Below are 143,735 nucleotides of genomic sequence, written 5' to 3'. Positions count from 1 at the left end.
CATTAAAAATAATTGACCTTTAACAATGGTGTCTTTTTTATTGGTAAACATTATGGGTTCCCTCCGGGTACTCCGGCTTCCTCCCACCTCCAAAGACATGCACCTGGGGATAGGTTGATTGGCAACACTAAATTGGCCCTAGTGTGTGAATGTGAGTGTGAATGTTGTCTGTCTATCTGTGTTGGCCCTGCGATGAGGTGGCGACTTGTCCAGGGTGTACCCTGCCTTTCGCCCGATTGTAGCTGAGATAGGCGCCAGCGCCCCCCCGTGACCCCGAAAGGGAATAAGCGGTAGAAAATGGATGGATGGATGGATAAACACAAACATTTTAGCCAGGAACGCCAACCTACCAACTGCTTCATGATGCTGTGTGACAGGCAGTGTTCCAAAAAGTACTTTTAAAAAGTAATTTTGTATAGTAACTTGTTAATTTACCCAAATAAAATGTAATTACTAACATAATTACTCTTTAATAAATGTAATTATTTAATAGGGAAATTAATTAATGTGTTACTTCACAAAACATCAAATATCTTGCATTATGAAGTTGTGATAAGCAGTGTGTGGGCGCCTCTAAAAGTGACGTGCGACGCCACTGAGTGCTCAGTTCTATTTGTACTTGGAAGTTGGAATTTCAACTGGAACGCCCCTGAGGTCGGATTTCCCACTCGAAAAGATGAAGCATTCTCACCACTCCCGGGTTCGTTTCAAAGATGGCTGCTCTGGATGTAAATAATGATGTCAGCTTATATAATATCCATTTTTAGCACTTCTTTAGTCGGATTCAAATTAGCAAAATGCAATGAAAGGGTTGAAATACCCTATTTTTTCAAGTGGTACGGTCTTTTTTAGGCACATTTGCGAGTTAATTTGCGGCCCCGTACAGCCCTGACTTTACAAATATGTCCATTAACTGGACTATTTTCCTGAATCTAGCACTAAATCTTTTCTAAAGGCTGTCAATCTCCTCTCGGTCATCTGTGACACAAACATGAATGTGCCCTTGTTGATACTCCATCCATCCATTTTCTACCGCTTATTCCCTTTGGAGTTGCGGGGGTGCCTATCTCAGCTACAATCGGGCGGAAGGCGGCGTACACCCTGGACAATTCGCCACCTCATCGCAGCCTGTTGATACTGTGAAAAACATTTGTCCTCTCGAATGTGGTCGATAAGTAGGCGACTTAAAAATCCTGAATTAACTCGCTCCAAGTGAAGTTGCTCACACGTTGTGTCCAATCAAAGAGAAATCCAGTTTTTGCAGCCTAATGCCTATTGACTTTGTGCAGAGGTCTTACATTGAATCAATCTCCCAGCAGAGCACACAGGAAGCCTATTGTTAATATCGGTTGTGTGAACATGGCTGACTAATGTCTTTAGGTGTGTGCGTGCGTGCGTCATAATCCTTGCCTACTTCACCAGTTTCATCCCTCTTAATTATTTTGTCTCTTCTTTTCCTCTCCCAAGTCCTCTCGTGTCTTTGCGAGTGAGTGATGAGGCCGGCAACAGATCCATCTGTCACTGTTTGTGTGCGTGTACAGGTCACATGGAGCCGGCTGGGTGGCCTCTGCCATGCAGGTGCGCATGAGTGGACGCACACAACTCCAAAAGCTGAGTTGTGTAACGATAGCGTGTTCTCAAATATGTGAAAGTTAAGGGGAAGTTTCAGTTAATATCTGCTTGGTTTAGTGTAGTGGTTTTTAAACTTTTTCTGTCAGGCCCCCTTTCAGATGAAAAAAACAAAAGCCAGTAAAAGCCACAATAGTCACAGAATTAGTCAGGTTAAGATTTATTGACATTACATAAATGGATTTTCCAAAAAGATAAAACATCTTAAAGTATATAACTTGCTTTAAAATCGGTGCAAAAAATGAAAGAAAATGCAGCCATTTGGTAAAAAAGATGAACAGTTACCTTGTTAAAAAAAAAGTTTTATCACAGCATTAGTGGCTGCAATGAGCCTGTTTTGCACTGTAGTGGAGGTCCTTAGGGATATTTTCGTTCACTTTTGTCTAAAAGCGCCAAATTTGGCACAGTTATAGCTCAGGGCATAGTTAAATGATTTAGCTAGGGCGCCCGCGCTGGTGACCTTTGGGGTCGCCACAGCGGCCAATCAAATATGGCTGCCACTTATAATAGCTTGTGTGTCTAACATTTGAAACGGATGAGCTACAAATGTAAACTTGGTGTCTATTTCATGTGTTTTGACAATTAGAAATATGTTAAAATGCTCATTTTTATTTTGGGGTGTGTCTAGACCCCTAATTTGCATATTTCCAAGTGGCGTTTTGCTATTCTGAAGACATTGGATGTAACTTGGGCATTGATATGAGTAAAACCTGATGCATGGTGTCAAGGCGTGGACTTTGGTGTGGTTTGTTTTCCCGAGGTGCAAAGTGACAGGATCGGACATGATGTGAAGGTAACGACATATTTTAATCTTAACTCAAAAAAGGAACAAAAGAAAGGCGCTCACAGAGGAGGTACAAAAACTTGGCTATGAAACAAAGTTATTACTACAACAAACTATGGACATAAAACAAAACTTGCAAACTATGGCATGAATAACAAAACTTATGGGGAACGAGAAAAGAGCATGGTTCATCAGCATGGAGCAAGGGTGTGTAGAGGATGATGTTGCCAGGCTGACTGCCTGGCAACTATAGGCTTAAATGGTGCTGTGGTGCTTTAAAACAGGTGCGTGAGTTTAAATGAATCAGGTGCATACTTAAATGATTTAGCTAGGGCGCCCGCCCTGGTGACCTTTGGGGTCGCCACAGCGGCCAATCAAATATGGCCGCCACTTATAATAGCTTGTGTCTCTAACATTTGAAACAGATAAGCTAAAAATGTAAATTTGGTGTCTATTTCATGTGTTTTGACAATTACAAATATGTTGGAATGCTCATTTCTATTTTGGGGTGTGTCTAGACCAGTAATTTGCATATTTCCAAGTGACGTTTTGCTATTCTGAAGACATTGGCCGTAACTTGGGCATTGTTATGAGTAAAACCTGGTGCATGGTGTCAAGGCGTGGACTTTAGTGTGGTTTGTTTTCCCGAGGTGCAAAGTGACTGGATCGGGCATGATGTGAAGGTAACGACATATTTCAATCGTAACTCAAAAAAGGAACAAACGAAAGGCGCTCACACAGGAGGTACACAAACTTGGCTATGAAACAAAATTATTACTACAACAAACTATGGACATAAAACAAAACTTGCAAACTATGGCATGAATAACAAAACTTATGGGCAACGAGATAAGAGCATGGATCATCAACAAAGAGCAAGGGTGTGTAGAGGATGATGTCGCCAGGCTGACTGCCTGGCAACTATAAGCTTAAATAGTGCTGTGGTGCTTGAAAACAGGTGCGTGAGTTCAAACGAATAAGGTGCGTGAGTCGTGAGGACAGGTGAACTGATTGGTAGACATGGAAACAAAACAATGGAGTGAAAAAACAAGAACTAAAGGAGTCTTGAAGTAATCTAACACAACTAAACAAAACATGATCACAAAGACATGACATATGGAAATAAATGATCATAAATCTAATCATTCCAGTATGTTTCTGATGAACAAAAATAGTTTGCCAAAAAGTATTAAAAGTTAAGGAACACCTACTTTTTACATAGCCGCCATCTTGGAAATATGCTAATTAGGTGTCCAGATACACCCAATCATAAAGATGATTTTTCCATCATATTTATAATTGTCAAAAAATCATGAAATAGACACAAAGTTTGGATTTGTAGCTCATCTGGTTCAAATTCAGAGGCAAAAGCGTGTTCAGGTGGTGGCCATATTGGATCAGCCGCTGTGACGACCCCAAAGGTCACCGGCGCGGGCGCCCTAGCCAAATCATTTAAGTATGCCCTGAGCTACACCTGTGCCTAATTTGGCGCTTTTAGACAAAAGTGAACGAACACACCCTAAAATCTCCCTAAGGTCCCCCACTACTGCACATTTTTTTCAAAGCAGGGTTGCAGGCTTGATACTGCCACTCTTAAGTCATCCTCAATGTTGATTTAAGATTAGAATTTAGGGTAGCTAGCAATTTCTGATACTCAGCGCGGTTTGTGTCTTCTGCTTTCTGATTTGCGGTGGGCGTAACTCGTGATGGGTGAGCGGGACAACGCGATTTGTTTATTACGTCGGCAAAGAGATGGTGTTCCGCCGTAAGAGACATTATTTATTCCTCTTTTTATAGCATGTTTATGTGATGCTTGTCTGGGTTTTTAAATACAATTGCATATGTATGTGTACGAAAAAAATAATGAATAAATAAATAAACTATTTGTTTAAAAAAACTTCTCGTCACACGGCCCCCCAGTTTGAGAACCACTGGTTTAGTGCATAAACAAGTTGCACAGAAATGAGCCCATGCAATGTTAATGCATTGTAGCTGCCAGTGTGTTTGGAGCACCCCCTACTGAAGTCAAGAGGAACTGCAGCAGATTTAATGGACCTCACAGCTTGCATTTTATATTATTATTATTGAGTGCAGGCTCTCTTCTGCAATCCTGTTAGACGCTCAAGGTGACTAGGGCTGTCATAGAGACCCTTGATCGTTTGTTGAGAAGGAAATTATGAAATCGGCATGACGGCTCGTCAAAGTAAAAGCTCGGCAGACAGATGTGTGTCTGTCCCCCCTGAACGTGTCCTGTGAATAATTTGCCCTCCTAAATGAATGTGTTGTCACACAAAGTATCACAGCTAACGGCACCCTGCGAGGAGTGTGTGAGCAAAGTCATGAGGGCTTTATTAAATCTTCACGCAATGTGCCTTCATCTAAGGCCTAACAGGGTGAAGATGGTGTACTTTTTGACTTATTGCATTCAAAACTACAAACACCCTTTGAACAACAGCTAAAAAAGCAGAGTAGTAAAAAAGAAATACATATATTTATCACTGTGGGAGGGTTGTATACCTCTGTGATTGATGATTTAAAACACATGGATTAATGGGTTACGATACAATTAAAAAACAATGTATTTTAAAAAGAAAACAATCCGATAAGATTCGATACAGTGTGAGAACGATTAGATACGATTCAATAGAGTGTACATACCGATTCAATTCTACAGTTAAAAACGTTTAATTTATGTATATTTTTACACAAAAGAACAAACTTATTCTTGCTTAGCCTAAATACAAACCCCGTTTCCATATGAGTTGGGAAATTGTGTTATATGTAAATATAAACAAAATACAATGATTTGCAAATCATTTTCAACCCATATTCAATTGAATATGATACAAAGACAACATATTTGATGTTCAAACTGATAATTTTTTGTTGTGCAAATAATCATTAAATTTAGAATGTTATGCCAGCAACACGTCACAAAGACGTTGGGAAAGGTGGCCATAAGTATTTCAAAGTTGAGGAATGCTCATGAAACACTTATTTGGAACATCCCACAGGTGTGCAGGCTAATTGAGAACAGGTGGGTGCCATGATTGGGTATGAAAGCAGCTTCCATGAAATGCTAAGTAATTCACAAACAAGGATGGGGCGAGGGTCACCAATTTGTAAGCAAATTATCAAACAGTTTTAGAAAAACATTTCTCAACGAGCTATTGCAAGGAATTTAAGGATTTTACCATCGACTGTCTGTAAAATCATCAAAAGGTTCAGAGAACTTAGAGAAATCACTACACATAAGCGATGATATTACGGACCTTTGATCCCTCAGGCAGTACTGCATCAAAAATCGACATCAGCGTGTAAAGGATATCACCACATGGGCTCAGAACCACTTCATAAAACCACTGTCAGTAACTACAGTTGGTCGCTACATCTGTACGTGCAATTTAAAACTCTACTATGCAAAGCAAAACCCATTTATCAACAACACCCAAAAACGCCACCGGCTTCGCTGGGCCCGAGCTCATCTGAGATGGACTGATGCAAAGTGAAAAGTGTTCTGTGGACTGACGAGTCCACATTTCAAATTATATTTAGAAACTGTGGACGTGGTGTCCTCCAGATAAAAGAGGAAAATAACCATCTGGATTGTTATAGGCGCAAAGTTCAAAAGCCAGTATCTGTGATGGTATGGGGGTGTATTAGTGCCCAAGTTAGGGGTAACTTACACATCTGTGAAGGCACCATTAATGCTGAAAGGTCCATACAGGTTTTGGAGCAACATATGTTGTCATCCAAGCCACGTTATCATGGATGCCCCTGTTTATTTCAGCAAGACAATGCCAAGCCACGTGTTACAACAGCGTGGTTTCATAGTAAAAGAGTGCGGGTACTTACCTGGCCCGCCTGAGGTCCAGACCTGTCTCCCATCGAAAATGTGTGGCGCATTATGAAGCATAAAATACGGTAGCGGAGACCCCGGACTGTTGAACGACTGAAGCTCTACATAAAACAAGAATGAGAAAGAATTCCACTTTCAAAGCTTCAACAATTAGTTTCCTCAGTTTCCAAACGTTTATTGAGTGTCGTTAAAAGAAAAGGTGATGTAACACTGTAGTGAACATGCCCTTTCACAACTACTTTGGCATGTGTTGCAGCCATGAAATTCTAAGTTAATTATTATTTGCAAAAAAAAAAAAGTTTATGTGTTTGAACATCAAATATCTTGTCTTTGTAGTGCATTAAATTGAATATGGATTGAAAAGGATTTGCAAATTATTGTATTTCGTTTATATTTACATCTAACACAATTTCCCAACTCTTTTCGAAACGGGGTTTGTAGTTTGGACCTCGCCACTAAGCACTCAGACCAGAGCTCTTCAATCTAAGTTTGTAAGCATGAGCTGATGAAAACTACTCCGATCAGCGTATCAAACACCTTCCAAGACAAACCAACCATACTGCAACTTCCTGAAGAACCTCCAAGATAGGGAAGGCTGATATGGCCTAAAATCTATATGCTAAACAATGTTTTATTTGTTATTTAATAAATAATAACATTTTTAAAACAGGTTACAAAGGCACCTAATTTTGCTGCTGCCATATGCAGTAATATTGTGTCATTTCATGTTGTATTATTTTATCAAAAAGTATAACATAATAATCTATTTGTTAATTTGCTGTAAAAAGCTTGTTATTTTCAGTTGGGACATGGTTCTGTCTACACTTCTGTGAAAATGTAATACATAATTTCTTCTGTTGTTTCAATACTTTACATTAGTTTTTGGTGATACTACAACTTTGATGATGAATACAATAGGTCAGTAATGTTCATACCGACACTAGTATTTTATATTCAAAAATGTTTGATTGCATATACAATCTGAAAAAATATGGTAGATTAATAATATCAATTAAATATTTAAATTGTTTCCTACAGTTGGCTCAGATTGAAACCATTTGGTTTTTGCTCTTAAAGTCCACCTGTTTCCAGGGACTTATTTTCTGAGTTTGTGAACAAAAACGATTAACATTTTGAAATTGAACTAATCACTGTATAATTGACCATATAATACTTGGTATTGTTACCGTCAACATTTGTGTCGATAGGCCCACCGCGGTAAACTCTGTTTTAGCTGTTAACGCCGGTGAGCATGGTGTATTGTATCCTCCTACAATGTGTAGTATCTGTTTTTTCCTTCAGTGGTACTTGTAAGAAACGTAGCTTATTTACTGCCATGGAGGAAAGGATTGCTGACTTAGAAGCAGCTTTGCTCTTTTTAGGGATATTAGCTGCCAGCTTGATAGCAGAGACGCTTCAGTGGACGGTGCTTGTATTTACACATAAAACTGAGCATGAGTTATTTTGCGGACATTCTTGGCTCTCGCGTTGTTTTAAAAGACAAAATGTCAACCGCTTGCTAGTCTTGCGCAATGCTCCGTCCAAGGTTTTACACTCGATGGACTTAAAAATACACAGCTGATATGATTGTAGTTGAAGCCAAATCGCTCGCTTGTTAAATCGTTGCATCGATTTATCTCTCGCAACCCTACATTGCGGTTGAAGTTAAGATGCATCACATTGAAAACTTCCTGGACTTTGCCAAAACTTGGGTCGTTATTTTCAAGACAAATACATTATACACACGCAGTGCTTAAGCGGTTAACGATAGAAATCAGATTACATCCTCTGAGGAGAGTTTCTCTGGCTGCTATTAAAGTTAAGCAAATGGGTGGCAAAAAAAATAATGGCGGCCTGAAGGAATTAGGTGTAATTAAGGAATGGGCAATCCAGTCAGTGTAATGAGCATGTTTATGTGTGTTACAATGGATAACAGGTCTACTGTGGCTGACAAGCAGCGAAGGAGGGAGAGGAAACGAAGGATGGAGAGAGCAGAAGGCAGTGAGAGAGTGAAGTCCTTATTCAGGTCTTTTCTGCTCACCCGTCACATCAAGGCTCCAAATCAATCCTGCAAATTGGTTTGTTCCCCGACAAGGTTACAAAATGACGGAGGGATGCGAGTAGAGGGTATGAAGTGAACAAGGAGAGGCAGAATGTGGCATAGAGAGAGGAAACGTGCGAGCAGTAAATAGAGGGAGGAGGGAGGTATTTGCGTGGGATGTCCCGGTGTTGACGTATTGTCGAATACAAGCGTGTAAATGTGTGTGTTTGTGTACTGAAGGCCTAAAGCGGGGTCGCTGGACCATAGAGGGGAAGAGATCCAGCCGATAGTTTGTTTCAGGTAAAGACATGCGGATGAAAAATGGCATCCTGGCCTCAGAATCCCACTCCAGTAACCCTGTCATAATGAAATGTTGGCTCTATTTCCCCACATTCCCCTATTCCAAATGTGTTATTCTTCACCTTTGACCTTTTACCTGTATGTGTGTGCGTGTGTGTGTGTATGCGTGCGTGCGTGCGTGCGTGTGTGTGTGTCTTTTTCAGGAACACTTCACACCAGAATGCAAGTTCAAAGAGAGTGTGTTTGAGAACTACTATGTCACCTACTCGTCCATCCTGTACAGACAGACACAGTCAGGTCGGGCCTGGTACATCGGCATCAACCGAGATGGGCAGGTCATGAAGGGGAACCGTGTCAAGAAGACAAAGGGAGCTGCACATTTTCTACCTAAACTCATTGAAGGTTGGCACAAAAACAGTCAGTTTTCTTATTTTTGTTGCGACAATTGAATTGTAATTGTAATTGAATAACCACTTCACCCTCTAGTGGCCATGTATAGAGAACCGTCCCTGCACGAAGTCGCTGAGCAGAGTCCACCCAGGAAGACGCCCAAGACATCCAGCGACTCGCCTGTGCTCCAGAATGGCAAGAAAGACACTGAAACCAAAACGAAAACCTCATCTTCCTAGCGCTTACAGACAAACAATGGAGGGACGAAGCCCCCGAAGGACACCTGAACAGAGTTGCCAGATTAAGGATCCCTTTGAGACTCTTTGGCTACTATAACGGGTACAAGGCCTCAAAACAATAATTGCTGTCCACTTTAATGTCCGAACCTTGGTGTGAAAAAAAATTGGGAAGCAATAACTTCAAAGAGAGGCATCATAATATGGAAGAGGTGAATCCAGGGTTTCCCCTTAATGTATTTGATCGTGTCGGTGCACCACGACAACATATTAGCCACAACACCTTAAAAATTTGCAGTTTTACATGAAAACTAAATAATATAATATAATGTGTTGCCGCGTCCATAAGACACACTAAGTTTGATACTCTTTTTAGATTTTATTGCCAATTTTATGCTAACAACGGGCCCAGTTCCAACAAGCATTTTCTCCGCGCACACACATCTGTCTCTGTACACACAACAACACTTTGACATTTTCCACCAACACTGTGTGTTCACAAACCATGGGAAAAATTAACATCATAACACACTAACATACACATTAACACCAGCAGGTATTTACAGTATGAATGGAGATTTATATAGTCTTTTAGTTGCGCACTATTGATTAGTGATGCACCGAAAATCTGGCCGCCAAAAAACTACGTACTTTGGTCACCGGAACAGCTCTGCCAAACCCAAATGTGATGTCATAAGCCATATGCAAAGGGTTGTCTGGATCGGAGGAAGCATGTCTGCAATGTTGACATACTTTAATATATCCAAGATAAACAGTGATCTACCCAATTTAAGATGACAGTGGCGGCTTTTAAGGAGTGGAAGGTTCCACGCAGCGCAAAGCAAGTGTGACGTCAGACTCGCTGCAATCCAAAAAGGTTCATTAGGTCTTCAAATAGTTATTGAATTTGTTATTCTTATAGCTACACCTGTGTGTTTATTTCCGTACCTGACGGTTTCGGCTAAAACTGTTGCCTTCCTTAGAGTTTGTAACGTGATGAAGGCAACAGTTGTAGTCGAGAAGGTCATGTACGGAAATAAACAGACATGTTTGGCTATAAGAATAACAAACTGCAGACTCACCGCAGTTCGCTTTTTGTCACGGACAAAGAGCGACAAGATAATTTCTAAACATGAGTACAGTTTACAATAACACCAGGAATAAATGCTAGATTTGTTTTTGATTTTAATATAAAAAAAATAATAATAAAAAAAAAGGACTGAAAGGATTGGCGAAATCGCTACAACCAATTACATTGTACAATTCAAAAATCATGCAAAACGATATTTAAGAAAAACATATTTTCATAGAATTATTAACACATTTTCAATATATCTATGTATGTATGTATACATTTTTTTGCCTTTTTAAAGACAATGCATCATCGCAAATAATGTAATGGCGTCATACTGACCACGTCCATACCCAGGCCCTTAACCACGCCCCCACCGTCACAGATATCTTGGCAATCTAGGGGAAACCCCGGAATCAGATGCTTTCTTGTCATAATCATTAACTATATTTCCCAGTTGGTCCAGCAGCCGAATCTTCCTGGTGTTTCTCACGAGTGCAATGGTAGAACGTGGTTTTGGTTTGACTGGTTCTACAGCCATCTGCGTCATCTATGCATGTCTGGAAGTTTTACCGTGGCCCTATTTGTGTGTATGTGCGTGCGTGTGTGTGTGTGTGTGTGTGTGTGTGTGTGTGTGTGTGTGTGTGTGTGTGTGTGTGTGTGTGTGTGTGTGTGTGTGTGTGTGTGTGTGTGTGTGTGTGTGTGCATGCATGTGCGTTCCATTTACCACAAGTCTGATTTGTTGAGTTTGTGAGATGTACTCAATTTTCTACTCAGTGTTAATAGAGTTGATTGGCATCCGTCAACTCTTTAATGAGAAGCGTAGAAAGCATCCTCAGTACATTGTGCATTCATACAAACGCACTTGATACAGTATAAATGATTTCCCTAACAAATACACACAAGGCGGCGTAGTGATGTGAAGCTTTAGACTGTTGAGGAAGATTACAATTAGCAGATGATAAAATGGTATACTTGTTATATTTTTGCTTGTATGTTGATGACATGTTTGAAGCAAAATTGAAATGACTGACACACAAATCATTGAGATGAGAAACAAATGTCTAATTACTGACATATGAAAGACTACCCTATAGAGATCCCTTTACTTTATTCCCCAAATCATGGATACATGTAATGTTAGCAATATTTCCTCAGTGACTGCGCAAGAAAGGACGAAATATAAAGGCGTTTTACTTTGCATTCAATTAACCCATTAAACATTGCCATTATTGTTACATTTGTTCCATGCCAGTAATTATTAAAACAGTACTTTCACACCCCGCGGAAGCACTTAAAACCTTAATTAAATGGCTAAGTAGACCTTCAGGTTGCCATGTTTGACCAGTCATCCCCCATGGATCACTAAGTCCATTAAATGTTTGACTATTCTTCACAAAGTAATTACACAAATGTTTAATTAAACGGGGACGCTACAAGAACAGAATTAAGACCGTCGTCAGATACTGCTTGGATTGCAGTGCGGAAGATTTAACTGTGATATAAAAAGAAAAAAAAGAGAGAAAATGTTCACATAGCCATAACTATTTCATTCTAACGGCTGGGACATCTATGTTGCAATATTTTCTTATGATTGTTGTTTTCAGCGCTAACTTTCTTTTAATAAAGAGGCAATAAGCTGTAAAGGGCATATAGCAGCTTGTTGTTTGTGACTCAGGAGGGAATTTCAAGTCAAGAAATAAGTATAAGAAGTGTCAGTGTAACGATGTATAATGGAAAGCATGCAATGATTTTTGGAGTTTAAAGGGATTGAGGTGGGATGTGATGGGCAGGGGGCTAAAGAAAAAACAGAAAACTTCCTTTTTGTTGGTTTTGATGCAAAAACAAAAGGAAAATAGCACATCAGGTGTGTACCCTATGTGTTTTTAATGCTTTAAAACATAAGTGGGTGTCATTTCTGTTTGGCTTCAGGCCTCCCCCTGCTGGTGTGGAGTGTCAGTGATTTAGACAAGGTGCATTTGGATTTGTCATTGCTTTCAGGGGATGCGAAAGAAGGTGGGAGAGCTGTAGCTATTACGTTTGGATATAGAGGTTAAACGCCTCAGTCACTCCTTGCCATGCTTGCTGAGCAGACTGCATCTAGGGTCATCCTGGGCTGAGCGAGAGAGGCTTTCCATCCTGTGGGAGTTCCACATCTTGAATGGTAACCTGGTTGGTGTGTACGTGTTTGTGTGTAAGTGTGTAGGACCATATACAGTAAAGTGCATCTTTGGGTATTGTGTGAGTTGGGGGAGAATCAATGACCACGAGTCCTTGGACAAAAAAAGCAATAAACACTATTAACAAGGTGCAGCCATCACTATGTCTGGGATGGGGGGAGTGTGGAATGGAGGAAGGAGAAGGCATGTGCAGATTAATATTGATATTGAATATGTGCAAGTGTTTACTTTTTTTTTTTACCCTTTGGTGTGTGAGTGTGTATGGGCGCGCATGCTTTACTTTGAGGTGGAGTCCCTTCGCCACATCTGCAATGCAGCAGAAAACACACCAAAAAAAGAGAAGGTAGTGGAGGGAGGGGCAGCACTGACAAAAGAGTGACGCTGTCCTCTGAGTTTTTTTTGTTCATTATTAGACTTTAAGCTCGCCACCATACGTCATTATTATTATTATTGTAACTACATATGGGACTGACATGTACTGTGTTGCATTATGTCAGCACCGATGTGGTTACACGAGTGACCTTTACACACACACACGCACATACACACACACACACACACGCACACACGCACACACACACACACACACACACACACACACACACACACACACGCACACACACACACACACACACACACACATTGCAGGGACTCCCAAGCAGATACAGCACAATAAGTCATCTGTGTGTCAATGCAGTCCATTTTACATTTTGTTTAGTTTATGAATGATTGTCACTTTGTTGTTTCCTGTGTATGTTGTTTTCATTCATTTGGAGTATTTTGTTTGGCCCTCAAAGGTGGGATGGAAAGAAAAAGAAAAGCAATGACTGTCTTCCTCCTGATCTGCTAGAATCACCTGGCTGACCTCCTAATCTTTTACCTCGTCACCTGATTTTGACTGCACACCTCCTGTTACACACTTCATACCATTACTTGTATGTGTCATTCATCGATTCTTGACGGATTATTTTTGTTCTTTGTACTGCATGGACACTTGTGACAAAAAGAGACTTCCAAGAGATCATTGTCTTCCAAATGCAAAAAGAGCGCTTTAGTCTTCCAGCTATCAAAGCTACAATGACACTATTTTTGTATACAACCAGGCAAAAAATATATATACATCTAAATCTTTCTATAGAAGTATACCCATGACAATGTGGCGGGGGTGCAACAGCTCTAACTGATAGCGGTCGATTGGTAACCAATGCTGGACACTGCCCCAACAAAAAGGTTGAGAAGAAAGACACATTGTGCAGGAATGGGGAGTGGGAAATGGGGATGGGGTGTAAAGTTACAAAAGCGGGATGCCAAGCTTGCATGCTTCACATCATTTACTGGACACAAAGAAACAGTATTTGCCCTCTATTTACTCTTTGAGCTCTTACCTGTAAACACCCCTTGCATTTATTTATATAATAACTTACACAAAGTCAAGGGAGAAATATTATTGGATATAAATTAATAAAACAAACTAATATATTTGTATGATTGTATCACGAGTGGTCAGAGTGTTTTTTGATTGTGTCATTTATTGTGATAAAAGTGCTACATTGCTGACAAAAAAAATATTTAATTATCATATATTACACAGTCTTCCATAATGCAGTATTATTTGCGTGATCACGTCTGAAAAATATTTCAATTTGAGATTGGATTTGTGGCTCTCTGAAGGGAGCCATTCTTTTCAAAGAGTTGTTAAAAAAAATGGCTCCTATAGTTTGTTTGCTTTTAAAACTGTTTTGTTTTTTCGAGGAAACAATCACTGGTATTAGCTATTAGATAAGATTTGGATAATTATAAACAACAACATTAATATATTGGTAGGAATCCTTCTGAAATATTGACTATATTTTTTTCATTGTAAAGACTCAATAAGGTAGTGATAGATTTATATATATATATATATATATATATATATATATATATATATATATATATATATATATACACTGTATATATGTGTATGTATACATATATATGTATATATTTATATATATGTATATATATATATACATACATATATATATATGTATGTATATATATATTTATATATATATATATATAAATGATAAATGGGTTGTACTTGTATAGCGCTTTTCTACCTTCAAGGTACTCAAAGTGCTTTGACACTACTTCCACATTTACCCATTCACACACACATTCACACACTGATGGAGGGAGCTGCCATGCAAGGCGCCAACCAGCACCCATCAGGAGCAAGGGTGAAGTGTCTTGCTCAGGACACAACGGACGTGACGAGGTTGGTACCAGGTGGGATTTGAACCAGGGACCCTCGGGTTGCGCACGGCCACTCTGCCACTGCGCCACGCCGTCCCTATATACATATATATACATTCTATGACAGTGACGCTCTCTTGAATTTTCCTTCACCTTTGCTTTTAAAACTGTTTTGCTTTTTCGAGGAAACAATCACTGGTATTAGTTATTAAATAAGATTTGGATCATTATAAACAACAACATTAATATATTGGTAGGAATTATTCTGAAATATTGACTATACTTTTTCATTGTAAAGACTCAATAAGGTAGTGATAGATTATATATATATATATATATATATATATATATATATATATATATATATATATATATATATATATATATATATATATATACATATATATATATGTGTACATTCTATGACAGTGACGCTATCTTGAATTTTCCTTCACCTATGCACATGAGCATTTTAACAATACAGAGAAAATACACAAATAGAAAAAATTAAACGTTTCATATATAATATAAGTGGCCAGACATGGTACCGCAATCACGGTCTAAATTATGTCGTCCCGTCCCTCTCTGCCTGACTAAGGTTGCCAGATACGCAGCCAAATCCAGCTAGATAAACTGGGCTACTCCAAAGAATTTCAAACTTCCACTGCCTTTTACTAGGGCAGGGGTCCGCAACCTTTACCTCTCAAAGAGCCATTTTGACTCGTTTCACAAAATAAACAAAACAATGGGAGCCGCGAAACTCTTTTGAAATTTAAAATGAAATAACACTGCATACAGAGTTGTGTTTTTTTTTTTTTGCTTTGTGCTATGTATATACCAGGGGTCTCAGACACGCGGCCCGCACCTTAATGAGAAAATGTAATGTTAGTGCGGCCCGCAAGTTTTACATGAATGCCGCTTGACAGCATTACACTTTTGTTGAAGAGGTTCATTTAGCCTACTGACGTGTATTTATAAATGGTTGATTTATATAGGCTGGTAAGGTACCTTACTAGCCTATATAAATCAACCATTTATAAATAAAAGCATTACCCTTGCCAACCCTCCCATATTTTCCGGAGGTTCCCGAATACTCAAAGTAACTATTCTGATGATATTCATCAAAAAAACAATAATAAGGGAGTGCTATGATAGCGCTGCTTTTAACGCCCTCTACAACATGCACAAACAGCTTACCAGCCCAGTTCCATGTTGCATGTGGCTTCGGCAGACGCACGCACACCGCTGCAAGACACACTTGTTCAACAGCCATACAGGTTACACTGAGAGTGCCCTTTTAAACAACTTTAACACTTTTACAAATATATGCCACACTGTGAACCCACACTAGTACAAATACCCAGAATCCCATGCATCCCCAACTCTTCCTGGCTAAAATATACACACCAGCTAGCACCAAACCCCCCCCCCCCGTGCGTCGTTTGAGGTGGGTCGGGTTTGGTGCTAGCGGGTGTGTATATTGTAGCCAGGAAGAGTCAGGGATGCATGGGATTCTGGGTATATGTACTGCTGTGTTTATGTTGTCTTACAGTGCAGATGTTCTCCCAAAATGTGTTTGTCATTCCTGTTTGGTGTGGGTTCACAGTGTGGCGCATATTAGTAAGAGTGTTAAAGTTGTTTATATAACAACCCTCAACCCTGTATGGCTGTTGAACAAGTATGCCTTGCAGATATTTGCGTGAGTTGTCAAGAGCTGCATATAGCATGCGACCGGCCGACAAGCAGATAGCTTTGTGTAAAAGCGGGCGCAACGACATGTTAAAAAGGAAGTTAAAAGCATTGCCATCACGGCACGCACTCAATTTTATAGACTGGGTGAAGATCGCAGAATGTTGTCGCCAAGTGATTCCGGGGAGAGGCACAAAACTCTGGAAACCCCCCGAAATAATCGGGGGGGTCGGTTATTATGCAGCTGAGTCCACATCAGAGTGACCGAAGAGGCGCATGCGGCTCCGGAGCCGCGGGTTGACGACCCCTATACTAGGGGTTGAGGTGCTGTGACCATAATAACTGAATAGACATGCGTTTAGTCAATAACAAATCTCTAACTAACACATTTTACACAGAAATTAGGCTATTTTAAGGAAGAAGTACGTCCTTCCTGCTTACAATATTACAACAAGTTATTGTCACTCCTATCAGACAACAAAGAGTAAAACAAAGCTCAATAAACGGTAGCAATGGTTATACTGGTGAAAGGAGTGTAGAGCATGCTTAGCAGGCTAATGTACGGGCACAACTAAAGAGGAGACAATTTACCAAGATATGCATAGAGGCTACACGAATGAGGAATTATTTTATCATGTGATTTTACATTGCCATGATGACAGCCGTGCTAATGTTGGAACCCATTTCCTCAGCGTATTGAGAGCGAAATAGGCACTGACACTCCCCATATCCACATATGCAAATATATTCGGCCCTATCAGTTTGAATACACATCGACATACGGGCCTACCTATCAAAGAGGAATTTAGCAAGTTTATAACTTCCCATTGTTACGGTGAATGGTCCAGTGGTCTAACAATGGGAAGTTATGACTGGTCCGAAACATGTGAACTAGGAAGCTTCCTATTCCCGCAACTCACAAAATTAGGAGTAAAATTGGACTATACAGAGACAACGGACTGGCCGTTTCAAATGCCTGACCGAGAGCTTTGGAAAACAACAAAAAAGAAATATGTTGCATTTTCTAAAATAATGAACTAAGGATCACAATTGAGGCAAACAAACACACTGTAAAATTCCTGGATGTAACACTCAACCTGAGCGACAACACCTATTGGCCATTTACAAAGCCCGACACCACATTACAATATGCACACCATGACAGCAACCACCCTCCTGTCACAACCAGGAACTTCCCAGCCGGCATCAACAGGAGACTGTCAGTCCTGTTATCAGACAGGAAATCATTCAACCAAACCAACCCTCCATACCAAAAAGCACTCAACTGTCAGGCTCCGGCTGTGGATGTTTGTGCTTCCTCGATGCTAGGATGATGTGGGACGAGTCAGGCATGAATGTAAGTACATGGTTTATTTAATAAACAAATAAACAAGAAAAAGCGCTCACAATGGAGGAAGAAACTTGGCTAAACACTACAAACATGAAAAAAAACACCTGCTCGATGGCATGAAATGATGGACATAAACTAAAGGACTTTGCACAAAAATAATTGGCTATGAATAATAATAAACTATAAACAAAACTAGCACAATGGCATGAATACAAAAACTTACACGGCATGGAATTATGGACAAGGACATGAAGGAGTTGCACCATGGGTCGGGTGCGTGCGCATGTGTGAGAAGATCCCAGGACGAAGACAAGAAAAAGAGTGACTTAAATAGTTCTGATCATTAGTGAAAACAGGTGTGAGGCTGAGAACAGGGACGTGACAGGTGAAAACTAATGAGTTGGCATGGAAGCAAACAAAATCAGGAAGTACAAAACGTGACTGAAAGTCCTAAATCAAAAACATTACATGACAAAACAAAACATGATCCATAGGTGTGACAGAGCCCCCCCCGTTAAAGACAGCTCCCAGATGTCCAAAAACAAAACAAAAAAAAACTATGATCGAGAGTCATGGGAGGGCGGGAGGGGGACATGGCGGTGGATCGCCAAACCACGTGTCCCCGTATCCAACGGGGAAAGGTCAGGTGGCGGCGACGGGTGGAGGACCGAGGTGGGCGACCCGGGAACGGCCATATCCGTGGCCGACCCCCTTGGCGTGGCGGACGACCACATAGTGGCCACAACCGTGGCCGACGAGGAGGGCGTGGCGGACGACCACGTAGTGGCCACGATTGTGGCCGACGAGGTCGGCATCTTTGGCGTGGTGGACGCCCACGTAGCAGCCACATCCGTGGCCAACAAGGAGGCAGGCGCGTCAACGTGGCAGGCCTTGGCGTTGGTCGTGGACTTGGCGTTGGTTGTGGAGCTGCCACTGGGGGCACTTGGCTTCGTGGAGCTGCCACTGGGGGCACTTGGCTTCGTGGAGCTGCCACTGGGGGCACTTGGCTTTGACGTGGAGCTGCCACTGGGGGCACTTGGCTTCGTGGAGCTGCCACTGGGAGCAATTGGCTTTGACGTGGAGCTGCCACTGGGGGCACTTGGCTTTGACGTGGAGCTGCCACTGGGGGCACTTGGCTCTGACGTGGAGCTGCCACTGGGGGCACTTGGCTTTGACGTGGAGCTGCCACTGGGAGCAATTGGCTTTGACGTGGAGCTGCCACTGGGGGCACTTGGCTCTGACGTGGAGCTGCCACTGGGGGCACTTGGCTTCGACGTGGAGCTGCCACTGGGGGCACTTGGTTTCGACGTGGAGCTGCCACTGGGGGGACTTGGCTTCGACGTGGAGCTGCCACTGGGGGCACTTGGTTTCGACGTGGAGCTGCCACTGGGGGCACTTGGCTTTGACGTGGAGCTGCCACTGGGGGAACTTGGCTCTGACGTGGAGCTGCCACTGGGGGCACTTGGCTTCGACGTGGAGCTGCCACTGGGGGCACTTGGTTTCGACGTGGAGCTGCCACTGGGGGCACTTGGCTTCGACGTGGAGCTGCCACTGGGGGCACTTGGCAGTGTGGGCTTGGACTTTGGCGTGGACTTGGACTTTGGCGTGGACTTGGACTTTGGCGTGGACTTGGAGGTTGACGTGGACTTGGAGGTTGATGTGGACTTGGACTCGGAGGTTGACGTGGACTTGGACTCTGAGGTTGACCTGGACTTGGACTCGGAGGTTGACGTGGACTTGGACTCGATCTTGGACTTGGTGCTGGTGGAGGTGACCTCGCTGGAAGTTGCGGCTTAATCGGCCGACAAACTGGAGGTGGGGGACGTGCTGGTCGCTGTGGCTTGGAACCGCACCGGGCAGAACCAACCCACAAGCTCCCAGCACCAGCCCCCACCTCAAGGAGTGGCTTCCAAACACTTTGACCATGATCTGGAACAGTCTTTTGGGGAAGGCAGAGGGCGGTGAGGAGGAGGGCAGAATATTGCTCTTTACATTGTCCATATTTTTGTATTTCTTTGGTTGTCTTGGTTTGTTTAGAAAAAAAAAATGTGGCTTGGGGGGGGGGGGGGGGGGGGAGGGGAGGCTTGAGTCCTGGGGTGCGTGGCATGAACTTTGGAAGCTGCAGAAAAAAAATTTTTTTGTGTCTTGGGAGGGGAGAAAAAGTCGCACGGGGCGAGCCTGTCAGTCAGCGATGAGGGGCAAGTCCTGTCATTCCTCTGCGCGTGCTTGTGCGCTGCTCCGGGCCGCCGTCGGGGCGCGTGCGTCCCAGGTGGTGTGTCGTCACCGCGGGATGAGCCAGGTGCTGGGGATGACATCCGGGTGGCCCGCGAGTGGGGGCGGAAGCGGTCCTCTGCATCCGCCATTTTCGCCAGTAATTGGCTCCATGCTTCCACCGCGCCGGGAGGAAGCTCTTCGTCGCTCAACTCCTCTTCGTCCTCGTGCGCCCATGGCCGAGCGTCCGCGACGAGCCGGAAGAACATCTCCTGTTTGTCCGCTTCCGTGAGGAATATTTCTTCCACATCATTTGCGAGGAAGCCCTTTTGCTGGGATCTTTCTGTCAGGCTAGGGCTGTGGATGTTTGTGCTTCCTCGATGCAAGGATGATGTGGGATGAGTCAGGCATGAATGTAAGTACATGGTTTATTTAGTAAACAAATAAACAACAAAAAGCGCTCACAATGGAGGAAGAAACTTGGCTAAACACTACAAACGTGAAAAAAAACACCTGCTCGATGGCAGGAAATGATGGACATAAACTAAAGGACTTTGCACAAAAACAATTGGCTATGAAAAATAATAAACTATAAACAAAACTAGCACAATGGCATGAATACAAAAACTTACACGGCATGGAATTATGGACAAGGACATGAAGGAGGTGCAGATGGGTCGGGAGCGTGCGCATGTGTGAGAAGATCCCAGGACGAAGACAAGTAAAAGAGTGACTTAAATAGTTCTAATCATTAGTGAAAACAGGTGTGAGGCTGAGAACAGGGACGTGACAGGTGAAAACTAATGAGTTGGCATGGAAGCAAACAAAACCAGGAAGTGCAAAACGTGACTGAATGTCCTAAATCAAAAACATTGCATGACAAAACAAAACATGATCCATAGGTGTGACATCAACAAAAGTGGATACCAATACGACCAATACGACCCACCAGCAACTAAAAGAAGAAAAACCAGGAAACGGGACGACATAATTTGGTTTAACCCCCCATTCAGCAAAAATGTCAGCACAAATATCGGACACACATTTCTTGCACCCATTAACAAGACCTTCCCCCAAAAACATGTATTCAGGAAGATATTCAAAAGGAACACCTTGAAACTGAGCTTCAGCTGCATGACGGATATCAAACAAACCATTGACTCACACAACAAAAATATTCTGAGCACACACAGACAAGCAACCGCTAAGGACTCCAATGGCACAGTTAACTGCAATTGCAGACAAAGGCTTAACTGCACACTTACCGGTAACTGTTTAAAAACATCAGTAGTTTACCAAGCCAGTTTCACCCGCAAGGACACCTCGAACACAGAGACATATAGTGGACTCACAGAAACCTGTTTTAAAACCCGTTATAACAACCACACAGCATCATTCCGTAGGGCCCAACTCAGGAACTGCACAGAACTGAGCGAATACATATGACTCTTAAAGACTATAACATTTATTACATTATTACATGGCAAATTGTCACATCTGGCTCACCATACAACAGTGCAACTAAAAGATGTAACCTTTGCCTGAAATACATGTTTTTTTATAATACACCACTCTACCCTGTATTGAGCACTGTATAACGGATAAACCACAGAAACCCATTCATCCATTTTCTACCGCTTATTCCCTTTGGGGTCGCTGGTGCCTATCTCAGCTACAATAGGGGGGAAGGCGGGTACACCCTGGACAAGTCGCCACCTCATCGCAGGGCCAACACAGATAGACAGACAACATTCACACTCACATTCACACACTAGTGCCAATTTAGTGTTGCTAATCAACCTATCCCCAAGTGCATGTCTTTGGAAGTGGGAGGAAGCCGTGCAGTCACGGGAAGGAAATGCATGCTCCACACAGAAAGATCCCGGGCCCAGGATTGAAACCAGGAGTACTCAGGACCTTCGTATTGTGAGGCAGATGCACTAACCCCTCTACCACCATGCTGCCCACCACAGAAACCTTGATATATACATATATACATACATACATTACATACATGCATACATACACACACACACACATACACACATACATACATATACGTATATTTACATATATAGATATAAACATATATATATATATATATATATATATATATATATATATATATATATATATATATATATATATTAGGGCTGCAACAACTAATTGAGTAAATAGATTAAAATCGATTATGAAAATAGTTGGTGATTAATTTAGTCAGTGATTCGTTGGATGTATGCAATGCGCATGCGCTGAGGCTCTTTTTTTCTTTCTTTTTTTCTTTCTTTTTTTCCCCCTAAACCTTTATTTATAAACTGCAACATTTGCAAACAGCTGAAAAACAATAATCTAAATAAGTACAAAAACAGTACAAAACAGCGCCAGGGCAGCGCCGAGGCTACATCTCATGAAGTGGCAGTAAGCCAGCCAATGATGTGTCATGTGCAGCTCACATGACCACGATTTGTCTTTTACGTCAGAAATTTTTTAATACAATCAACTGGGTATGTATTGAGTTATATGTAAATGATGCTACTATGTATTTTCGTAATATTGTTTCTCTCTTTTCAGAAAGAAACAAGGCAGGATTAGAGACTTGGTACAAAAGAAGGTGTGCGGACCACAGCAAGCGGCTGCACTGACTGATGCTATCCTGAATATGTTGGTAACTGACATGAGGCCACTATCAATGGTGGAGGATGAAGGTTTTAGACAAATGATTCACGTCCTCAACTCTGGTTACACTCTTCCCTCGAGGAACCATTTTACCAAACTGATGGAGAGGAAGAATGAGCGGACATCCCATGCTGTGTAGACTGACATAAAAGCCATCTAGAGCAAAATTGCTCTCACTACTGATGTGTGGACAAGTCTAGCCTACCTTGGTAATACATGCCACTATATTGGAGACGAATGGAACATGAAGTCAATCTGCCTTATGACCATGCCACTAGAGGGAAGACATTCAGCATCCAACATTGCAGAATGGTTGGAATAGGTAGTAGGCAGGTCTGAAATTCCCCTAAGCAAAATTATTGCTATTGTGCATGAAAATGGTGCACTTTATGACAAAAAAATTTTAAAAAATTGTAACACTTGCCTTGTTTTATTTGGCAAGTCGAAAGGACATGGTGCCAGTATGCTGTTTTTTTAAATAAAGTATTGTAAATGATAGAAATGTAGTTTGTCTCTTATATTCGATTATTAATTGATTAATCAAAGTAATAATCGACAGAATAATCGATTCTCAAATTAATCGTTAGTTGCAGCTGTAGTGCGCGAAGTAGAGAAGTTCCGGCTGGATATAGTCGGACTCATTTCGACGCACAGCAAGGGCTCTGGAACCACTTCTCTCGAGAGGGACTGGACCCTCTTCCACTCTGGCGTTGCCGACAGTGAGAGGCGACGGGCTGGGGTGGCAATTCTGGTTGCCCCCTGGCTTAAAGACTGCACGTTGGAGTTCAACCCAGTGGACGAAAGGGTAGCCTCCCTCCGCCTTCGGGCGGGGGGGACGGGTCCTGACTGTTGTTTGTGCTTACGCACCAAACAGCAGTTCAGAGTACCCACCCTTTTTGGGTACACTCAAGGGAGTACTGGAAAGTGCTCCCCCGGGTGATTCCCTTGTCCTACTGGGGGACTTCAACGCTCATGTTGCCAACAACAGTGAAACCTGGAGAGGCGTGATTGGGAAGAATGGCTGCCCGGATCTGAACCCGAGTGGTGTTTTGTTATTGGACTTTTGTGCTCGCCACAATTTGTCCATTACAAACACCATGTTCAAACATAAGGGTGTCCATATGTGCACTTGGCACCAGGACACCCTAGGCCGCAGTTCCATGATCGACTTTGTAGTTGTGTCATCGGATTTGCGGCCTTATGTTTTGGACACTCGGGTGAAGAGAGGGGCGGAGCTTTCTACCGATCACCACCTGGTGGTGAGTTGGCTGCGATGGTGGGGGAGGATGCCGGACCGACCTGGCAGGACCAAACGCATTGTGAGGGTCTGCTGGGAACGTCTGGCAGAGTCTCCTGTCAGAGAAAGTTTCAATTCCCACCTCTGGAAGAACTTCGAACATGTCACGAGGGAGGTGCTGGACATTGAGTCCGAGTGGACCATGTTCCGCACCTCTATTGTCGAGGCGGCTGATCGGAGCTGTGGCCGCAAGGTAGTTGGTGCCTGTCGGGGCGATAATCCTAAAACCCCTTGGTGGACACCAGCGGTGAGGGATGCCGTAAAGCTGAAGAAGGAGTCCAATCGGGTCCTTTTGGCTCATAGGACTCCGGAGGCAGTGGACAGGTACCGACAGGCCAAGCGGTGTGCGGCTTCGGCGGTCGCTGAGGCAAAAACTCGGACATGGGAGGAGTTCGGGGAAGCCATGGAAAACGACTTCCGGACGGCTTCGAAGCGATTCTGGACCACCGTCCGCCGCCTCAGAAGGGGAAGCACTGCACTATCAACACCGTGTATGGTGCGGATGGTGTTCTGCTGACCTCAACTGCGGATGTTGTGGATAGGTGGAAGGAATACTTCGAAGACCTCCTCAATCCCACCAACACGTCTTCCTATGAGGAAGCAGTGCCTGGGGAATCTATGGTGGATTCTCCTATTTCTAGGGCTGAGGTCGCTGAGGTAGTTAAAAAGCTCCTCGGTGGCAAGGCCCCGGGGGTGGACGAGATCCGCCCGGAGTTCCTTAAGGCTCTGGATGCTGTGGGGCTGTCTTGGTTGACAAGACTCTGCAGCATCGCGTGGACATCGGGGGCGCTACCTCTGGATTGGCAGACCGTGGTGGTGGTTCCTCTCTTTAAGAAGGGTGTGTTCCAACTATCGTGGGATCACATTCCTCAGCCTTCCCGGTAAGGTTTATTCAGGTGTACTGGAGAGGAGGCTTCGCCGGATAGTCGAACCTCGGATTCAGGAGGAGCAGTGTGGTTTGCGTCCTGGTCGTGGAACTGTGGACCAGCTCTATACTCTCGGCAGGGTTCTTGAGGGTGCATGGGAGTTTGCCCAACCAGTCTACATGTGCTTTGTGGACTTGGAGAAGGCATTCGACCGTGTCCCTCGGGAAGTCATGTGGGGAGTGCTCAGAGAGTATGGGGTATCAGACTGTCTTATTGTGGCGGTCCGCTCCCTGTACGATCAGTGCCAGAGCTTGGCCCGCATTGCCGGCAGTAAGTCGAACACATTTCCCGTGAGGGTTGGACTCCGCCAAGGCTGTCCTTTGTCACCGATTCTGTTCATAACTTTTATGGACACAATTTCTAGGCGCAGTCAAGGCGTTGAGGGGTTCCGGTTTGGTGGCCGCAGGATTAGGTCTCTGCTTTTTGCAGATGATGTGGTCCTGATGGCTTCATCTGACCGGGATCTTCAGCTCTCACTGGATCGGTTTGCAGCCGAGTGTGAAGCGACCGGAATGGGAATCAGCACCTCCAAGTCCGAGTCCATGGTTCTCGCCCGGAAAAGGGTGGAGTGCCATCTCCGGGTTGGGGAGGAGACTCTGCCCCAAGTGGAGGAGTTCAAGTACCTAGGAGTCTTGCTCACGAGTGAGGGAAGAGTGGATCGTGAGATCGACAGGCGGATCGGTGCAGCGTCTTCAGTAATGCGGACATTGTACCGATCCGTTGTGGTGAAAAAGGAGCTGAGCCGGAAGGCAAAGCTCTCAATTTACCGGTCGATCTACATTCCCATCCTCACCTATGGTCATGAGCTTTGGGTCATGACCGAAAGGATAAGATCACGGGTACAAGCGGCCGAAATGAGTTTCCTCCGCCGTGTGGCGGGGCTCTCCCTTAGAGATAGGGTGAGAAGCTCTGCCATCCGGGAGGAGCTCAAAGTAAAGCCGCTGCTCCTCCACATCGAGAGGAGCCAGATGAGGTGGTTCGGGCAACTGGTCAGGATGCCACCCGAACACCTCCCTAGGGCACGTCCAACCGGTAGGAGGCCACGGGGAAGACCCAGGACACGTTGAGAAGGCTATGTCTTGCGGCTGGCCTGGGAACGCCTCGGGATCCCCCGGGAAGAGCTAGACGAAGTGGCTGGGGAAAGGGAAGTCTGGGTTTCCCTGCTTAGGCTGTTACCCCCGCGACCCGACCTCGGATAAGCGGAAGAAGATGGATGGATATAAATCTAATCCATTAGGGGTGGGCAAATTAATGCGTTAATTACGAGTTAACTCATCAATCTATTAACGCCGACAATTATTTTATCGCACATTTGCGTATGTTGTTTACATGCTTTTATTTTGTTAACGCCTTTTCTTAACAAGATGGCGTCGCCCAGATGGGCTTCGGCCTCGAGGGGCTCTTGGTAAAGATGGAACATTTGGCAAAAATACCGGACAATACTGCAAATTTCATGGCTGGCTTACAGCGTGGTCACTCCGGGATCACTTACGACCGCCAGACAATTCTGAATGTGGATTGATCGGGCCGTTTTGGACTGAATGACGCGTGCTTGCTAGACCGGCTAGCTAGCATGGGAATACTTTGCCGGCTACATCCAGCGACCTTAACGTTTGCTTTGAGAGCGTGCATATCACACCATACAAGATGCCGTCATGGCGACACAACCTATACCGGGCTACCGCGCATGCTCGTCACTCCTGTTGCATGCTGGGTAGGGTAGTTCTTTTTTTCCCTGGCTCATAACATCACAATATAGTACCATGTATATGTGTTCAGTTTATCAAAGCACCAAGCAAACAATCGGAAAATTCCCATCATATCAATTCCTAGATATGGTCATAATTATTTTAAGTGCACTACGCAGAATAAACACAACATTATTAATATTGCTACCACGGATAATTTGATCAAAAATTACCGAAAACAGCCCACTACCTATAATATAGGTTTTTTAAACATAAGATCCCTGATAAAAAAAATGTTTCTGCTGTTACCTCAGAAATTGCCTGTTCAGATGTTATGATTGTGGCTCAGAGATTTGTATGTAGATTATATTTATGTTCCATAACAAACAGGATAACTTAAATACCCTGGCAGTGGCAATAAGCTTAAATGTTTGTATTTACATTTTTTGAGTTGATTTTCATAAAATATGCTAATTAACTGCTACTGTTTAACAAGGACTGGTTTAAATTGTGTTTGCACAACAAATGTTTTGGCGCTTTTGTTCATGTGGGAGAATATTCCAATAAAGGTGCACTACACACTACTTTTGAATTCATTATTGGGCTTTGCGTATACAATGCAGTTAATCGCGATTAATCGGAGAAATAGTGCGATTAACTTCGATTAAAATTTGTAATCGTTGCCCAGCCCTAATATATATATATATATATATATATATTAATATATAAATATATATATATATGTATATATATATATATATATAGAGAGAGAGGGAGAGAGAGAGAGAGAGAGAGAGAGAGAGAGAGAGAGAGAGAGAGAGAGTTGTATTATATTATATTTTCATTTAATTTCACTATAATATATATTTATTAATTTATGAAACAGATGTTTTCTGTTAACATGTTAAAGGTGTTTAATAAAAATAAAAGCATGTATCATGTAATTGTATGCATGTTTGAAATAAACTCAAACAATAACATATAGATTTCTTACTTTCATGAAGATAAGAATATAAATTGGTGTATTACCTTATTCTGATGACTTGCATTGATTAAAATCAGACAGAATTTACAGTAGTGCCACATTTTCATTTTTACATTGTGCAGGAGAAAAAAAGTCCTTCTTTCTGTCCAATACCACAAGGAAGTGGTTGGTTTGCTTCCATACTCGTTTTTATACACTTTACAATAAATACTGACTGCAAAATCTGTATCTCGCTTGCTTGTGTGCGTTAGTTTTCTAAGACTTTTATTTTTTTTAGCGTAGGGAGGATGGAGCAGCACTTTAATTGTGAAGACAGGAACCTTGCAGTCGTTCTTTCGGCTTTTGACGGCAGGTATGGCACGAAGGTCTGACAGTCTGTTGAAATAAAAAGTGTTTCGCGCCTTGCCGTCTGTCGTTTTTTCTTCACACTGACCTTCCAGCCCCCAGGGTCATCTCACAAGATCCTTGGATGCCGTGAATGTCATTCAAGTGACGAAAGGGACGTCCTAGTGAAGATTGATGATCGCACATTTTTAGGACTATTTTTTAATGCCTGGCTGGCGATCGACTGACATTCTCCATGATTGACCGGCAGTTGGCGATCGAGGTAATGGGCACCCCTGTTCTACGGTCAAATTAAATTGCATGGTTAATTTAGGTGTTTTCATTATTAATGCAATATTCTTTTAAAGTGAAAATTAAAAAAAGTTACAGTACCAATGATTGTCACACACACACTAGGTGTGGTGAAATTAACATGTGCATTTGACCGGTCACCTTGCCCCCCCCCTGGGAGGTGAGGGGAGCAGTGAGCAGCTGTGGTGGCCACGCCCCAAAATCATTCTGGTGATTTAACCCCCAATTCCATCACTTGATACTGAGTCCCAAGCAGGGAGGTAATGGGTCACATTTTTATAGTCTTTGGTATGACTCGGCTGGGGTTTGAACTCACAACCTACCAATCTCAGGGCGGACACTCCAACCACAAGGTCACTGAGCAGGTTTTGCGATAAATCACATGATTTAACTTGTTAATTTTGACAGTCTTAGTCTATATACTGTATATACAAAAAGTATGCAAACAATTTAGGACATTTTAAAAAGGTCAATACAAAAATTGTACTATCTTAGCTAGTGTGTGTTTATGCTTGAACTACTTGACATATCTTCATCACAACAATGAACCAGAAAGGCAAATCCAATCCAGTCGCCAGTAGGGATGTAAATCTCTTTGTAATGGACGATTTGGTTCGCAATTTGATTCATAGGTTATGATGCAATTCAAATTGTATTTACAAAACAGAAAAATTACATGCGATTTGATAAAGTTGATGAACGATTCGGTACGATTCAATAAGATTCAATTTGCTGTATGAACGATTCGATTCTATGGTTAACATTTGTTGATGGACAAATTTTTTTGCAACAAAAACGAACAAAAGCATTCCTTCCTGCACGTACACGCTTGCTAATGTTAGAGGATAAATAGTTAGGACCTTGGCACCAAGCACTCATGCTAGATCTGTCCAAGTTAAGTCTATGAGCATGAACTGGTAAAAGTACTCAGATAAGAGGCCAAATGTCTTCTAAGACAACTAATATGACAAGATTCCAGTATCCTATGATTTTTAAAACAACATATAGCCCCAAAGATATTCAATAAAGTAAAGAGGCAAACATGTCAAATATATTTCGTTTCCACAAGTCAAATCAAGTCAGTGTCGTCACTGGTGCTTTTGGGTTCTAGCCAATGGCTTGACTGCGGGCAGGGCCTTCGGGGACAAGGATGGGAAGTGACGTTGTTGTAAAGTTGAAAGGTGAAAGTAAAGTTGCCGGAAAAGGAGAGCAAAACAAGGAGATTGAGCCCTTTGTACAAAAATGTTGCATGTTGTGCAATAAAGAAAGAAACTGGGAATGTATTTGAGGCTCCATTACTTGGGATGTTACTATATTCACAGACGGCACGGAGACGGTACGCGGTGTTGACGTTACGTATTTTGTGGATAATTTTTTGGCAAGCAGCCATGACTCTCGCAATCTGTTTTAAAGATAAACTGTCTACTAAATTCTAGTCTCGCACGACACCCAGTCCATGGAGCTACATCTATTTGTATCTCAAGTCACGTAAGTGACGTAGCAAACGCGTGACTCTTTTCATAGAGAACCCTGCCTCATGCGTCTTTTTAAAGCCAAAAGCTGTCAACTGATTTTTAGTTTGGCCCGATATCCGGTTTATGTGTTTAGACTCGATTAACCTAAGTACTCACAACTGAACCCTATCCATTGACGGGGCTGTATTTGGCGTAGCCAAACCGGACACTTCTTGAACTGGATATCCGGTCACATCGGTTTATCGTTAACAACCCTAATTGCCAGTTTGGTGGCGCACACATGCAGTGTGGGCAATATAATTAGATTCCCATTGTTCACATAAAAGAGCGATTCAAAAAGCTTAACTCGTTCGCGAACTTCACATCTGTAATTTTAACATGGTGGATGGAGCAACATATAAAATGTGTTCGTTTTAACATTTTAAATGAAACGCAAAACAAATAATTATGCTGACAAGCGAAAACAACAATACTACACAAGCAAAAAATAATATTGTTATACAAAAAGACAGTCATTTATTTTATAACTATGGTTGCAAATGTTGTAATTCATAATATTACGTGACAACCTCTAAAATACTGTACACCCAAATCAACTGTGTATCCATCCATCCATTTTCTACCGCTTATTCCCTTTTGAGGTCGCGGGGGGCACTGGCGCCTATCTCAGCTACAATCGGGTGGAAGGCGGAATATATCCTGGACAAGTCGCTACCTCATCGCAGGGCCAACTGTGTATATGAGGCCTATTTTGAGAATAATATTGAGCAAAGTGCTGTACAAATAATATTATTACTACTACAGTTAGAAAACAAGTATAGTGCTGGTCCTCCCTGAGGTGGATACACATATGCTGACAGTTGACTTCTATTTACTTTCCAATAATGCACAAATACAATTTTAGTCTGAACAACAACATTAGCTCCATTATTTTTTTTATGTTATCGGTCCTTCCTTTTATTTTTTTCTCTCCTTTGCAGACCTGAACATCAGTATCGCAAAAAGCATGAGGATGTGAGAGTATGACAGAAGCAGGAAGTGTTCCAAGGGCTAGAATCCTTTACTGCTGTCGGATCCCTTCCCATCCGGTTGATCAGAGGATGCACACCATGATTTGGGACACAATTATAATCTATCTCGCCATGTCAGCCATCTTGGGTCAGCCATCCATTTAGATCCAATGTTGTTCTGACACAAAACAGGTTAATTTAACATTTAGTCAATCAAGAAAAGGACTAAAAAAACAAACGCAATTAGACAGATGACTTCTTAAATTAATTAACTGTGGCTGTTTCAATCCATCCATCCATCCATTTTCTACCGCTTATTCCCTTTTGAGGTCGCGGGGGGCGCTGGCGCCTATCTCAGCTACAATCGGGTGGAAGGCGGAATACATCCTGGACAAGTCGCCACCTCATCGCAGGGCCAACTGTGTAAATGAGGCCTATTTTGAGAATAATATTGAGCAAAGTGCTGTACAAATAATATTATTACTACTACAGTTAGAAAACAAGTATAGTGCTGGTCCTCCCTGAGGTGGATACACATATACTGACAGTTGACTTCTATTTGCTTTCCAATAATGCACAAATACAATTTTAGTCTAAACAACAACATTAGCTCCATTATTTTTTTTATGTTATCGGTCCTTCCTTTTATTTTTTTCTCTCCTTTGCAGACCTCAACATCAGTATCGCAAAAAGCATGAGGATGTGAGAGTATGACAGAAGCAGGAAGTGTTCCAAGGGCTAGAATCCTTTACTGCTGTCGGATCCCTTCCCATCCGGTTGATCAGAGGATGCACACCATGATTTGGGACACAATTATAATCTATCTCGCCATGTCAGCCATCTTGGGTCAGCCATCCATTTAGATCCAATGTTGTTCTGACACAAAACAGGTTAATTTAACATTTAGTCAATCAAGAAAATGACTAAAAAAACAAACGCAATTAGACAGATGACTTCTTAAATTAATTAACTGTGGCTGTTTAGCACCATCAAATTGATTTTAGGTAATAACATCAACACTTTGCCGTTTGTCACTTGTTGCTGATGCGTCTAATACCGAGAAAACAATCCATTTAACTCAGGCCAATATAAACGGAAGTGATCTATTGTTGATGCAGCTCGCTGTTAACACTTTGCTTCTATGGGAATTAAATTGGCCGAGGACCAAATGGCGGCGAGAGTGGATCATAAATGATTGTGGCGTGTTGTTGTTCACCGTTAAGCGTCAAATCGCTCATTTGTTATATCGCTATCCAGTAGAGAAGGCCTATCCAGCATGTCGGGAAAGCTTGGGCCACTGATCTTGAAAATGCTCCAAATTCACAGACACCTCAAAATCTTTCTAGATAGATGGTGTGTGTTATGGCTGGGCAAATGGGTAGTGTATGTACAGTACATTAGAGGGTAACATCGCAAAACCAGAAAACATGAGTAATAGTGACACCCATAAAAAATATATATTTTGGCTATTTACTAATGCACTGGATTATGCTGCTGCATCATTTCTCCTGCTCCAAAACCACCTGCATGCTTGATGTTGTTTTATCATCATTTGCAGTAAAAGTGACTGTTGTAGTCATAACAGTAAATATAGCACCAATAACCCTCCGCATAGAGCCCTATAAAATCTGTTTTATTTTCCATTTAACTTTTTTTCAAATTCCATTGTTTTTATCTTTTATTAGAATTTAATTTTTTACCATCTACAACAGAGGAGTCCAAACTTTTCTCAGCAGGGGCTGAGAAAAGTGTATGTATGTATATATACATATATATATATATATATATATATATATATATATATATATATATATATATATATATATATATATATATGTATATATATATATATATATATATATATATATATATGTATATATATATATATATATATATATATATATATATATATATATATATATATATATATATATATATATATATATACACAGTACATATACATATATATACACATACACATATATATATATATATATATATATATATATATATACACCACAATATATATAGTATATTGTGGTGTCTCACTCAAGCACCGCCTGACAGGTAAGCACCTCACAAGGGAGGAGCTAAGGCATGGAGGCAGAGTGGAACGCAGAGGACAACGCCCAAGCCTTGGCTGCATCATCGAGGGGCGATACATTTCCCTGTACCTTCTCAATCAGCCTAAAGTGCTACCAGCTGTGCGGCCAGGTGGGACCCGGCTACAAACCTTTCTTAACTCTGCCTCATTCAGGTCTGGCTCTCCACTGTGTCAAGGCAGGTGCATCAGGCGGTAAGTTGAACCATCCACTATTTCACCACTATGGACAATACTAGTGAAATGTTTTACACATGTAGTGTCTCTATTGTTTTATAGGAAATTACATATGACATTTAAAGACGTGTGCTGTGTGAAGGACTAAAAGCCCCGGACGGGAGATATTTATGTTTGGTCACTTTAAGTTTGATTCTTTCACAACCCGCACTTCCTAAAAAGACTTGTATAATAAATGCCCTTTTTGGCTTGCTGCAAAACCAATCCTGTGTCTTGGTGAGAATCAGGGTACCACATATGGTGGAGAATACGGGTACACTGATTCATGTCAACCTTTGATCTCCCGTCCAAAGGCAAAACTCAGTAACTAAATTTTGGTCAAAACTGAGCTGATAATAATTTTGGAGTTCCTAGGTGATATGCTTTACACTAGTGTATGCGATATTGTAATTTGTTCCGTAAGTAAGCTGTTACGCGCATGGCAGGACCTAGCAACTACCACATAACCGCGTAGATACAACAGAAAAACCTAGTATCTCAAGGGACCAATCGAAGCTTCTTTGTCAGTCGCCTTATTGTCTTTAATGAGACATTTGCACGAATGGGGGCCGACGGTCAACCTGATTATGTGATATTATGGCACGAGGGGATATTTGGAAGATTGGCCCAGGACGTTGCAAGCACCTTCATTAAATGTATTGTTTTTTATTCTTCCCCTTGCATACTCTTTTGGGCAGATAACTGTGGAGGTCAAAATAAAAACTGGACGCAGTACACGGCTCTTGCCCAATGTGCAAACGCAGAATGGGGCCCACCCGAGATTGTGAAAAAATATTTGGAGAATGGGCACACGTTCATGAGAGCAGATTCAATCCATGGCTCATCGGCAAGAAAATGAAAGCTCAAAAAAACATCTATACGTTTGATGACTTTGTAAATCTTTGTAAGACAGCATCAAGATAGATTGGTTTTCCTTTGTTTTCTCAAAATCAGCTAGAAGTGAGTTACTAGGTTTTGCCTTTGGACGGGAGTGATGATATCACACACAGAAGCCTTAAAGGGGAACATTATCACAACAATTTCTGAAGGGTTAAAACCAATAAACATCAGTCCCCAGTGGCTTATTTTATTTTTCAAAGTTTTTCGCAAAATTTTACCCATCACGCAATATCCTGAAAAACGGCTTCCAAGTGCCTGATTTACACCATCGCTATATCCACCCGTCTATTGTCTTGTGACGTAAGCGATTCAACAGATTACGCATGTATTGAAACGGATGGTTGTAGTGTGGAGGCAGGTACTGAAAACGAAATTAAAGAAGAAACAGAAGCTTTTGAGCCATATCACGACAGACAGCGGCACGGGAGGAAGCGCAGACAAATTCGGCGATCGCCTTCTAACCAACGATTTAAATGTGTTTGTTTGGCATTAAATGTGGGTGGAGGGAAAGGCTGGATGCAAATATAGCTACAAATGAGGCATAATGATGCAATATGTACATACAGCTAGCCTAAATAGCAAGTTAGCATCGATTAGCTTGCAGTCATGCCGTGACCAAATATGTCTGAATTGCACTCCACATAAGTCAATAACATCAACAAAACTCACCTTTGTGATTTTGTAGACTTTATCGTTGGAATTGCATCTGCTTTGCGTGTCGCAGGATATCCACACATTCTTGCCATCTCTGTGCCATCTCTGTCGTAGCATAGCTGTTGTCGGTACAGTGTGCAGAACAAACAAGGGACTTTCGCATCTTTTGACCACTGGTGCAACTGTTTGTGTTGTTACACCCTACGACGAGGCATGATGACTCCAAGGTACCGGAAAACAGTCGAAAAAACAGAAAATAACAGAGCTGATTTGACTTGATGTGTGTAATGTGTTTGAGAAAATGGCGGGTCGCTTCACGATGTGACGTCGCGGGTGAAAGGTCATTGCTCCGACAGGCGAATAATTGAAAGGCGTTTAAATCGCCAAATTCACTCTTTTAGAGTTTGGAAATCGGTTGAAAAAAACATATAGTCTTTTTTTCTGCAACATCAAGGTATATATTGACGCTTACATAGGTCTGGTGATAATGTTCCTTTAAAAGGGTTACTGTAATGAGATTTTCTTATTTAAACGGGGATAGCAGGTCCATTCTATGTGTCATACTTGATCATTTCGCGATATTACCATATTTTTGCTGAAAGGATTTAGTAGAGAACATCGACGATAAAGTTTGCAACTTTTGGTCACTCATAAAAAAGCCTTGCCTTTACCGGAAGTATGTGCACGTGACGTCACCGGTGCAAGGGCGTTTCACATCCTCGCATTGTTTATAATGTGAGCCACCCGCAGTAAGAGCAATTCGGACCGAGAAAGCGAGAATTTCCCCATTAATTTGAGCGAGGATGAAAGACTCGTAGATGAGGATATTGATAATGAGGGACTAGAAAAAAAAAGAAAAAAAAGAAAAAGCGACGGCTCCGAGCGGCGGCAGTGTGAGCGTTTCAGATGTAATTACACACATTTACTAGGATAATTCTGGAAGATCCCTTATTTGCTTATTGTTTTAATAGTGTTTTAGTGAGATTGTAAAGACATACCTCAAAGTCGGATGGCTGTGGTGAACACGCCAGTGTCTCAGAGAGAAGCCGAGGAGCCAAGCTCACAGCTGCCTTTTTTGACAGCTACTGCAGGACGACGCATAATCCACTGATGTCTCCGGTAAGAGCCAATTTAATATCACAATTTTCCCATCCAAAAACATGCTGGTTGACGTAGAGAAACATGTTCGCTTGACCGCTCTGTGTTAAAGCTTCACAACAAACAAAGAAATACTGGCTGTGTCTCGGTGCTAAAGACAGCTGCAATCCACCGCTTTCCACCAACCGCATTGTTCTTTATAGTCTCCATTATTAATTGAACAAATTGTAAAACATTCAGCAACACAGATGTACAAATTATTGTGTAATTATGCGATGAAAAGAGACAACTTTTAGCCGTGAGTGGTGCTGAGCTAATATGTCCCCTCCAACCAACAACGTCACAAAACCCACGTCATCATACGCGTCATCATACGCGTCATCATTCCGCGACGTTTTCAACAAGAAACTCTGCAGGAAATTTTAAATTGTAATTTAAAAAACTAAACCGGCCGTATTGGCATGTGTTGCAATGTTAATATTTCATCATTGATATATAAACTATCCGACTGCGTGGTCGGTAGTAGTGGGTTTCAGTAGGCCTTTAAGTGCTTTGTTAAAATGCCAAACTGAACTTAAGGGTGCATTACAAGAGTTAGTAAAAAAAAAAATTGCTAAAGATGTGGCTATTACGGGGGCACCCGCTGAGGTCCTAACTAAATTATCAGGAGAGGATGATGTGGAAGCTCATGGTAAACTACCGACCGGTGTCTCACCTTCCCTTCATTTCAAAAATTCTCAAAAAAATTCTTGCAGAGCAGCTAAATGAACACTTAGCGTCTAATAATCTATGTGAAACCTTTCAATCCGGTTTCAGGGCAAACCACTCTACAGAGACAGCCCTCGCAAAAATGACTAATTATCTATTGCTAACGATGGATTCTGATGCGTCATCTATATTGCTGCTCCTCGATCTTAGCGCTGCTTTCGATACCGTCGATCATAATATTTTATTAGAGCGTATCAAAACACGAATAGGTATGTCAGACTTAGCCCTGTCTTGGTTTAACTCTCATCTTGTCTCCCGTAACAATGTGACCTCGGACTATGTTATGGTAACGTCTGGAGTTCCCCAGGGTTCAGTCCTTGGCCCTGCACTCTTTGGCATCTACATGCTGCCGCTAGGTGACATCATATGCAAATACGGTGTTAGCTTTTACTGTTATGCTGATGACACCCAACTCTACATGCCCCTAAAGCTGACCAACACGCCGGATTGTAGTCAGCTGGAGGCGTGTCTTAATAAAATTAAACAATGGATGTCCGCTAACTTTTTGCAACTCAACGGCAAAAAAACGGAAATGCTGATTATCGGTCCTGCTCGACACCGACCTCTATTTAATAATACAACTTTAACATTTGACAACCAAACAATTAAACAAGGCAACTCGGTAAAGAATCTGGGTATTATCTTTGAGCCAACTCTCTCCTTTGAGTCACACATTAAAAGTGTTACTAAAACGGCCTTCTTTCATCTCCGTAATACCGCTAAAATTCGCTCCATTTTTTCCACTAGCGACGCTGAGATCATTATTCATGCGTTTGTTACGTCTCATCTCGATTACTGTAACGTATTATTTTCAGGTCTCGCATGTCTAGCATTAAAAGATTACAGTTGGTACAAAATGCGGCTGCTAGACTTTTGACAAGAGTAAGAAAGTTTGATCACATTACGCCTGTACTGGCTCACCTGCACTGGCTTCCTGTTCACTTAAGATGTGACTTTAAGGTTTTACTACTTACGTATAAAATACTACACGGTCTAGCTCCAGCCTATCTTGCTGATTGTATTGTACCATATGTCCCGGCAAGAAATCTGCGTTCAAAGGACTCTGGCTTATTAGTGATTCCCAGAGCCCCAAAAAAGTCTGCGGGCTATAGAGCATTTTCCATTTGGGCTCCAGTACTCTGGAACGCCCTCCCGGTAACAGTTTGAGATGCTACCTCAGTAGAAGCATTTAAGTCTCACCTTAAAACTCATTTGTATACTCTAGCCTTTAAATAGACACCCTCTTTAGACCAGTTGATCTGCCGTTTCTTTTCTTTTTCTCCTCTGTCCCACTGGAGGGGGTCCGGTCCGGTGGCCATGGATGAAGTACTGGCCGTCCAGGATGGACCGCTCGTCCAGAGTCAGGACCCAGGATGAACCGCTCGCCTGTGTATCGGCTGGGACATCTCTGCGCTGTTGATCCGCCTACGCTTGGGAGGGTTTCCTGTTGGCTCCACTATGGACGGGACTCTCGCTACTGTGTTGGATCAACTTTGGACTGGACTGTCACGGCTGTGTTGGATCCACTATGGATTTAACTTTCACAGTATCATGTTAGACCCACTCGACATCCATCGCTTTCGGTCCCCCAGAGAGGGGGGGTAGCTCACATATGCGGTCCTCTCCAAGGTTTCTCATAGTCATCATTGTCACCGACGTCCCACTGGGTGTGAGTTTTCCTTGCCCTTATGTGGGCTCTACCGAGGATGTCGTTGTGGTTTGTGCAGCTCTTTGAGACACTAGTGATTTAGGGCTATATAAATAATCATTGATTTATTGATTGATTGATATATTTCCATGCACTAAATAAGTCAGATTTTCAATTAATTCGGCTTAAAACAAGCATTATACAACCCATGAAAACACCTAAATCTGATCTTGTTTGGTTTTTAAAAAGTTTGACTCACACACTTAGGTTATGCAATTGAAAACCGAATATCTCAAGTGGGTGTGTGTTGCCGCATGTCGCAGTGCATGCGCTGGTTTCAACATGTGGGATATACAGTAACCAGCTCAGTGGCCTTGTGGTTAGATTGTCCGCCCTGAGATCGGTAGGTTGTGAGTTCAAACCCTGGCCCAGTAATACCAAATACTATAAAAATGGAACCCATTACCTCCCTGCTTGGCAATCAGCATTAAGGGTTGGAATTGCGGATTACATCACCAAATGATTCCCAGGCGTGACCACCGCTACTGCTCACTGCTCTCCTCATCTTCCAGGGCGTGAACATGGGTATGGGTCAAATGCAGAGGATAATTTCACCGCAACAAGTGTATGTGTTTGATTGTACTGATATGGTGTTGTTTCTGCTGGGCAAGTATGCCTGACGCGCCTCCTATAGCGCCTTGGGTCAGCTGCAGGGTCATCAGCCGGGGACCACCGCTCATTGGAGTTTCGCTCTCTTTAACCCCGGAACGCTTCCTGGTGGGGTAGCGGTGGCAGGGACGTCTCCCGGCCACCCCCTGCAGCTGACCCTTCTTATTGCCTCGACCCCCAGTACTTATCCTTCCTCAGCCACAACCAGAAACTTCCCTTTTCTGCTTCCTCAGCAAGGGCCTTTGTTTCCCTTTGGAGCTTAGCCCCCAGACGATCCCACATCTCGGAGCAGCCTTATGGTTGATGTACCGACGAAGCCCCAACAGCCTACATCCACAAGGTAGATGGTAGTGGGACCAGCTGCCTCTCTGCACTCAACAGCCAGATCTGCATACTTGGCTGCTTTGCGCTCATAGGCTGCCTGGATTCCCTCCTCCCAGGGGATGGTAAGCTCAATCAGCATGGCAGACTTGGTAACAACAGACCACAGCACAATGTCTGGGTGGAGTGAAGTGGTGAGGATCTCACGGGGGAATTGGAGCTTTTTGCCGATGTCAGCCCTCATACTCCAGTCCCTTGCCAGAGAGAGGACACTGCGGGGGCTTCGTCGGCTGGTGTCCCCTTTGCCTTCCCCTGGCCTCACAAACATGACAGGAAGTTGCTTGGCTATGGGCTGGCTGTTGGCCTCTTGTCTACTGCTCTCCAGGACTTCAGCCAGTTTCATCAGGACTTGATCATGCCGCCATCTGAAGTGACCCTGTGTCATCGCGAACTTGCAGCCTGATAGCAAGTGCTGCAGGCTGGCGTTGGGAGCACCACACAGGGGACAACTCTCCTCCTGGCCGAACCACTGGTGGAGGTTTCTGGGGCATGGCAAGGTGTCATAAGTTGTACTGAGTAGGAAGCTTAGTCTGGCTTGTGGCATCTACCATAGGTCGGCCCAGCACACACCTGTTACCTTTCGGCTTCTTCATTCTAACGCGGTGCACGGTTTCGATACCATTCGGGAGCCGTTCAGCATCAGACGGCAGCAGAGCCTGGCAAATTAGGATAACATTTTCACGTACATCTCTGTCCTCCACATGCTCGGCCACACCATGCAGTCTCAGGTACCAGCGCCTTAAATATCTCTCCATCTCGGTGATGCGTGCTTGAAGTACACTGATTAGTTTCTTATCCCCTTCCAGAGCCGGTTCCAGCCCAAAAACTCTCCTCATAATCTCGCTTACTTGTTTGCATACTCGTTCTCCTTTAACATTTACGCTGGTAATTTGAGTGGTGTTGGCCAGGATCAACTTCTTTAGCTCGTCCAAGCTGGCCTTCAGCTCGTCCGAGCGGGCTTTAATTAACGTGGAAAGCGTAGCGACAATGTCGCTATTGTCCTTTCCATCTTTTCATTCTTTAGTGGGAGGCTTCTCCAGTGTTATCAGCAGGGAAGGAAAGTCTTCTTCATTCATGAGACACATTTTCATGCTGTCCTCAACGACGTAATAGTCATGGCAGTTCTCAAATAGCAGGTTTAAAGCTCTGGTTGTAATGTTTTCCGCCATCTTTCTCGCCACACCTTTTCTTTTCCAGCCAGAAGACGACAACATAGTTCAAAAGGAATAGCCTCCAAAGTCCAGCCAAATGCAACACAAAGGGAACTAAAGACTATAGGGAAACTGTTAGGTTTCTTTTCAATCATACAAGAGCCGTTTTCGCAAGGCTCGTCACGATGTAATTAATTTTCAATCAGCGTTGTGCCTCTTCCCTTTATACAGCTGGAAGTGCAGCCCAGAATAACAAAATAAAGAAATATGACTAACACTAGCACAGAAGTTGAAACACAACATTGAGAAGATAGCAGCGACTTCTGTGATGAACTTCAGTCTCACTGCTTGAGTTCACATTGTGGGGCGCAGTAATCCTGGCCTGAATGCGGATTTGCATGCAATCACATGTCTTTGCGACTGAACTATACTGTATTGGTCCCGACTGGGAGAAAAAACACATTTACTAATTTAATCAGAAAATAAACATGTTTTTTTCAAATATTTTTAATCAGACTTTAAGCAAAGATTCAACTCCTCTGATAAAACATTTACCAAGACACTTTTTGTTCAAATCATCTTTGAGAAATTGGATAGTTTAGTTAATAATAGGGAGCAGAGCCGAGAAGGCATCAAAATGGACTAAATAGACAAAGTAAAATTTGCAACAAAGTTATTGTACATGTTCCTGCAGATGTTATGTATCGACAAGGGTAAAGGAGACGGCACAACAATAGGAGGTATAGCTCAATGGGTTTATTGAGTCTTTACTGAATACGTGGAGTGTGTATGCAACTATGCGTGTGGATGTTAAACTATGTGTGGAAATTAACACAATGTGAATTACCGAGGGTTTGTTGAAAGTGTGTGTTGGTTGTGGCAGCATCCAAGTCCAGAGGGGAAGATCCAAAAGGGTTCGTGATCCGAGCAATGTCCGTAGGGCAGGAGAGAGGCGTCCGAGGTCCAAATCCGGGTGAGGAGTCGGGAATATAGGAAGGCAATCAGAATCCGGGTGGAAATGCAAGGCAACGACTGAGACACGAAGGCTGTGGGAACAAGAGATGACAGAAAAAATCAGGGCCAGCACAAGGAAGACAAAAAAACGAGCAAGAGAGAAAGCACAGGAGGGGAGCCAGAGACGTGAGAGCTTACTGTAACCAGGGCTACGTTCTGACGAGAAGAAGTCAGCGGCGAGGTTCTTTATTCTGTCGCCTCTCATTAGTCCCAGGTGTGTCGTTATGAGATTGCCACCGGCTGTGTCAGCGCGTGGGCGTGGTCTGCGCAATGAGCATGGGGGCGTGTCCTGCTTGACTCACAGCGGAGCCTCTAGGTGTTCCCGCAGCAGACAGTGTGTCTGCCGTGACAGCAGAAAGATCATTACCTTTGCTAAAAATAGTGCTAGACTTCCAGGCAAAGTAACGTGTCAAGAAGTGGTGGCATCCCTAGCTCCGTCTGACAGCGGTGCGTCCCAAGAAAACCTGCATCCTCCATGTAGAAATGTCCATCCATCCATCCATCCATTTTCTACCGCTTGACTCTTTCTTCCAACACTATTAGTAAAGGATACTTGTGCGGGGATAAACAGCTTTTTAAATTAATGGCTAGCTGTTTTTAGACACATCACACCAGGGCAAAAGGCAGCGACCACTCTGAGCTAGGCTGAAGTGACAGCCGAAACTGTGAGCAGGTAAGAGGTATCTCTTAGTCTCAAAATATGATTTCTCTGCAAACAAGAATCTTTCACTATTTAAAGAAGACATGATAAACGCAATCGACCTATCCTCCCAACACACCCGATGTACGCGGGGGGCCTCTGCTGGTACTCAACTTGCCTTCAAGTGGGGTTTATAGTCTAACGATTCAACTGTGAGGTTCATAGTTGAATCAGACTCTTCTGAATCAAATGCTTAATGCTACAAATTTGCAAGGAACCTTGCTGAACCTCTGTATATGGAATGCATAGATAGGCAAAACAAAGCATCACCAACAACAGCAGTTATAATCCTGAAAGGGTGTGGAGTTGACACATACACTCCCCTCCCCTCTCCTCCGCCTTGTAGGCCGTAATTGGAGAAGACAGCATTTGGCCCGCCTCGCCTCACTGACAGACAACAACAGTCCACTCGGAATGAGCTCACAGTAAGGGTCAGTTGTAATCTGCCACAAAGTAGAAATAAGACTAAAAGACGTCGGATTGGCTAAGAAGCCAGCTATTTTGTCCGGAATTTTTTCCTCCCGTCATTATGAACAGCTCAAGTATTTTTTCTGCTGGCATGTTGTGTATGCAGCCTGAGTGCACTGGGAGGTAAGAGACATCACACAACCATGTAGCATGTCTTCTTCTACTTACAACTCACAAGTGGTGCACCGTCCCAAACGGCTTGGTCTTTGGAGCTGTCCAACCAAAGAACGCCGGCTATACTTTCAATTTGAATGCCACAAGTACAACAACATTCACACACAATCTGCTTTTATTTGAAATGAAATGACCTAGCTTTTTCTGGTCAAGCCAGTCAAACAAGCATTTTTTGTGAAATATTATACACAGCAAAAACATAAACAGCAAACACGTGCAAGTATATCACACATAAAATATGTGCACATGGACACATTTAATCAGATTAATTAGCCGAACCGGAATAAAAATACTTCATGTAAACACGCTATTCGGAATATTCTGACCCGATCACATACTTTAGGATAAAAATTTCATTCGGATCGAGATGGGTGTTTTATGCCAATTCATATTGGAGTACATTAAAACACAAAATGATCCTGATTGCACATGTCTTTGATGTCAGCTATACTTCAGTGGTGGGGGGTGGACGAAATTTAATAGTCTTGGAATGAAGCGATTGTCTTGCTGCTGTCTCACCTCCTTCAACATGTACAGAAGTAGCAAGATATACTGTTAAGTGTGTTGCTCTAAAAGAGAGACTAGCAAAAGCAAAAGTGTAGTCTTCAGTGTCATGTTTCGATGTGACAATAAAAAAAAGGGATCCAGTTGTCATCTCAACAAGTTGTTTTATTCACGACCTTAGAGCTAAGCAAAGTGCTAACTGCAACCCTCAGGCAAGTACACATAATGTAGTCACATGAACATGATGGCGATAGTGAAATGTATCGTGGATAAATTGGTTTTAGTTTATCAAGGATCCCCATTAGTCTACACCGCAGTGGAGACTATTCTTCCTGGAGTCCAGGCAAAAAAACAACACACAAGCACAAAACAAAAGATTAAAATGCAGCACAACATGATCCAATGATAAAATGTCATAATACAAAAAATAGCAACAACAAAGAACCAAAATAATAATAACTTATGTTACATAACAATTTTCATACTAAATACAAAAATAGATATATATATATATATTTTTGCAAAAATAAAACAAAGAATGATGAGGTTGGCGACTTGTCCAGGGTGTACCCTGCCTTCCGCCCGATTGTAGCTGAGATAGGCGCCAGCGCCCCCCGCGACCCCGAAAGGGAATAAGCGGTAGAAAAATGGATGGATGGAAAACAAAGAACCGGGTGTACCCCGCCTTCCGCCCGATTGTAGCTGAGATAGGCGCCAGCACCCCCCGCGACCCCGCAAGGGAATAAGCGGTAGAAAATGGGATGGATAGGAAGAAAAACAAAAGAACCAATGGCCTTAAATATACACATTAGTGTACCAAAGACAAAAAATAAGTGACGAAAAAGTACCATCCATCCATTTTCTACTGCTTATCCCATAATCAATAAAATACTCAATAGTCAATAAAAACAGTCATGACATTAGGTACAATCTAGAATAATTTCTTTCCGCAATACTTCTCCTCTTAGTCTATTCTTAAAGCCCACTATGCTGGTGATTGATAGCAGATATTGTGGAAGTCTATTCCAGTAAGTGATTGCCCGATACATTACAGTCTTTTTCAAAACATCACTTATGGGTTTAAGACGGGTGCCAGCACCTCTTAGGGCTAGCCTGGTACCGTAGTTGTGACTGTCACTAACAAGCAACAGCTGAGAATACAGATATGAAAGTTTATGGTATGTATGGATGTTTTTTTTAAAAATAGAATCGAACTACACGCTAGTCTTTCACCAACTTTCATCCATGACAATTCATGATGCATGATCTCAATGCCGGTCCCTAAATGAGCCATGGAGAGCTAGTCTGGCAGCTCTGTTTTGGACTCAGATAGAATACCATTTACAGGCAGCATGCCATTTCTTATAGTATCAACTTTACTTGTGAAATAATTGTTGAAGTAATTAGCAATTTCTTTGGGCTTGGTGATAAAGCCTTCACTTGATTCAATAAATGCTGGTGTTTTTCCCATTTTATCTCTACCCATGATTTGATTGAGAGTACTCCAAAGTTTTTTGCCATCATGTTTAATTTCTTCAGTTCTAGATTGGTAGTACACCTTTTTTTTCAGTTTATTTAATTTGGTCACTTTGTTTCTCAAAGAGCGATATGCTAGCCAGTCCTCTGAGCTACCTGAATCTACAGCAACTCTTTTTCCATTTATCTCTATCTTTTATCAAGTGTCTCAGGTCAATGTCAAGCCAAGCTTATGACAGACAGAAGAAAATGACTTCATGAATTCATGCAGAGCTGCTTCAGTATGCTTTGACTCAAATACACTGTACCACTGTATGTTATGTACATCTTAAATAAAGGCATTGTCACATAAATGTTTGTAGAGTCTCTTATATATAATTGTAGGTCCAACTTTGGGGACTTTCACTTTTCTTGCCATAGCAATCATGTTATGATCACTAAATCCAATTGGCACTGAAACAACCTTTGAACATTTATCTACTGAAGTAGTAAAAAGATGATCTATGCAAGTTGAAGACAATACACCTGAATTGTTCATATTTATTCTGGTTGGGGCTTCACGGTGGCAGAGGGGTTAGTGCGTCTGCCTCACAATACGAAGGTCCTGCAGTCCTAGGTTCAAATCCAGGCTCGGGATCTTTTCTGTGTGGAGTTTGCATGTTCTCCCCGTGAATGCGTGGGTTCCCTCCGGGTACTCCGGCTTCCTCCCACTTCCAAAGACATGCACCTGGGGATAGGTTGATTGGCAACACTAAATTGGCCCTAGTGTGTGAATGTGAGTGTGAATGTTGTCTGTCTATCTGTGTTGGCCCTGCGATGAGGTGGCGACTTGTCCAGGGTGTACCCCGCCTTCCGCCCGATTGTAGCTGAGATAGGCGCCAGCGCCCCCGCGACTCCAAAAGGGAATAAGTGGTAGAAAATGGATGGATATTCTGGTTGGTAGATTTATAATTTGAGCTAGGTTACATACAGTGGCAGTGTCATTAACATTTCTTTTCATAGGGCAGTTTTTTGAGAGCCAGTCAATATTTAAGTCTCCTAAGAAATAAATGTCTCTGTTTGTGTCAGAAACATTCTTAAGCATTGCACAATTTTTTTTCAAGATATGCTGCATCAGAGGAAGGTGGTCTGTAGCAGCAGCAGATTAGTCATGGCTTTAGATGTGGCAAGTGAACCTGGATCCAGATTGCTTCTACATCTGTCAAGTCGAGGTCTCCTCTTCGCTTTATTTGAATGTGGTCTTGTACATAAAAGGCTACTCCTCCCCCGTGTCCTGTCTCTATCAAGTCTAATTATATTGTAACCTTGTATACAAATTTTAGTATTGTCAATTGAATCATCCAATTGAGTTTCAGAAATTGCAACTATATGTAGATTATTTTCCAAAAGTGTTTTACTCAACTCAATGACCTTGTTTTTCAGACTACAGATGTTCAAGTGGGCAATTTTGAGTCCTTTTTTGGGAAGTTTAATAGACATTTAAATTAGTAAGGATTTGCAGAATAGATGACAACCCTAAAAACACAAAAAAAACATATAGACCAGCAAACCACAAACTATGCACATTTTTTCAAACCATTTAAGCTTGTGACCATAAGAGGTGGGTAGTAACGCGCTACATTTACTCCGTTACATCTACTTGAGTAACTTTTGGGATGAATTGTACTTCTAAGAGTAGTTTTTATGCAACATACTTTTACTTTTACTTGAGTATATTTATAAAGAAGAAACGCTACTTTTACTCCGCTCCATTTATCTACAATCAGCTCGTTACTCGCTACTTTTTTTTATCGATCTGTTAATGCACGTTTTGTTTGTTTTGATTTTGTCAGACACGCATTCAAAGTAGGAACTACGCATGCCTGCCTTTCACCAATCAAATGCAGTCACTGGTGACGTTGGACCAATCAAACAAAACCAGGCGGTCACGTGACCGTCACACATCGAATCCGACCTAAAAAAGTTGAAAAACGTATTGGGGTGTTACCATTTAGTGGTCAATTGTGCAGAATATGTACTGTACTGTGCAATCTACTAATAAAAGTTTCAATCAATCAATCATAAGTATAAAGGAAAAACAACACTTTTTATTTCAACCGTACTTCCCGTCACAGGCCTAGAGGCTGATCGCACAGTTCCTGTCTTCACAATAAAAGCGCCGCTCCATCGCGCCTGGGCTAACAAAATAAGAGTCTCCGAAAGCCAGCGCAAACAAGCGAGCAAGCTACGGAGTTTGCCGCCAATGTATTTCTTTTAAAGTGTATAAAAACGAATATGGAAAATGGACAAATAAGATGCCAAAAACCAACGACTTTCTTGTGGTATTAGACAGAAAAGAGGAACTTTTTTTCTCCTCCATTTGAAACTGTGGACATTATCAGCACTATACTGTCTGATTCCAATCAATGCAAGTCATCAGAATCAGGTAATACACCAACTTATATTCTTGTCTTCATGAAAGATAGGAATCTATATGTTAAACATGCATGTATATTCATTAAAACACCTTTAACATTTCAACAAAAACGGCAAAATAAAAAACTATAAATTATATACTGTATATATATATATATATATATATATATATATATATATATATATATATATATATATATATGATATGTGTGTGTATGTATATATGAGGTAGATCACCTCGACTTGATCATTTATTAAGTAATTGATTAATGTTGAAAAACTTATTAGGGTGTTACCATTTAGTGGTCAATTGTAGGGAATATGTACTGTACTGTGCAATCTACTAATACAAGTTTCAATCAATCAATCAATCAATCAATCAATCAATAAATGCCTACTGAGCCGATGGTGCTGTTAAGTTATTGTGGCTCAATTTGCCTTATTTTTTTTTATTTTAATGTATTATTATTTAATATATATTATAGTTTTAGTTGCTTAAGAGATATTCCTGGCTATGAATTTGCTCATTGCTAGTTTTATGTTTTTGTGCATTATCTGTTGCCGTAATTATTAAACGAACAGGTTACTCATCAGTTACTCAGTTTTTTCACAACATACTTTTTACTTTTACTCAAGTAAATATTTGGATGACTACTACTTACTTTTACTTGAGTAATAAATCTCTAAAGTAACAGTACTCTTACTTGAGTACAATTTCTGGCTACTCTACCCACCTCTGGTGACCATTAGCATTTGTGCCTGCTCAGGTGCACCATTTAACTTTATGTAGACTTTGCAGTTGGACGACGATGTTGCTTGTATTTTTCCCTCTTTGCGTAGGAACCGAGCTCTTTCGGCAATAACAGCATTGCTCTTGGTTAAATGTTCATTGAGATAAACATTTGATCCCTTGAGCATCCTACTTTGTCGCAAAAGATTGATTTTGAATTTTCTATTTGCAAACCTCAATGGTTGTGCTACGTAATTAGCCATTAGCTTTTATGTTATGGACATGAATTAAATATTTATGTGTAGATGACTAGGGATGCATACCAAGTACCCCCTGATTTTTTTTGTACTGTTTCCTAATTGGAACGATCGAGGAAAACAGTTAAGATTTTGGACAAATAATACAGCATCATGATTATGACCCGCTGTCACATTAACTTCAGTGGCTGCTGCTACCCATAAAAAACAACTTGGGTAGGATCTGATATTCAGCATGGAATAATGACAAATAAGGAAGCAACATCACACAACAGTATGTAATGCAACAATATTTCCTCCTCAAAAGTCCCTCAAAGTCACGCATGCTAAAAGAGTTAATGAGATTTAATGTCTGATGTCAATCCATTGCGTTGCATGGAATCAAAACACACCTTGGTAGAATGCACACCCACTTAACATGCTAATTGATTGTCAATCTAGTGCAGGGGCGCTCACACTTTTTCTGCAGGTGAGCTACTTTTCAATTGACCAAGTCGAGGAGATCTACCTCATTCCTATTTATAATTTATATTTATTTATTTATGAAAGAGACATTTTTGTTAACAAGTTAATGGTGTTTAATGATAATACAAGCATGTTTAACACACATAGATTCCTTTCTTTCATAAAGACAAGAATATAAGTTGGTGTATTTGATTCCGATGACTTGCATTGATTGGAATTAGACAGTAGTGCTGATAACGTGCGCATTTTCAAATGGAGGAAAAAAAAAGTCCTCCTTTCTGTCCAATACCACGTGAAAGTGGTTGGTTTTGGAATCTCATTTGTCCAACTTGCATACTCGTTTTTAAACACTTTGTTATGAGAGTAGCATATGTGTGTGGCCCTTTAATGTCTGGCAGCAGGTGAGTGACGTCAGTGAATGTGCGGGTGGGCAAGCAAGTGAGAAAGCGGTCGCTGAGGGCGGGGGAGAAATACATTGGCATCAAACTCCGTGGCTTGCTAGCTTGTGCACGCTAACTTTCTGAGACTCTTATTTTTTTAGCCCAGGCAGGATGAAACAGGTATTTTATGGTGAAGACAGGAACTGTGCAGTCGGTCTTTAGAGTTTTGACAGTAGGTACGGAGTCTCTAGAAGTAAAATGTGTTTCTCTGCGTCCGCCCTGTTAGTGATTTTTTTCTTAAATATGAGCTTGCAGCAGCCAGCGTCATCTCACAAGATCCTCGGGTGCCGAGAATGTCAAACAACTGACGAAAGTGAAGTCTTGGTATGATTGATGATTGCTCATTTTTATGTATATTTTTTAATGCCTGGCTTGAGATCGACTGACACATCCTCGGAGATCGACCAGTCGACCGCGATCGACGTAATGCCCACCCCTGATCTAATGTATATTTTATATGATGTAGCATGTAGATGTATGAGCTCTACACATGAATGCTAAACATAAATATTATTTCCAGCTGAGTGTAATTGTAATGAACAAAAACACAGTGATGGGTCTGTGGGGTCTTTATAAGATGATGACATACCTGTATTGCACCTTGCACTGCAAAAATAGTTGTCTTGTTTAAGACCTAAAAAGCAGTTGTTGATAAAGACTTCCCTGCTGTGAGATGTTACATGATGTTGGTGGTGTACAAGCTCTTGCGCTGATAAAATGCCATAAAAAAGGAATGTATTCACTCTTTGTTTACACCCATTTTATATAGTATTGAAAAGAGTATTGATGAATACCGGAATTAAAAAAGGAATATTGATGTTGGTATCGGTATTGAAAAAATCCTAACGAAATACATCCTTATAGATGACCTTAATACAATCTGGCAGGCTATGTTTATTTGAATAAGAATAAAGTTTGTATGAATTATTAGATTGCAAATATTCAATTTCAATTTGATTGATTTGGTTTGGGGTCTTTTGATTTATCGAAGCAGCTCAAATGCAGTGCTTCAGCTTGTCATAGAACAAGAAACTCTGGTTACTTACTACATGGTTGGATCTTGACGAGGTGTTGGCACCAAAAGGGCAGGTCTGGTTGTGTTTCATCACAGCTCCGGGGACCTGTGTGGTGCTTTCAGGGTCCACTAAGCATAGTAGCATTATCCGATATACGGTTCCTTTGGAAGCCCAGTCACATTTCTGTCTGGTGGAAACCAAAAACTATCTTAAATTTGAGTGAAAAGTCACTTAACTTTACTGAAAATGTGAATTGTCTAAATTGTTTAACCTCACACAAGCAGATTATTACGACATTAAAATGCTCTGAATACAAGATAATGCTAATTGAATCTTTAATCCCGAGTGGACCCATTTAATTAACAGTGTCCTATATCAATCAATCAATCAATGTTTACTTATGTAGCCTTAAATCACTAGTGTCTCAAAGGGCTGCACAAATCACAACACAAACCACTACGAGATCCTCGGTAGGCCCACATAAGGGAAAGGAAAACTCACACCCAGTGGGACGTCGGTGACAATGATGACTATGAGAACCTTGGAGAGGACGAAAACAATGGATGTCGAGCGGGTTGAACATGATACTGTGAAAGTTCAATCCATAGTGGATCCAACACAGCCGCGAGAGTCCAGTCCAAAGCGGATCCAACACAGCAGCGAGAGTCCCATCCACAGCGGAGCCAGCAGAAACCATCCCAAGCGGAGGCGGATCAGCAGCGCAGGGATGTCCCAAGCCGATACACAGGCAAGCGGTCCATCCTGGGTCCCGACTCTGGACGAGCGGTCCATTCTGGGTCTCGACTCTGGATAGCCAGTACGTCATCCATGGCTATCGGACCGGACCCCCTCCACAAGGGAGAGTGGGACATAGGAGTAAAAAAAAAGAAACGGCATATCAACTGGTCTAAAAAGGGAGTCTATTTAAAGGATAGAGTATACAAATGAGTTTTAAGGTGAGACTTAGATGCTTTTACTGAGGTGGCATCTCAAACTGTTCGGCATTCCAGAGTACTGGAGCCCGAATGGAAAACGCTCTATAGCCCGCAGACTTTTTTTGGGCTTTGGGGATCACTAATAAGGCGGAGTCCTTTGAACGCAGATTTCTTGCCGGGACAATCGGCAAGATAGGCTGGAGCTAGACCGTGTAGTATTTTATACATAAGTAGTAAAACCTTAAAGTCACATCTTAAGTGCACAGGAAGCCAGTGCAGGCGAGCCAGTATAGGCATAATGTGATCAAACTTTCTTGTTGTTGTCAAAAGTCTAGCAGTTGCATTTTGTACCAACTGTAATCTTTTAATGCTAGACATGGGGAGACCCCAAAATAATACATTAATTAATTCATTCATTCATTAATTAATTACAGTAATCGAGGCGAGACGTAACAAACGCACGGATAATGATCTCAGCGTCTTTAGTGGACAGAATGGAGCGAATTTTAGCGATATTACGGAGATGAAAGAAGGCCGTTTTAGTAACGCTTTTAATGTGTGGTTTAAAGCAGTGGTCTCCAACCACCGGGCCGCGGCTCAGTACCGGGCCGTGGCCCGATTGGTACCGGGCCGCAGAAGAATTTTTATTAAATCAACATAAAAAACACAATATACACTTACAATTAGTGCACCAACCACAAAAACCTCCCTTTTTCATGACAAAAACGTCCCTTTTTCGGCCCCCTGCCTTTATTCCATTCCGCACAGGGACGCAAACCCTGGCAATCCGCATGAAAGGCAAGCATGCTGACAAGGGTTTTCGTCTCTGCGCGGAATTGGACAAAGGCAGGCGGCCAAACCATCTGGGTTACAGTGGTGGCGTGATCCGGATGAGAGTGAGGTTTGAAACGGTGAATGTAACGGGGGCCAGCCAGTGTGGCTGCGTAATGGACTTCAAGAGTGTGCTGACTGCCAAATTAGCCAGCCCTGGCTTTTAGCTGGGTCGTCAGCACACCCGTCTCTTAGGCGGAAGACCAGGGATCGCAGTTAATTGATTCCTTCCATCATTGTGTTTGAATAGGCTAAAAATATATGCTGGAGCACATTTGTGGACTAAATATTGCTATGTGTCATTGTTCAGGAGCTGCGGATGTAGAGCAGGCTCTGACAAAGGAGGTCTTCACCAACTATAATCTTAAGGTTCGGCCTGCACACACCCCTGAAGAGCGAGTGGTGGTTCGAGTGGGCATGACTCTATCCTCGTTGGTTGGGCTGGTGAGTTACAATACAAAAATAATAACACGAATAAAGCATTGAGAAAGAAGTGATTGTTGTTGCGCCAATCTCATGTAGCAGTATAAGATATGCTGTTCCAGTAAGCTGCCCATCCCCCACTTGATGCCAGCTGTCCTGCTGACATTCTTGACTGTGTTTTAAATAGACAGCCAGGCTTAGGTTTCTACAAATTCCGTTTCCATATGAGTTTGGAAATTGTGTTATATGTAAATATAAACAGAATACAATGATTTGCAAATAATTTTCAACCCATATTCAGTTGACTATGCTACAAAAACATCATATTTGATGTTCAAACTGATAAACTTTTTTTTTTTGTGCAAATAATCATTAACTTTAGAATTTGATGCCAGCAACACGTGACAAAGAAGTTGGGAAAGGTGGTTATAAATATTGATAAAGTTGAGGAATGCTCATCAAACACTTATTTGGAACATCCCACAGGTGTGCAGGCTAATTGGGAACAGGTGGATGCCATGATTGGGTATAAAAACAGCTTCCCAAAAAATGCTCAGTCTTTCACAAGAGAGGGTGGGGCGAGGTACACCCCTTTGTCTACAATTGCGTAAGCAAATAGTCAAACAGTTTAAGAACAACGTTTCTCAAAGTGCAATTGCAAGAAATGTATGGATTTCAACATCTACGGTCCATAATATCATCAAAAGGTTCAGAAAATCTGGAGAAATCACTCCAAATAAGCGGCATGACCGGAAACCAACATTGAATGACCGTGACCTTTGATCTCTCAGACGGCACTGTATAAAAAACCGACATCAATCTCTAAAGGATATCACCACATGGGCTCAGGAACATTTCAGAAAACCACTGTCACTATATACAGTTTGTTGCTACATCTGTAAGTGCAAGTTGTTGAGTTAGTGTATGTAATAATAAGATAGAGAGTGACTCGGTGTTTAACTCCTTCACTTCGAACCCTTAGCCAGTACAGTGATGACGTCACATCCCTATATAGCACATACTAACAACAAGCCATCTGATTGGCTAAGGCATCTTCATGCCAATACAGTACAGGTTATATTAACCTTACACAACATCTCCCCCTTTTAAGTAAGAACCCTTATCATTTAACTTCAAGCATTTAACAATACTAACTCAAATATTTATTTTTCAACGTGAACCATATCATTCCCATCTCTTCTCCCCCCTTTTTTTTCTTTTTTTTTTTTTACACCAGACTGTTAACAGTTACATTCTCTTTCTCTTTTTTTTTTTATTTTTTTTTTTTTTGAACATTGACAATGACAGTCTGGAACTCTTTTTAAACCGTCAAGTCACAAATCCAGTCTCTTAGGCGGGCGTGAGTGTCTGCCCGAGCTTGTAACATATGTAGCATCTGGCTCCGCCGCAGGTTGGTCTGCACTATCTGAGCCAGTGTCCTCTCTGTTGGCTGGCTGCTGGGTTGCACGCAGGTGTGAACGGTTTCTCCTCAACAGCCCATCCTCTGATCTGACGAGGTACGACCTCGGGGCAGCTGCCCGCTGTACGACTGTCCCGTGAACGTTTTCAGTAGTGATCCATACACTCTGGCCTGGGTGTAACTCCGGTTGATTGTGTGTTCTGTGGCGTTTGTTGTAGTGTTGCTCTTGTTTTCGTTTCCCTTGTGTCTCTGTGTTTCGGAACTGTTTGATGTTTAGCCAGCGTGGAGACAGTGTTTTGGGCACTTGTGGGAGTGTAGTTCTTAACTGTCTCCCCATGAGTAGCTGGGCTGGAGAGTAGCCGTTCTCCAACGGGGTAGCTCGGTAACTGAGTAGAGCTTTTGCGTAGTTTCCTCCCTCTTTCCATAAGCCTTTTACAGTGGCCACCGCTCGCTCAGCTTCTCCATTGGCTTGTGGGTATCGTGGGCTGCTGGTCATGTGAGTAAAGCTATACTCACTGGCAAAGTTTTTGAAGAGAGTAGCGGCAAATTGCGGTCCATTATCTGACATCAACACTTCGGGGACTCCATGCCGAGCAAAGATGTTCTTCAGAGCCGATATGACTGTCTCTGCAGTTGCAACGTGGAGGTGTGCCACTTCAATGTAGCGAGAGAAATACTCTATCACAACCAGGTAAGTTTTCTTGTCCCAGATGAACAAATCTGTTCCGACGCGTTGCCATGGTCGCTCCGGTATAGGGGTTGTCAACAGAGGCTCTCTCTGTGTGGTCCTGTGTTTGATACATATGGGACAGTTTCCCACTTTCTGTGTGATTGCAGTTGAGAGCCCTAACCTTACACAACATAAGTTAAAGCGCTACAATGCAAAGCTAAAGCCATTTATCAACAACACCCAGAAACGCCGGTAGCTTCGCTGGGCCTAAGCTCTTCTAAGATGGACTGATGCAAAGTGGAAAAGTGTGCTGTGGTCTGACGAGTCCACATTCAATTATTGGGGGGAAACTGTGGACGTTGTGTCTTCCGGATCAAAGAGGAAAATAATCATCCGGATAGTTCTAGGCGCAAAGATGAAAAGCCAGCATGTGTGATGGTATGGGGGTGTATTAGTGGCCAAGGCATGGGTAACTTACACATCTGTGAAGGCACCATTAATGCTTAAAGGTACATACAGGTTTTGGAGCAACATATGTTGCCGTCCCAGCAACGTTATCATGGTCCCCTGCTTATTTCATCAAGAAAATGCCAAGCTATGTGTTACAACAGTGTGGCTTCGTAGTAAAAGAGTGCGGGTACTAGACTGGCCTGCCTGCAGCCCAGACCTGTCTCCAATCGAAAATGTGTGGCGCATTATGAAGCGTAAAATACGACAGTGGAGACCCCGGACTGTTGAATGACTGAAGCTCTAGGTAAAACAATATTGGGAAAGAATTCCACTTTCAAAGCTTCAACAATTAGTTTCCTCAGTTCCCAAACGTTTATTGAGTGTTGTTAAAAGAAAAGGAGATGCTACACAGTGGTTAGCATTCCCTTTCCCAACTACTTTGGCACGTGTTTCAGCCATGAAATTCTAAATTAATTATTATTTGCAAAACAAAATAAAGTTTATGAGTTTGAACATCAATATTTTGTCTTTGTAGTGCATTCAACTGAATATGGGTTGAAAAGGATTTGCAAATCATTGTATTCCGTTTATATTTACATCTAACGCAATTTCCCAACTGATATGGAAATGGGGTTTGTATGTATAAATATTAAGGTTGTCAAAGTTAACGCAGTAACGCGTTAACTATAAATTTCAATAAGGGAAATAATTTTAAAGCACACACTACTTTTGGACCCCACTGGCTGTGCCAGAGTGGGGGAACTTGGCTGCAGTTCATTTGCTACTGATGAGTCATAGCCAGCAGATACAAAGGAAAGGCTACCTTATGGAAACATTAGGTTAAAATCCATGGCAAGTTGTTCTCCTGACAAGAAAGGACTGATTTTTGCTTTGAGAAGAGGCGACACCACTGGAGCAAACGCCTGCTGCGCGCGTCGAGGTTGGTGGTACTTTATTTCCATGTTCAGATTACGGTTAAGGTGCAGTGATAACATAACGTTTAGATTGTTGATGTGACTGATTTATTAAGTAAGATGACATAAAAGCTCAACAGAATTGAAAGATGGTCGGCAGGAAGTCGAAAGTAGACTTTTTTTTTATTGCAAACAGTCTATCCAACATCAAAACATGTCAAGACACTTTCTCAAACCAATCACACACTTTTCCAGCTTCAAAATAAAAGCCCTATGCTTTACATCCGGTTTGACTATATTTAAAAAATAAAAATGTTTTACACTACGATCATGCTTTGTCAATAGGGACAGGCACCAGATCTGATACTTAAACCAGCCGGTGCTATGATTCACCTAAGATCCAGCGGTGCCATGTTTCGGTGCCTGGGTTGCACGTGACGTCATGTCTGTTTGAATTAGCACATGCGAGTGGCGAGTACTTGCTTGCACTTGAGAGGAAAACAAGTGATTTCAAAGCAGATATGCTCTTAGTAATCTTGCAATCCATCAATGTTTCATGACAAAAACCCAACGATGCCAAAAGAAAATGCTGTAAAGTGTGGTCCGTCTTTTCCAAATGCAATGCTAATGCAGATTATGCTTGCTGCAATATTTGTAATGTCAAAATCAAGGCAAATGGAAGGAATACTTCCAATCTGAGGGAGCACCTGGTTAAACAAAGGATTTTTGTCATGGCAGAAGAGTGCAGCCAAGTTAGATGTACGGCTACAACTCCTGCATTTTGCACCTTTAGCGACTCGGCTGCAGCCAACAACACAAGCAATGGCGTTAACATTTGGTGACGATAATGACATCATCATCCTCTATGTCTGCTCCAGATAAAAAGCCTACTGTAGAAGAATGTTAGCTTTGGTTTTGAACTATCAATAGTTACAATCAGCTCGTTTCCTTGTACTCTACTTTGTATTGTTAATGTAAAGTTTTTGCTTCACTTTCATTTGTACTTTAATACTTGATACTTGATAAAAATGATTGGTCTTTATTTTTACTCCATTCTGTTTTTCTCAATTGTGTGCAATACTAAGAAAATAACACTGAATTGTTGTAGGTAAGTGTTTTTATGTTGAAGAACACATTATTATACAAATAATTGGATACTAATTTGATATATTGATGATCGATCAATAAACACGAATCAATATGTTACAGTTAAACATTTAAAAATGTAATTACACAAAACCTTTTTACCAAATGTACGCACACAAAAGTATCGAAAATTGGAACCGTTGAGTACCTGTATAGATTACCCAGGTACCGAATCAATTCAAATGTGAACGGTACCCATCCCTGTTTTGTCAGAGATGTTTTGTAATGTTATTCTGTGATATTTGCACCTAAGGAAATGCTACTATAGCAGTTGAAGAATATGGGGTGGGGGATTATTTTATAACATTCTGGTCAAGTCCTCAATTACAAAATGATTAGCGGGCTTAATATTACATTTTATTAATTGATAGGTAAGGTTCAAACATTGCCACACAACAATATAAAGGCCATTAACTTGTACACCATGTAATGTACAGAATATCAGAAGCATTTATTCAGGTAGAACTATCACAGATTACAACTGAGATAGGCTCCTACCCCCCGTGACCCCAAAAGAAACAAGCGACAAAAATATAGATGGATGGGTGTTACCAAACATCTTGGACAATCAAAGCATGATTATAACAATCCACATTTTGTGCTATTTATGCGTGAAACTGTTATCTAAACATGCAAATGTAGTTTCTTCTCTGAATCCAGTGCTCCTAAAGCAGGAATAAAAATTCTGTATTTCTATAAAATACAAAATATGGCAAGACACCAATACACGGCAGGCATTTTTTTAAATTGCTATTAAATCATGTTTGTCCTCTCTGTGTTGAGTCGTTTAAAGTAGCATAAAGTTTAAAACACATTTCAAGCAAATTAATTGTCCGTCCATGGTGTTGAACCTTCAAAATTATCAGTTTAGGGTACTGTTATCAATGATGAAAAATTATATACATCTGCTATTATCACAATTCATTTTGAGTTACCTATGAACAAAAGGCAATTAATCGCAATTAAATGTTTTAATCGTTTGACAGCCCTAATAAATATATGTTGCGTGTGTATTTTTAGCTTCTCTTTTCTTTTGCTTTCCTTCAGAATATGAAAAATGAAGAGATGAGCACCATTGTTGTCATGAATCTGGTAAGAATCTGTGACTGTAGCCGATGCAGAACTCACAAATCTGTGCACCAACACACCATTTTAGATGAAACTTTATAAACAGGAATGGTCAGACCACCGGCTGTCATGGAATCCCAAAGAGCATGACGGGATAAAGGTGTTGCGTATCCCTGCGGCGAAGGTGTGGCTGCCGGATATTGTCCTTATCAACAAGTAAGGCGACAAGCTATGTCAGGTATCTACTTCCTGTCAAACATCTCCAAACATTAATGGCTTCGGACAGGGATGTCAAACATGCGATCTAAGGGCCTAAAGTTCAATCCGGCCCATGGGATGACTTTGCTAAGTGAGCTGCATTTTTAAGTTAAAGAAACTGCTGTTCTAAAGTTGTCCACTGGATGTCACAAAAGCAATTCTGTTAGGCAAGAAAATGGTTTATACCGGGGCGAACAAGCATACCAAGCAAGAGGTGCACAGTAAAGTGAGGCTGCGACTCAACGTAAAATAAACAGGAGTAACATAAACGATTGGTGACCCCACTTAAACTGCTGTATGAGTCCCCGCATATTGATATACTTCTGTGAAAATTTGTGTCTTCTGTGCTAATTTAAAGTAAGTGAACAGTGTGTGATTTACAGCTATACTGTCAGTCTTTTAAGTTTTGTTTTTTTGGTTTGTTGAAATTGTTCACACATTGCACAGCTTTTATTTTTCTATCGATACACAGTGATGCCTAGAGGGCAGGGAGTATCTCAACCCTACTAAATAGCTTGAACCTCCATTTGTATAGTTTGTTGAGTTAGTACAGGATTAATATGTAAAAATGACAAATGAGTTAGTTCAGGGGTCCCCAAACTTTTTGACTTGGGGGCCGCATTGGGTTAAAAAAAAGTGGCTGGGGGCCGGGCTCTGTGTATGTGGGAAAATGCATTTTTAGACAATATGATTTGCCTGAGCAGCTAGGAGATACAGAGAGTAACAAGCGGTAGAAAAAGGATTAAAAAGAACAGATTTTTAAAAATAATAAAAAATAATAATCTAAAAAAATGTGTGTGTATGTATGTATATATATATATATATATATATATATATATATATATATATATATATATACATATATATATATATATATATATATATCACCATAAATGATTCCCAGGCGCGGCACCGCTGCAGCCCTCTGCTCCCCTCACTTCCCAGAGGGTTGATCAAAGGGATGGGTCAAATGCAGAGGACAAATTTCACCACACGTAGTGTGTGTGTGAATATATTTGGTAATTTAACTTAACTTTATATATATATATATATATATATATATATATATATATATATATATATATATATATATATATATATATATATATATACACATACATATATACATACAATTTGTATTATTTTTTTTTTTTTTTAACTTGCGACTTCCCGCGGGACGGTTTTTGGGGACCCCTGAGTTAGTTCATACATAGTTTTTATTCATGCTCTGTATTGGTTTTTGCTCAATCATAGATGGGCAGTGACTTGAAGTTTAATTGCTTTGTAGATACACTGAGATTAACTCTAAGTTTATTGTGTTCCCCATGTTGTTTTTGAAACTACAATAATTATTTCCTCAGAATTTTCAACTAACTTTTTTGTTTCGTCAAATGGAATATTTGTCATATGTACATTTTCAGAAAGAAAAAAATCTGAAGTTGTCGTAGTTGTATTTTTAAGTTATTGTGCCATGATTTTACCCGTCCGGCCCACAAGGAATAGATATTACTCCTCCATGAAGCCCGTGAGTTAAAATGAGTTTGACACCCCTGGCTAAGGAGGAATCTGGCTATATTGGTAGAATGCACTATTCAGTATAACGGTGGCCAACAGGAGCAAACGGAGCAACATCCAAATGTAGAAATTATCCAATCAACGAGAAATTCTGCAAATTGAAAATACTGCAATTGGGCTTCACGGTGGCAGAGGGGTTAGTGCGTCTGCCTCACAATACGAAGGTCGTGCAGTCCTGGGTTCAATCCCAGGCTCGGGATCTTTCTGTGTGGAGTTTGCATGTCCTCCCCGTGACTGCGTGGGTTCCCTCCGGGTACTCTGGCTTCCTCCCACTTCCAAAGACATGCACCTGGGGATAGGTTGATTGGCAACACTAAATGGGCCCTAGTGTGTGAATGTGAGTGTGAATTTTGTCTGTCTATCTGTCTATCTACTTGTCCAGGGTGTACACCGCCTTCCGCACGATTGTAGCTGAGATAGGCGCCAGCGACCCCAAAAGGGAATAAGCGGTAGAAAATGGATGCATGGATAGGCGCCAGCGCCCCCCGCGACCCCAATGGATGGACGGATGGATGGATATTAAAACAAATAAAGATGTTTTCTTTAGATTTTACCATCTTGACCTGTTGCTGTATTTGCCCACCTGCGCCAAACAGCTGCTGTTGCTCTTGTCCTACTGAAGATGAAGAACCTTCTAGAATCCTGAAGAATCTGTCCATCTAATTAGTGAACCTACAGTACATGCAAATGAAACAGACATTCTCTTGATGACAGCTATCATTCACCCAATTGTTTCCATAATGGGCTAAGGTCAGCTGATCGATAGCTAAATTGCCAGTATAACTTCAAACAGGCAACAAACATACAATACCAAAAATTATTACACCAAACTGTAACATTTCCATAAGTTATCAACAGTTAAGCAGCTAACACCTTTGAATAAATACTTACACATTCACATCTTGTGGAATTCATCAATTGAAATTAACTTTTGCACTTGTCAGAAATCTCCAGCCCTGGCTAGTGGTCTGCTGTCTGCCCCAGGGTCCTAATGCTCCAAATTTGGGTTCCACACAAGTATGTAATTGTTTTTATTTGTACTTTTTAAAATAGGTACACTCTTTAGTTAATGTAATTTGTATTTATTTCACAAGATTAGTTAGTTAGTTAGTTAGTTAGTTAGTTAGTTAGTTAGTTAGTTGGTTAGTTAGTTAGTTAGTTAGTTGGTTAGTTAGTTAGTTAGTTAGTTAGTTAGCAACATAACTCAAAAAGCTATGGCCCGGATTTTGACGACTCACAGAATCAACGTTTGGTTTCAAAATGGTTTAAAATATTTCAGTTGTACTTCTTCCTGGACACTTTGAACGCATCTGCATCCCATAATAATTATTACTTCCTTTATGGGGCGTGAGTTTGTCGATCATCAGTGATCTGTCTTAAAGTGTCTTCTTAGTTCGGCCCCTAGGTGGCAGTCTTGGGAGAGCAGTGACTCTTTCTACTCATAGCAGTCCTATACCTTCATTCCGACACTCACGTTTTCATTCAGAAAACTTATTTTTGAAACAGTACGTTTTTTTCGTTTAGTGCCAGCTGTAGAGTCAATTACTACAGTAAAGTGCAGTGCTGAGCTCTCTGTTTAAGTTAGTCCGTTTTGATACGAAGTTAATTTGGCTGGGTTAAAATGCATGAGAATGTTTTATAGTTTGAACATTATTTTTAACACTGATTACCAGCGGAATTATGAATTCCTTATCGTGTTAAGTAATGTCAGCTAAGAATTATCTGAGAGCCAGATGCAGTCATCACAAGAGCCGCATCTGGCTCTAGAGTCATAGGTTCCCTACCCCTGCTCTAGAGGCAGGGGATACAAAGAATTGCTAATGTGACATCCAGTGGACACATTTAGAACAGCAGTTTCTTTCATTAAAAAAAAATTCAGCTCATTTATATACTTAGCAGACTAATACTGTACATTTGACACTCCTTTATTTGGCCAATGTACTATCATTGCTTGAATCTTCCTGGTGATGTATTCACAGACTGTCAGCTTATTTTCAGCCGATGATGCGTTTAATAAATGTGTTTTTTTATGCGTATCAATAATTGCCACAAAATACAATACTGTGTTTTCCTTTTATTGTACTATTTTAAGTTTATTGACTGATCATTCTCAATATTTTTTGAGGATTTAAATCAGTTGCCTAATGGTCCTTTGGAGGTCACAAGTTTACTTTACACCTCCCTCACAAGGATTTTTTTTCTGAGAATTATTTACTATTGGGAGTTTGGAGCAGGCGGAGGTCCGTACTCTCTTAGTGCTTTCCTAGTTTGCGCTGTTTTTGTTGACCTGCAGCAATGATGGCGTATTCGATGTGGCGCTCCATGTCCATGTGCAGGCCTACAGCGATGGAAGAGTGACCTGGACCCCACCTGCACTCTACCTGAGCTCCTGCAGCGTTAGGGTGACCATTTGCATCTACTGTCTTTAACACCTCCTCTTTTGATACTGCTCAGATGGACTTTCAAATTGTCGTATTCCTTCGCACAGGTGACATATTTTCCATTCGACTGGCAAAACTGCACCATGCAGTTCCGGTCCTACACGTATGACTCCACCGAGATAGAGTTGCAGTATGCCCTGGATTTACTAGGAAATGAGATCAAGGAGATCCAATTGGACGAAGCTTTCAGTGGTGAGGGAAGTTACAACCACATAATTAACATACCATTAGCCAAACATCCATGTTTCGAGAATGAGGAAGGAAAAGCCAAAGAGATTTCAATCACGTTCCAATGGAGATTCAAACTCCGAGCTCCAGACTGTGAGGGTGACGTGGTTACCACTCGTTAGCCACTGTTCTATTTAAATAAAAGATTCCCAAAATGGGCTCCCCCAGCACCAAAAAAAATACAACCTTACTTTCTGTACAATTTTTATATTTACAGCAATGCAGTTAAAACAACAGACGTTGATTTTGAGGCAAAAAAAAGTAGCAGCCCAGTCACCAGAATTGTGTGGTAAAAATAAATTAAATGACATGTTTCAATTTACAGTAATGCACTGTACATTGGTTGGGGAGGTGACCCTGCCCCATGTGGAGGAGTTTAAGTACCTCGGAGTCTTGTTCACGAGTGACGGAAGAGTGGATCGTGAGATCGACAGGTGTCTTTAGTGCGGATGCTGGATAAGGAGCTGAGCTGGAAGGCAAAGCTCTCAATTTACCGGTCGATCTACATTCCCAACCTCACCTATAGTCATGAGCTTTGTGTTATGACCGAAAGGACAAGATCACGGGTACAAGCGGCCGAAATTAGTTTCTAAGAGGGCTCTCCCTTAGAGATAGGGTGAGAAGCTCTGTCATCGGGGGGGAGCTCAAAGTAAAGCCGCTGCTCCTCCACACCGAGAGGACCCAGATGAGGTGGTTCGGGCATCTGGTCAGGATGCCACCCGAACGCCTCTCTAGGGAGGTGTTTAGGGCACGTCCGACCGTTTGGAGGCCACGGGGAAGACCCAGGACAAGTTGGGAAGACTATGTCTCCCGGTTGGCCTGGGAACACCTCGGGAACCCCCGGTAGGAGCTGGACGAAGTAGCTGAGGAGAGGGAAGTGCTAGATCCACTCGACGTCCATCGCACCAGTTCCCCAGGGGGTCACCACATCTGCGGTCCCCTCCAAGGTTTCTCATTGTCATCCCAGTGGGTTAAGTGTTTTCTTGCCCTGATGTGGGATCTGAGCCGAGGATGTCGTTGTGGCTTGTGCAGCCCTTTGAGACACTCGTGATTTAGGGCCATATAAGTAAACATTGTTTGATTGATTGATTGAAGGAAGTCTGGTCTTCCCTGCTTAGGCTGCTGCCCCCGAGACCCAACCTCGGATAAGCACAAGAAGATGGATTGATGGATGGATGGATGGCACTGTAAAAAAAAAATGGCCATTGATATTTCAGCAAACAAAACTGGCTTCTAAGTCGCCGATTTACAGAATTATTTTTTTTTAACTTGCCGATTATACAGTAAAAACTGGCAGTTCAGTAACAGCATTTTTGTTATGTTTTCTACTGGGGAAGGAGACGGCACAGCAACGGGATGTCAAGTTCAATAGGTGTATTGAAGACTTGATGATTACGTGGAGTGTGTATGCTACTATGTGTCTGCATGAATGGCTATGTGTTGAATTACCATATGTGAATACCGAGAGGGGTTGTTGAGGTGCATGTTGGATGAATAGCGTCCAAATCCGGAGGGAAACAAAACAGAGGAAGTCCAAAGTCCAAGCGGGGGTCAAAGGCAGGAGAACAGGTCCAAAGTCCAAAAACGAGGTCGAGGATCCGGGAAGGCAAAATGGGGCCAGGAGGGAAACAGCGGTGGTGACACGAACATTGTGGGAAGAGCAGGAGAAACAGGGATCAGGGAAACAAAAGGGCACAAGGAAACAGGCAACGAGCAATTCAGGAGGTAGTCAGAGACAAGCAGCTTACGAGGACTAGTTTACGTTCCGACATCGAAGAGTCAGCGTCGGCCATCTTTATACTGCTGTCTTTCATCAACGTCAGGTGTGTCAGGTGTGGACTGCCGCCGGCTGTGGCGGAGAGTGGGCGCGGGCTGCTTGATGGGGGCGTGTCTGGTGCTTCCAGTGGAGCCTCTGTGTGCTCCCGCAGTAGTAGGAAGCACAGAGTGTGTGAGTGACACAACAATTTTACATAAAATTAACAATGTTACAGTTTTTTTTTTTAATTTACAGTAATTTGGTAAAATCAAAACGTGTACATTTTACAGTAAAATTCTGGTGACTGAACTGCCAGTTTTTTATAGTCAAATTTTAAGATTATTTTTACAGGCTAACTACTTGCCATCTATTGAACCTGACAATCTATATGACTGTACATTATATTCATATGGCGGTATGTGGCTACATTTTGTGCAGGTCGTGCTGTTGCATTGTAAAAATCGCTGTTTGGCCTGAGGACCATTGGCACATCTTTACCTTTGGGGGCGCCCTGCTCAAAATTCTCCCTCGTTGTGATTATATATGTGTGTGACAGATGATAAAGCTTTTAATACTATCGTTATATTGTGATAATGCATGTCGATGACACATTGTAGCTGTGTTTGGCAAATTTGAGAGTGGCAAGCGAACGACCGCATCCTCAATGCAATGTAGGATTCTCGCGAGCGAGCTAGTGACTTATGTTCCTCCACAGAGCAAAGCAAGTTCTAAGTGAGTAATCCTCGCCTCCATGACGGCAAATAAACTACATCTCTTACAGATATTATTACTGTAGGCTAAACATGCTACACGACACATCGTAGGAGGATATGCTCACTGCTAACAGCAAGCTAGAGCTCTTGAATGTAAACAAAGGTGGCTGGATCGATACAAATAACGACAGTAGCGATATAAAGTATTTTATCATTATGTGGTAGACACTGCAGTGGTTAGATTAATATTTTTCTATGATGAAAACATATATTTTTACCATCCAAACATTTTCTACCGTTTGTCCCTTTCTGGGTCGCGGGGGGGCTGGAGCCTATCCCAGCTGCATTCGGGCGGTAGGCTGGGTACACCGTGGACAAGACGCCACATCATCGCAGGGCCAACAATGATATTTTATAATTTTTATATTTGTTTGCAAATTGAGGAAATTAAGTCTCTGGACGCAGGTGGACTTCAAGGACAAATTATTTAAATTACAGTCAACAGTAGGAGACCATTTAAATATTTACTTGATATTGTTACATTGCATCCTGTTTTTTTTGTATGATTATTATCATGGTCAAAAATGTAATTATTGAGATTATCTGGAAATTTGAAGTATCAGTCTCAAGATTGATATGACCAATACTAACCCTGTAACTATTTGGTAATGGATCGGTACCCTAGTTTGTACTATCACCTATAACTAATGTAAACTATCCATAATACAGAACAGTAAGTGCTCAGTATATTTTAACAGAAGTGTTGAAAGAAACATGCTACAACAGAAAGTAACCAGACACTGCAGGTTTATAACAATAACTAGCAAGTAGAATACTAATAGTTTTGACACAATAATACACACAGAAGTATGTCCACAGCCAAATTGGAGCCCTTGTAACCTGTTTTGAAATGGTTCTGTTATGATTTACATATCAAATAAAATATTGTGATACATATTGTTATCGCTGGAGGCTGCAATGTATATCGCAACATAGACTTGAGGCCATATCCCCCATCCCTGGTGCGTTTGGTACAGATTGTTTACAATAGTGGTTGTCCCACCAGGAAAACTAAAGGTACTCCGGGTGTCCAATCCACCCCTGCATGTAATAAGACAGTTTTGTTGCTGTTGTTGTTTCACGCTGCTAAGTGATGATTATGAAGTTAACAATATAGTAAACTAGATCAACGGTTCTCAAATGGGGGTACGCGTACCCCTAGGGGTACTTTAAGGTATGCCAAGGGGTACGTGAGATTTTTTTTTAAATATTCTAAAAATAGCAACAATTCAAAAAACCTTTATAAATATATTTATTGAATAATACCTCAACAAAATATTAATGAAAGTTCATAAACTGTGAAAACAAAAGCAACAATGCAATATTCAGTGTTGACAGCTCGATTTTTTGCGGACATGTTCCATAAATATTGATGTTAAAGATTTCTTTTTTTGTGAAGAAATGTTTAGAATTAAGTTCATGAATCCAGATGGATCTCTGTTACAATCCCCAAAGAGGGCACTTTAAGTTGATGATTACTTCTATGTGTAGAAATCTATATTTATAATTGAATCACTTGTTTATTTTTCAAGAAGATTTTAGTTATTTTTATATCTTTTTTTTCAAATAGTTCAAGAAAGACCACTACAAATGAGCAATATTTTTGCACCGTTATACAATTTAATAAATCAGAAACTGATGACATAATGTTGTATTTTACTTCTGTATCTCTTTTTTTCAACCAAAAATGCTTTGCTCTGATTAGGGGGTACTTGAAATAAAAAAAAATGTTCACAGGGGGTACATCACTGAAAAAAGGTTGAGAACCACTGAATTAGATTAGATTTATTGCTTTCGGTCTCAGATACCACGTCGAGAAAGGCGCTTATCTATATATGCCGATGTCAACTTAAATTTTGAAAAAAAAAAGAACACAGTGGAGGTGGGCCACATTCAACGGTTTCTACTGTGTGTGCCCTGTGACCAGTCCAAGGTTGTGCCAACTGCTGGGGTAGGCTCCAACTCACACAGGACTCTAATGAGGACAGGCAGTATGAATAAATAAACAATAATAAACTTGAATTTGTGCTCTGCCTCCAGAGAGTGGCGAGTTCCACATCAGACACAAGCCATGCAGGAAGAACATGAACAAAGACATGTACGAGGACATGACCTTCTACCTAATCATTGAGAGGAAGCCCCTTTACTACATCATCAATATCATCCTGCCGTGCATCCTCATCACCGTCATCGCCATCTTCAACTTCTACCTGCCGCCCGACGCAGGTATGACCCCGTCAAAATGTATTTGATTCATGCTACAATATGTTTGCTACACTTGCTCCCCCCCTCCCAGGCGAGAAAATGGGCCTCTCCATCAACGTGTTGCTCACCCTCACCGTCTTCCTGCTGCTGCTTGCTGACAAAATTCCAGAGACGTCGTTGGGCGTCCCCATCATCGTCAAGTACATCATGTTCACCATGATCCTGGTCACCTGCTCTGTCATCCTCAGTGTGGTGGTGCTCAACCTCCACCACCGCTCCCCAAACACCCACATGATGCCCCTCTGGGTTCGCAAGGTGAGCACCAGCAACCACTCCTGCATGCCAAAGCACTTGACTTCTCCTCTTGAAATTCCTTTTGATGCGTCCTTTTTAAATAACTTTCCCCTTACTATTTGAGTGTGCGCCATTCTGAAGGTCAGCAGAGATGGATCACCTCACTTGGTTGCCCTTAAGCACATCATTCAACCTCTGAGTTGTTCCCATGGGTTTTCGCCCTGTTTAAATTCAACAGTTTGACAAATGGTTCTTACAGGGAACTAACTGCAGGCCAATTACACCTGGTTAAGCTCATAAATCCTCACACAAATGCTTCCCCTTGTTGTCCCCACTAGATCTTCATCCACATGCTGCCCCCTTACCTGTGCATGTTGCGCCCCAAAGTGGAGATGCCCCTTGTCTATGAAATGCTGCCCGTCCAGCGGGAGAAAAAGGCACTGGCTATCAACAAGGGAGCGGATGAGTACTTCATACGCAAGCCAGACAGATCCATCTTGTTTCCAAAGCCCAACAGGTGAGTCCCTATTTGGGTCAAAGCTCAGGCTTTCAGGGTTACATGTAACTGCATTTACCAAGTGCAGTGCATGCTGGGTAGACCAGGGATAACTCAGTGGTAACCATTTTGTAATTAGCCTTGTATTATATTTAAGTCTATATACCTAATTTAGTTTCATAAATACCTTTCCGAGCATCACAGTGGAACAGGGGTTAGTGCGTCTGCCTCACAATACGAAGGTCCTGGGTTCTATCCTGCGCTCGGGATCTTTCTGTGTGGAGTTTGCATGTTCTTCCCGTGACTGCGTGGGTTCCTACCACCTCCAAATACATGCACCTAGGGATAGGTTGATTGGCAACACTAAACTGACCCTATAGTGTGAATGTTGTCTGTCTATCTGTGTTGGCCTTGTGATGAGGTGGTGACTTGTCCAGGGTGTACCCCGCCTTTCGCCAGAATGCAGCTGAGGTGGGCTCCAGCCCCCCCTGCAATCCCTAACGGGACAAGTGGTAGAAAATGGATAGATGGATGGATAGAAATACCTTTCCCCGTTGTGTTACCTACCAGATAGTTGTTTTCCACATTATGACACCACAAATTCAACAAGATTATGTTCAGCAATGATGTCGTATAATTTCTGAAACAATGAAAACTTGTCTGCGAGTGTATGATTGAGTTGCTTGTTGGCTGTTGCTTGTCCAAAACTGGTCCACTGCCTTAAAAAAGAGCTTAACTTTGGTGGGATTTTGCCTATTATTCAAAATCCTTATGTGAGACAAGCACACATGTTTTTCTTTTTTTTAAAGTCATTTTAACTCGTAAATAAACAGCTAACAATGGCGATAATGAGGATTCATTAGATAGTACTTTATTCATTCCGTCAGGAGAGTTCCTTCTGGAAAATTACAATTTTCAGCACTATCCCATTCAAGATCAAACAAACATTACAGGGATACAGAACAGGATCGCTGACGGGTCTGCCGGCTTCCAGCGCCCCTTACAAAAAAGATGAGATACAGGTAAACAAGGGCGGGGGGAAATGGGAGAAAAAAATAGAAGATTAAAATAAAATAAAAAAATCGGTCTTAGCCTGGGCCCTGGAGAGGGGGTGCAGACTGAGGTCAAAGGAAAAAAACAACTCATAGCCATAGTACATAACATCAATCAAAGAACACAAAGAAGGGATTCAATGTATTTCGCTCATAAAGCACTAGAAAAATTAAATAAAAAAACTTTCATCAATGTTTAATATTCACTCTCGAAGTATATATGTAATGTAATACAGGCACATTCAAAATAACATCATAGGTTGATTGGCAACACAAAAAAATTGGCTAAGTGTATTAATGTACGTGTGTTTGTTGTCTGTGTTGTCTGTGGGTGTACTGAAATAGGCTCCAGCACCCACCGCGACCCCATAAGGCAGTGGTTCTCAAATGGGAGTACGCGTACCCCTGGGGGTACTTTAAGGTATGCCAAGGGGTACGTGAGATTTTTTTTTAAATATTCTAAAAATAGCAACAATTCAAAAATCCTTTATAAATATATTTATTGAATAATACTTCAACAAAATATTAATGTAAGTTCATAAACTGTGAAAAGAAATGCAACAATGCAATATTCAGTGTTGATAGCAAGATTTTTTGTGGACATGTTCCATAAATATTGATGTTAAAGATTTCTTTTTTTGTGAAGAAATGTTTCGAATTAAGTTCATGAATCCAGATGGATCTCTATTACAATCCCCAAAGAGGACACTTTAAGTTGATGATTACTTCTATGTGTAGAAATCTTTATTTAACAAGTTTTTATTTATTTCTATATATTTTTTACAAATAGTTCAAGAAAAACCACTACAAATGAGCAATATTTTTGCACTGTTAAACAATTTAATCAATCAGAAACTGATGACATAGTGCTGTATTTTACTTTTTTATCTCTTTTTTGTTCAACCAAAAACGCTCTGCTCTGATTAGGGTACTTGAATTCAAACATTTTTCACAAAAAAAAAGGTTGAGAACCACTGCCATAAGGGACAATCGTTAAAAAATGAATGGATGGATGTAATATTTATGTATTTTGGTCATTTTAAGCAAATGGAATTTGAATTTTATTGGCAAGTCACAATGTTTGCTCTTTACTTCAACAAAATACAACTATTACTTACCAAGACATACTATATGAGAGCCAACAAATAATTTAGGAAAAATTATTCTCAGAATTTATATTTTTTAATATAAATATACGGAGGATGCGGAACAAGCTTTTAACGCTGAGCATCATGTAGCAGTATTAAGTACTCAACACATAATACAAACTACGGACATAGTAAAACAATCCGTTACTGTACAATTGTTGCTTTAAGTGGGATGCCCACTGATGGGATGCTAATTTGTTCCCTTTTAGACGAAGAATTCACCATGATCCATACGCAGGTAACAAAGAAAAAAGTTGGGTGTTTTTTGCAATCTCCTGGTGTTGTGTGACTATCAGAAACAAATAGTCATTGAGAGTAGAAAGCAGGGCTCTGTCTGACACGCTGGGTCTGAAGATGCAACATGAAGTCATTACTGCAGTTTTGGGGGTGATTTATTTTCCCTTTGAGTAAAAACATGCAGATGGATTGCAGGACTATATGGTCCAGATTACGATGGAAAAGGATAGCTTTTTTCGGTCAACAGAAGTAACGGCACCCTACCTCACTCTCTCTCTATACAAGACAAAAGGATTCACAGGCAGGTGCAGGTGTTATTCATTCAACAATCATTCAGTCCCACACACACACACACACGCACACACGCACGCAAGCACACACACACACATACACGGACACAACCACACACACACACACGTGTAGCCGCACCCACTATTTCAGGCGACAAGTGAGAAACAAATCCCTGCCTCTACATCGGGTTTAAGATGAATGTCAAAGTTGAACAACTTCTCGGTTTATGGCCACAAGTGAGAGACATGATTTATAATCTTGAATTACTTTTTACCAACCCAGAGGCGATGCAATAGCTCACCATCTCAGTGTCTCAATAGCTGCAAACGATACTTACCCCTGTGATCACGGCGCCGCTAAAAGTAGTTATTTGGCGTTAGTGCTTAAAATAACAATATCGCTAATACTTGGTGCATGTCACGAGATGCAAAAGGAGTATTGTTTATGGTTTTGGGATGTTTTTAGAGGGATTTATGGGCACAATAGAGGACCCGCATTAGCTTCATTGTTAGCCACCTTGTACTTCCTGTATAATACAATTTAAAATGCATAAGAAATTTTAAAAAATAATAAACATGAGTTCCTGTCTTACATAGGGGTTGTGAATGATTGGCAGAATAAAAAAAAAATGCAGTTCCCCTTTAAGCAAAGCTGGGAAAACATCTACAATATAAGGTGAGATACGCAGCAAGGACATACCTTCTTTACAAGTTTAATAATAATAGTAATATGTTTACCAACAAAGCTGTTGTTAGGTGTTTTTGATACACAATATGAGTCGTGGATAAAAATAGATATTTTTTGACACTCCTAGCGTCTATTCCTTGTTGTAGTCTTTAGCGCTTCCATCGCGAGTCTACTGAAAGATATAAGTTGCAACTATATGCTACTTTTTATCAGAAATGGCAACAATGGAGGATGCATGTGGATGCACGAACCAGTCTGCCCCACAAAAAGAGGACAGCAAAAAAGAACATACATATTGACTGCAATGGCAGACTCGCGCAAACTCTTGGGTAAATTATACCATACATTTATGCCAATATCTGCTGATGTCATATGTGGGGTAAACTGTCACAAATTGGGCAATTTCCAAAAGTCTCGTTTGGAAGAAGTCTGAAGGAAGGCAAAATTGTTTTATAAATGTCTTCGCAATGCTTTTATGGTTTGTTCTCAAATTTTAGGGACTCATACAGATCCCAAATATAGAAAAATGAACAGGTCAGAGAAGTTTGTTTTGTATATAAGTCCCCTTTAAGTAGACGTTGACATAAAAAGACCACTTTGGTCAATTGGTGATCCAAAGGGTTAATTTCTATGAAAAAATACATGCAGTGATGTTAAATTCGTCAATATTTCTAAGCAGCTAAGCATTGATATATGTACACTACAGTTACAAAGGCTCTAAATGTCCAGACAAATGTGATTTCCAGTATTATACGCAAAATAAAAGTCAATAAATAAGTATTGTAGTATTGACCTGGATTATATATACAATTTGTTTTTGTTTTTTGCTTGTTTTATGTGGGGGGTTTTTAGATAATTAGCCACTTGAAATACCTATTTGCACTTGTAGGAAAACTTTACTGTACAGTAGGCAAAACATATAACAACATCATAAAGTAAAAAAAAAATAAGGGCTGTCAAAACAATGACTTAACTCATGTGATTAAACACAAAAACTTATTGCATTAACCATGTATAGTTTTTTTATTTTATTTCATATGATTTATTTTGAGGGCTCATTTCATTTGCGGCACATACATCCACTTGCACATTCACTGTGCAAACATACATATATACTGTACATACACAAGCACATATGCATACATACACTTATGGATATAATCACAGTTCATCAAACATATATTAACGTTGTTCTCCCCCCTGACCTCACCAACCCTCCCCCCGGAAAAAACTGTGTAAAAGCACAGCACTCTGCGAAGCTTACGGTAACCTATTTTTTACCATAACAATCTATAAGGCAGTGGTTCTTAACCAGGGTTCGATCGAACCCTAGGGGTTCGGTAAGTTGGCCTCAGGGGTTCGGCGGAGGTCAAACCACACCCGACTCATCGTGTAAATACAAACTTCTCCCTATTGGCGTATTACGGATACGGCAACAGCTGACTGATTTTTGCAGGTGTGTGATTGGTTGTGGGTTTATGCACTGTGTTGGTTTTGTTGTTTGAACAAGGTGCATGCACAGTTCATTTTGTGCACCAGTAAAAAAAACTTTAGTATAGGGAACACATATTCACCATTAATTAGTTGCCTATTAATATGCAAATTAGTAACATATTGGCTCTTAACTAGTCATTATTAAGTACTTATTAATGCATTATTTGGCATGGCCTTATTATAACCCTAACCCTGATCCTAACTCTAACCCGATAACTCTAGTCTTTGTTATTTAGAATATGTTCCCCATACTAAAGTGTTACCAAAAACAAAATTTGTCTTGAATTTTTTTTTAAATAACATTTTATTTTTCACTAAAGTAGGGTTGGGTGAATGCGTATATGAAACTGGTGGGGTTTGGTACCTCCAACAAGGTTAAGAACCACTGCTATAAGGTTCATATAGTCTGCTCCTCTTTCTCTCCCCTGACCCCTTTATGTTTTGTAATTCAAGTATTCATTACATGTATGTATTGTTGCATTTGAAGCGATTGTAGTGTTAATAATAGAGGTAGATACTATTATTATTAATTGTCAATAGTGCTATTTCAATTGGTATTTTTAATTCTCCATTTGCAATCTATAATGTTCATTGTCATGTCTGTGTTATTACTATCTACTTCATTACCTGGTTCTTTGTTATAATTTTTGGTATCATATTTGTACATATTACATTTGCTGATGTTGTTCTGTTGTTGTTGTTATCGTTGCAGTTTTTGTTGTTGTCTCCTTTTGTCTTATCCTCCTCTTGTCCCTGCAATTTCTCCCTCTGTCTTTTTTTTTCTTTCTATCCCCTCCTACTCCAGTCCAGCTGCGCCAAACATTAAATATATCCATTTAATAAAGTCAAATAAAGGCAACAATAGAAGTATCCCACACTTCTCTTTTGCAAAAAGTACATTTGTACAGCAAATATGGGCATCTATATTGACAGTATGATTTGCCTGAGCGGCTGGACAGGACATGTTGAAAGTAAGAAAAACATGTATATATGATTGAGGAGACTCTGTCCGATGTGCTCGCTAACAAATTTCACCGTAAAATAAACCCCGACAGGCTTTCGATAAAACAGTTGCCAACTTTTGAGCAAATAAATGATGTGCATTCAAGTAAAATATTCACATAAGTTTGTATCACATTCTGGTAATAAAATTGCATTTGTGTCCAAATATTTGAATCTTCTTTTAAGTTTATCTAAGTTGAGTAAGCAAGTATTTGCGTGTATACTTTGATTAATCACAATTAATCCTAATTCAAAAGTGTGATTAATCTGATTTAAAAAATAACAATTTGACAGCACTCATAAAAAAAGTTTGTTAGAAAATTATATAGTGACAGATCATTTGAAAATAAAATAATATGGACAAATGAAGAAAAATAATGTAAACAAAATGCTGCAAGTTCAAGAATGCTTTATTAAAGTCACAATTAAGTTTGTAAATTTCAATTTCGACTTTAGCTATGTCGATAACCGCCGTATACAATTTTGTCAACGGCAAAAAGTCAGTCTGAGAGTTTGCTAGTTAATGTTTCACTGTATGTTTCTTTTGTCAAAATAACTACGGGTACTGTAAATTTTTGCACAGCTCTCCTTTTTTAATTATTGTAAAAAAAATAAAAACGTACTAATGAGCAAAAGGTCAGCTCGGTTTGGTTCTATAAGAGCAATTTGATGAGGAAGCAGTTTCCCCCAAGACACACGCACACTTAATTGGATTTAGTGCATGTCTTGGCACCAGACGCAGCCGGTTTTAGTTGAATTAGTTTAATGAATTGTAATTTACTCCTCGCTGAGGTGCTACTTGCAGCCCTGATGGAAGGAAATGGGAGGAGGAAGTCTTGCGAGGCCAACTCCATCTGAGGAGCATTTCTTCACTACTGAGGTCACAGGACCAGCACTGCATTGTAAACCCTTTCAATGTTTGCAGTGAATACCAAGCAAGTCCTTCCTACCAGACACCCGTATGCTGGCAGGGGGCACACTGCCCTCTGTTGGCCAACTTTTGTACTAAAACAAAAAAAACGTCCTTATGTTCTGTAATAAAAAGTTTAAGTACCACTGATAGTCACACACACTCTAGGTGTGGTAAAGTTAGCCTGTACCTTTGACCCATCCCCTTGTTCAACCCCTTGGGAGGTGAGGGGAGGGGTGAGCAGCAGTAGTGTCTGCACTCGGGAATCATTTTGGTGATTTAACCCCCAATTCCAACCCTTGATGCTGAGTGCCATTGTTCATACATCCTCAGGTTCCAGGCAGAGGGCAAGTCATCCGACTTGAGGAAGTACATCGATGGGCCCAGCAGCTATCTATCGTTGCCCCCCGAACTCAAATCAGCCATTGATGCCATCACGTACATCGCTGAGGCTCTGCAAGCCGAGAAGGATTACGAAGCTGTAAGATTTATTTGAGTAATATTCATTATTTCCCAGGAAATTCCTAACTAACCCTCTCCCCAATGCTCCACAGCTGAAGGAGGACTGGCAGTACGTGGCCATGGTGGTGGACCGCATGTTTCTCTGGATTTTTGTCATCTTTACCACCGTGGGCACCTTTGCTATTTTTATTAAGGCCAGCCTCAACCGTGCACCTACTGACCCTTTCTAAAAAAAAAATAATGTTAAGATTTATAATAATAACTCATGTCCTGTGTGGCAGCACAAATAAACATAAATGCAAATGAATGAACATCTTGACTCTTCACAGATGAGCAGGCAGGCTTGACAACTTCAGGTTGCCAAAGTGTAGACTACATTACAGGCTCATGGACTCACAGTACTGTAGCAAACATTTTGCAACAATGAAATAATATGTTCAAAAAGCCATACTGTATTTTATAATGTAATTTTTATTTCAGTTGGAGAACGTGGCATAAATAAGCCGACGTGGTGTCAACAAATAAACACATGAGGCCCAGCTTATGCCATAATGAGCCACTCGTGCTTTTCATTTCAATGTGTCACAGTGTGTGTCACATGCTTTGTGGATATTCCTGTGCCCAAACTAATCCTCTTTGTATTTAAAGCTCTTGCGTGTGTTTGTGCGTGGAGGCTATTCTTATGTTGCAGCTGTGAATTGCCTGTGGAATTCCTTCAGTATAGGCGACCCCTCCACCCCCCTTGCCAATCACACACGCCTGCAAATTGTGTGTGTGTGTTTTTTTTTATATATATATCATAATGAAGAGTGGAATTCAACCAAAATATTTAATCAATAATATATATTTTGCAACTCATGTTTTGATACGCACACTGGCTGGGGAGGCTACAGTTATATGGTATTCCCCCTATGTGGGATGATGCATGCATTTGAAAAATCATAAACATTTTCAAATCAATACCCCCCATTGACCCAGCAAAGCATAAGCTTCATGCAATTTGATTATTTTGAATAACTTTACTGACAAATAACCAAAAAAAGTTCTTAGTTTAAGTACTTTTGCACACACCCCAGCTCTTTAAGTCACAACATGTAATATTACATAAGCATTTAGGAACTAAAGTATTGAAGCCATCTGGATTACAAGGAAATATGTTAAATAACTACAATAATGACTAATGCAATTTTTCTTTTTCTTTAAATAATGTATGCCAAGTTCAACAATATCAAGTCAATATTTTATTAATTTCAAAAATACATAAAATAATATAACTATTAGTATATAATACATGAATAAAATAAATACATTTTATAAAATAAATCTGGCATTTACACCTTCATCTTTAATCCATTATAATTTAACATAATATATTTTCCATTATTAATTACTTTTTTTATTGCTACTCTTACTACTTGATAATTGTTTAATTAATTATTATTTTCCTCCTCTTAAACAATTGTACAAACAGTATTTTACTCCTACGTTCTCTTATTGTATTTTATTTTTTCAACACTTTTCCTTCCTTCATCATTTTTACACAGAATGTACTCTTGTTAAACATTGTCTACTATTTTTTCTTCCCCTGGTGATGTACAAACATAAAAAGTAAGATGCTTAGAATAAGCTATCCATGCTTCTTCCTATTCATTTTTGGCCCAGTGAATTCTGCATGTTGGAAATATTCTTTAATATAACATGTTACATGTCTGGAATAAAGTATTACCATTACATAAAACAGAATAGCCTTAGCATCAACTTTAGCATGCTGACGGTGTTGGCATCCTGTGCAAACATGAGCTGAAGAAGGGCCAAGAGAGTGCCATCTTGACTGCTCCACAAGGAGGCTGTGTCATTGATGTATTTACAGGGTCCAGCGAGGCGGGGCGAGTTGGAGACATGTTCCTTTTCTCAACGATCAACCTGTGGCTGATTTATGGCCTGTTTATGTTTTCCCGCTGGAGACCCTGACCACGGCAAGGTACGGGAGGCCAGTCTGACCTAACAGATAATAGCTGGCATGGGACGGAAAGTTGAATGTAGACAGAGGAGGAGGTGATGTATTAATATCCAGCAGAACACCTCTGAGCTCTTTACTTCCCGGGTTAGAAACAACCGTCAAACAGTCCTTCCATGGCTCTAAGGTGTTCCCTAAAGTACATCTTTGTGCCCACATAAAAAGGGGGTACAAAGTTTAAAAGAATGCGTGTGCATTCCATTCCTGCACACACAACCACACAACACTAACCCCTAATTGAGAGTCAAGCATGTTAGCCATATAACGTTCTAGCACACTGCTAAGCTAGCTGGCATCTGTTAACAGGAATAAATATTACAAAAATATTAAATTTCGATGCTGAAAACTCAATCCTTAAACTCATTTAATCATCTTTGGTTTAGAAATATTGTACAAAAATTTAATAAAATTGCCTGTGATGGGCCAAGGACCATTATGAGTATATCACTGTTTGGCATATTTTGTAATATTCAATTTTTCATCGTTTTCTCATAACATTGTAATTTGTAAGCAGCATATTTTTTAAATATGTTGCAGGCCAAAACTTTTTCTTACCCATTTCGGCATGGGTAAAATATATTGCAGTCCAATAGTTAAACCCAATAGTTAAAACCCAGTTGTCACATTTCTGTACCCTGTTTCTGTCAATGTCAATGGTTATTATGTTTTTGTATCAGATGTGTATTCCAAATTACATTAAGGAACCTCATGTGGTTACATTTCAAATATCAGAAAGGAGTCGGAAAAAACAAATTTAATAGAATCTTACACCTTCTTGGTGTCTTTTACTCATAAATATTTCACACCATAACATATACATGTTTAAATTAATTAATTTTACTCCCTGTGTGAAAGGTAAAAAAAACTACACACACACACACACATATATATATATATATATATATATATATATATATATATATATATATATATATATATACACAAACAAAATGTACATACTTGTCTGATTATTGTGACTTAAATATACACTTCATAATTGCTCTCTGTTTACAGTAAAGCTTCAATTTACGAGCTTAATTGGGTCCGTGACACAGCTCCCAACTCAACTTACTTGTCTCTCAAATCAACATCTCCTATTGAAATGAATTAAAAGCAATTTAATGTGTGCTTGGCCTCCATAAAACAGCACAACATGTAAGATGCCTTTTAAAAATATTTAAATACAATTTTTGTTGGGAACAGAGAGGCACCGCTTATCTCTATCATATAAACATGTCTTAAGTATGATGTACCACTGTGTAGTCAATGATTAGGTATTACTTTGAATTCTAGAATGTGTCAAAATCTTGGTTACTTTTAAAGAGTTGTTATTCTTGACTTTAGATGCATCAGGTCTCTTTTTTTCTGCACATTTTACGGTCCAGCCTCCACACCGCTGTCGTCCACTCCTCCCCATAAATATCCCCTTTGTCCTAGCCCATAGCCCACTGTTAGTTTTCCCCCATCACACCACAACACCACCCTCCCTCCCCCATCACCCACTGTCCCAACCTCAAATTGGTGAGCACCAACAGGTGCCTGTCTCAAAGACTTCCCAGTACAAACACATTCCATCCTCTCGTCACTCCCTGCTATGGTCCCAACCGGGCAAAGACAAAGGAGAAGGGACTGCCAAAAGGTGCTGATTAGATGACTTCTACCCACCTGGAGTTATTGGAAGGTTTATCTGTGCCTGCATCTGGGTGCCTGTAGAGGTGGTCTTTGGACTTCCACAAGAAAATGTCATGATGACTACAAGCGGACCAAATAGAATGATGGAGAACGTTAATTTACGGATCAGACAACTCACAATCGCATTCTTGTGTCTCTCTTTTACCGGTAAGGATATGTATTGTTTGCATTTAGAACATTTGTACAATAACTGTAGGACTTTTCAAGCATTTGTGAGGTCACAAGTCACTTATGTTTGGTGGGAATGCATCCATCCAAGCATGCTTTTAAGCCTGTGCTAACACGTGTGGTGTGGACCAAAGATTTAGAAAAGATGCGTACTTTACTGCAGTCCACGTTTAGCCTTATATCATGGGACCAAAGATTACTCAGTAAAGGACATTTGCACCATGTAACGACTTTATTGGGTATATCCTGTGATATACAGCATATATATGATCTAAACCAAAATGCTGTCATTAATTTTACAAACCCTGTTTCCATATAAGTTGGGAAATTATGTTAGATGTAAATATAAACAAGATACAATGATTTGCAAATAATTTTTAACCCTGACCACAAAGACAACATATTTGATGTTCAAACTGATAAACATTTTTTTTTTTTTTTTTTTCAAATAATCATTACTTTTAGAATTTGATGCCAGCAACATGTGACAAAGAAGTTGGGAAAGATGGCAATAAATACCGATAAAGTTGAGGAATGCTCATCCAACACTTATATGGAACATCCCACAGGTGTGCAGGCTAATTGGGAACAGGTGGGTGCCATGATTGGGTATAAAAGCAGCTTCCATGAAATGCTAAGTAATTCACAAACAAGGATGGGGCTAGGGTCACCAATTTGTAAGCAAATTGTCGAACAGTTTTAGAAAAACATTTCTCAACGAGTTATTGCAAGGAATTTAGGGATTTTACCATCCACGGTCCGTAAAATCATCAAAAGGTTAAGAGAATCCGGAGAAGTCACTTCACGTAAACGATGACATTACGGACTTTTGATCCCTCAGGCCAGGGGTCGGGAACCTTTTTGGCTGAGAGAGTCATGAAAGCCAAATATTATAAAATGTATTTAGGAGAGAGCCATATAATATTTTTTAACACTGAATACAAATAAATGTGTGCATTTTTAAGTAAAACCAACATTTTAAGAATATAATAATTATCTTCTTTTTAATAACATTTTTATTCTGAATCTAGTAAATAAAATAATTCTTACCATTAATGCGACTTCTTGAACAGGAACGGTAGAAAACTGATGGATGGATTGAAAGGCATGAGAATGTTTTATATTTTGAATGTTATTTTTAACACTGTGATTACCAGCGGAATTATTCATTACTTATCGTTGTGTTTTTCAACCACTGTGCCGCGGCACACTATAGTATGCCGTGAGATACAGTCTGGTGTGTCGTGGGAGAGATTATGTAATTTCACTTAATTGGGTTGATAATATTTTTTGCAAAACTGTAACTATAAGTCAAAAATGTGCCGTTATTGAGTGTCTGTGCTGTCTAGAGCTCGGCAGAGTAACCGTGTAATACTCTTCCATATCAGTAGGTGGCAGCAGGTAGCTAATTGCTTTTGTAGATGTCGGGAACATGGTATGTCGTGATCACAATATGCGGGAGGCAGCATGTAGGTAAAAAGGTATCCAACACTTAAACTAAAAATAAACAAAAGGCGAGTGCCGCTAAGAAAAGGTATTGAAGCAAAACAAAACTAAAACTGAACTGGCTGCAAAGTAAACAAAAACAGAATGCTGGACGACAGCAAAGACTTACAGGGTGCGGAGCATACAGCGTCCACAAAGTACATCCGTACATGGCATGACAATCAACAATGTCCACACAAAGAAAGAGTGCGTCCGCACAACTTAAATAGTCTTGATTGTAAAAACAAAGCAGGTGCGATGAATATTATTCAAGGAGGACATGAAACTGCTACAGGAAAATACCAACAAAAGAGGAAAAGCCACCAAGATAGGAGCGCAAGCCACACAGGAGAACACCGAAAAAACTCAAAATAAGTGACGGCTTGACAGTAAACCTACATAGTGACAAGAGCTATTGTGAGAACAATTTTCTTTTTTGTCAATATCGGCTACGGAGTTTAATTTTTTTATGTTTTCTGCTGGTGGTGCGCCTCAGAGTTTTTTCAATGAAAAAAATCTGTTTTGGCTCAAAAAAGGTTGATAAACACTGACTTATCGTGTTAAGCAATGCCAGCTAAGATTTATCTGAGAGCCAGATGCGGTCATCAAAAGAGCCACATCTGGCTCTAGAGCCATAGGTTCCCTACCCCTGCCTCAGGCGGTACTGCAAAAAAAACTGACATCAGTGTGTAAAGGATATCACCATGTGGGCTCAGGAACACTTAAAAAAAACACTGTTAGTAACTACAGTTGGTCGCTACAACTGTAAGTGCAAGTTAAAACTCTGCTATGCAAAGCCAAACCCATTTATCAACAAAACCCTGAAACGCCGCCGGCTTCACTGGGCCCGAGCTCATCTTAGATGGACTGATGCAAAGCTGAAAAGCGTTCTCTGTGGTCTGACGAGTCCACATTTAAAATTTTATTTGGAAACAGAGGACGTGGTGTCCTCCAGAACAAAGAGGAAAATAACCATTCGGATTGTTATAGGCGCAAAGTTCAAAAGCCAGCGTCTGTGATGGTATGGGGGTTCATTAGTGCCCAAGGCATGGGTAACTTACACATCTGTGAAGGCACCATTAATTCTGAAAGGTCCATAAAGGTTTTGGAGCAACATATGTTGTCATCCAAGCAACAATATCATGGACGCCCCTGCTTATTTCAGCAAGACAATGCCAAGCCACGTGTTACAACAGCGTGGCTTTGTAGTAAAAGAGTGCGGGTACTTTCCTGGCCCGCCTGCAGTCCAGACCTGTCTCCCATCGAAAATGTGTGGCGCATTATGAAGCGTAAATTACAACAGCGGAGACCCCAGACTGTTGAACGACTGAAGCTCTACATAAAACAGGAATGGGAAAAAATTCCACTTTCAAATCTTCAACAATTAGTTTCCTCAGTTCCCAAACGTTTATTGAGTGTTGTTCAAAGAAAAGGTGGTGTAACACAGTGGTGAACATGCCCTTTCCCAATTACTTTGGCACGTGTTGCAGCCATGAAACTCTAAGTTATTTATTATTTGCAAAAAAAAATAAAGTTTATGAGTTTGAACATCAAATATCTTGTCTTTGTAGTGCATTCAATTGAACATGGGTTGAAAAGGATTTGCCAATCATTGTATTCCCTTTATATTTACATCTAACACGATTTCCCAACTCATTTGGAAACGGGGTTTGTGTATTCAACTAAAACTTTTAGAGAGTTGTCACACACAGAGGGAGAGAGCAGAGCGGCGAGTCAGCACTTTTAGAAAATGTTTTTGTACTTTTTTGTCATTTCGCCGTGTTTTTTGTTGCAATTAAATTGCACGAGAGTCCACATGCATCTCTCAAGCCATGTTTGGTGCACATAAGGGTTGGGATGATGATGTGCACACTTGACCAGACAACCAGTGCTGGCAATCAAGTCTTTGTTTAATTTAGTTTTATTAAAATGATTATAAAAGATCAAGTCAAACTTTATTTATATGGCACATTAAACAATCTAGGTTGACCAAAGTGCTACATAGGCCACGTAAGACAATAGGGGCAGTAAAGGCTGTAAATAATAAAAGCATATAGTAATAAATTAACAACACACTTCTGCTTAAAACTGATGAGGTAAAACAAGATCAAAACCAATATGCTTGCCTATTTTCAGTCAAATGCTAATGCTAAAATCGATGTGTTTGTGCAGACCAGAGTTCTACCAAACCTGACGAGTGTGAACTTAGCTTTAGAACCCTGCTTTGTGTGCTAGGATTTTGATTTTCCCAAAATTTATCCAAAGAGTTGGAAACTTACAATCATCCAAAATGTCTTAAGAGGAGAGTCTGACTATGAACTGATGACTCAGTGCATTTTATACCAAGAAAGATGCTTTCTTTGACCTTTAAACTCTGTTAAACTTTGACCTCGTGTCACAAAGGCAAACAACCACCTGAACACCTCTCCTTCAAACCCTAAAAGCAGGTTTTTCTATTGTTCTAGTCCTAAAGATCCTGCGAAACAGTGTTCTCTGGCACATTTGATGAAACATATTAACACATTGTTGTTTGATAATCAGAGTCTATTTTGGGCCCATGTGGCGCTGGTATCCCAGACATCCCTTTGATCCCACTTCCCTGCTGCATATCAATTACATTAGCTCAGTCACCTTTGCTACCCGTCGCACACCACCAGCACCTGCCTTGATGGCCGTGCACTCTGGGAGTCCAGTCTGTCCTAGTTGGGACACATTCTGAAAGAATGTCTGCACCTTTATGGGTGATCGCACCAGTGACTCTTAGTTTAAGTAAACAATAAATGCTGCATGCCTTGTGTTTGCTCAGGGGCGTCGGAAATAGAGCGGCGGCTCCATCAGAAGATCTTTAAGAACTACAACCTAAAGGTGCGGCCAGCTCAGTACTGGGAGGAGAGGGTGATGGTGCGTGTGGGGATGACCCTTTCCCAGCTCGTCAGCTTGGTACCACTTGCACACCCACACATGGAAATGCATCCGCTCTGAAATGCACCAATTACTAATGGATGACCTCGAATTTACAGAACCAAAAGAACGGAGAGATGACGACCAACGTGTTCATGAATCTGGTATGTCGTGTTTTAAGGGTCTCATGTTTGCTTCTTTGCTCCTATTCTCGTGCTTTCCATTTAAAGTGGAGAAATTGGCGTTTTTTTCCCACACACTGAAAAATCTAATGATTCGGAGGCCATATTGCTATATCAGTGGCGGGCTGTGCGTTTCCCACCTGGCCTTCAGTGGTGTCCGACTTCAAAGATTACTTCTCAAAATACCATAATTGATGTCACCACATGACCATTGCTGAAGAAATAGGTAGGTAGGTAGGTCTTTATTGTCATTGCAACAAGTACAACGAAACTTTGTTTTCAGCACAAACCTGTTCAAGATTACACAAACAAACAGTGTACAGGGTTACAGAATAAGAATGCTGATGGGTCGCCATAAGGCGCCCCGTAAAAGATGGGAAAAAGGTAAACGCTGGGGAAGGATGAGTAAAAAAATACAATCCAGACTGGGCTGCTAAGGGGACCCAGTTCGGAGTGAGAAAAAACCTCCATAGCAAAGCACATATACATATTAGAACATACATCTCGAGATATCTAGCAACAGAGGGAAGGCAGTTCAAGGTCATGGTGGTAGGTGGCAGCTCTCAGGCGCTGACCATCCATTCATCACCTCTACGGGATTTGCGTCGAGGGCGTTGGATTGGGGGGTGGGGGGGTGTATGGGGGCGTATATATATATATATTTTTTGTGGATGTGTGTGTGTGTGTATAAGCCCATAGTGTGTCTCTGTTCCGCGGCCTTGATGTATTTGCCGTCGCTAGTCCAAAGTTCACAACAACAGGTGTGTGTCCATGAGAGACAAAAAAGGGAGTTTGTTGTGTCTTCCTGCAGTGATCTTCGGGAGAGTCTCGAAGCCAGGGAAACAATCCAAGTTAAAATAATTTGTATGCGACTGAAAATAAAGTTTGCTTTGCACTCTAAAATTTTCTATGACTGGTCCTCAAAAACTGCGGGGTAGACAGTCCGATGAAATCCACAGTTCTTCCCGCATCCTCCAATCATTTGTGGCAGCTTTGGAGTACTTTGAAGACTGCCAGTAACTTCCAATTTGTCGACAAACCAGAGCAACGCTTACTCCAATCAGCATATGTCCTGTTGTCATAATTCCGAATAGGTGGATATCTTCACGTCGCCGACAGAAAAGGGTCGCCAGGCACGCGGCCCTCCTTCTTCTCTCAAGAGTCCGTCGTGTGTCCAGCAACAACCACTTCGTCACGACAGAAGGTTCCCCCAAACCCAAGATCTTGTCAATTTTTTGAGGCCAGTTAAATAGTTCCAATGCTTAGATTTGGAGAGCAGTGCAAAAAGAGGCAACAAAAAAGTTAAGACAAGACAAAACAAAGAAGCAAGCAGGAGAAATAAGGGAGAGGAAAGGGGAGTGTCCACCCTCGGTGAGTGCCAGTGAGAATACTATACAGAAACACATTTGCACCCCACTGGGCATTCATCAACAGTATACAAAATGGGTTATTTTCTGGCACATTTAAAAATCAATTGAAAGGCATCAGCAAATAAAACATATCTTATGTGGTACTGTCAAAATTGTATTTGCAAAAAACATATTACAAGTGAAAAAATAAGATATTTGAACTCAAAATTACTAGGACCTATTCTACGCAGTATAAGCCAATGGTACCCCTCATCGTCGGCTTTGTCGAGTGGAAATGTCAAGCATGTCATCGCCAGAATAGCTGAGCTAGCTTCCAGGGTTGGCCGATCGTCTCACAAGATTTAATTTCTCTTTAATTATCTTTGCAAGGCCATTTTCTTGAAAATGGCCTTGCAAAGAATCAACATTTTATTTTCTACGGTGCAACACTTCTTGTTTTTTGCTATATTGAAACATGTGAATGAATACTCACTTTGGAATGACAAGTGAGTATCCAATCACAGTCTCGTTAACATCAGGCTACTTAGATAGGCTGTCAACAACTTGTGATCTGATTGGCTATCGCAACTGTCTCTCAACTCTATGTGTTCTAAAATTCATCCGCTAACAGTCCCGATGAGTATCCAATCACAGGATGCGTAAAGGTCACGTTCAACCTTAGGCCAGCTAGAAGGCCTTATTGACAACAATTCGTGATCTGATTGGCTATCCCAACTGTCTATCACTGTATGTCAATGATCGCTTACAGTCCACGGATGCCCGCATTGTTGATTCCGAAGGCTGCTGGCAGATTTCATACAGCATGGCAACATAAGCGAGCGGAATTCTGATTGGATACAAACTAAAACTAAAAACAGCACTTAAAGGAGCATAATATGACATGAAGATGATATGAATATTTTTAGATATTTAGGGAAAGTAATTCAAAAAAAAAATGTATCTTTAATCATGGTCATGATTTCTGGTTATGTTAGGCCAGCAGAGAAGGCCTTACTCGTCCTGACGGCCTATCACTTTGCTATATAGACTACTCATTAAACGTTAGGGATATTTGGCCTTCAAGTGGAAATTCAGGATGAATCTACAGTAAAATTAAATAAAACCTTTACAGATAAACTTAAAGGGACCCTCCAATACTGACGACACTGGAATTCATTATATAGTTCTGGACTTAAAAATGATGTCCACAGGTACAATTCCCCCACAGTATTGATTCTAGGCTTGTTTTCGAACAAGTTTCAGCACATTTTGGAACTCCAACCTTTGGCTCCAAAATCCTGCTGACGTCACCCACAGAAGACTGGAGGCAATTTTATATTGTGTATATTTTGGTAGCATCTTCATCCCAGATTGTTTTCATGCAGTATTTGAAGGAACTAGCAAAGATGGCTGCCAGATGCATTTTTTGCAGGTTTGAGCAATACAACTAAAGAATGTGGAAGCCTGCATACATTTTCAAATGTTGGCAACATGAGGAAAGTATGGACCTCTTCAGTCAAATTGACTGGTGCGAGAGGAGTGTCATTTGAGGAGATCATTTTAATGATTCTGTCATGTGATGCCAAAAATCAGGAGCACCCTCACTAATAAATGCCGGTCGTCTGGATGTAATGCAAATTAATGTCTCCCTTTTTTACTGATATTTTTCTCAAGATGCTTGAGGGAAGGGCTTCACGGTGGCAGAGGGGTTAGTGCGTCTGCCTCACAATACGAAGTTCCTGCAGTCGTGGGTTCAAATCCAGGCTCGGGATCTTTCTGTGCGGAGTTTGCATGTTCTCCCCGTGAAAGCGTGGGTTCCCTCCGGGTACTCCGGCTCCCTCCCACTTCCAAAGACATGCACCTGGGGATAGATTGATTGGCAACACTAAAATTGGCCCTAGTGTGTGAAAGTGAGTGTGAATGTTTTCTGTCTATCTGTGTTGGCCCTGCGATGAGGTGGCGACTTGTCCAGGGTGTACCCCGCCTTCCGCCCGATTGTAGCTGAGATAGGCGCCAGCGCCCCCCGCGACCCCGAAAGGGAATAAGCGGTAGGAAATGGATGGATGGATGGATGGATGCTTGAGGGAATGTTGAAAAAGCATTAGGCTATGGTGTGCTTGGGAGAAGACATGGCAGAGCAGGGAAGTTCCAAAATGGCGATTCTTTTATATTCCTTTTTGTTAATAATGTTAACCATATCAGTATTGAAGTAATAAAGGACCAGGGTGACACAAATATGCAGTGAAGTGATCCACACTGTCTATGCAGGGAAATGAGATCCAGTTCTTTAGATGACATCACACCAAGAAGGGGTGGCATATTGAGTCTGGCAATAGAAAGGGGGCGTTCCAAGTAGAGTTAGTTATCTATCAATTACTCCAAATCTAATTGATATTATGGGAGAATAAAAACTGCCATTTCCATCTTCAGGAGCAAAAAATACATGAAGAATTTGTTGGTAAAATGCCGGTCATCAGGACGCAATGCAAATTAATTTCTCCCTTCTCTAAACTTTTGAATGAAAGGAGTGGCGAGACTACCGCCTGTCATGGGAACCAAAAGATTATGACAACATTAATGTGTTGAGGATTCCTGCCAACAAGGTGTGGCGCCCTGATATCTACCTCATAAACAAGTGAGTGTTACTCTCAATTAAAACCCAATAAGATTTTTTTTTTACAGAGGAGTTGGAATTTTACGGCATATTTCCTTGGTTTTCTCCACAGCAATGACGGTCAGTTTGATGTCGCGCTCTATGTCAACGTCTTGGTGTACAATGACGGCACAGTCAACTGGCTCCCGCCGGCCATCTACCGCAGCTCCTGCTCTATCGAGGTGCAGTCTGGTCGCAAAGGATGGTCTCCATATTGAAATTTTCTACCTCATAACCTCTTATGAATACAACCTGCAGGTTGCATATTTCCCCTTCGACTGGCAAAACTGCAGCATGATTTTCCGCTCGTATACATATGACGCCTCGGAAGTGGACCTGCAGTATTTTCTGGACGATGACGGCAACGAGATCCGGGAGATTGTCATTGACGAGAATGCATTCACGGGTGGGTGAGGAAGTTTTTCTGCATGTCCCCCGCTCATTCTGACACTGAGCTATTATTTTTACTGTCTTTAAATTCACTTCCTGTGTTCCCCAACAGAGAACGGAGAGTGGAACATATGCCACAAGCCCTCGAGGAAGAACGTCAAGGATGATCTTTATGAGGACATCACCTTCTACTTGATCATTGAGAGGAAGCCTCTCTTCTATATCATCAACATCATCGTTCCCTGCATCCTAACCAGCGTCTTGGCTATTTTTGTCTTCTACCTGCCCCCTGGAGCAGGTCAGTCCAAACCCAACACTTTTATTTGTCCAGTCACTTTCTCAACTTATCTTCAGGCGAGAAGATGACCCTCTCCATTTCGGTCCTGATCGCCTTGACTGTCTTTATGCTCCTGCTGGCGGACAAAGTCCCCGAGACGTCGCTGGCCATCCCCATTATTGTCAACTACGTGATGTTCACCATGATCCTGGTCACCTTCTCTGTCATCCTGAGCGTGGTCGTTCTCAACTTGCACCACCGCAGCCCCAGCACGCATATCATGCCCAACTGGGTTCGAAAGGTGAGTTCTTGGTTCTCTATCTACAACAGGGGTCTCAAACTCAATTTCACCTGGGGTTCGTTGGAAGGTGAAGGGTAAAACCCATAGTGGAGTGGAACCTCGATCTGCAAACTTAATTGGTTGTTGAATACGGTTCGCCGACCGAAATGGTCGCACAGTGAAACCGATTACCCCATAAAAAACAATGTAAACATGAGTAAGTGGTTTCCCATCCATTTTCTACTGCTTGTCCCTTTTGGAGTCGCGGGAGGTGCTTGAGCCTATCTCAGCTGCTTCGGGCGGAAGGTGGTGTACACCCTGGACAAGTCGCCAACTCATTGCAGGGCCAACACAGACAGACAGACCACATTCACACTCACATTCACACACTACGGCCAATTTAGTTTTGCCAATCAACCTATCCCCAGGTTTAGATTTGACAAAAGTCCCTATTTCATACTCAAGAATGCACACTTTGAGGACACTATAGTGTGTGTATATACTGTAAATGTATCAAAATTACATACAAAGCAGGTAATGGCTCAAAGATCTTTTTTTTATCCAAAAACAACACCCAGCAGGCACAAGGAATTGACACGACGTTGATTATACATACATGTCCTTTAAAACTGACTTTAAAACAACGTTGCAAAATAGTTGGATTTATAAATTGAGACAACGTTGATGTCCAACGTTGGATCAATGTTATTGCTTGAGAAATGACCATAAATCAATGTTGAAATCAACGTCAGAACCTGACATTGATTATACGTTGTCAAAAAGCATGTTGTTTCAACATTATGTTTGAGTTGCTCAACGTCAGGACTTAATTCAACAAGTTCTGTACTTTATTTTGATGTCTTGTGCCTGCTGAGCAACAACAACAACTAGCTTAACTGTCAATGTGTCCTCACAATACAAAAGTTCCTTTGGTGCACTCCAAAATGTTACCAAACATGTTGCTCCAGAAAAAAAACAAGAAGAGAAAGTATGTTTTCCTTGTGTCCTTGACTATTTGTGGTACTTGTTGAACAATCTGGGAGTGGTAAACAAGCACAGCGTCACCTTCCACCCACCGCTAGCGTTTGCACAAACGTGCAGTGTGAGGCTTGTGTTCCGCATTCTCCCTTGCTGAAATGAAGCTACCCTCGGGATCTTTTTCCCCCCAAAAAAGTCAGGTCATATCACAGTAAAAATATAAGTAGAAAGTCCCCTTTGCAGATAAAATCAGATTTGGAACAACAGCTTTGTCAGAGCAGCCATGCCACCAGCGGCAATCAATCAATCAATCAATGTTTACTTATATAGCCCTAAATCACTAGTGTCTCAAAGGGCTGCACAAACCACAATGACATCCTCGGTAGGCCCACATAAGGGCAAGGAAAACTCACACCCATTGGGACGTCGGTGACAATGATGACCCAGTGGGACGTCGGTGACAATAAAGACTATGAGAACCTTAGAGAGGACGAAAGCAATGGATGTCGAGCGGGTCTAACATGATACTGTGAAAGTTCAATCCATAGTGGATCCAACCCAGCCGCGAGAGTCCAGTCCAAAGCGGATGCAACACAGCAGCGAGAGTCCCGTCCACAGCGGAGCCAGCAGGAAACCATCCCAAGTGGAGGCGGATCATTTCAGCAGCGCAGGGATGTTCCAAGCCGATACACAGGCAAGCGGTCCATCCTGGGTCCCGACTCTGGACAGCCAGTACGTCATCCATTGCCATCGGACCCGACCCCCTCCACAAGGGAGAGTGGGACATAGAAGAAAAAGAAAAGAAACGGCAGATCAACTGGTCTAAAAAGGGTGTCTATTTAAAGGCTAGAGTATACAAATGAGTTTTAAGGTGAGACTTAAATGCTTCTACTGAGATGGCATCTCGAACTGTTACCGGGAGGGCATTCCAGAGTACTGGAGCCCGAAATGAAAACGCTCTATAGCGCGCAGACTTTTTTTGGGCTTTGGGAATCCCTAATAAGCCGGAGTCCTTTGAACGCAGATTTCTTGCCGGTACGTATGGTACAATACAATCAGCAAGATAGGATGGATCTAGACCGTGTAGTATTTTATACGTAAGTAGTAAAACCTTAAAGTCACATCTTAAGTGCACAGGAAGTGCAGGTGAGCCAGTATAGGCGTAATGTGATCAAACTTTCTTGTTCTTGTCAAAAGTCTAGCAGCCGCATTTTGTACTAACTGTAATCTTTTAATGCTAGACATGGGGAGACCCAAAAATAATACGTCACAGTAATCCAGGCAATGCTTCACTGTGAATCATGGCTCCTCTTTTTAAACTTTTCCAATCGCCTTGAAATGGTTTTCCATGCTGTGTTCCAGCATGGTCACTTCTAGGCATCAAGTCGCCATATGAATGGCATTCCTTCTCTCAAATGCTATCGCCGGCTGGGTGCTTCAAATTTATGTAGCCCAGCAACAGCTTTTCCACCTTGTCTTGCACTTTCTCTCTGTCCTTGTGAAGACATTCAACTCCTTCGACAAAGTCCGCAACCATATAAACGTCCTTTTTTTTTTTTTATAAAGATTGCAAATATGGACGTGTTTCTTCCATATTTTTCAGCAAATCAATGTTGTTTTGGCACCGCTGCAGTGGTTTACTCCGAGCAAAAATGTCAACGGGATGTGAAGTCAGGTGCCCATCTCTTCAAAATTGCATTTTCCAGGAAGCGTTGCCATCAAAAAGGCAGCCCACATAGAGCTTCCGACGGCAAACAAAATTAATAAATAAATAAAAGAAATAATGAAGCGACCGTACATATCGGTCGCACACTGAGGCATATTTGGCTCGATCCAAACACTCCTTGACCAAAATGAACGCAAATTGAGGCGTTTGTGAATCGAGGTTCCACAATATCAAATTTTACCTGCCTAACTAAATTTGTCACCTACTTCCAACAGCTGCTTTAGTGACTCAGAAATATGGATAGGTCATAAAGCATTTGAAATATGAAAAATGTGGTTTGACACTGTTGGGTTTCCTATAATATGTTCCAAACCACTTCCGCTTGCTGACAAAGTTGTTCTTTGTGTTTCTCATTGTATTATTTAGTTACTGTGCTGTATTGTAGTTGCTGTTCTTTCTGATGGGATTCAAGAGGGCCATAATATATTTAACTATTAGCCCAGGCAGGGTCGCAATTACACTAAACTATGAAGTTCAGTAGAGGGCTCCAGCGCAAGTTTGAAACCGCTGATCTACAGTCCGGAGAATCCAGATGGTTCAGTAAACATTCTCTGATTTTTTGTCATTTTTAGCTCTGCATTAACTTCCTGCCCAAGTACATCGGCATGACCCGACCGGAACCAGACGAGTGTGTGCTGAAGGAGGACTCTTGCGACGAAACCCCAGTCCCCAACTTCAATGAACGCCAGCCTGGAGGGGAGTACTTCTTTCGCAAGATCAATCCAGATCTTGTCATACCCTGGAGAGGCAGGTAAAGAATGTAAAGAATCATTTACTTCCACATAAACAGCCTCCTTAGGCAGAAGCCTGGTCCTAGCCATCTTGGCCAATTACCAGGGCATCTGAGTCATGCTAAGCCCCTAACTCCGCCCACAGTCGCCAGCACCTAAGCTGCTGTTTAGGTTGGGCATCAGGGTCTAATCCTGCTGAAAGTAGGTAGAGGGAGTGTGAAGATTTGTGTGTGGATGCTGGAGCAGGACTTGGCAGGACAACATCTGAGTCAAGTGTATTAAACAGACGAGAAGTCAGTCTTTGCTGCTCATTTATGGGAGTTGTGTGCATGTATGCACCCTTATGCTTGTTGTGGACGTGCAGTGTTTGTGGGTTTCATTATGACTGGCCAGTGTGTGTCAGCAGTTGTCAATGCAAGCTGTGGAATGAGGATGGCATGTAAAGCATAACATAGCTCCACAATGACTATATGCACACGCACACACTCACACAAACACACACATAAACATTTCATGGTTGCTCGTTCTGTTGTCGCTCCGTTTCTAGGCAACTCTCAGAACCTGTCAGAACCTTGCTGACGCCTGGCGCCGTCCGTTGCGGTACGTGCTGCAGGCTCTCAACCGCACACGCCATAAACACGATGCCATCCAAGTGCGTGCAGACTGTATGAAGGTGCCAGCTTGAAAATGCACACCCTGTTTTTTTCTTTGAACCTAAAAGGCAGGGGTGTCAAAACTTTCCAGCAAATGAAGCATAAAAGGGATCGTATTAATATATTTTTTCACTGTTGTCTAGATAACATGTATTGGTGGTTTTAATAGATTGTGTTTAACTGACCACCTTCAAGCCCTTTTCTGACCATCTTAAGGGTGCGTTGTTTTGTGAGCGGTCTTATTTACGTACCTCTACTTCGACTGCCTCTTCTCCCCGTCGGTAGTGTTGTAGTTTTTAGCGCTTCCATATGGAGACTACTGACAGATATAATTCTGAACTATAGGCTACTTTGTATCAGTAATGACAGCAGTGGAGGATGCATGAGCATGTACAAAACCCACAACAAGCGGACTGTTAAACAAAAAACACTACTGACTACAATGGTGTACTCAGGCAAAAATCTTCAGGTAAATCTTTACCATATACAGAGATATCCACTGACATCACACCTGGGAAAAATGTCACATAGGCGCCACTAGGTAAAATAAAAGTTGATTTTGCATAAGTCCATTTTAAGAAAACTTTGTGGATGAAGGATATATATGTAAGTGTGCACATATTATATTGCAGGGTTTCCACCTAGACTGCTAATATACGTGGTTATGGGCGTGGTCACCATGACCTCATGGAATTATTTACATCATTTGCTACAATGATATATTATATTTCTTTAAAAAGGCTAAACAAATTATACATATATTTAAAAAACAAATCTGTTATTGTTATTAGTATGAAAAAAAATGTTTAATCATTTTTCCATCATTTACATTTTTGCTGCTTATTGTACAATGTACTTTGATATTTTTTCAAGTGTCTAGAAAGTAGACTTTTAAATGTTTTTCTGTTAATAAGAACTAGCAACAAGTCTAGCATATTTTTCTGGTGTTATGATATGTAATCGTGTTTCGAGACGCTTTACTTCTGTCCCTCGATGTCCCTGACGAACAAGGCGAGCAACAGCAAGCATGACGTCACAAGTGCTTGGCGGAGTTGCTCCAGTTGGACTTTCTCTTCTTAAAAGCCGCCATTTTCACAGTTTGTAGATGCTGACAACGCTCCAGACAATCGCGTGCGTTTTGTTAACATCCGTTTTTAACAGCACGGTTTTTGGTGATCAAAATATTTTTTCTGTGGTCAAGTTTTCGGCTCATGGGACTCCGGAGGCAGCGGACAGTTTCTGACAGGCCAAACGCTGTGCGGCTTCAGGAGGCAAAAACTCGGACATGGGAGGAGTTCGGGGGAGCTATGGAAATGAATTCCAGGCGGCTTCGAAGCGATTCTGGATCACCATCCGCCGCCTCAGGAGTAGGAAGCAGTGCACTCTCAACACCGTTTATGGTGAGGATGGTGTTCTGCTGACCTCGACTGCGGATGTTGTGGATCGGTGGAGGGAATACTTCGAAGACCTCCTCAATCCCACCAACACATCTTCCTACGAGTAAACAGTGCCTGGGAAATCTGTGGTGGGCTCTCCTATATCTGGGGCTGAGGCTGCCGAGGTAGTTAAAAATCTCCACGGTGGAAAGGCTCCTGGGGTGGATGAGATCCCCCCGGAGTTCCTTAGGGCTCTGGATGCTGTCGGGCTGTCTTGGTTTACAAGACTGCAGTATCGCGTGGACATTAGGAGAATGGGGTGGTGGTTCCTCTCTCTAAGAAGGGGAACCGGACGATGTGTTTCAATTATAGTGGAATCACACTCCTCAGCCTTCCCTGGAAGGTCTATTCAGGTGTACTGGAGAGGAGGCTACGCCGGATAATCGAACCTCAGATTCAGGAGGAACAGTGTGGTTTTCGTCCTGATCGTGGAACTGTGGACCAGCTCTACATTCACGGATGGATGGACGTTTCTAATTATTAGGGGTGTAACGGAACCTATCCCAGCTGCACTATCGAACAAAATTTGTGCGTTAAACATGCACCTGGGGATAGGTTTATTGGTAACACTAAATTGGCCCTAGAGTGTGAATGTGAGTGTGAATGCGGTCTGTCTATCTGTGTTGGCCCTGCGATGAGGTGGCGACTTGTCCAGGGTGTACCCTGCCTTCCACCCTAATGCTCCAGCGACCCCCCGCCACCCTGAACGGGACAAGCGGTATAAAATGGATGGATGGATGAGCGGAGCTTTACAGGAGAGGTTTGGGACAAACACTATTAAACTCGGGACAGCTCTAGGCCATGGTTTAGTTAGTGACTTATTTATGTGGTAACCATACCAACAAGTGGTTGGATATATGTTGCTGTGGCTTCCAAAAGATGGGTAATGTGTTTAGAAATATATTTGCATTATTGCCATTGATGCAAGCTAACATGTTGGCCGGACATCATTTGCGGAATGCTGCACCAGAATGTTTCGTCTTACTGTATGTTTTGCTTTGTGGAGCAGCTGTGTGTGCCTGTTTTTTTCTGTGTGTGTGTGTGTGTGTGTGTGTGTGTGTGTGTGTGTGTGTGTGTGTGTGTGTGTGTGTGTGTGTGTAATAGGAACGAACCGGTCAAAGGTCCTGACCCTGCAAGCAGTGTTTTGGTAGTGTTGCTGCTGTCACTCAGAGCTCAGAAGAGCTGCACATGCGTTTGTGTCCTCTGTTGGACAGCAAATGTTACTTTGTCCCTGTAAAGGTCGTCAACAGCACATGTACCAAACAAATGGGAGTGGGCGTTGGAGTGCATATTTTCTGTGGAGGTCAAACATAACTATTTAAGATCGAAAAATATCAACATTATTTTGCCGTTTTAAAACATAACTTTTCATATCTGATACAAACAAACAAATGCAATTAACATGCATGTACATATGTGCTGTAGGTAAAATTAGAAACATTGGAATATCGCGTAAAAGTCTATTTTAGCATTTCAACTCTCACCCTATTGACATAAACTCATTACATACAAAATTAAACCCTACATTTTCAGAAATGTTCAGGTAGAAATGTCATAGGCTGTAAGCCATAAGCATCAAAATTAATTCAAAAGAAGACTTGAAATATCTTGAGTTGCATGTTAAAAGCTTATGTCATATATTAAAAAGTCATATAGATAAAAAGTAAAAAGTAAATAATGGGGGTTTTGTTTCCATTTAAACCCCCATTATTTACTTTTTACTTTTTTCTTTAAATTGATCTCAACTCTGTACACTGCTGCTGGAATTTTAATTTTCCTGAAGGAACTCTCCTGAAGGAATCAATAAAGTACTATCTATCTATCTATCTATCTAATTTCACCTTTTAAATCTACTGTAAATTCCAGATTATAAGACGCAACTTTTTTCCTACACTTAACACACTGCGGCTTACTAAACGGTGCAGCAATTTATGAATCGCTCTTCATTGACGGCCATAATACAAATAGTTTTTTTTTAAAAACAAGCAAATATACTTGAATTTTATTTTATAGCTTGGGCTATGGCGCCATCTTTTGGATGAGTTTGCTCAGTGCAGGTGTTGCAGCGTTCTTCAATTTAGGGCTTTTAACCGAAACTAGAAGTGCCGTTTAGTCTTCAAGCCGCCCACAGCGTTTCTACTTGTATGGATTTTTCAATCATCAGCCCAAGCAACGTTTTTAAGTTTTACAATGTAACTATAACAATTTTTACTTACTAAACCGTTAGTTTTTGTAAGTAAAACTAACGCTGTGGGCAAGGTTCTCATAGTCATCATTGTCACCGATGTCCCACTGGGTGTGAGTTCTCCTTGCCCACTGGGTGTGAGTTTTCATTGCCCTTATGTGGGTTCTTCCGAGGATGTCGTAGTGGTGTGTGCAGCCCTTTGAGACACTTGTGATTTAGGGCTATATAAATAAACATTGATTGATTGATTGATGTGTGATGTCTGTAGGAGTGTTTTCATGCGCATTTCTACGTGCTATCGTAATGCGATGACGCTAGTGTTGTTAGCATTAGCTAATACACTAACACATTTACAAGTGTTTGAGTTAGTTTCATTAACTTAAAATGGCATTATTTTTGTATTGTTTCAGTTCCAAAAATTCCTCAGTAAATTCATTAGTACATCTGAGTGGAGTTATTGAGTCTGTTCAGCTGACAATGACTTCTGTCTTGTACAATCATCTGTTTTACTTCAGTGTTACAGACACCATTTGCAAACAATCAAGGTCTGTAAATAAAGATTTACAAAATATTTCTGTCTAAATAACTTATTTTGCAACGTATATATATCCATGGCTTACAGTTTGGTCCAGGTAACATATGAAAAAATAAAAAAATTCACCAAAAATGTAGTTTGTGCAGCATATATACCGGCTCGCTCTGTCGCCCGGAAAATATGGTAATTTCTGGAATAAAAAATGTTTTGCACAATATTAAAACATTTTAAAATCACTATACCAGATTCCAAGAAGTAACTAATGCATTCATCAAAGAATAGTAGTAGCCTGTAGCCCCCCAGTATATCAAAACAATATTGTGCTTATAAATAATAATTGTCAGCTATTGTATATTCTAAAAAGAACAGAAGTTGTGTGACACTGTTAAGGACATGAAAACAATATTATTCAGAGTATTCTTTCAACATGTTGTTAGTGTGACTTCATCATGTAATCTGAAATAAAATAGGTTAATAAAAAGGCTATAACATATATTTAAAGACAAATCTTTATGTGTATTCATGTTTAGTATCAACATTTCTGCTTTTTCTTATTATGTTATGCCCTTCTCTTTATTTTCCATTTTTGATGTGTTTTTATTTGTTTATTTAATTCTTCCAATGTTCTATGGGCCCATAAAAAAGAACAGTGTTCAGCTAATGGCCCGCAGGCCACACTTTGCCTACCTGGTGAAATAAGTAAACCAGTGGTCATGCCAAACAACAGAAGACTGCCTCTGAGCAATGTTTTCTTTGTTGGAAGTGATAATGTTAGGGTTGCTTGCTTCAGGAGGTTTTCTGCACTCTGTGGTAATGCAGGTTTCCTGGGCTTGTGGTGGCAAATCTCTACTCTTACCTGAATACTTTGGTGACCACTTCTGTTTGATTACTGAATAAATGCAAGACTTCAAATATGTACTGTGCCTCTTCTACTTGCTAAATATGGCGAAAAATTTGCTAAAGCGCAGCCCTTTGAGACACTTGTGATTTAGGGCTGTATAAATAAACATTGATTGATTGATTGATAAAATGGATCACAGATCATTTCTGCTCCATCTTATTCTCTGGCAAACCATGCGTGTATGAGGTGTGTTCTGAAGCGGAATTACGCCTCACCTACAGATACACCGCTGCAGTTCCCTTATAATTAGTTTATACGCAAGGGTGAACTGGGAGCAACAAATCAGAATTTGTGACAGGCTTCCACAAATAATTAAATATGTCGGAAATCGAGAGGAGCCAGATGAGGTGGTTCGGGCATCTGGTCAGGATGCCACCCGAACGCCTCCCTAGGGAGGTGTTTAGGGCACGTCCAACCGGTAGGAGGCCACGGGGAAGACCCAGGACACGTTGGGAAGACTATGTCTCCCGGCTGGCCTGGGAACGCCTCGGGATCCCCCGGGAAGAGCTAGACGAAGTGGCTGGGGAGAGGGAAGTCTGGGTTTCCCTGCTTAGGCTGTTGCCCCCGCGACCCGACCTCGGATAAGCGGAAGATGATGGATGGATGGATGGATGGAAACACAGGTTAGTTTTTAAACAAATAGATGCTCACGCGCCAAGAATTGAAAGGGCTTGCTGAGGAAAGAGTTTTAAGAACTGGTGAGACTGAAAAAAGCAGGTATCAATGTATCTTTTGGGGACATTTGCCTCAAAGTCTGCTCTGGAGAGCGTGTTGGCCATCAGTGGTGGAACATTGACACGAGTTCCTAAAACATTATTTTCGCCTGTTTCGGCTAATTTGTCAAGTAATCTATTTTGTATCCGGCTATTTTGGTGAATAATGATGATGCTTATGATTAGCGTCATCATTTTACACTATTATGCGACCGTAGCGCGGGAGAGTTCACACTGAAGTCGCATCATGACACTATCTGATTGATTTGTGATATAAAACTCATAATAATAACGTCCATAATATTGCTGACAGAAAAATAATTATCATACCGTATGATGAACAAAGCACACTAATACAAGCTTTGCAGTATACTGTGGCTGTGCTGCTTAACTGATGTAGTTTATTAGCCTTAGTGTTATTTAGTCGTGTTTTGAGGGCTCTGAAAACTGGATACACTGACTTTGAAAAAGTAAAAAAAAGTGGATTTATATGGGTATTTTTTTATCTTCACTTCTATTTTTTTCACCATATATGGCAGGTTGTTGTGATAGTCCATAACACCCATCCCTACTGGCCAGGTGTGGCCTGTGGGCCTTGAATTTGACACCTATGGTCTAAATGCATTGAATTACTATTACAGTAACAATATGGCCAATTCGATTTCTTCAATCAAATCAATAATTTCTTCAATTCTGACTCAAAAAGTTTGTGCACAGAAAACATTTGGGTGGACATCCAGTCCCTGTTTTCCCAGCAAAATAAGTTTCTTTCCTCTGGAACCTGAGCTGTTTTCAGGTCCACTTTGTTCTTCAAATCCAGTGACTCCCCTGGATACAATGTTGATTATTCATAGAAATCCTCTAAAACTGACTTTAAACAAACGTTGCAAAATAGTTGTATATGTAAATTGAGGCAATCAGTCAATGTTTATTTATATAGCCCTAAATCGCAAGTGTCTCGATTGGCTGCACAAGCCACAACGGCATATCCGGTACAGAGCCCACATAAGGCCAAAGAAAAACTCACCCCAGTGGGACGTCGATGTGAATGACTATGAGAAACCTTGGAGAGGACCGCATATGTGGGCAACCCCCCCCCCCCCACACACACGCGCACCCCCCCCCTCCCCGCATCCACCCCCTTCTAGGAGCGACCGAGAGCAATGGATGTCGAGTGGGTCTAACATCTAACATAATATTGTGAAAGTCCAGTCCATAGTGGATCTAACATTACAGTCACATAGTGATTTACACAATGTTGGTGTCTAACATCGGCTCCATGTTGTTGGTTGGGAAATTACCAAATTTAAATGGTCAAATCAACATCACAACTTGACATTGACTAAGCGTCAATAAGCATGTTCTTTTAATGTTGTAGTTGTGGTGGAAAATGTTAGTTGGAAAATGACTAACATTCAATGGTCAAGTGAAAGTCAGAACCTAACATTGATTAAACGTCATCAAAAAGCATGGTGTTCCGTTAGATTTGAGTTGCTCAACGTCAGGAACTAACTCAACAAGTTCTCAACATTGTTTTGATGTCTTCTGCCTGCTGGGATCTCTCAAATGGTTTGGTGCCATATCATTTTGTGCAAATCAACTGGGTTCACTTGAGCTGAAATGTGAATACTACACATCCATCTTTTTTTAAAGTTATAGGACTGATCAATGAGTCGAACCACAAGTGTGTCTTAGACCCTGCAGCCTTATCTGAGATTTGCTTTCTTCAACCTTTTAAGATGTGAGAGCCCTGTGAAGCTACACAGGCTTCCGGAAACAGACGGCTTCTGTCTGATTCTTCCACCCAACCTGAAGTCAGCCATCGCCGCCGTGACCTACATGGCCGAGCAGCTTAAGAAGCAAGACACGGATGATGCGGTGAGAAACACGGCCCACCTATGATTCGGGATGCGTACCAAATTCGATACTTTTATTTATACTGACCAAGTCTGTCGATTCACGCAAAATTAAATGGTGCCATATTTTCTTATCTTTGTTGCACGTGACATCACGTCCGGTTGCAAACTTAGCACCGACTCAAGCATTTGCCCGGGAAACAAGAAGTCAGACACTCAGAACTCAGCCAGACTCCCTCTAGTTAATTTTACACTTTTCCATGCTAGCAGAGCCAAAAAAAAGGCGTTACGAAATACATTCTGCGCTAGCTCAATGTTAAGTGGATTTGCTATAGACATGCTAAAGATTAGCATTAGCAATTTTACATGGCAATTTCAACACCTCCAAATTTGGTAATGAAAATTACAACGAAGATGCACTTTAAAATCAAACAGCTGGTGTGTAATGATTACAATACTTTCAGCACGTACAACACTTTGTAAGACAAAACAAAAGACTGCCACTTTAATTTTAATGGCAAAGACTACTTCCTGGTTACGGCAACATGCCATAGTCTGTACACTACTGCCATCTAGTGTCTTGGAATTGCAAATGCATGCGTTGCCGTGCGGTTGACACTTGTGTGTGTGTGTGTGTGTGTGTGTAGATGACAGAGGACTGGCAGTACATCGCCCTTGTGGTGGACCGTCTCTTCCTGTGGCTCTTTGTCATCATCACCACATTGGGCACCTTGGCCATGTTCTTGGACGCCAGTTTCAACTACACACCTGACAACCCCTTCCCATAAGGGGGCGCCAAATCACCGTTTATCCATTATTGTGTTGCTGTTAAAGGAAAACTGCACTTTCTTTTCACCCATCATCCACAATCACAACGTAACACAATAACACATGTGCTTCCCTTTTCTGTGCATTCTAAATAGTAAAAAAAAAAAAAAATTAAAAAAAAAAGTTAGTACGAGGTGGCTAACAAGGTAGGTTATGAGTATTCATAAATTAGGTTAAATCAAGGGCTGTAAAAAAATATTCCATAAACCATCCAACAAAACCACATTTTCATGCACTGACCTGCATATTAACAAAGCTATAACAACTGTGTTATGTAAGAGCACAGAGGAACTACTTGTCTGGCGTGGTGACACATTGCCTTGCTCCCACTGCTTTTACAGTCACTAGAGTAATAGGTAGTGTTTTTTTCTGATGCTACTCCTGTATTGTCTTGTGTTTGTAAAAGTTAAACTAGATTATGTCCAGGGTGTACCCCGCCTTCTGCCCGAATGTGGCTGAGATAGGCTCCAGCACCCCCCGCAACCCCAAAAGAAGGGACAAAATGGAAGGCTGGATAAAATATGCATCTTACTTGTGTGGTAGAAAGCCGAGAAGTTGGTCAACTTTAAAATTCCACATGATATGTGTCATGCTTGGACTTGGATAGTTTGTGCTCCTTCAACGCAGAGGGAATATGGGACGAGCCAGGCGTGAATTCAGGTACATGATTCTTTATTTATACACTAAACAGAAAAATAAGCACACTAAGGGCGCTCACAAGGAGGTATAAAACTTGGCTACAAAATATAAACAGGAAACAAAAACACTTGCTCGATTGGCATGAATGAACTATGAACAGAAACAGCACGATGGCAAAACTAAAGACATGAAACAAAAGAGTGCACTGTGGCATAAATACATAAACTTACACGGCATGGAACTGTAGACGAGGGCGTGAAGGTTGGAACAGCATGGGTAGGGTGTGTGCGAGTGCGAAGATCCCAGAATGATGAACAGAAAGAAAATTACTTAAATACTGGCTGTGATAATCAGGAACAGGTGTGGGACTGAGGGCAGGGGCGTGACAAGGTGGGAACTAATGTGTTGTCATGGTAACAAAACAGGGAGTGAAAAAAAATTAACTTAGAGTCCAAAGGGTCAAAAGCACCTGGTATTCCTAGGCAGTCTCCCATCCAAGTACTAACCAGGGCAGACACTGCTTAGCTTTGAGAATAGATGAGATTGGGGATGCTCAGGGTAATATGGCCATACAAAACTCATGATCAGACATGACAGAAAACTAAATCAGTTGGCATGGTAAGACAAACAAGGAAATGCAAAACAAAACTAAATGTCCAAAAAACTAAACATCGCATGACCAAAACAAAACATGAACCATAGGCGTGACAATATGTAAAAATATGGACCATGAGAAGCAGTGAATAGTTGGCTACAAACAAATGAAACACATAAGATCTGACAACGTCACTAGGAAGCATTTTTCATCTGAGAATTGAGGATAATGCTGAATATAGCATCTCACAGGAGCAAAAGTGCTGAAAGATACAACCATTCAGTGAGAGTGGCCATTGTAAGTCACTGTTTTATGTTAATATTTTTAACTTGTAACATGATAAGGCTCTAATGCTCTTACAAAGTCCGGCATTAGTGGTTGCAAAGACAGAAAGTGCTCTCCATGCTGTTGTTGATGGACTAGTGTTCCTTGCTATGAGTTCTGTGAAATCAATGTACTCAGAAAATAAGATACAGTATGATGAAAATAACAAAATTTCTGTAAATATTACATGTTACTGTGAATGTCCCTCTTAGCAAATTACATACATTCTTACAGCATGTATACGAAATGTTGTTGGAGGTTTTTGGATGGTTTTTAGACAGCTTAATATGGCAGATTACAGCATATCTGCAATGATGCCACATGTTGGCTTTTGCCGTGAACCCAGGTTACAGGGACAGGATACGATGTGCAGTTAAAAAGGTTGTCTAAGTAAGAAGCACCAGCATGAGACAAGCAGTCAACCACGGGTAAAAATACTGAAGCTTGTTGTAGGCAGAAAACATGAAAATATGCATGCAAGCAATCCAATTAGTCCAACAAAGCGTTGTGATTAGCAACAAAAGATCTTTGTGTCAGTTCAGCGCTCCAAGAGGAAGTGGAAAACAAGGGAGGAAGGAACACTGAAACAGAAAAAAAAATCACAAAACAGAGGAAAACAATGACAAAATCCAAAACTGTCCCTTGGCATCTTGACAAAATACCCATTGCCTGCATTGTTGGCCGCCTCATACTAGCAGTTTTTCACTATTTAAAAGTCACAGAAAAGGCAAAGACAAGTGCATTCTAGTATCATATGGGGTTTGCGGACAATGGACAAAATTCCGGGGGAAAAAAAGGCTGTTTTCCTTTCACTTTTGTACCTCCAAAGCAGTTCAACATAATGAGACTTTTAAATTATTGTGTTTGTGTCTCCTATCAGTTTTAAAGTGATCTAATTTAATCAGGTATTTAACTTAAACAATTCTATTTGTCTGTTATTTGTGTTTAAAAGATATGAATAAAAAATCAATTAAAAAAAAAATGAAACAATAATAGCAATATTGCGATTCTCTCATTGGTGTCTCTGGACCATAACTTCCGGGATAGACAAGGGATTTGAGTCTAAGTGAAAAACGATGGTGCGGGGTCTTGTCCGCTAGAGGGCAGCATCCTGTATTTATTTCAAACTACAAGGAGATTACATGACCATAAAGTGTAAGTTTTTTAATGCGTTCGTTACGTCTCGTCTCGATGACTGTAACGCAGTGGTTTTCAAATGGGGGTTCACGTACCCCTGGGGGTACTTGAAGGTATTTTTCAAAAATATTCTAAAAAATAGCAACAATTCAAAAATCCTTTATAAAAATATTATTTGAATAATTCTTCAACAAAATATGAATGTAAGTTTTAAAAAATTGTGAAAAGAAATGCAACAATAATATTCAGTGTTGACGACTAGATTTTTTGTGGACATGTTCCATAAATATTGGTGTTAAGATTCCTTTTTTTGTGAAGAAATGTTTTCAATTAAGTTCATGAATCCAGATGGATCTCTATTACAATCCCCAAAGAGGGCACTTTAAGTTGATGATTACTTCTATGTGTAGAAATCTTTATTTATAATTGAATCACTTGGGGTTTTTTTCAACAAGTTCGTAGTTATTTTTATATCTTTTTTTCCAAATAGTTCAAGAAAGACCACTACAAATGAGCAATATTTTGCACTGTTATACGATTGAATAAATCAGAAACTGATGACATAGTGCTGTATTTTACTTGTTTATCTCTTTTTTTCAAACAAAAATGCTTTGCTCTGATTAGGGGGTGCTTGAATTAAAAAAAAAATTCACAGAGGGTACATCTCTGAAAAAAGGTTGAGAACCACTGCTGTAACGTATTATTAACGCGTCTCCCTATGTCTAGCATTAAAAGATTACAGTTGGTACAAAATGTGGCTGCTAGACTTTTGACAAGAACAAGAAAGTTTGATCATATTACGCCTATACTGGCTCACCTGCACTGGCTTCCTGTGCACTTAAAATGTGACTTTAAGGTTTTATTACTTACGCATAAAATACTACACGGTCTAGCTCCATCCTAACTTGCTGATTGTATTATACCATATGTCCCGGCAGGAAATCTGCGTTCAGAGAACTCCGGTTTATTAGTGATTCCCAAAGCCCAAAAAAAGTCTGCGGGCTATTGAGCGTTTTCCGTTCGGGCTCCAGTACTCTGGAATGCCCTCCCGGTAACGGTTCGAGATGCTACCTCAGTAGGAGCATTTAAGTCCCACCTTAAAACTCATTTGTATACTCTACCCTTTAATTAGACCCCCCTTTTAGACCAGTTGATCTGTTGTTTCTTTTCTGCCCTGCCCCCCTCTCCACGAAGGCACAGATTCGGTGACCACAGATGACGGGCTAGCTGTCCAAAGTGGAGACCCAGGGTGGACCAATCATCTGTGCATCAGTTGGGGACGTCTCTGCGCTGCTGACCTGTCTCTACTCAAGACGATCTCCTGCTAGCCACACTATGGACTGGACTCTCACAATATTATGCTAGAACCCCTCGACGTCTATTGCACCGGTCGCCCAGCAAGGTTTCTCATTGTCATCCCATTAGGTTTACTTTTTTCTTGCCCTGATGTGGGATATGAGCCGAGGATGTCGTTGTGGCTTGTGCAGCCCTTTGAGACACTCGTGATTTAGGGCTATATAAGTAAACACTGATTGATTGATTGATTGATTGCTATTAATGATAAAGTTTTACAGAGAACAAAAATGCTGCGTTTTGTTAGTTTTTTACATTTCTAGGTGGCACAAGCAATTATAAATCACCTCTGCACTTTCATTTATTTACAATAACACAAATTAAACACTTTAAGACACAGTAGCTTCCTTTTTGGCACACACAAAAAAAACACTCCGGGACAATAATTGGCTTCCACAGAGTGTGATGTCATCAGCTGTTTTCCTGCTCGCTGATGTGCAGCGGCAGAGAGAAACTGTGGTGCACCTAGATTTTCTTTTTTACAGTCCAAGAGGAAAGAAGGCCTTGCTCTGTCTTCAGGAGGACCACAGTCCACCGGTCGCTGATTCAACACTAAAGTTGCATAAGAGGGTGACATCGAGCGTGAAGCAAAAGGGCGCCTTCCCCCCCGTTTGTGCAGATTTAAGCTTTTCAGGGAAAAGCCGTGCGTGGGTGCTGTATCTACATCCTGGGGGGGGCACTCGTGGGACTTCAATCACCTGAGTCACCCTCCCTCTCGCGCACTTCAGCCCAGGAGGAGGCCTCAGAAATGTGAGGGGGTAAAAATCCCCCTGAGAGAATGCAGTCAGTGCTCCTCTTTTGGCTGATTTAGCTTCCCCCCGACCCCCTTTTGCTTAAGCCTTAAGCAGCGAGACAAATGTGTGTTTACTGCTGTAATAAAGAAAGGAAAAGTGAAGTGCAAGAAGAAGGAAGGACGGGGGCGGCTTTAAAGTGCAATTTTTGTCTTGTGTGCGAGCCAAGAGGACATCATATAAATTAGGTTACCAACGGAGACGACACTGGAAGGCGCCGAGGACTGTCCACAGCAACACACAACCTTCATGCCTTCATCCTTGCTATCAAAGCGAAGGGGGGTCTTGGGCAACAAGGAAGCGTTTGTCGAGGCGACAAGAGACAAAAGTTCAGCACAAGTCAAAAAAATAAGCTGATGGCAGACACTGTAATATCTGCTTAATCCATCTAGGGTGCAGGGGTGGAGGTGAGCATGCTCCATCCCATCACCTGCCGGATTGTCTACTTTGGGCACAATGCTCAGTACTTCCTCTCTCATTTTCCCTGTCCGGTGTGAAAGTTAGCGGCATAAAACCACGTCTATAAAGGCCTTTTTTATGTGTTTCATGTCAAACGGCCGGCCCGAGGACATTTTTGGCCTAGAAGGTCGCTTATTAACCCTCAGGGCACAAAGGCTGACTGTTTTTTCCTTTCAGTAAATTGTTGTTGAATATTTGGCTTTATTTTTGTGTTCTATTAATCCAGTCCTTCTCAATAAATCAATCAATGTTTATTTATATAGCCCTAAATCACAATTGTCTCAAAGGGCTGCACAAGCCACAACGCCATAATCGGTTCGGATCCCACATCAGGGCAAGGAAAAACTCAACCCAGTGGGATGACCATGAGAAACCTTGGAGAGGACCACAGATGTGTTGATCCCCCCCATCTAGGGCGACCGGTGCAATGGACGTCGAGTGGATCTAGCATAATATTGTGAAAGTCCAGTCCATAGTGGTTCTAACATAATAGTGAGAGTCCAGTCCATAGTGGGGCCAGCAGGGTACCATTCCGAGCGAAGACAGGTCAGCAGCGCTGAGATGTCCCCAACCGATGCACAGGCGAGCGGTCCACCCCGGGTCCCGACTCTGGACAGCCAGTACTTCATCCATGGCCACCGAACCTGTCTCCCCCACCCCTCCATGAGGGAGAGGGGGGAAGTGAAGAAAAGAAAAGAAACGGCAGATCAACTGGTCTAAAAGGGGGATCTATTTAAAGGCTAGAATATACAAATTACTTTTAAGATGGGATTTAAATGCTTCTACTGAGGTGGCATTTTTAACTGTTACCGGGAGGGCATTCCAGAGAACTGGAGCCTGAATAGAAAACATTCTACAGCCCGCAGACTTCAAATAGTGGTGCTTAGGTCCTTGAATGTGTGCAGTAACCTGTTGGAGATCTTTTATCAGTCTGTTGTGGCCAGTGCCCTGTACTTTGCAGTGGTTTGTTGTTGGAGCAGCACCAGCAAAAGGGACTTAAACCGAATTGACAAACCGGCTGGCCAAACTATTGGCACGCAGTTGGAGGCGTTTGTGTCAGTGAGGGACAGGAGGACACTGGACAAACAGCTTGCCACCATGGACAATCCTGCCCACCCACTTCACCAAACAATTGAGGGACAGCGAAGCTCATACTCCCAACAGGCTCCTTCAGGTTCGTTCCCACTGTGTTCGATTCAAGAACTCCTTCATTCCGCACTCCATCCAGCTGTATAATCACTTCCCATACAGTACTAGATGATATCTGTCTATTAACTGACCGCTTCTATGTCAGTTACCTCTCTTTGTTTATAATGTCTATTTTCTGCTGGATGTACTCTCTATTTTATGCTGCAGCTGTTACATATACTGTAATATTGTACATGGTAATTGTTAGATATTGTACATATTTACAAATATATCAGTATAAATCATATACTTACTGTATACATAATATGTAAATATTACATATATGTAATATTTTTTATTGCTACTACGGTACATTTTAGTCTACATTGTACCTGCTATCCTTACACTTTCCATCCTCTGTAACTGAACTACTGTGTGGAACAATTGCCCTTGTGGATTATACAAGTTTGTCTAAGTCTAAATCTAACTCTATGCAGGGAGAACAGCGGGGAACATGTTTTTTTTGCCATACCAGAATATGATGAAGCGTATGTAGCACTTGGCTTCACTGTAACCATGGTGGGAGACAAGGAGAGTTGTTTCCTTAAATGTTAATAATGTCAGGAACCCGCATGGCTGCAGTAGTTGTGACCCCAAGATGCAGGAACCAGGAGAACGATGAGCAGTCGTGCATGTCAACGGTCCAAAACAATAATCAATCCTCAATGTATCCCTTGTAAAGTGTATAAAAACGAATATGGAAGCTCGACAAATAAGATTTCAAAAACTAACCACTTCAATATGTATTGGACAGAAAGGAGGATTCTTTTTGTTCTCCACAATGTAAAATCAAAAATGTGGAAGTTGTCAGCACTACTATGAAATGTGTTTGATTCCAATCAATGCAAGTCATCAGAATCAGGTAGTACACAAACTTGTATTCTTGTCTGCATAAAATAATGAAAAATATTTCCAGACAGCTCAAGGGCCGGTTTAAAAAAAATTGACGGTGGAAGGTGAAAAGGGGAAAAAATTGTATAGTATTCAATACCACAAATCCACTGATTTACAAAAATATTTATTACGATAAGTGTCAGGGAAACACATGACTGCTGTTCTGTTACCCCGAGATGCAAGAACCAGGAGAGCTGAGAGCAGGTAAGATGACTTTAATTATCATCAAACAAAGAAACATGAAGCAGTCTTGCCAACAGAAGTTCCAAACATATAATTATCTTCGAGCACTGAGGAGTGCTCGAGTGAAAACAGAAATAGACATATGTTGATTGGCAGCCGGTGTGGACCGGCTGCCAATCAATGGCAGGAGAGGAGAAAACAGTGTTCCGCGGAACAAACAGGAAATATGACAAAATAAGAGCACTGACAGGAAGTAAAGACATGCACCTGGGGATAGGTTGATTGGCAACACTAAATGGTCCCTAGTGTGTGAATGTGAGTGTGAATGTTGTCTGTCTATCTGTGTTGGCCCTGCGATGAGGGGCGACTTGTCCAGGGTGTACACCGCCTTCCGCCCAGTTGTAGCTGAGATAGGCACCAGCGCCCCCCGCAACCCCAAAAAGGAATAAGCGGTAGAAAATGGATGGATGGATGGATGGATGGATGGATGGAACAAATTCCAGATATTCCCTTGAAACACGTACGGAATAAAGTGCAAAAGTGAAGGGAGGGCGGAGGGAGGACTTGGTGGAGGATCGCCAAACCTAGTGTCCCCGCAGTCAGCGAGGGAGAATCAGGTGGCGGCGACGCGTTGAACGCCGCTGCAACTGGCGAATTGGGCGACCACGGAACGGCCACATCAGAGGCAGACGAGGAGGAGGTTGCGCAGGAGATCGAGGAGGAGGTCGAGGAGGAGGTCGCGCAGCTGGCGTCGTCGGCGGATCCACTGCCGACGATGAAGATGGCGGCACCGTGCAGAGTCCCACCTGTGACGCGGAAGATGTCCGCGCAGTGCGGAGGCGCGCCAGAGAAGATGAAGGTGGCGGCGCCGTGAGAAGAGACGATGGCTGGGATGACAGCGGCGTGTGCTTGGCTGCACCGCTGCCGGTAGTAGCCCCCCCTCCACTTGGCGGATGCCAGACGCCGTCCACCACTGGGCGAAGGAGCTGCTGTTTTTCGATGTCCCTCGGTGCGAAAACCAGGGACGGGCAGAAGGGGGCCAGGAGGAGGGAAAAAGACAAGTCCCGCGCCAAGTCCCAACAGGAGGCCAGGAGGAACATCATGGAGGGCAGCAAGGTGTGGACCGGCTGCCAATCATCGGCAGGAGAGGAGAAAACAGTGCTCCTTGGAACAAACAGGAAATATGACAAAATAATCCAATCCAATCCAATCCACTTTATTTATATAGCACATTTAAACAACAATAATGTTTCCCAAGTGCTGCACAGCCATGTTAAAAACAATATCAAAAAAACAATATTATGCTCCACCAATGACTGAATAAAAACAAAAAATAAATAAATATAAAACCAATATAAAAAAAAACAATATAAAAACAAATATGATTAAAAATTATTTTAAAGGGTAAAATCAATTAAAACAGTAAAATAGAAATCAAAGTGTATAAAAAAGACAGAGGACAACAGAGGACAGAGGACCACACAACTCACGTAGTGTTTAAAGCCAAAGAATAAAAGTGGGTCTTTAGACGAGACTTAAAACACTCCACTGGGGAAGCAGTTTGAACATGGAGGGGCAGAGTGTTCCAGAGCTTAGGACCGACCACAGAGAAGGCCCTGTCTCCCCTGGTCTTAAGTCTGGTCTTGGGCACCACAAGCTGCGGATGGCTCTCGGACCTCAGAGCGCGCGCAGGAATGTAAAATTGGATGAGGTCCGAGATATATTGAGGTGCCAGTCCATGTAAAGATTTAAAAACAAACAGCAATGTTTTAAAATCAATTCCAAAATGAACAGGGAGCCAGTGCAAACTCTGAAGAATTGGGGTTATATGCTGGCGTTTCCTGGTCCCTGTTAAAAGCCGTGCTGCCGCGTTCTGGACTAACTGCAACCGGGAGAGAGCTTTTTGGCTAATGCCAGCATAAAGTGCATTGCAGTAGTCCTGGCGACTTGAAATAAAAGCATGCACGACTTGTTCAAAAAGGTTTAAAGATAAAAACGGTTTAACCTTTACTAAAAGACGAAGGTGATAAAAACACGATTTTAAAACGCCATTGACTTGTTTGTCTAGTTTAAAATCGCTGTCTATAGTGACGCCAAGGCTGGTGACTTTGGGACGCACATAATTTTGCAATGGTCCCAAGTCAGTGAGGGCCGGACCAAAAACTAAAATTTCCGTTTTTCCATCATTCATTATTAAAAAATTCTGGGCTAACCAAGCCTTGACGTCGCATAGACAGTTAAGAAGGGGTGTCAGAGAACTGACGGGAAGTAGATACAAAAACAAGGAAAACCAACAGAAATAAAGTGACAGATCGTCACAATAAGCTTTATAAAAATGTGTTTACTTTATAGTTGCTTGCTATAAAAATTATTGTACGGGGACTCAAAATGGGATCAGATCTGACGCAAAAAATTGGATCAGAATCGGAAGGCCAAAAATGTTGATCAGGACATCCTAATTTACATACGATGATTAACTGAATATAGTGACCAACTTGTTTTTATCAATATCATCGTGATATTGTATGACGCTCACATGATGCTTACACATTGACTTCCCACCCCCAAAAGTTTGGAAACCCCTAAAGACTGAAAGTTTTTTCTTTTTCAAGTCCTCCTTCATTACTTTTGTCAATTCAGTGCATTGTTGTCCTCAAAGACAAATGGTGACTTCTTGCATCAATTTTGCACAAAGGCCAAAACTTTGAAACTTTGCTGATATAAACATCCGCTAATGACATAGCTGTCCATGCCCCCTCATTAGCATATCACTGGCCTGGAGATATGCTGTAATTCCTTTAATTAGTGGTCCGCGTGGGAAAACACTGATCTAGGTCAGCACACATACAGTCATAGGAAGTATGCAAAGACAAACACTGAGAAATGCCTCATGAGGACGTGAACATTTGTGCGGAGTATATGGTTGACAAAAAAAAAAAAAAGGATTCCAGTGGCAACCTGTTTGCTTGGAAATGGAGGGAACATTTCCCAGCACATATGACAACAACACCCACCCACATCTTACATGCCCATCCCCAAGAAGACCCCTCAGAGCACACACACACACATACACTCCCAAGGGTGTTTTGCATAGAGCTCCAACACACTTTCAGGAGCATCAATACATTTTGGACAAAGTTTTTATTTATTTATTTTTTTTAAAGAAAAATGGCCAACTCTGGTATTCAGCTTTTGGGCTTCTTCATGTCTCTGATTGGCATCGTGGCGCTGATCATCGGCACCATTCTGCCCCAGTGGAAGATGTCAGCCTACATCGGAGACAACATCATCACGGCTGTGGCCATGTACCAGGGACTGTGGATGTCCTGCGCCTTCCAAAGCACCGGGCAGCTCCAGTGCAAGATCTACGACTCCATCCTGCAGCTGGACAGTACGTCTTCATACAGAAATGATAATAATAATAATAATACATGCAAGCTTGTTTTCAATGTCCTGTTTCATCAAGGCAGGCGTCTCATTTTTATTGCCCAGTAGCATATTTACAAAATCAAGCCAAAACAATGTTACATATGTTAGCTATGACATGAAGTTGAGAGCTCAGCATGTCTTGGCTTACATCGGCAAGGTTTATCAATTGTAAAAATAAACAAAACCCATTATTAGGCCACCATTACACAAAGCTATAATGTGGATGTTTTCTTCTTCTTTGGATAGCTCAGCCCATAATTACTTACACTGGATTTTAGTAACTTTTATGCACAAAATGTATCAATGTGGCCTTTACTTCTTCTGAAAAACTTTGGATACTCCTTCATAATGGACTTGTTTTCCGTTGTGAGCATTTTTCAGCACACGACCACGGGAGGGTGCTTTTAGTGGTCATGTGCGCACCACTCACAACATTAGAGACACCTACATAATAGATTAATATGCTAAATAAGAGCTTTGTGCAAAATAAAGTAGTAGTAGTAGTAGCAATGTTAGTAGTAGTTACACTCAATCATATATATTTATCACGGTTTACATGTAGAATCACAGGCCGTTTTATTTGCCCGCAGCTTGTTTTTTATTGCCCTATGCACATTGTAAAAGTAAAATAAAATCAATATTAATGAGCTGTATTATCAGACGGTACACTGATAAGCTTCATCACCTGTAACCTAAAGGTAATATGTGGATGTTTTGTTTACAAAGCTTAGGACAGGGGCCTCAAACGCGTTTTAACTGAGGGCCACATCGCAGTTCTGGCTCCCCTCAGAAGGTTGCTTGTAACAATGAGTAATAAATTAATATAGAAGTATAAGGATTCACCTTGTGATATTATTATACAGTTGCATATGCATTTTGGACGTGTTATCTTTTTTTTACACAGATTGACAGTTCGGTCACCATAATTTTATTTTAGAATAGACGGTGGGTTTTTACAGCATATTACTGTAAATGGAAAAATGATAACATTGTTTTTTATGGTAAAATTCTGGCAACATTAGCCAGTTTTACGGTAAAATCAGTGGTTGTTGTTTTTGCGGTGTATAACTGTAAATGGGCAAAACGCTACCACGGTTTTTTTTACAGTGAAATTCTGGCGACTCAGCAGATGTCCGATATAAATAAATAAATGATAAATGGGTTGTACTTGTATAGCGCTTTTCTACCTTCAAGGTACTCAAAGCGCTTTGACACTACTTCCACATTTACCCATTCACACACACATTCACACACTGATGGTGGGTTCTTTTTTTTTTACAGCATATTACTGTAAATGGAAAAATTATTTAAAAAAAAACTTTATGGTAAAATTCTGGCAACATTAGCCAGTTTTTACTGTAAAATCAGTGGTTGTTGTTTTTGCGGTGTATTACAGTAAATTGCAAAATGCTACCACGGTTTTTTTACAGTAAAATTCTGGCGACTCAGCAGACAGTTTTTCTTAACCAAAAAATCTTTTGTCAATTTTACAATGTGCAATTTTATTGATAACTTGCTTTCAAATCATAAATCAATTAAATAATTATTTTTGTTTTACCAAAAAAAGTTGTGAATGTATGATAGAAATAAATAAATGATAAATGGGTTGTACTCGTATAGCGCTTTTCTACCCTCAAGGTACTCAAAGCGCTTTGACACTACTTCCACATTTACCCATTCACACACACATTCACACACTGATGGAGGGAGCTGCCATGCAAGGCGCAAACCAGCACCCATCAGGAGCAAGGGTGAAGTGTCTTGCTCAGGACACAACGGACGTGACGAGGTTGGTACTAGGTGGGGATTGAGCCAGGGACCCTCGGGTTGCGCACAGCCACTATTCCACTGCGCCACGCCGTCCCTATTTAATATTTTTTAAATTGGTAGTAAACACAAAACTAATTCATCATTATTACAGATTATAACTACTTTCCAACCTACATTACTAACATGAACAACGTTATTATACATACAGTAAGCCCACCAGGTACTTGAGTATTAATTCTTATTTTGCGAAAAAAAAATGTTTAATGTATGAAAATATAATATTTGTAAGATTATCATATATAATTGAATAAAAAATACATGCAAATGCATGCAGTATATGTATTTTTTTTCTGTCAATACAAACAGAACAAATACATTTAGCAAGAAAGATGAAGTAATTGAATAAAATTTATCGATGTGGCCCTCGCATCCTTTCATTTTTCGGTATGCAGCCCTCCATGTGAAATAGTTTAGACACCTCTGGTACACAAGTGATACAGAAGTGATACAGTAGTGTAACTGCTTCTCATTAATATTCTGTTATATCCTCCGAAGAAGAAAAAAATAATTTTCACCCTCCCCACCACTTTCCGCCACGACTATAAATAGTATCGCTTGTCTACAATATTGTTATAAGCGCATGCACCTCAGCATTACATTGTATCCTTATTAACAATAGCAAAAAAAGAAAATAAATAAATATATATCTCAACTGTCAACAAACAATACCTTTATTAACATTGTTTTTTAATCTGTGATAGAAAAGATTTAAAGCGCATCAATTTGCCAGAAATTTAAAAAAGATGTATTCTTATTTAAACCACAAAATTATTTTTTTTAAACCTGAGCCATTTGGTACTGAAAAAATAAAATTAAATAAACTCAATAATTAATAAGCAACTCAAATAGATTGGAAACAGTAACTTGGTTGAACAATATGTAAAATAAAAACCAACCTATGAAGTAAAAATGAATAAAAACAATTTCAAGTCAGGATTAACAGCTGCAGTGGGCACGTTTGTAGGTTTGAAGTATGACACTGTTAACATGTTCCTCGGGGTCATGTTCCCCACTAATTGAGAAGGACAACTTTAAATGAATAAGGCAGTGTTCATTTTATTTACTTATTTATCAATGTATTTATTTAAAATGTTTTGTATTATGAGTTCAATCCCGGGCTCGGGATCTTTCTGTGTGGAGTTTGCATGTTCTCCCCGTGACTGCGTGGGTTCCCTCCGGGTACTCCGGCTTCCTCCCACTTCCAAAGACATGCACCTGGGGATAGGTTGATTGGCAACACTAAATTGGCCCTAGTGTGTGGATGTGAGTGTGAATGTTGTCTGTCTATCTGTGTTGGCCCTGCGATGAGGTTGCGACTTGTCCAGGGTGAATACCGCCTTCCGCTCGATTGTAGCTGAGATAGGCTCCAGCACCCCCCCCCCCCCCCCAGACCCTGAAGGGAATAAGCGGTAGAAAATGGATGGATGCATGGATGTATTTTTAATACTATTGTATTTTAATATGATGTATTATTGTAGTATTTTTATGTTTAGTGGGGACATCCATTTGGGGGTTGTACGGTAGGATGCAGTGATGGGCAAGCCACTTGGAAAATGTAGTAAGCTAAGCTCCAAGTTGCTGTCGATTAAATGCAGCTAAGCTACAGGGGAAGCTATCCCCGAATAATTTTAGCAAGCTACTCTCCAAACTACACGGCAAAAGTAACTTGCTACATCAAAGTTACATTTAACGGCATTTACATCTATGGGTCCACATGTATAATAATTAACGTGAATGTAACTGTACAAATGGACCTAATAAGGGTTAATTACTATTAACTATCTGTCATTTAGCTGGGGACTTCTTACAACTACCACCAGGGGTCCCCACACCCTATTGAATTTAGTTTGCCTTTTCTTTGACCCACCCCTATAATGTTATTCATTTTCTCTACCTCCAGTAAAAACAAACAGCATCTAACTACATCAGTGGCGGGCCGTGCGTTTTCCAGCTAGGCCTTCAGCGATGTCCGACTTAAAGGATTACCTCTCAAAATACCATAATATATGTAACAACATGACCATTGCTGGAGAAATGCTATACAGGAACACATTTACGCCCTACTGGCCATTGAACCATATAGGCAGTGTACAAAACAGGATATTTCCTGGCACATTTACAAATCAATTCAAACGCATCAGCATCACATATCTTATGTGGTAGTGTCAAAATTAAAATTGGAAAAAACATATTAAAAGTGAAAAAATAAAATATTTATACTCACAATTAGTAGGACCTATTCGACGCTGATAAGCCATTGGTACCCCTCGTCGTCGGTTGATTAGAGTGAAAATGGCAAGCATTCCCATATTTTATCGCCAGAACAGCTGAGCCGATCGTCTCACAAGATGTCGTTTCTCTTTAATAATCCTTCTTGAAAATGGCTTTGCTTTGGTTATATGTCTGCCACCAAAGTTTTGTTGTCCTTCTCTGCTATGCCGGTCTGGTTACGGAGCAACACTTCCCGCTTCCTGCTAAATTGAAACGTGTGAATGAAAACTCACTTTGGAATAACAAGGGAGTATCCAATCACAGTCTCGTTAACATCAGGCTACTGCCAAGAACTTGTGATCTGATTGGCTATCGCAACTTTCTCCAACTCTACGTGTTCTCAAATTCATCCACTAAAGGTCCTGATGAGTATCCAATCACAGGACACATAAAAGTCATGTTCAACCTTGGGCCATCTAGAAGGCCTTACTGACGACAACTTGTGATTTGATTGGCAATTGCAACTGTCTATCACATGTATGTCCCCGTTTACTTACAGTGCATTGTTGATTCTGAAGGCCCCTGGCAGATTTCATACAGTATGGCAACATAAACTAGGTAAACTCTGAATGTATACAAACTAAAAGTAAAAACGACAGCACTGGAAGGAACATAATATGACATGAAGAGAATATGAATACTTTTAGATATTTATAATGTTATCGTTAATTATGGGCATGATTTCTGCTTATGGTACCTAAGCCGAGAAGGCCTTGCTAGTCCTGACGGCACACCACCAGAGGTGGGTAGTAAGGCGCTACATTTACTCCGTTACATCTACTTGAGTAACTTTTGGGATAAATTGTACTTCTAAGAGTAGTTTTTATGCAACATACTTTTACTTTTACTTGGGAATATTTATAGAGAAGAAACGCTACTTTTACTCCGCTCCATTTATCTACAATCAGCTCGCTACGTGCTACTGTTTTTATCGATCTGTTAATGCACACTTTGTTTGATTAGATTTTGTCAGACACACATTCAAAGTAGGATACGCAAGCTTGCGTTTCACCAATCAAATGCAGTCACTGGTGACGTTAGACCAATCAAACAAAACCAGGCGGTCACGTGACCGTCACATGTAGAACCCGACATGTTGAAAAACTTATTCGGGTGTTACCATTTAGTGATCAATTGTACGGAATATGTACTGTACTGTGCAATCTACTAATAAAAGTTTCAATGAATCAATCAAAACTGTAAAGGAAAAAAGACACTTTTAATTTCAACCGTACTTCACGTCAAAAGCCTAAAGACTGATCGCACAGTTCCTGTCTTCACAATAAAAGTGCCGCTCCATCGCGCATGCACTAACAAAATAAGAGTCTCCGAAAGCAGCGCAAAAAAGCTAGCAAGCTACGGAGTTTGCCGCCAATGTATTTCTTGTAAAGTGTATAAAAACGAATATGGAAACTGAACAAATAAGATGCCAAAAACCAACGACTTTCATGTGGTATTAGAAAGGAGGAACTTTTTTTCTCCTCCATTTGAAAATGTGGACATTATCAGCACTACTGTGTGATTCCAATCAATACAAGTCATCAGAATCAGGTAATACACCAACTTATATTCTTGTCTTCATGAAAGATAGGAATCTATATGTTACACATGCATGTATATTCATTAAAACATCTTTAACATGTCAATAAAAACGGCAAAATAAATAACTATAAATTATATACTGTATATATAAATGTATGTAAATATATATATATATATATATATATATATATATATATATATATATATATATATATATATATATTATGTGTGTGTATGTATATGTATATATTAGGTAGATCACCTCGACTTGGTCATTTATTAAGTAATTGATTAACGTTGAAAAACTTATTGGGGTGTTACCATTCAGTGGTCAATTGTATGCAATATGTACTGTACTGTGCAATATACTAATACAAGTTTCAATCAATCAATCAATCGATGAATGCCTACTGAGCCTATGGTGCTGTTAAGTTATTGTGGCTCAATTTGCTTTAATTTTTTTTTAATTTTAATGTATTATTATTTAATATATATTATTGTTTTAGTTGCTTAAGAGATATTCCTGGCTCTGAATTGGCTCATTGCTATTTTTATGTTTTTGTGCATTATTTGTTTCCGTAATCATTAAACGAACAGGTTACTCATCAGTTACTCAGTACTTGAGTCGTTTTTTCACAACATACTTTTTACTTTTACTCAAGTAAATTTTTGGATTACTACTCCTTACTTTTACTTGAGTAATAAATCTCTAAAGTAACTCTTACTTGAGTACACTTTCTGGCTACTCTACCAACCTCTGCACACCACTGATCTTAATTTTGACGAAACAAACAATGACACGTATGTTGTTTGGGAACAGTTGGTAATAGTTATGTGCAGTAAAACTTTTTATGAACTCAACTCACCTCAATGTGTGTTGGACATCTTAGATGAAGACTACAGTTATCATTTTGGTTTACAGAGTAAACGACTAAATATGACTAAGAACACACATTATTGTGGGTTTCCTGCACGTCATTTTCATCACTAAAGGAAAAATCTAATCTGTGGGAAAGAATTTCTCTGATATTTTCAAGTATGTTTTTTTTTTTTTTTTGAGTCGTCAGCTTGAAGCGTCCCTCTGTCTCCGACTCCCTGATTGTCATGTGACATGATTGCATGACTGTTATGATTTTGCTTACTAGTTTGGATGACCCTTCTTATCTTGCCTCTGATTGGCCAGTTAGTAATGTTTCGCCCTAACATAAGCCAATTGTGACTCATCATACAAACACCAACCAATCATCGTGGATTTTTTCATCCAGGTCATTGTAATTACCCCCATATTTTTTGGCCTGGATCTTTGTAGCTTGTAGCTTTGATGTTAGCTACCTAGCTACATGGGTCTAAAAGTAGCTAAACAACAAGAATTGCTACTTGTTAAAAAAGTAGCTAAGCTGCTGCCAAGCCACTGGAAAATGTAGTTAAGCTATGTAGCTTAGCTACATATCTTGTTACTGCCCATCACTGCTAGCATGACAGGCAGGGTAAATTGTGGTACAGTACGTACAATTTTTTAAACTCTTGATGTCCAGCCAGGTGAGGAAAAACAAAATAGTAGGTCAACAATGATACAACTGTTTCCAGACTGTTCCAACTCACAATGGAGGCCTCACTGCAGGAGGGTGCTGTTTGTGCACGGGGCATGGACGGGCCGGGCAGGACTGGCACAGACTGGTTCTAGGTGGACCGAGACAAAGGAAGGTTCACCCTGTGATGGCTTTATGGGAGGTGGGGTGGGGGCAGACAGCTGAGCGGAGTACAGTCGTATTTCAATGTGTGGCGCCACACCGTGTTGTTTTGTTACCCATGGTTTCTCTTCCAGGAAGAGTTGACACTGAGGCCCCAACCATCACATCATGAATAACAGCCTCCATTTTGCAGTGCAAAGTGGCCCTAAAGTGTCCCATCTTCTGCAGGCTCTTTGCAGGCCACCAGGGCGCTGATGATCGTAGGCATTATCGTGTCGGTGGCGGGCCTGGGCGTGGCCTGCATGGGCATGAAATGCACCACCTGTGGGGGTGGCGACAAACTCCGCAAGGCCCGCGTTGCCATGACGGGGGGCATCATCCTGCTAGTGGGGGGTGAGTATCCCCAATAAGTCTTACATTTATAACATCTTGTACCGCACCACCGAGTGTACCATGACTGCACAGGTTGATTATGTACATACCGTACATGTACTGTACATACTACCATGTAGTGGAAGAGCATTTAATTGCTCTTCCTCGTCCAGCTTCTCAGGCAAATCATATAGTTGATGTAGATGCCCGTATCGGCTGTTCAGATTTACTTTACAAAAGAGAGGTGTAGGATACTTCTCTTGTTGCCTTATTTGAATTTATCAAATGTATTTACATTATCTTTTGGTGCAGCCGTGCCGGAGCAGGAAGGGACATAAAGAGAAAAAAGGAAGACGGGGGGGGAAATTGTGGGGAAAAGAGGGGGATTAGACAGAGAGACAAAAACAACCACAGCAAACACAACGATAACAACAAAAACAACAACAACAATAGAACAACACCAGCACATATGATATGTACAAATATGATCGTAAAACCTGGACAGAACGAAAAAAAATAATAAGAAATTGCTCTGCCTCGCTGTAAGTGCCTGGTATAGGTAGATGAACAAAAATACATTATTTGTAGTAAATATATCAAATAAATAACTTTTTAACATTACTACTAGTGTGAATGTTGTCTGACTATCTGTGTTGGCCCTGTGATGAGGTGGCGACTTGTCCAGGGTGTACAAGGCCTTCCGCCCTAATGAAGCTGAGAAAGGCTCCAGCACCCCCCGCAACCCCACAAGGGACAAGCGGTAGAAAATGGATGGATGGATGTAGTAAATAGATCGAATGAATACCTTTTTTTAACATCATTATTAGTGTGTGAATGTTGTCTGTCTATCTGTGTTGGCCCTGTGATGACGTGGCGACTTGTCCAGGGTGTACGCCGCCTTCCGCCCAAATGCAGCTGAGAAAGGCTCAAGCACCCCCCCCCCCCAACCCTACAAGGGACAATCGGTAGAAAATGGACGAATGGATGTAGTAGATGGATCAAATGAATACCTTTTTTTAACATCATTATTAGTGTGTGTGTTGTCTGTCTATCTGTGTTGGCCCTGTGATCAGGTGGCGACTTGTCCAGGGTGTACGCCGCCTTCCGCCCAAATGCAGCTGAGATAGGCTCCAGCACCCCCCGCAACCCCACAAGGGACAGGCGGTAGAAAATGGATGGGTGGATGTAGTAAATAGATCAAATAAATAACTTTTTTGACATCATTACTACTGTGAATGTTGTTTGTCTATCTGTGTGGGCCCTGCGATGAAGTGGCGACTTGTCCAGGGTGTACAACGCCTTCCGCCCAAATGCAGCTGAGAAAGGCTCCAGCACCCCCGTGACCCCACAAGGGACAAGCGGTAGGAAATGGATGGATGGATGGCATTACTAGTACTGTTAAGCGATGACAGCAAAGAGCAATTGATTTATTATGGCCTGTAATTAAGCAATCAAATCAATCAATTTTTTAAATCTCACCAGAGAAATCTGTTGTTGCTTTTAGTCAAGCACAAGAAGAGAGCAAAGCAACTCACAGGTACAGATACAGTTGTAACTTTAGTGATTTAAAATTAGATTAACGCGGAAAAATAACATTAGGCGCTAAATATGACTGTAATTATTTCATCTTAATTAACTCGATAATTTGACGTGTTCAATGCATTCATAAACCTTCCTCACTAAATACTGTATACTATAAATAATATTGCCTTGCCTTCGTCACGGCCCGGGCGCACACCAGCGCGCATTCATGTGTGCGCTGCGCTGAGTGCACCTCCAAGCGTGCACCTGCGTGCGACACTCCGACTGCAGCAGGTGGCTGCATTCAATCCGCAATCATTCAGCACTCAACACACCTGTTGCTGATTAGCTCCCTGGGCTTCTTAAGCCAGAGCAAACCTGTGTTTTAGGCCAGAACGTAGCTACCTGTTCCCGTACACAGCATTCCTTCGTTTCCTCGTTACGAGCGGTGTGTCTCGTCTCTCCGTCTTCCCTCTGGTTCCCCTGGCTTTCTCTTTGGAGTTTAACCTCCAGCCTGGACACAGACTTTGATGCCTCGCTCTTGCCCTTCCTGCCTGTCTCTGGATCTCCAAGCTTGCCTTGCCCCCTTGGACAACACTCATGGTAACACTCAGCTAATCGCTACACTTAGTAACACCATACACATTTTGGATTAGTGTTCACACTTCATAATATCGTATAGAAATAAATAGAGATAAACAACGTCCCTGCATTCTGTGCCGTCTTCTTCCTCCCTGTATCGTATGGGCCATGCTATATTGGGAGCACGGAGTGGCTAGTAATTGCTTGATTTTACATGATGTCCAGTCCGGCTCATTCGATATGCGTGGTGGTCAAGCCAGCGTCTGTTCTCAATGGGTACTAGACACCATCTAGCCTTTCTCAAAGAAAAAAGCCCTATGCTTACATTGTTTTCGGCTGTACGAATCATTTAAATCATGCAAAAGGATAAACGTTTTTCTTCAGAGTTCTTCTTCGGAAGGGTGCACAATTTTACAAAAACATTAAGAAAAGTCACGCACTCTCCAGTCCAAGGGAGCAGAGCCAAAGTATGTATGAGTTGGAAGTGATCACTTTGTCAAGGGTTTCATTAAAATTGAAGTATTTTCTTAATATTATTTGTATTCCTTAAACACACATTTGCCGCGAGTGTTTTGAAAAGCACCAACTCTACGAGTCTAAATAAAGAAAGCAAAACCTTCAAGAGTCAAGCTTTCACCAAAGGCCACAATCATAAATGCTGCTTTGAGCACATACACAATGTTGACATCTATAGTTACATTTTGGTAAAAATGAGGGAAAACAAATTACTCGTAAACGGTGCGTGCAACAGCAACAACCATGGCAGTATATACGAAAAATCATGAAATTCAACCTTACCTGAGCAAAAACGATGCATATTTATCTGGGAGAATCCTGAAACTAATTTCCTTGACCCCCAACCACACACAAAGAAGTTGTATATCTCCATGCGTTTCCAGGTTCCCATCTGTTTTGTTGTGGAGAAGAGTGTTTCTTAACCTTTGCTGGGCCGTCAAAAAAAATCTGCTTCTCAATTGTTGCCTGTATGGGAAGCAGCGGTAATCAGTTGTAATACACGTTTCAACCACTTATGGCAGTAATGACAATATTGCACAAATCGAAGAAGTCTGGCGCTAAAGTCATATAAAAATTACTTAAGCACAAAAATGATGACCAAAGGGACAAAACTGTATTTTCATTTGCCCTTAAGGTTTAGTTTAGTTTATTTAAGAAACAGATACATGCGATATTATTATTTATTATCAATTAGGTTCACACGTATTTATTTTAGCCATGTGTTGTGATTAATACATGCTTTCATATCATTTGACAACGTTTATCCTGTTAAACTCTAAGTAAGTTAGATATACGGTAATTATTGAATCCATTCTAAATATGACTAAAATTAGAAATTCTATGTTAGTATTTGAGGGGAACCCGTGCCCCTCTGTCCTGGAAAAGTTGGGCCCCAAGGTCAAAAGGGTTAAGAACCCCTGGTGTAGAATGATGTCTGGAGCACAAGGTAGTTCGATAAGTCTGGGAGCCCCACCGATAGATAATACTTGATATCACTCGTGGTGCGGCGTTGCTAAGGTTTGTAGAGCAGTGTTGCCAGCAAATTGAAGGTTCCTGGTTCGATTCCCGTTTCCCCCATCCTAGTCACTGCTGTTGTGTCTTTGGGCAAGACACTTTACCCAGCTGCTCCCAGTGCAAGCCAGACTGGTTTAAATGTAACTTAGATAATGGGTTCCACTATGTAAAGTGCTTTGAGTCGTTAGAGAGAGGCACAATATAAATAGAATTCACTTCACTCTACAAATCTTTTGATAATGTATAGGGGTCTATTCCATTGCATAATTTGATTTTTTTGCTCGTATCTGCTTTTTGCAGGAAGATCTAGGCCCCTTGTGTACTCAGTTTGCTCGCTGCTTGCTGCACAACATCCATCTTGGCTTAGTTGACCATTGTTTTTGTTTTTACTTCCAGAAAGAAGACACGTTATAGAATTCAGGCAATATCTTTAATTGTAAAATGTCATATGAAGTGCCCTGTCTTTACGAGTTGTGCTGGATTTACAGTTTTCCTCTAAGCAGAAGTTTAAACAAAAACTGTGAATAAAATCAAATTAAACATATCAAATTTCAGGTATGTAAGAAATAATTTGACAACAAACTCCGCAAAATTGTATTTTAATTCAATGATAATGCTACATTCAAATTACTGTATCAAAAACTGGAAACTGACAAATAAATCCACACTGAAATTGGTGGAAGTTATTAATAAAAAAGCGTTAAAAGTACTAAATAAAAGAAGTATCATCATTGCAGAATACTCGAGAAATACAATCTACCCAAATGGCAAAACTTAATTAAGTATGCTGATTCTGTTAAAATGCTTAATGACCTCGCACCACCTCCTCTCAAAAGTGAAGAGGAAGGCCAACAGGACCATAAGGTTTGGTTCCAGAGAGGATTTATTGGTGCCGTTTAGAAAAACTGTGTTTGGGAATTCTCATTTTTCTATCGAGCTCGTCAAACATGGAACACAATTCCTGTACACATAAGGGAACTAGCCAAAAAAGCATTGTTTAATACATAAGGCCTTGAAAAATTGGCTGCTTGGAAACTGAAACAGTGTATTTCAATTGTGGACTGTAAATGGTAAAGTAAAAACTAACTTATGATCATTTGTACTCACATAATAACCAGTCAAAGAAACATGACAGTAGCTTTCTATTGTTGGTAAAAAAAAAAATATATACATATATAGGTACATATATATAAATAAATACTAATAAAACATTGTCATCAATCAATCAAAAGCTGTTGAGGCGTTTAGTTGCCGAGGAAGTGTTATGATCCGCTGCCCGGATCATTTTTTGATTTAGGTTTTTGAGTCTTTTTATGTTTTCTGTTTGTTTTGGACTCTTTCGGTTCCGGTTTGTACGCCTCTGTTTGTTACCATAGCTACTAATTGTTTTCACCTGCCGCTTGCTCCTGACGCGCACCTGTCTTGTAATTATTTTCTTATTTAAGCCTGCCTTCTCCCGTCAGTCGGTCTTGGTCCATTGTTTGCGGTAAGCAGTCACATTGATGTATCTGGTTCTAGTCTCTGTGCTAAGTATTACCTTAGCTTCCCGTGCGTTGGGCACGTTGTTCTTTTGTTAATTTCTGTCTGTTCAGTATTGTGTATCAGTTATTAAATCATCTTACCTTTACCATTTCGTCCGGAGTGTCCTTTGCATCCCTGGGGAGAACTAAATCCCGCATCACAATGTGCTTCCCGCGTGACAGGAAGAGAGTGAAAGGAAAGCCAACACTGCTATCTAGTGGACTACGTTGCCGTAAAGTAGGAATCATTCATTATAAATTGAATATTTTCATAGCTAGGGCATTACCAAAAATGTTTATTACCCTCTAAATAAATACTGTACCATTATGAGAGCCCTCGAGGCATGAAATAACACTATCGAGTCACCTCAACACTCTTTTAATCCGATATAGTAATGCTGGCCAATTACTGGCCACGACACTGAACAGTGTGCTATGACTGGTTGGGACACATCTAGTAGCCAATACAAAACCACTGTAGTATTCATATATTTTTAGTTGATTAAGCAATTTTATGTTTTAGGGAAGTTTTTAAACTGCAATATTTGAAGCGTGGTTTGGCAAGGGACTACTGTATACATTTTATATTTGCCTTCTAAGGAATGAGAAAAAAAATTAATATTTCCCTACTCATATGTTAAGTTTCATGTAATTTTAGATCAGGGGTGTCAAACTAATTCTTATTGAGCTACACATTGCAGATACAGCTGCCCAAACATGGCTGTGAATATAAATATGTTATGCCCTCATTATTACTATTACACAATAACATATCAATCAATCAATCAATGGTTATTTATACAGCCGTAAATCACTAGTGTCTCAAAGGGCTGCACAAACCACAACACAAACCACAACGACATCCTCGGTAGAGCCCACATAAGGGCAAGGAAAACTCACACCCAATGATGACTATGAGAAACCTTGGAGAGGACCGCATATGTGGGTAATCCCCCCCCCCCTCTAGGGAAACCGAAAGCAATGGCTGTCGAGCGGGTCTAACATGATACTGTGAAAGTTCAATCCATAATAGATCTAACACAGCCGTGAGAGTCCAGTCCAAAGTGGATCCAACACATTAGAGAGAGTCCCGTCCATAGTGGAGCCAACAGGAAACCATCCCAAACGGAGACGGATCAGCAGCGCAGAGATGTCCCCAGCCGATACATAGGCGAGCGGTCCATCCTGGGTCCCGACTCTGGATAGCTAGTACTTCATCCATGGCCACCGGACACAAGGGAGAGTGGGACAGAGGAAAAAAAGAAAAGAAACGGCAGATCAACTGGTCTAAAAAGGGAGTCTTTTTAAAGGCTAGAGTATACAAATGAGTTTTAAGGTGAGACTTAAATGCTTCTACTGAGGTAGCATCTCAAACTGTTACGAGGAGGACATTCCAGAGTATTGGAGCCCGAACGGAAAACGCTCTACAGCTCGCAGACTTTTTTTGGGCTCTGTGAATCACTAATAAGCCGGAGTCCTTTGAACGCAGATTTCTTGCCGGGACATATGGTACAATACAATCGGCAAGATAGGCTAGAGCTAGACCGTGTAGTATTTTATACGTAAGTAGTAAAACCTTAAAGTCACATCTTAAGTGCACAGGAAGCCAGTGCAGGTGAGCCAGTACAGGCGTAATGTGATCAAACTTTCTTGTTCTTGTCAAAAGTCTAACAGCCGCATTTTGTACCAACTGTAATCGTTTAATGCTAGATATGGGGAGACCCAAAAATTATACGTTACAGTAATCGAGGCGAGACGTAACAAACGCATGGATAATGATCTCAGCGTTGTTAGTGGACAAAATGGAGCGAATTTTAGCGATATTACAGAGATGAAAGAAGGCCGTTTTATTAACGCTTTTAATGTGTGACTCAAAGGAGAGAGTTAGGTCGAAGATAATACCCAGATTTTTTATCGAGTCGCCTTGTTTAATTGTTTGGTTGTCAAATGTTAAAGATGTATTATTAAATAGAGGTTGGTGTCTAGCAGGACCGATAATCAGCATTTCCGTTTTTTTGGCATTGAGTTGCAAAAAGTTAGCGGACATCCATTGTTTAATTTCATGTATTTTATTATCCATTCATCCATCCATTTCCTACCGCTTGTCCCTTTCCGGGTCGCGGGGTGTTGCTGGAGCCTATCTCAGCTGCATTCGGGCGTAAGTTGGGGTACACCTTGGACAAGTCACCACCGAATCACAGGGCCAGCACAGATAGACATACAACATTCACACTCACATTCACACACTAGGGCCAATTTATGTGTAACTATTTATTTGCATACAAATTGAGGGATTGCTTTGTAATAGGAGGTATTTTTTAGGTTTTTTTGTTTTTTTTTCAACTAAAAATGTTTGGAATATCTTATAGTATGTTAATTTAAACAATATGGAGTGAACAAATCCATTTATTAAAGAAAAATTAAGAACCACTGTATATTGACAAACATAATTTCCAGGCTTTTCACGGGCTACATCAAGTGTTTTAGTTTAGAACCACTATGTCCGAAATGAAAAAGTAAGTGTACAGTTAGTTGCACATGTTGGACTGAAAAACAAAAAATAAAAAAGGCAGACACAAAAGTATGTATCACCGCGGCGCTGACTCCTAGTCTGGGGTCCAAAGGGTTAACGTTTGGTGACCTTAACACAATACAAGAAAAGCAGATTATTAGTTCACATTAAAAAAAAAAAAAACTTCTAAAGTTGCAATCCTGTGTCAAAAACTTTCAAGATCCTTTCTGAACCCTTTAGTGGGTGTGAGGTAGTTTGACCCCCGGGCCTCTCGGGGTCACATGACTGAGAGACTTCACTGTGTCAGACTTAGATTCCCACTGACCAAAAAAACCCAATAAACCTAAAACGGCTGTCCCTACTTTGCAGGCCTGTGTGCCATCGTGGCGTGCTCCTGGTTCGCTCACAACGTGATCCGGGCCTTCTACAACCCCTACACCCCCGTCAACACAAAGTAAGCCCATAGGACCACTTATTGTTTTTTAAGGTGTGAAAATAACACAGATGATAATTCACCGTATCGTTTTCACAGGTTTGAGTTTGGCGCCGCCATCTTCATTGCATGGGGCGGCTCGCTTCTGGACGTCCTGGGCGGCGCCATGTTGGCTGCCTCCTGTCCGCGAAAGAAGCAATCGTCCAAGTACCCGTCTATGGCCAGCTCTCGCTCCGGGCCTGGGAGCAGCAATAAGGAATATGTCTAAATTCCTTATATGCCCTTTATTATTCTTATTATTGTTATACAAACATTCAATGCTTTATTACTGTATTACTTTTTGTACTTTTCTTTTTTCCCATATGTGCCTTTGATAACTGCTTGATGATGACTCAGCACTGTTTCACACGGTCCTAATAAAGAAATATATATTTACAATGACATCACAATACACTGACTTAAACAAGCATGGCATCTTTGACCATGCAACAGCATTGCCGGATGGGAAAATGACAACAAGAAACGGTAGGACATTTTACAGTGTAAACCAAGGGTGTGTGTGTGTGTGTGTGTGTGTGTGTGTGTGTGTGTGTGTGTATATATACACACAAACACACATATGTATGTATATATATATATATATATATATATATATGTATATATACACACAAACACACATATGTATGTATATATATATATATATATACATACACACACATTTACTGCGTGTGTGTGTGTGTATATATATATATATATATACATGTACACACTAAAAGTGTGTGTGTGTGTGTGTGTGTGTGTGTGTGTGTGTGTGTGTGTGTGTGTGTGTGTGTGTGTGTGTGTGTGTGTATAGATAGATAGATGGATGGATGGATGGATGGATAGATAGATAGAGAGATACATAGATAGATAGATGGATGGATAGATACAGATAAATATATACATATAGACATACATATACATACATACACAACCATATATACATATTTAAATATACATATTACATCTCTATAGATATAGACATATACATATACAGACACATAGATATACAATGTAGGTAGATATAGATAGATAGATAGATGATAGATAGATAGATAGATAGATAGATAGATAGATAGATAGATAGATAATTTAGAAATATACACCTCTATATATGTATCTATATAGATGTATATATAAATATGTATATATTTATGTGTATGTATATATATATATATATATATATATATATATATATATATATACACACACACATATGGATTTATATATAGCTGTATATCTCTATATATAGCTATACATCTATATATATATATCTATATATATATACATATATATGTATACATATATATATGTATATATATATATATATGTATATATATATATATATATATATATATATATATACTAGGGGTGCAATGGATCAAAAATCTTACTTTTCAGATCAGTCTTCGTTTTCACTCATCCTAAAGGTGTTCTATCGGGTTCAGGTCAGGACTCTGTGCAGGGCAGTCAAGTTCATCCACATCAGAATCTGTCATCCATGTCTTCATGGACCTCGCTTTGTGCACTGGTGCACAGTCATGTTGGAAGAGGAAGGGGCCCGCTCCAAACTGTTCCCACAAGGTTGGGAGCATGGAATTGTCCAAAATATTTTGGTATCCTGGAGCATTCAAAGTTCCTTTCACTGGAACAAAGGAGCCAAGCCCAACTCCTGAAACCCATTTCATGAATCTCTCTGTGTATTGCACGTGGGCTAATTGGAAGGTCACATGAAGTTTGGTGCTCTGTAGCAACCGACTGTGCAGAAAGTCTTTGCTCTATGCGCTTCATCATCCGCTGACCTCTCTCTGTCAGTTTACGTGGCCTACCACTTGGTGGCTGACTTGCTGTTTTTCCCAAACTCTTTACTTTTCTTATAATAAAGCATGCAGTTGACTTTGGAATATTTAGGAGCGAGGAAATTTCACAACTGGATTTGTTGCACAGGTGGCATCCTATAGCAGTTCCACGCTGGAAATCACTGAGCTCCTGAGAGCGGCCCATTCTTTCACAAATATTTGTAGAAACAGTCTCCATGCCTAAGTGCTTGATTTTATACACCTGTGTCCGGGCCAAGTGATTAGGACACCTGATTCTCATCATTTGGATGGGTGGCCAAATACTTTTGGCAATATAGTGTATATTAAATATACATATATATTGTGTTTATGTGTATACATAAAGTTATAGAAAACCTATATAAATACAAAAGTTTAAAAGTCATTCTACATTTACACATACACAATACATGCCATAGGTGGCAAATTAAGTTAGTGTAATATCATATTACACTAATTTATATCTTATTTCTTCAACATGCCTCATTAGGGCCAATAGAAATCAAGTCACAATAAGCCACTCAATATCAAATCATTGCAAATATTTATTTTTGCCATATGTAAGACTTTCACACTTTTTAATTTACTTTTGTTTACATGACATACTCTTGCATGTAGCGTTATGTACTTGTACGAAATTAAAGGCAGCATTTTCCAAGGTGTTGTGATGAGAGAGGGGAAAAAATGCATTCACATGCATTCTTTAGTTATTATGCTGATGAAAAGAATCCAAACCACAAACTTGGATAAAAATAGAAAATCGACTCTTATGTGTCAAAACCTCATTCTGTGCCGCATGCTATGTGCAACCTGTCACATTGTGGGCACCTGCTCAGCGATAAACAAGCTCCACTCGTCATTACAATTGTTGGATGTTTAGCTAGCTGACAAAATAACAAATATCTCATGAAGATATGTATTTTATTTCCGTGGAAGCAGTTTGAAAGGCTGGCCATTTCCATGCAAACAACATAAAAATATCTTGGTTGAGAAAAAACAACAACAACAACAAAGAAGTTGTAACAATCTTACAGCCAAATAAGTCAAAAATAAATAAGTCAACAATTTATCACCACAAGCATCTCTAGATCACAACAATAATAACAAAAAATCATTTGGTGCTTCTCATCCTGGCCTGATTGTCCTGTCCTGTCCATTGAAACCAGTACTGTGTCATTAAAATAAACAAGACATTGCTATCCCCTGGTTGCCACGGCGACTCGGCCCTCAGCATGCAGGCCACAGCGGTGAGGTGTGATAAATACTATACCACGTATTTTTAGCCCTTTAAAGACCGAGTTTGGGGACGATGCTCTCACGTACTTCATGCATAGAAGTGTGCAACACGTCACTGCACGTAACGTAAAGCATTCCCACAAAGTGCAAACCAACAATAACCATTTAGAAACTTTAAAAAGGAAGAAAGAAAAAATACAGCACAAAAGTGTTTCCCGTCTTTTAAAAGCAATACAAATCAGTCGTTTTTCGCGAAATGTCATAAATTGCAAGCTTCCATCTCCTGGTTAATACAGAAAGCACTTGACCAGTATGACCAGTAAGACCAGTACAGAAGACACTCCTCCTGCAAGGATGCTCCAAAGCCATTTCAGCCTCTCACTAACACACTCCAGTGCAACTCCACACAACCAGCTGTCGTTTACAAGTCAACTCGAAGACCTCCTAGGGTTAGGAGGAGGGGAGGGCACAGAGAGCCATGAAAAGTCTGGAAAGAGGTGACATGATTTTACAATGAAGGCGAAGGCTCCGCCCCTCTTTGGGCCTCTGGCGCCCTCACCAGCCTTCGCTGGAGACACTTGGCATCAAGCATGGAGACATTCTGGTGGCAGATGTCCTCATTCAGGACATGGGGAGGGACACGGGACACTGGCCGTTGTTGTTCATAATGTCGTCCAACACTTCGTCATCCAAGTCCACTAAAAAGAGGAAGATTGGGAAATGTGAAGAAAAAATGATGTATACAATCCACGACATTTATCTGCATCATGTTGCTAAATGTGGTGAGCAATTGTGAATGCTACAGTATATAGAGCAGTGTAAAAAGAAAAGCAGGCAGAAATGACTCTTTAAAAGTACACTCTACAAGCTTTTGGTAAAACATAAACTGGTAAAATAGCAGAATATAAAAATAACCTGATTAAAATTAAGTAATTTGTAAAAAAAAAAAAAAAAAAAAAAAAATATTTAAAGGCCATTTTAGAGCTTTTGGTGAAATCTACGATGGCAATTATAAAATATCGAAATAACCTACGTATACTGTATCCAACCAGGTTTGTGTAGCATCACATATTTCCTAAAAGCTCTTTAAAAATGTATTTCAGAAACGTTTTTTGAAATCCAAACTGGAAAAAAAATTTAATGTAAAAATAACCTCCCCATTATCGCATTTTGGTTTGGAATACTTACGCTAAGCCGCGTAACATCTCATGAAAACTTTTTAATTGTATATCTTAGAGGCTTTTTTTTTTTTAATCTACCTTGGTAAATGTAGCAGAATATAAAAATAACCTATGTATTCAAGCCCATGGACGACATTTTGTTTTGGAATATTTGTGTGATGTTTATGTTCTGAAAGCTCTTTAAAAGTATATTTTAGAAGATTTTGTTGAAATCTAAAAAAAGGTACAAAAATAATAATAATGTGAAAAATAACCTACATATTCACAGCAGACAGCATTTTGGTTTGGAATACTGTATGTCACAAACGCATCTTAAAAAGTATATTTTAGAGGCGTTTAGTGAAATATAGCAGAATATAAGAAAACCCCACATATTCAACCCCAACATAAGACATTTTGGTTTGCAATATTTAAATTAGGTCACATAATCCTTACATTCATATGTTCTTTATTGCACAACCCTTGTCAGAGTATCCACCAAATATAATATACCATAAGGCCCTCTCAAAATGTAGATACAACGTTAAGTAATAATACTATAAAAAATATACAAAAAATTAAAAAAGCCTTTTAAAAAGCCATTTTTTGAGGCTTTTGGTGAAATCTAAGATGGCAAATATAAAACATTAAAACAACCTATGTACGGTACTGTATCCAACCAGGTACAGGGCAAATTTTGGTTTGTGTAGCATTACTTATTATTTCCTAAAAGCTCTATAAAAATAGATTTTTGAAATATTTGTTGAAATCTAAAGTGGAAAAAAATTGAATGTAAAAATAACCTACCTACTTTGGCATTTTGGTTTGAAATACTTAAGCTAGGCCACGTAATACCTCATGAAAAATGTATATTTTAGAGGCGTTTTGTGAAATCCAGGATGGTAAATGTAGCAGAATATAATAACATCCTATGTATTCAAGCCAACAGACGACATTTTGGTTTGGAATATTTGTGTAATGTTCCATATTATGTCCTGAAAGCTCTTTAGAAGTATCCATCTATCCATTTTCTACCGATTGTCCCTCTCGGGGTCACGGGGGCTTCTGGAGCCTATCTCAGTTGCATTCGGGTGGAAGGCAGGATACACCCTGGACAAGTCACCACCTCATCACAGGGCCAACACAGATAAACAGAGAACATTCACACTCACATTCACACACTAGGGTCAATTTAGTGTTGCCAATCAACCTATCCCCAGGTGCATGTATATTCTAGAATATTTTGTTGAACTCTAAAAAGGTGAAAAATAATATTAATAAAAACAACCCACATTTTCACAGCAGAGCACATCTTGGTTTGGAATACTTCAGATAGACCACATTTGTCGCAAAAGCATCTTAAAAAGTATATTTTAGAGGCTTTTAGCGAAATGTAGCAGAATGTAAAAATAACCCACATATTCAACTCAACAGACGACATTTTGTTTTGCAATATTATTGCATATGTTCTTTACTGCGCACCCTTTGTATTATATACCATAAGGGCCTCTCTAAGTGTAGTTACAACGTTAAGTAATAATAATAATAATAATTAAAAATATATCAGCCCTGTGATGAGGTGGCGACTTGTCCAGGGTGTACCCCGCCTTCCGCTTGAATATAGCTGAGATAGCCTCCAGCGACCCCCCTGCGACCCCAAAAGGGACAAGCGGTAAAAAATGGATGGATGGACAAATGTATCATATTGCATAAATATGGTTATTATTACACAATATGATGCATTACATATTTCTAGTTTCTCATTACAGCATGTCCATAATAGATTTAGTTTTTTTTCAATTGTTCATCATTCAAAATCAAAACATAATGGCGAATGCTAACCATGATGTTAGTATTTCAAATCACTATAATAGGAACCATAATTTTGACATTTTAAAAAATCATTCTAATGTCCCATCCATCCATTTTCTCCTGCTTGTCCCTCTCGGGGTGGCGGGGAGTGCTGGAGCCTATCCCAGCTGCAGAAGGTGGGGTACACCATGGACAATTCGCCACCTCATCCCGGGGCCAACACAGATAGACTGACAACATCGTGAAAATTACCTTTCTTGGAGCGACCGATCTGGCCAAGTTTGGGAGCCCTCTGGCCAAGCCTCTGGGGGTTGGGACCGCTGCCTTGGTCTTGACCTGGGCCGTGCTGGCCCCCTTGATCGGGCTGGATGGGCGGGGCAGTGGGTGGGATGAGCTCGGGGATGCCGGAAGACCCATACATGTCTGCTGCCAGGAGATGCAGTGCCCGCTTTACGCCACTAGATGTACCCACGGCACGAAGGTGACTGTTTGTGTGCTGCTCTTCACTTCCGCAATGGCAGCGATAACGATATCGATCACAATAAAAACGTTGGAATTGTCCTTTCCGGGCTGTGGATGAAAAGACATACGTTTGAACAATCGTTAAATGTTGAACATATGCTAAAGATGACGGTACAAAAGCCCAATTTAACTGATCGTGACCACCCTATCAACACTCATCCCCGGGAAGAAATCGTAAATAACATGACCAGCAAGGTTCAAACGCCATCGACACATCCAGAAAAAGGTGCAATCCCGATAATTACCTTCCAGAGAGGCTGCAATGCAGCTGTAGAGCGGCTAAGAAGACTTCCCTGCGCCGTGTTATTGTTTACCGAAGCTCTCTCTCTCCCTACCGAGGGCGAGTGGGTTTATTTAAAGGAGCCTCGATCTTCCTCTCCGCCGTGGGGACATCCTCCGGTTTGTGTCCCCCTCACACACACACACACGCTCCAAGCTGAAAACGCACACAACGCTGACACTTCACGGGAGAGAAGCGTGGAAAAAAGTAGCGGTGCGTAATTACGCACGTCAAGTACACGCTGTGTGAGTCAGCCTCGGCCAATGAGTGACACCACCTCATAAGCCTCATGCGTGAGTCACGTGACGCTGCAAGTCACCTGACGAGGCCTGACAAGTGCAACCAGTTTGCGTGGGAGAAACTAAAGTCCCCTTTCTAATTATGCACCTTTGGGCTGCAGGAACCTGACCCAACATTATGGTTATGTTGGTGACAATTATATAGTACATCATACTTTTTAAAGGCCTACTGAAACCCACTACTACCCACCACGCAGTCTGATACTTTGTATATCAATGATGAAATATTAACATTGCAACACATGCCAATACGGCCTTTTTATTTTACTAAATTACAATTTTAAATTTCCCGGGAGTTTCGTCTTTGAAACGTCGTGTAATCATGACGTGTACGCAAGACGTCACGGGTTTTTAGGAAGTATGAGCGCTGCACACACACACAGCTAAAAGTCGTCTGCTTTAACGACATAATTATACAGTTTTTTGGACATCTGTGTTGCTGAATCTTTTGCAATTTCTTCAATTAATATTGGAGAAGTCACAGCAGAAAGATGGAGTTGGGAAGCTTTAGCCTTTAGCCACACAAACACACGGTGATTCCTTGTTTAAAATTCCTGGAGGTGAAACTTTCCTATGGATCAGAGCGCAGTCAAGCCAACATGGATCCCGACCACATGTCAACCAGCAGGTTTTGGTGAGAAAATTGTGGTTAAAAAGTCAGTTCTTACCGGAGAAAAGCTGAGCTTGTGCCGTCCATAGCTGCTGTCGACTCCCCTGAGACACTGCGCGTCAAGACACTCGTGGAGACACCCTTCCGACTATCAGGTAATATTAAACTCACTAAAACTCTAGCAACACAATAGAAAGATAAGGGATTTCCCAGAATTAACCAGGTAAATGTGTCTAAAAACATCGGAATCCGTCCCAATGCAATCGCGTTTTTTTTTCTAGTCCGTCGCTGTCAATATCCTCAACCACCAATCTTTCATCCTCGCTCAAATTAATGGGGAAATTGTCGTTTTCTCGGTCCGAATAGCACTTTTTGTTGGAGGCTCCCATAAGAAACAATGTGAATATGTGAGGAGCCATCAAACATGTGACGTCATCGTCTGCGACTTCCGGTAGAGCCAGGGCATTTCTCCAGTTGCGAACTTTATTGTGGATGTTCTCCACTAAATCCTTTCAGCAAAATCATGGCAATATCGCAAAATGATCAAGTATGACACATAGAATGGACCTGCTATCCCCGTTTAAATAAGAAAATCTCATTTCAGTAGGCCTTTGAAGGCCTACTGAAATGAGAAACGGGGATAACAGGTCCATTCTATGTGTCATACTTGATCATTACGCGATATTGCCATATTTTTGCTGAAAGGATTTACTAGAGAAAATCGACGATAAAGTTTGCAACTTTTGGTCGCTAATAGAAAAGCCCTGCCTGTACCGGAAGTATGTGCGCGTGACGTCACTGGTTGCAGGGCCCCACACATATTTCCATTGTTTTTAATGGGAGCCACCAGCTGTAAGAGCAATTCGGACGGAGAAAGCAACAATTTCCCCATTAATTTGAGCGAGGATGAAAGATTCGTGAATTAGGATATTGATAGTGAAGGAATAGAAAAAAGAAAGAAAAAAAGTGACGGCTCCGGGCGACGGCAGTGTGAGCGTTTCAGCTGTAATTAGACACATTTACTAGGATAATTCTGGAAGATCCCTTATCTGCTTATTGTTTTAATAGTGTTTTAGTGAGATTTTAAAGATTGTAAAAGATCGTTAAGACATACCTCGAGGTCGGATGGCTGCGGTGAACACGAAGTGTCTCAGAGAGAAGCCGAGGAGCCAATCTCACAGCTGCCGCTGCTGCAGGACGACTAATAATCTAAATGATTTCTCCGGTAAGATATATATCACAATTTCCCCATCCAAAAACATGCAGGTTGATGTAGAGAAAACATGTTTGCTTGACCGCTCCGCTTCACAACAAACAAAGAAACATTGCCTGTGTCTCGGTGCTAAAGACAGCTGCAATACACCGCTTTCCACCAACAGCATTGTTTTTTATAGTCTCCATTATTAAATGAACAAATTGCAAAAGATTCAGCAACACAGATGTCCAAAATACTGTCTGATTATGCGATTAAAGCAGACGACTTTTAGCCGCGAGTGGTGCAGCTGCTAATATTTCCTGACAGTCCGTGACGTCACGCGTACGCGTCATCATTACGCGACATTTTCAACAAGAAACTCGTGGTAAATTTTAAATTGCAATTTAGCAAACTATCCATCCATCCATTTTCTACCGCTTATTCCCTTTTGGGGTCGCGGGGGGCGCTGGCGCCTATCTCAGCTACAATCGGGCGGAAGGCAGGGTACACCCTGGACAAGTCGCCACCTCATCGCAGGGCATTTAGCAAACTAAAAAGGCCTTATTGGCATGTGGTGCAATGTTAATATTTCATCATTGATATATAAACTATCAGACTGCGTGGTCAGCAGTAGTGGGTTTCAGTAGGCCTTTAAGCTCTTGGAACCCCCATGCAGCTTTTACAGTGCATCATTTTTTTATTGCACAACTACTTTAAAATATAATCTTCGAGAAAAATGTAATTTAAAACATTTGTCCGCACGTACAACACTTAAGACCTTCAGTATATTGGTATGTGTAATAAAATTATGGAATGAATTAAGCAAATAAATCAAACAACATACTAATATAAACCACTTCAAGAAACTCTTCAAACTTAAAGTGTTTACAAAGTAAAAAGAAGAAGAACCAAGATAAACATTCTGAATGTATCTTATCCATCCATTCATTTTTTAGATCAGTGGTTCTCAACCTTTTTTCAGTGATGTACCCCCTGTGAACATGTTTTTAATTCAAGTACCCCCTAATCAGAGCAAAGAATTTTTGGTTGAAAAAAAGAGATAAAGAAGTAAAATACAGCACTATGTCATCAGTTTCTGATTTATTAAATTGTATAACAGTGCAAAATATTGCTCATTTGTAGTGTTTTTTCTTGAACTATTTGGAAAAAAATATATAAAAAATAACTAACAACTTGTTGAAAAATAAACAAGTGATTCACTTATAAATATAGATTTCTACACATAGAAGTAATTATCAACTTAAAGTGCCCTCTTTGGGGATTGTAATAGAGATCCATCTGGATTCATTAACTTAATTCTAAAAATTTCTTCACAAAAAAAGAAATCTTTAACGTCAATATTTCTGGAAAATGTTCACAAAAAATCAAGCTGTCAACACTGAATATTGCATTGTTGCATTTATTTTCACAGTTTATGAACTTACATTCATATTTTGTTGAAGTATTATTCAATAAATATATTTATAAAGGATTTTTGAATTGTTGCTATTTTTAGAATATTTTTTCAAAATCTCACGTACCCCTTGGCATACCTTCAAGTAGCCCCAGGGGTACGCGTAACCCCATTTAAGAACCACTGGGTAGTGTACAGGCAGATTGCACCGACCGCCAGTTTGTGGAAGAGAGTGTAATTGTGCTGCCTGTCACTGTATGATGCTGACATAGATAGACAAACAAAGACACAATATTTGAAGTAAATAAATGAAGTTTTTCATGGCACACCTGATGATCTCTTAAGGCACACTACCGTCATTGGGAATTGTTGCCGTCAACCAGCCCAAACATTAACGTGATGCTTCGTCATAATTACTGTATATGGAAACGTTCTGTCCTCACCACCCGTAAGACTCTTGCTCTTGCAATCTTGTTTTTTATTGAAAAAAAAATAGATTAATAGATAATGAATGAGCTGTATTATTAGATATTACACTTAAAAGTTTTCTCACCTTTAACAAAGCTAAGATACTAAGATGTGGATGTTTTGTTTAGATAGCTGAGAAGATATTGACCTTCATTGGATTGGTTTTAGCATCTTTAACACTTGGTTGATCCCCCAAATATTGTGAACCCAAAATGGTTTCGGCCATAAAAGTCTGAAAAGTAAGTCACATAAAGTATAGGCCAAAAGTTTCGACACACCTTCTCAATCAATGCATTTTCTTTATTTTCATGACTATTTACATTGTAGATTGTCACTGAAGGCATCAAAAATGTAAATGAACACATGTGGAGTTATGTACTTAACAAAAAAGGTGAAATAACTGAAAACATTTTTTTTCTATTCTCGTTTCTTCAAAATAGCCACCATTTGCTCCAATTACTTTTTCACACACTCTTGACATTCTCTCGATGGGCTTCATGAGGTAGTCACCTGAAATGGTTCTCACTTCACAGGTGTGCTTAAAGCTCATTGAGAGAATGCCAAGAGTGTGCAAAGCAGGAATCAGAACAAAGGGTGGCTATTTTGAAGCAACTATATATGGGGTAGGGAACCTATTGCTCTAGAGCCAGATGTGGCTCTTTTGATGACTGCAGCTGGCTCTCAGATAAATCTTAACTGACATTGCTTAACATGATAAGTAATTAATAATTCCGCTGGTTATCACAGTGTTAAAAATAACGTTGAAATTATAAAACATTCTCATGCATTTTAATCCAACCATCCATTTTCTATCACACCTGTTCAAGATGTCGCATTAATGGTAAGAAGTATATTTATAATTGGTTAACTTTAGAATAACAATGTTATAGTATAATAAGAGACTTATTATACTCTCAAAATGTTGGTCTTAAAAATGCACGCATTCTTTTGTATTCAGTGTTAATAAATAAAATATGGCTCTCACAGAAATACATATTGAAATATATGGTTTTTATGGCTCTCCCAGCCAAAAAGGTTCCCAACCCCTGAACTATATGTTTTCAGTTATTTCACCTTTTTTGTTAAGTACATAACTCCACATGTGTTCATTCTTAGTATTGATGCCTTCAGTGACAATCTACAATGTAAAATAAAGAAAACGCATTGAATGAAAAGGTGTGTCCAAACTTTTGGCCTGTACTGTATGTATATATATATATATATATATATATATATATATATAAATGATAAATACATGGGTTGTACTTGTATAGCACTTTTCTACCTTTAAGGTACTCAAAGCGCTTTGGCACTACTTCCACATTTACCCATTCACACACTGATGGAGGGAGCTGCCATGCAGGGCGCTAACCAGCACCCATCAGGAGCAAGGGTGAAGTGTCTTGCTCAGGACACAACGAACGTGACGAGGTTGGTACTAGGTGGGGATTGAACCAGGGACCCTTGGGTTGCGCACGACATCCTTTTATATATATATATCCATCCATCCATCCATTTTCTACCGCTTATTCCCTTTCGGGGTCATATATATACACACACATATATATATATTTATATATATATATTTATTATATATATATATATATATTTATATACATATATATGTATATGTATATATATGTGTATATATATACACATCTATATATTTGTGTATATATATATATATACACACATTTATATATTTGTGTGTATATATATACATATATATATATATATATACTTTTTTTTCACAAATAAATCTCAAGATCGACTTAAGAGGGTTTTTTTACATTTTATACACTTTTTGTCAAAGAAAAAAAAAATTGTTATGCCAAAAACACAAGCTATGCAATACTTATGCACGCACACACACAATCTTGTGTCACTACCAACTCACCAACTGACACGATGGCGAGGCATGGTGGATGCGTGTTGCTACCCCAGGGATGCAAGAGGACCAGGACAGGCAGGAGTTGCAGGTAAGATTAGATTTAATACAAAACATAAAATAACACTGGTACAAAATACAAGGAAAAGGCGTGCCGAACGCTCGGAGAGCTAGGCTAATAATTAGCAACTAGAGCAGATTACAGGAATAGACGTGCAGAGCGCACGCGAAGCTAAGGCGAGACTTAGCATTAGTGATTACAAAAAGAAGAACCAACGTGCGTGTTGCAAGTAGCAAACAAACCAACCAGAAGGAACTGAGGTAGCAGGCATGACTAAATACTAAAGCAATCAATGAAAAACAGGTGTGCGTCAAAACAAGGGCAGGTGGAACCAATGTGAAACCATGGAGACCAGATAAACAGGAAGTGCTCAAACTAAGGAACGGGAGAGTCCAAAATCACAATGGTCCCCCCCCCCCCCCCGTCAAAGACAGATCCCAGATGTCCCAAACAAAGCAAAGGAACCCCCACACAACCAGACAGTCCAAAAGTGACGGGAGGGCGGAGGGAGGACATGGTGGAGGGTCGCCAGGTCCTGTGTCCCCGAATCCACCGAGGACACATCAGGTGGCGGCGGCGGGTGGAACGCCGCTGCCGCAGAAGTTTTGGTGGGCGACCTCGTAGAGGCCACATCTGTGGCCGACGTGGAGGTGGATGCGTCCCGCGAGGAGGACGCCCGTGGTACGGCCACACCCGTGGCCGGACTGGAGGTGGACGCGCCTGCTGAGGCGGACGCCCGGGGTACGGGCACACCCATGGCCGACGCGGAGGAGGCTTGGCAGCAGCAGACGAAGGTGCGGGGGCTGCAGCCGAAGCAGGCACCGATGCTGATGTGGATGCCGGCAGAGGAGCAGGTGCTGATGCCGGCAGAGGAGCAGGTGGTGAGGCCGGCAGAGGAGCAGGAGCTGGTGTTGGCTTCAGCCGAGGAGCTGGTGTTGGCTTCAGCAGAGGAGCTGGTGTTGGCTTCAGCTTTGGAGCAGATGCTGGTGTGTGATCCAGCCAGAGGTCGGGTGCTGGAGTGAGATCCAGACCGGGGTCAGGTGCTGGTGTGTGAACCAACACAGAGTCAGAAACTGGAGTGGTATCCAACCAGAAATTAGAAACTGGAGTTTGATCCAGACCGGGGTCAGGGACTGGTTTGTGAACCAGTTTAGGACTAGGACTCGGACTACGACTCAGTCCACGAGTCGGAATAGAACTAGGACTACGACGAGGGCTAGGACTGAGACTAGGACTTGAACTACAACTAAGAGTATGACTTGAACAGGGGCTTGGACTACGACTAGAAGTATGAGTTGAACAAGGACTTGGGCAAGGACTAGGACTCGGACTACGACTCCGTCTACGAGTCGGACTTGCTCTTGGACTGCGCACAGGTGGAGGAAGTCTAGCTGGTCGTTTCGGCTGAGTGGGTCGCAGCTGTGCTACCTCCGCAACACAGCTGCTAGTACCAGCCCCTCCCCCAAGAGGCGGATTCCAGACGCCCTCCTTATGGTCAGCGATTGACCCTAAGGGTGGGTGGCGGGAGGTCAGGAGGAGGGTAAACTCCACCCCATTAGTCTGTACGAGGAGAGGATTGTTCTGAGCAGCAAGACATTTCTCCTCCAGTTCCAGTTCAATCAAAACTCTCCTGTACCACTCGTCCATCCAGGCAGGATTATATTTTTGTAGGTCAGTTTCAAAATCAGGTGATGTGGGGGTAAAACGTGAAATAGGCTGAGATGTGGGCGGGGCTTGAACCATAGGGGGTGGGGCCAAAGTAATGGGAGGCTGATCTTGACAATTAACAATATACTGAGGGTGACTAGAATCAATATAAATGTCCTGATACTGTGTGAAAGTATTATTACTGTCCAAGTCTTTGGAAAATGTCTGAGATATATCGTCCACAATAAAAAAATCTTCGGTGAAAATATCATCAATGGTGGAAGGCATTACGTCACCAGGGGGCGTTGACGAAATGACGTCACCGTGATGGACCGGTGGGCCGGAGGTATGCCCTGGCCTTTCAGCCCAGTCGGAAGAGTGGTTGGGATATGGAGAAAAAACAAAACTTCCAAACCTCAGGGAAGAGTACTGGGCTGTAAGGCCAGTACTCTTTCCGGGGAAAAAGTCTTCGCGGCTTGGTGAAGGGAAGACTTTTGGTGGTCCACTGCGAGGCGGCGTTGTGCTGGTTGGTTTCTGATACGATGGCGAGGCATGGTGGATGCATGTTGCTACCCCAGGGATGCAAGAGGACCAGGACAGGCAGGAGTTACAGGTAAGATTAGATTTAATACAAAACATAAAATAACACTGGTACAAAATACTAAGAAAAGGCGTGCCGAACGCACGGAGAGCTAGGCTAATAATTAGCAACTAGAGCAGAGTACAGGAATAGACGTGCAGAGCGCACGCGAAGCTAAGCTAGTGATTACAAAAAGAAGAACCAACGTGCGTGTTGCAAGTAGCAAACAAACCAACCAGAAGGAACTGAGGTAGCAGGCAGGACTAAATACTAAAGCAATCAATGAAAAACAGGTGTGCGTCAAAACAAGGGCAGGTGGAACCAATGTGAAACCATGGAGACCAGATAAACAGGAAGTGCTCAAACTAAGGAACGGGAGAGTCCAAAATCACAACACCAACGTTGTTTTAATTACATAAAAGTTGTTGTGTTCCAACTATCGTGGGATCACACTCCTCAGCCTTCCCGGTAAGGTTTATTCAGGTGTACTGGAGAGGAGGCTACGCCAGATAGTCGAACCTCAGATTCAGGAGGAACAGTCTGGTTTTCGTCCTGGTTGTGGAACTGTGGACCAGCTCTATACTCCCAGCAGGGTTTTTGAGGGTGCATGGGAGTTTGCCCAACCAGTCTACATGTGCTTTGTGGACTTGGAGAAGGCATTTGACCGTGTCCCTCGGGAAGTCATGTGGGGAGTGCTCAGAGAGTATGGGGTATCGGACTATCTTATTGTGGCGGTCCGCTCCCTGTACGATCAGTGCCAGAGCTTGGTCCACATTGCAGGCAGTAAGTCGAACACATTTCCAGTGAGGGTTGGACTCCGCCAAGGCTATCATTTGTCACCGATTCTGTTCATAACTTTTATGGACAGAA

At 41.0% G+C, this 143,735-nt stretch overlaps 4 protein-coding genes across 5 annotated transcripts in view; all 4 read left to right on the top strand.

Annotated features, from left to right (window-relative positions):
* LOC133560376 (fibroblast growth factor 11-like) overlaps positions 1 to 11,549 on the top strand; it is a 120,331-nt gene extending 108,782 nt beyond the window's left edge. For both annotated transcript variants that reach the window (XM_061912836.1, XM_061912835.1), the window contains 2 exons: positions 8,817 to 9,015; positions 9,100 to 11,549. In XM_061912836.1, coding sequence (XP_061768820.1) covers positions 8,817 to 9,015; positions 9,100 to 9,242 — 342 coding nt within the window. In that variant the 3' untranslated portion in view covers positions 9,243 to 11,549. The remainder of the gene's footprint in view (positions 1 to 8,816; positions 9,016 to 9,099) is intronic.
* Positions 11,550 to 42,349: 30,800 nt separating this feature from the next.
* LOC133560375 (acetylcholine receptor subunit beta-like) lies at positions 42,350 to 75,639 on the top strand. The gene is made up of 11 exons (XM_061912834.1): positions 42,350 to 42,564; positions 51,995 to 52,128; positions 57,755 to 57,799; positions 57,882 to 57,991; positions 61,902 to 62,010; positions 62,097 to 62,241; positions 66,847 to 67,032; positions 67,103 to 67,326; positions 67,644 to 67,822; positions 74,956 to 75,103; positions 75,177 to 75,639. The coding sequence occupies exons 2-11, from the start codon at positions 52,102 to 52,104 to the stop codon at positions 75,312 to 75,314; spliced, it is 1,311 nt and encodes a 436-aa protein (XP_061768818.1). The 5' UTR covers positions 42,350 to 42,564; positions 51,995 to 52,101; the 3' UTR covers positions 75,315 to 75,639.
* A 3,025-nt stretch (positions 75,640 to 78,664) lies between these two features.
* LOC133560374 (acetylcholine receptor subunit beta-like) lies at positions 78,665 to 104,224 on the top strand. The gene is made up of 11 exons (XM_061912833.1): positions 78,665 to 78,940; positions 83,253 to 83,386; positions 83,467 to 83,511; positions 87,404 to 87,513; positions 87,605 to 87,713; positions 87,790 to 87,937; positions 88,034 to 88,219; positions 88,276 to 88,499; positions 91,755 to 91,933; positions 100,076 to 100,214; positions 100,840 to 104,224. Exons 1-11 carry the CDS (start codon positions 78,847 to 78,849, stop codon positions 100,978 to 100,980), a joined length of 1,509 nt encoding a protein of 502 aa, XP_061768817.1. The 5' UTR covers positions 78,665 to 78,846; the 3' UTR covers positions 100,981 to 104,224.
* A 7,405-nt stretch (positions 104,225 to 111,629) lies between these two features.
* LOC133559861 (claudin-7-A) lies at positions 111,630 to 128,251 on the top strand. The gene is made up of 4 exons (XM_061911875.1): positions 111,630 to 111,974; positions 119,575 to 119,739; positions 127,753 to 127,837; positions 127,916 to 128,251. Exons 1-4 carry the CDS (start codon positions 111,752 to 111,754, stop codon positions 128,082 to 128,084), a joined length of 642 nt encoding a protein of 213 aa, XP_061767859.1. The 5' UTR covers positions 111,630 to 111,751; the 3' UTR covers positions 128,085 to 128,251.
* Positions 128,252 to 143,735: the final 15,484 nt, after the last annotated feature.

The sequence above is a fragment of the Nerophis ophidion genome, linkage group LG10 (genome assembly GCF_033978795.1).
Source record: "Nerophis ophidion isolate RoL-2023_Sa linkage group LG10, RoL_Noph_v1.0, whole genome shotgun sequence".
Lineage (NCBI taxonomy): Eukaryota > Metazoa > Chordata > Actinopteri > Syngnathiformes > Syngnathidae > Nerophis > Nerophis ophidion.
This window is presented reverse-complemented; position numbering and strand designations above follow the sequence as displayed.

Bases quoted from the DNA above. Each gene is read 5' to 3' on its own strand.
- LOC133560375 (XM_061912834.1), top strand. From the start codon at position 52,102: ATGACTCTATCCTCGTTGGTTGGGCTG. The intron at 57,992-61,901 runs GTAAGGCGACAA...GTTGACCTGCAG, and splicing joins GATATTGTCCTTATCAACAA to CAATGATGGCGTATTCGATG. The intron at 67,823-74,955 runs GTGAGTCCCTAT...ATACATCCTCAG, and splicing joins TTGTTTCCAAAGCCCAACAG to GTTCCAGGCAGAGGGCAAGT.
- LOC133560374 (XM_061912833.1), top strand. From the start codon at position 78,847: ATGATGACTACAAGCGGACCAAATAGAATGATGGAGAACGTTAATTTA. The intron at 83,512-87,403 runs GTATGTCGTGTT...TTTGAATGAAAG, and splicing joins CCAACGTGTTCATGAATCTG to GAGTGGCGAGACTACCGCCT. The intron at 87,714-87,789 runs GTGCAGTCTGGT...TACAACCTGCAG, and splicing joins GCAGCTCCTGCTCTATCGAG to GTTGCATATTTCCCCTTCGA.
- LOC133559861 (XM_061911875.1), top strand. From the start codon at position 111,752: ATGGCCAACTCTGGTATTCAGCTTTTGGGCTTCTTCATGTCTCTGATT. The intron at 111,975-119,574 runs GTACGTCTTCAT...CATCTTCTGCAG, and splicing joins CTCCATCCTGCAGCTGGACA to GCTCTTTGCAGGCCACCAGG. The intron at 119,740-127,752 runs GTGAGTATCCCC...CCTACTTTGCAG, and splicing joins CATCATCCTGCTAGTGGGGG to GCCTGTGTGCCATCGTGGCG.